The 123,071-nt window shown below is 52.7% G+C and overlaps 5 protein-coding genes and 1 long non-coding RNA gene across 18 annotated transcripts in view; 3 read left to right on the forward strand and 3 right to left on the reverse strand.

Moving 5' to 3' along the window:
• Window positions 1–8,384, reverse strand: part of FAM102A (family with sequence similarity 102 member A) — a 34,148-nt gene extending 25,764 nt beyond the window's left edge. Inside the window, exon 1 of one of the 2 annotated variants that reach the window (XM_002915179.3) lies at window positions 7,806–8,384. In XM_002915179.3, coding sequence (XP_002915225.1) covers window positions 7,806–7,951 — 146 coding nt within the window. In that variant the 5' untranslated portion in view covers window positions 7,952–8,384. Of the gene's footprint in view, window positions 1–7,041; window positions 7,064–7,805 lie in introns of those variants that run through there. The other variant, XM_034664591.1, reaches the window with a different exon arrangement.
• A 24,620-nt stretch (window positions 8,385–33,004) lies between these two features.
• Window positions 33,005–43,529, forward strand: LOC109488993. 8 transcript variants are annotated; one of them, XR_004626598.1, is made up of 5 exons: window positions 33,005–33,123; window positions 33,285–33,453; window positions 34,030–34,106; window positions 41,480–42,839; window positions 42,927–43,529. It is a non-coding gene; the product is annotated as an uncharacterized LOC109488993 (long non-coding RNA). The 8 variants fall into 8 exon arrangements; XR_004626592.1 differs by lacking the exon at window positions 42,927–43,529 and adding an exon at window positions 35,252–36,719 and having other exon boundaries at window positions 41,480–42,840; XR_004626593.1 differs by lacking the exon at window positions 42,927–43,529 and having other exon boundaries at window positions 41,480–41,611; window positions 42,620–42,840.
• An 8,012-nt stretch (window positions 43,530–51,541) lies between these two features.
• On the reverse strand, window positions 51,542–56,985 carry NAIF1 (nuclear apoptosis inducing factor 1). The gene is made up of 2 exons (XM_019795196.2): window positions 55,648–56,985; window positions 51,542–53,914 (listed from the first exon to the last, which is right to left on the reverse strand). The coding sequence occupies exons 1-2, from the start codon at window positions 56,156–56,158 to the stop codon at window positions 53,442–53,444; spliced, it is 984 nt and encodes a 327-aa protein (XP_019650755.1). The 5' UTR covers window positions 56,159–56,985; the 3' UTR covers window positions 51,542–53,441.
• A 254-nt stretch (window positions 56,986–57,239) lies between these two features.
• On the forward strand, window positions 57,240–90,957 carry SLC25A25 (solute carrier family 25 member 25). 4 transcript variants are annotated; one of them, XM_034664594.1, is made up of 10 exons: window positions 57,240–57,624; window positions 82,879–83,005; window positions 83,094–83,181; window positions 84,146–84,257; window positions 85,461–85,619; window positions 87,194–87,346; window positions 87,659–87,766; window positions 87,866–88,033; window positions 88,599–88,749; window positions 88,852–90,957. In XM_034664594.1, exons 1-10 carry the CDS (start codon window positions 57,370–57,372, stop codon window positions 89,034–89,036), a joined length of 1,506 nt encoding a protein of 501 aa, XP_034520485.1. In that variant the 5' UTR covers window positions 57,240–57,369; the 3' UTR covers window positions 89,037–90,957. The 4 variants fall into 4 exon arrangements, with proteins under 4 accessions (XP_034520485.1, XP_034520486.1, XP_002915227.2 ...); XM_002915181.4 differs by lacking the exon at window positions 57,240–57,624 and adding an exon at window positions 72,407–73,756; XM_002915182.4 differs by lacking the exon at window positions 57,240–57,624 and adding an exon at window positions 78,662–80,366.
• Window positions 90,958–98,546: 7,589 nt separating this feature from the next.
• Window positions 98,547–103,844, reverse strand: PTGES2 (prostaglandin E synthase 2). The gene is made up of 7 exons (XM_019795199.2): window positions 103,544–103,844; window positions 102,175–102,372; window positions 101,450–101,508; window positions 100,727–100,876; window positions 100,246–100,446; window positions 99,783–99,900; window positions 98,547–99,148 (listed from the first exon to the last, which is right to left on the reverse strand). Exons 1-7 carry the CDS (start codon window positions 103,811–103,813, stop codon window positions 99,026–99,028), a joined length of 1,119 nt encoding a protein of 372 aa, XP_019650758.2. The 5' UTR covers window positions 103,814–103,844; the 3' UTR covers window positions 98,547–99,025.
• Window positions 103,845–104,639: 795 nt separating this feature from the next.
• Window positions 104,640–119,022, forward strand: LCN2 (lipocalin 2). Of its 2 annotated transcripts, XM_034664596.1 has the most exons (9): window positions 104,640–104,692; window positions 114,570–114,626; window positions 115,191–115,361; window positions 115,884–116,020; window positions 117,324–117,403; window positions 117,546–117,665; window positions 117,906–118,007; window positions 118,685–118,718; window positions 118,840–119,022. In XM_034664596.1, exons 3-8 carry the CDS (start codon window positions 115,230–115,232, stop codon window positions 118,705–118,707), a joined length of 594 nt encoding a protein of 197 aa, XP_034520487.1. In that variant the 5' UTR covers window positions 104,640–104,692; window positions 114,570–114,626; window positions 115,191–115,229; the 3' UTR covers window positions 118,708–118,718; window positions 118,840–119,022. The 2 variants fall into 2 exon arrangements, with proteins under 2 accessions (XP_034520487.1, XP_011217956.1); XM_011219654.3 differs by lacking the exons at window positions 104,640–104,692; window positions 114,570–114,626 and having other exon boundaries at window positions 115,140–115,361.
• Window positions 119,023–123,071: the final 4,049 nt, after the last annotated feature.

Consider the following 123,071-nt stretch of genomic DNA (forward strand, 5'->3'; position numbering starts at 1 on the left):
AAACCAGCCCTCGAGAAGCAGGACAGGCTCCCAGAAGCCCCTTGCAGACATGACTGCCACCCCCAACAAAGATATCATCATCCTGACTCATATTAGGGTGGGTTTTTTGAATCAGATTGCTTTTGAACTTTATATCAACACCACCACACCGCATGCTCTCGTCTGCTTCCTTCCCTCCACGTTGTTTGTGACGCCTGTCCTGGTAGTGAGTAGCGGCGGCTTGTTCATTCTCACCGCAGAGGAGGCTCGAGCCTTGTTTGGAACCATTCCATGATGACAGCTGACAGCCACCTCCCCCTCTGCAAACTGGAGCCCCAAGTGGACAACCCCATGGCTGCCCTTGGTGGTCCTAAAACACAAATTTGACTCTTCTGGGGCTCCCCCCTCGGGAAGGTCCAAACCCCTCCCCATGGCCTCCTGCCACTCCAGCGCCCCCCACCCTGCCCGACTGGGCTGCTGGCTCCTGCCTGCTCAGCACTCTCACCCTTGCCCTCCCTTTGCCCCAGGCTGCTCTTCTCCCCGCCACCTGCCCACTCCTCACTGGGACCAAACCCAGCACCACTTCCTGGGGAGGGGCCCTGTGACAGCAGAGCTTTGCCACCACAGGCCCCACACACGGAAGGTGTTCAGGAAATTGTCCCCTGCGGGACTGGGAGCCGCAGGTGTGCTCTGCCCCCACATGTCTGCTCTCGGAAAGAAAGCGGTGGCAGGAGAGGATGGCCTGCCTGCCTTCCCCGGAGCCCTCCTCAGCACTGGGCTATGCACTTTTTCCCTGCTCAGCTAGTTTGGTCTACTTTCAGCTGCCAGGTGCATGGCCCTGTGCTGAACAGGTAACCCTCCCACCCTCACATTGGCATCCCCACACTACCTGATGGAGGAAGAAACCAAGACTGAGAGGACAAGGCCTCTGGCCACTGTCAGAGAGCCAACCCACAGCTGCCAAGTTCCAACAGCAAAGCCTGGGGTGGGCCCCAGCCCCCTCCTCCTCCCCATCCCACCGGGAGCAGCCCCACCTCCCATAGAGGGCCCACCCAACACACCCCAACGGTGCCCCCAGCTGCCTCTCAATCACAGCCTCTGAGCCCATGGCGGTGCCCAGCTGCCTGGTGTGCCGGCGAGGGCTGCTCCTGACACGGGCTGATACCTCTGGCCCCAGGGCGGGGAGGGGCAGGACCCAAGCAGCTGGCAGTGGCCGGCACACGATCCAGCACCACCAGTGCCCACAATGGTTCAGTGCCAAGGGAGAAAAGTCGCAGTCCCATGCCAGCACCAACCGGCAGCAGGAAGCCCCAGGACGAAGACACAACGGAGCCCACTCCTGCCCACAGTCTGGGGAAGGAGCTAAGAGGCGGGGACAGAGACTGTGGTGTCCTGAGATGAGGGCCCGCAGGGGGTGTAGGAAGCAAGAGTCCAAGGAAGGCTTCCGAGGAGGTGGCTCTTGGGCTGAGCAGGAGTTTAGCCAAGTGAAGCAGTGGGGGAAGGGAGCTTGAGGTCGAAGGAACTGCAAAAGCAAACAACTAGAAGAGTAAGGTGTGGTGGGAGCAAGGGGAGCGCCGGGAGAGGCAGGGGCCTCCCGCCCACTGAGCGGCCCCTGGCTTCCTCACCCACTCCCCTGTCCCCAGCAGAATCTGACACTGGGGCCCTCCACCTCGAGTGGGGGGCTGTTGTCGGCCTGTCAGAGTGAGTCCCAAAGCTGGCTGTGAGAGGGTCCTTTCCCGCAGGCAGGACCTCACGCCCCACCCAGCCCAGGTCCTCCTGGGGAGAGTGCCCTAGATCACACTGGCTCAGAGCCAAGCACGCCAAGGTGGGGCAAGTTCAAAGCAATGCGGGAGCACAGAGACCCACTGGGGACCCTGTGCTCCAGGGCGATAACAGTCCCCTTAGACAGTAAGTGTGCTCCTGGTCCATTCCCACCCCTCTGAAGGGCAGAGAGCCCCATAGGGAAAGTGTCCTCTCCCCATATCACCCCACAGAATCCCAAGAGAGAGAGACAGCACCCCAGAGTAAGTCCTGGCCCACAAAGAAGTGCCAGCTGCCATGGGACAGGTGAGGGGGGTTGGGGGGAGCTGAGGTGTGCCACCCAGCGCAGCACTGTGACTCAGCCCAGGGACGGGAGATGGACTGCAGTGTGTACTGTGCTTCCAGTAGGTGCCAGAAGCCAAGCTGGACGTTTGACAGGCATTATCTCACTGCGTCCTCCCAAGAACACTGCGAGGCAGGCACCACCAGCCCTGCTTGGTAGGATCGAAGGGACTAAGTTCCTTGCCCAAGGTCACACAGGCAACAAGACTCAGGACAGAACGTCCTTCCCAGTCCTAAGTCCGGGGCAGGGCACCAGCCTGACCAACGAGGCAGAAGGTCCTCCATCAAAGCTGCCTCCTCCCAGCTGCTGAACCAAGTTGGCTAGAGGGGGCTGCTGGCTGGCTGCTCTCAGTTGACGTGCAGGCTCGGGGGCCAGTGGCTCCAAGCCTGCATGTGAGAGCTATTCCAAGCCCAAGGTGCCAAAAGAAGCTCAGAGTAGAGACCAAGGGTTTGCAAGCACAGCCCTAAAGAGACACCACTACCAGGCACAGACTGAGCAGTTTCAGGCCTCTCCAGGGCCACCACTGGCACGGTGTGACCTCCTGGAGAGCCAGAGGCCCAGGGGACGACAGACTTCAGGTCACAGAGCACATCCGAAGTCGTGGGGGCTGGTCTGGTGTGCCCACGTCCAGAAGCACTTGCCAGACAAGGTGGATAATGAAGACACACACACCCCGCTGCCGCCACCCGGGTCTCTTCTGGAGCAAATCTGATGTCTCTCCCCTGCTCAAACCTCGCCGTGGCTGTCTGGCAGGATGAAGGTAAACTTCCCCTGCTGCCAGGGTGTTCTACTGCCCATCCCCAGCAACAGACAAGTGACCACAGGATCGCCACATGGCAGTCACCAGACTGCACACAGAGGCCCCAGGCTCCCGAGACACGCGAGCACACACACTAGCAGCCATCACAAGCCTCAGCAGGACTTCCTGAATGTGAGTTGGGACTTTAGGTACTAAGAAAGCAGAGTTCAAGGGCACTTGGGCACTTAGACACACGAGGTCATTGCTGCTGAACCCGTGGCCAGAGTGGCTCCCAGGACAGAGCTCACCACGAGGAACAGGCCTCGGGGAAGAGCCTTGGCTCCACAAAGCCAGATCGTCTCAGGTCAGGGCTCTGCTGCTGCCAGGCTGGCAGACAGGGGTCAGGGGCTGCCAGGGTGGCACCTGCCAAAGGTGTGGCCAGCTGGCAGCAAAGGCCAGGTCCAAGGAGCAGACGTCAAGGCCAGGCCCAGGCTGGGCAGCTTTGGGCTTCACCATGGGCACCGGCAGCACAGTCTGACCCCACAGGGACCCAGCGGCTGGCCTGGTGCCCCCCTTGGCTGCCTGGAGTGGCCCCTACGGCTTGCCAGCAGGACTGTTCTCCACAGCTGCCTGCCTCCTCAGGCCCCTCAGCCTGCACAAGGAAGGCCTTCCGCGGGGGCCCCAGGGACCAGGCAGGACCTGGTAAAACGAGGGAGGCAGACTACGGCGGAGATCCAAAGGTGTGCAGGGGGGTCAGGAGCCTAGAGCAGGCATCCCGCGGAGAAGGCAGCCGCAAAGCCCCTGGGGCCAAATGCTGCCACGCGGCACTGTTGCCAGATACCCAATTTAAAAGAAACCGGAAGTCTAGATTTTTATTCTGTCAAAAACTATTAGAGAACAGTATGGGGCAGCAAAATCCCAGCTACATTTGGCCACCGTGTGCCCTGTGAACTTCCATCTTCTGCCAGCCACTAAGCACTAGGTACGGTGCCAGGCGCTTCAGGACCAGGAAACCCACCTGCCCACTCTGCCTGCCGACCTTCCCTCCAGGCTGCCCGCTCTTCTCCCTCTGCCTGTCACCGTGCAGCCGGGCCGGCAAAACCCACCCAGCCAACTCCAACTGTCCCTTACGGGGTGCTGGTCAGGCCCCCTTGCCTCTTCTCCAGTCAGCAGCCAAGAGCCCTCATCCTAATGGGCAACCCAGACCACACTGCCCCCCTGCCCCTCAGCTGGGCCCCCAAGGCCAGGAGGGGTCAGGCCTGGCCACCCCCCATCTTCATTTGCACCAGTCCCTCCCTACTGTGCTGGCCGAGGAGTCTCCCTCCGCCTGTCTGAGAGGACTTGCTATAAGGTAAATCAACACCTCCCTCTTGCTCCCTCCCCTGGAACTGCCAGCACGTGCATGGGCCAGGCTACAGGACCCGTGCCAGCTGGGTGCAGAGACCTCTTGGGATGTTTGGGATTCTTCTTGCCTGAAGGATAGATTGGCTCAAGGCTGGAAGCCTGCACCCAGCCTACTGCCTCCCAACTCACCAGACTTGGCTGGGACCTCTGCATCCCTCCCAGGACCTCTGGGAAAGCCTCCCAGATCCCACTTGGATGCATCTGCCTGGTGGGCCTTCAAGCAGGGACCTTAGCAAATGCCCACTGTGCCCTGGGGCCAGCCCATGCCTGGCCCCAAATCCATGGCAGTGATTTTAGCTTCACCCCACCTACGGCCCTAGGGCCCCTTTTCCTCGGATATCACAGGATCTAGCTTGATGCCTCGAAAGTATCCAAATCTGGATTTTCCTGTACCACCCCAAATAAAAAGAACCTTCTTCAAAGGTCTGAGGCATCACATGGGGCTGTAGCTACTTCCAGCCCTCTGCCACCAAGGCAAGGCAGGACTTTGGAGCTGGGCCTGCCCAGTTTAAATCATGGCCCTGCCACTCCCTGGCTGAGTGAAAGGGGCCCATCACTTCAGCTCTCCTGAGCCCGGTGCCCTCATCAGATCATGGGGTGGTTCCAGGGCTCAACTGATCACACATCCGTGCTCGGCAGATCCCTAGCATCCAGGAAGCGCACATCAACACAGTTTAAACCCTAATGATTAAAAGGTTATCTTCCCAATTACATTACCAGCTGGGTGACTTCTGGCATATGGCTTCCCCTTTGACTTCGGCGCCCCCCCCCATCCCGTGGTCAAGAGGATTAATGGACATACCACTTGCAAAATACTGGCACAGAACGCAGGCCCTTGGAACACGGTAGCTGTGAGGATTACAGTTTTTTAAGGAGGCCTCAGAAAGATGAGGCTGGGGAACTGCACGACATACCACCTGCTCTACCTGCTCAAATTGGGTCAGGCTGGAGCTGTGTACCCGGCTGTTGCCATGGCACCCAACATAAGGAAATCCCCCAGCTAGGAAGGCGGGTGCTGCAGGGGTGGGGCCACAGGCCTGCTTTACTCAGACAGCACCCATGCGGCCACCAGCAGTCTCTGGGCCATTGCAGGGATCCCTGGGGTTGGGAAGAGTATACTACTGGATCTGGGCCCAAGATCTAAGTAGGTGTCATCACCCCTGACCTACCCCGACTCCAAAACAACGGGGCCTTGGCCATCTGGAGGGGTGGGCTGTGAGGCAAGGCTCCCAGGCTGCAGAACAGGATGGGCGGAATGGGCGTGGAGGAGGTAGGAGCCCAGGAACCCCTATATCCTGGGCAAAAGCCAAAGCAGCTCTAAAGCAGCCTCGGGTCCCAATGTCCGTCTGCTCCCTCGAGCCACACCTGCCCAGCAGCTGACAGGTTCCCAGAGCCCACTAATGCCCAGCCTTGGGGGCTCAATGTCAGCTCCTCCCTCCACAGCCCCGTCAGGTTTCAACCAGGATGAAGGCTGGGAAAGGCTGTTTGGGCTCAGCTGGGTTCAGGGAATCCATGGCCCCTTGCCAGGAGGGAAGAAGGAGAGGCAAAGGTAAAATCCAGACGCTGTGGGCCGAAACCTGGAACTTTCCAGACTTTCCCAGATGAGGGGGCAGGTTTAGGGCAATGGAAAGGCTGACAGGTAGGGTGACAGTGGCCCCCGTGCCTGAGAGGAGACCTCAGTCTGGGGCTAAATACGGATTCCTCAGTGGGATCTAAGACCCTGTTCCACCCCTAGCTCATGTGTGGGCCCTCTGCTGACTCTGGCTGGTCCCTCCAAGAAGTGGGAGGGCTAGGGCGTGGGGCCTGGACCCCTCTGCCATAGTAACCTAAACTGCTGCAACAATTTGCCTGAGCCAGACGTGGCCCAGCCATTATCCATTATCCTCACAACTCTAGGGCCAGGTGTGACTTCTCCCATTTCACAGACAAGGAAACGAAGGCTCAAAGGTAGAACAGGATAGTGGTTAAAAGCACACCCTGAAGGAATCTGGGCTCTGCTGTATAGCTCAGGCAAATCATTCCCTTCCTGAGCCTCAGTTTTCACCTCTGTAAAATGGGGATAATAATCCTACCGTTTCCCCACCCCCTTCCCCCCACCCCACTCCATGGCATAGTCCAGGAATTAAGGAAGAAGTGATAGTAAAATGGGGAGCACAGCACCAGCAATTGCTGGTTCTTGGAATCCGAGAGGTTAGGTAACTTGCCCAAGGTCACCCAGTCAGTGAGTGGCCGACCCCAGACCCTAGCTCCGAGCACAACCCTTTCCCCAAAACCTTGGGCTGCTCTGTGGGTGGCCACGGGATCACTGCCTTCCCAGGCAGCGGAGGACTGCCACCAGCCCCCATAGCAAAGGGCAGCCCTTCTCTGAATTCCTCAGATAAGTAAGCAGTTCCCAGCAGACTGGGGAGCCTCCAGGCCAGAGTGGGCCCAAGTGCAGAGAAAAGGCACTCTCCCACCGTCCGCACCGGAGATTCCTAAATTTGGGTTAGGCTGTATCCCCACCCCCTTACCCCACCCCCTTGCCCTGTCCTCCCAGACCACCAGATTCATCCAACAGGTCTCCAAATAGGCCAAGTTCAATTGAGAACTGCCTCCTGTGAGGTCCCTGGAAAGCCACTTACTTCCTCTTTCTGGGCCTCAGTTTCTCCAGCTCAGAACTGTGAGGCAGCTCCAGCTAACTGGGCCCACAAGGAGGCCTGAGTAGCCAAGTAGCCAAGGGACAGACCAGGGAAAGGAACCAGCATGTCCTGGGCACCGGGCCAGGCCCTGTACTGCATTCTATCTACTGAAACTTCTCCACAACTTTGACAGAGACCTGTATTGGGCCCAGAAAGTGACAGAGCTAGGACTCGAACCCCCATCTGTCAGACTCCGAGACACTCTCCCCTGGCAAGCCCCAACTCTGTAACACCAGGTGGGCCCAGTCAGCGGGTGCAGCTCGGGAACTCAGTCACCCTCGGCAAAGAGCTGGACAGCTGGACCTGCAGAACGGGGAAGAACACATACGCAAAACTGGACCGAGCGTCTTTCAGAGAGGGTGGCAGCCTCCTTGACAAGGGCATTTGCAATGCAAAGCAGCCCAGCCCCAGCCAGAAGAGGACCGACACTCAGAGAGGGCTGGGCAAGCCAAAATCGAGCCACCTCCCTCCAGTCAGACCGGCAGTGCCTGGGAACCTGTGGCTGGCCCAGGCTCTAAATCATATGACAGCCCAAGCTGCCAGCTGGGTGCAAGGTGGCCTGGAATACTCCTCCCCGTCTCAGCCCCTCCAGGCACAAACCCTGGTGGGTTCTCTGCGCAAGTCTGAGGTTTGGGCCTGTGTGCAGGGCCCCAAGAGAGGGCTGAAAGAATGAATCCCCACCTATCCAGCTGGTCACCTGCGTACGGATGCAGGCACCCTGCCAGTTTCCTCAGGCCCAGACCTCCCAGATCACTCAGCCCTGCCTTGTGCAAACCTGCCCCAGACACACATAATCCCCAAGACTCTCTGGGCCCACAGGGGCGCTTCCACGTGCCAAGTGGCTAGATCTGGCTCATCATCCCCCCCACTCCCCTGCAGACGCGACTGCCCCAGCTCCTACCTTGACGACAAGCTGACAAAATCCCCGCCATCCAGCAGCCGGACCTTGCAGAAGAGGACTCCGTTCACGAAGGGGACCGCAGTCAGCTCCTCCAGGGTGAAAGTGGTTTGGAATTTGAATTTCTTCTTCTTCATCAAGAAAGCCATGAGCGAGTTCCCTGAGCCTGAAGCCCCGAAGGCCGAAAAAGGGGGTGGGGGGAAGCCAGAAATCCCCAGGATTCCTTTCCCTACACCACACCCCCTCCTCAAAACATCAGAGCCGGATCCCGCCCAGATGGTGGCGAAGGCAGCCGAGCAGGCGGGGATCTAAGTACGGAGGGCCCAGGTCTGAGCGACCAGTCCAGTACGCGGGCCGGCTGGCTTCACCGTCGGGGAGCCGGGGTTCGGAGCGGCTCGGAGCGGCCGGGGGCTTCACCAGCATGTAAACATTGGAGCATGGCCCAAGAGGCAGGGGCAGGGGTGACGGGCGGCGCACGAGCGGCCGCGCTGGCGGGCAGCATCCCGCACCGCGGTCTCCCGGGAGCCTCTCGCCGCGCTACCGGGCGCGGCTGGCGGACCGGTGAGGCCGAGGGCGGCGGGCGGCCCCNNNNCCTCGCTCGCCGCCTCTGCCCAGCACCCCGCAAGCAGCAGCGCCGCCCCCTGCGCTCCGGGCGCGGCCACCCGAACCCGACGCTGTGCGGCGCGGTGGGGTGAATGCTGAGGCCCAGCGCGGCCGCCCGCGGAGCTGCCGCTGAGCGCGGGAGGGGCGGGGCGCCGGCGGCCCAGCCTGCCCTCAATTGGGCGACCCAGCGGGGCGGGCACGGAGCGCGATTGGAGGACGGCGGCGTGGGGCGGGACTCGCGGGAGGCAGAGGCGGCTCAGAACGCTTGGATTGGTGCGCCGCGCGGCTGAACCCGCCGCCTCGGTCGGGGCGGGGAGAAAGGAAAGGGAGAGGGGCCCCGAGAAGGCAGTGGGAGGTTGCGGGGCGGGAAGCCCGGGCTGGTCCGGCGAGGAGGAGGGCGCGAGCAGAAGAAAAGAAGAAACAATGAAGAGAAGAAACAATATGAACACTGGCTATAACGGCCCTCCAGTGTATCCCCGACTTGAGCTCGTTAGCCGCTAAATCAGGCCCAGAGGTAGGGAGTCCCATTTTTCCAGAAACACCCAGAGAGGTGGCCAGGACTAGAACAAGCAGGTCTTTCGCCTAGGAATCTCTAGTTCTGAGCACTGAGAAGAAAGTGTGTGCAAGGGCTTCGCCGAGGGAGTGACTTGAAGCAGTTCATCACGCAACCGATGCTAGACCCAGCTTCTCCCCCAAGCTGCTTTCCAAGCCTTTTGTTGTCAGTTAGCTTCTTAGCCAGTTATTGCTGCTCTCTGACTACATTAACTGCCCTGGATACCTCCCAGACCCTGGACGCCTTGTAGTTCGTTCATTCAGTCCCCAAATGTTAAGCGGCAATCTGCTTGGAACCAGGCTTGGACCCAGTAGTGAGCTCCTGGTGGCCCTCCCTCTCCAGCCTCTCTAAGCCCAAGATGAGATGGTGGAAGGAGCAGCCTGGGACACAGGCAGCAACAAATCTGGTAGATGAGAAGTGGAACTGGGACTGGAGGAGCCTGGTTGAGGCAGGATGCATGCCCTGAGTTAGGCAGGGGCATGCACAGGGAGCCTCTAGAGGCCTGGAGGACAGAGAACGTTGTGCCCACAGAAGCTGTGAGTACTTCCATCTGGCTGCATTGAGATTCGAGAGAGGCAGGGGGCAAGCGATACAACTGGAAGGCCTGTAGTGGCTGGATCTTACAGAGTCTTTAGACCAGAGTGAGGAGGGGAGCCACTCACACATTTTGAACAGGAGAGTGACCCAGACTTGTTTTTTGGTGTAAGAAGCTGGCTCCGGCATCCCCTGGTGTGGAGGAGAGAATATGGGAAACAGGGCTAAGGGGACTTGTGTTGATCCAGACAAGAAATGATGAGGGCAGAACCTCCAAGCTGAGAGAAAACAAGAGGATGGATTTGAGAGACAGAAATTGATTGTACTTGGGGCTGAGTTAGGTCCAGACATGTAACTGAGGGCTCAGATTTATGATTTCTTTCTGCCTCCTAGCCATAAAATGGGGTGGCAACCTGTACTTCTCCCCAGTTGGTCCCATGATTTAGAAAACACAATTAAGCCAGATAGATGAAAAATGGTAAGAGCAGCTCCCACTGCTATTATGTACCCCATGTACAGCCAGGGTAGTTGAGGCCTGGAGAGTTTAAATCATTAGAATGGGGTCTTAACCCTGGAGCACAGGCACTAGAGGGCTAAGCTATGCTACCCACTCTGTGGGGTGTGTTCTCTTTACTGATCCTGGCTGGGCCTGCTCCACGGGGGAAGAGCCTGTGCCCACCTGACCCCAGAAGGGGATTTCAGAGGAGAGGACCAGCCAAGGAGGTCTCAAGGCCTGTCTGGCACCTTAGCTGTGACCACGAGTAACCCCAAACTGCTCTAACAGGAAGTAGGGTGGGCCTGGCTGCCAGACTTAGCTCGGTAGAGTATTTATCTCTCTGTAGCCTCAGGGCTGGGAGCCCGGGGAAGTTTCTTTCCTCATTTCCCAGATGGTGCCTGTGGAAGGGAGAGAGCCTGGTGCAGTTCACAATGCTCCAACTGGGGTGAGACAAACCCGTGTTAGAATCCTGGCTCTGCTGCACATTGGTAGTGTGGCCTTGGTTTGGGACACTGAAGCTTGGGGACTCCACATAGAGAGGGGGTTCAGTGTGATATGCCTAGGACCACTTGCACTGAAGCCATCAGAGCAGGATTCAAAATCCAGCTGACTTAACACTGACCACCTGTGTCACACAAGCTTTGGGTGTACTTTTGCATGCATAGAAAGGAATCTTGAAGGATACACCCTAACTTTTTTTTTTTTTTTTTTAATCTCTGAGTCATAGTTTTTCACCTGTGAAAGGGGAATAAGAATACCAACCTGGGCCGCCTGGCTGGCTCAGTCAGTAGAGCATTCAACTCTTAATCTCAGGGCCATGAGTTCAAGCCCCACGTTGGGTGTAGACCTTACTTAAAAATTTAAAAAAACAAGGGGCGCCTGGGTGGCCCAGTCGTTGGGCATCTGCCTTCGGCTCGGGGTGTGATCTCGGCGTTCCGGGATCGAGCCCCACGTCAGGCTTCTCCTCTGGGAGCCTGCTTCTTCCGCTCCCACTCCCCTTGCTGTCTCTCTCTGTCTAATAAATAAATAAACCTTTAAAAAAATTTTTAAAAACGAAAACAAGAAAGAAGGAAGGGAGGGAGGGAGGAAGGAAGGAAGGATGGAAGGAAGGAAGGAAGGAAGAATACGAACCTTTTCAGAATGTTGTGAGGACTTCAAGAGGCCATACCTGCAAATGGCTTAGGCCTGAAGGGACGTGGAGATCTGAGCAAGTGGTCAGAACGGAGCTCTAGGCCAGCATGTTCACACTTCTCCAGCACCCCCAAATTCCCAAGCATAGCCTGTCCTACCTACCTGAGGCCCTGAGCAGACATAAGGAAAGTAGTACCTAACAAGATAATTCTGACAAGTGGTCTAGAGAGGGAAACTCAGGGAAATGTGAGAGAGGATGATTGGATTGGGGCGCCTGGCCTGCGAGAGGGATTATCTCAGCCCAGACCTACATAATAAGGAGGACCCTTGGGGCGCCTGGGGGGCTCAGTCGGTTAAGTGTCTGCCTTCTCAGGTCATGATCTCAGGGTCCTGGGATTGAGTCCTGCATTGGGCTCCTCGCTCAGCGGGGAGCCTGTTTCTCCCTCTCCTTCTGCTTGCCGCTCCCCCTTCTTGTGCACGTGAGCTCTCTCTCTCTCTGACAAATAAATAAATTTTTCAAAAAATCTTTAAATAAAAAAAAAAATAATAAAGAGGACCCAAATGCAGGAAACTGGGGGCAGAGGCCGGGACTGGCGTGTTTGGGGAGCTGTGTGTGACTGGAGGGGAGTGGGTAGGAGCGGAGAGAGGCCTGGGGTCAGGCAGGAGCCTGCTGACGTGGGCTCTGTGAGCCTGGGAGGAGGTTAGATTTTATTCTAAGCCCAAAGGGACACCCCCAGAGGATGTAAGCAGGTTAGTGACAAGATCCAAAATGCCTCTTTCAAAGTCCTTTCTGGCTATGTGGAGAATGGATTGGCTACCAGCGGTAAGAACAAGGCCAGGCAGACAGGTAAGGAGGCTGAGACAGCCGTGCCCGCAGGAGACCAGAAGCTCAGACTAGCGTGGAGCCAGAGCTGAAGGGAAAGGGGACACGTGGCAGAGGGCTCACTTCCTGAGCCACAGCAGTCCTCTCTCAAGTGGAGCTTTTGAAATATCTCCAGGGCTTTGCATTTGACTGAATGCCACCTGGTTCTTGAAGTCGGGGTGTGAGCGACCATAAGCAATGGAATCGGTGTGGGGAAGGAGTCAAGGGAACAGAGGAATTTAGTGGGACTGCAGCCTTGAGAATAGAATCACAGCTGCAGAAAATGGGAGGCCTGAGAGAAGCCTTGCCCTTGTCTGGCCTTGGACAAACTCTTATGATACTGCTTACCTCTCTCTGCCCCCCATCACAGCATGAGCTTCACAGGGTCAGACACCTCATCCGTGGTGTCTGGATGACCATTTCGGGGCCCACCACATGATAGACACTCCATAAATGACTGCCAAAGGGACGGATGCCCAGATGCATGCATTATGTATGTGCGTGTAAGTGCATGCATGCATGCATGGATGGGTAAATGGATAGACGGGTGGATGGACAGGGGGGTGGATAACTGTAGATAGAACCACATCACCTCCTACTCTAAAACTCCTCAGTGTGGCCAGTAACTACCAAAATTCAATGTGCACAATTTTTTTTTTTAAGATGTATGTATTTGAGAGAAAGAGCGTGTGCACACACATGGGTAGGTGAGCAGGGGAGGGGCAGAGGAAGAGGGAGAGACAATCCTCAAGCAGACTCCCCGCTGAGCGTGGAGCCGGACGCAGGGCTCAACCCCAGCACCCTGAGATCATGACCTGAGTCAAAATCAAGAGTCGGCTGCTTAACCGACTGAGCCACCCAAGTGCCCAAGCACAATTCCTTTTAAAGTAAGTTACCCAATGGCAGTACTCACACATGCGTGCAAAGATACATATGCAGGATGGTCCCTGCATCCTCATATATTATACAAAAATACTGAAGCAGCCTGTTGTCTGGCAATAGGAAGAAGGAAGCCTTGAGGGCAAAACTGCGTTTTATTCTCTGCTCCATCCTCGGCACCCAGAACAGTGCCTGGTCCACAACAGGGTTCATCAGTGTATGTCAAATGAAGGCAAGTGTCATCGATGAGATGCCCCGCGGCTGCAGAGACAGAAGGCTGTAGGAGACGTGTGTGTGCCGAGGTGGGAAATGTCCAGCCTGCTGTGGCAAAGCAAGTCACAGACCAGTATGTGAAGAGTGAGCTTATTTTTGTCCAGAAGAATGAATACATTTATGTATCCATAGGAAAGAATCTTGAAGAATACACCCTAAACTGTTACCAGAGGCTTCCATCTGAGGAGAGAGTTTAGAGGGAAATTTTTACTTTATTTTCATGGATATTTGAGGTATTGGTTTTTGTAATATGATGATTTTATTTTGTAATTTAGTAATATATCATTGTAAGGATATTACAAACAAAAACCTTGCCACTTTCTCCATCACCCTCTGGATAAAATCAAAGGTCCTTAGTCTGGCATTCAAGATGCTCTGGAAGCAATAGCTCAACCTCTCACTGCCTGCTGCCCTCAGGCCCCTCCAGCCCTGCCCCAAGATTCTGGCCTTGTCCCCTGCCCGCCTGGAAACACCTACCAATTGTCAAGCTTCAGCTCAAGCATCTTCTCCCACCCCATTCCCCCATGTCAGGCACAACACTCACTCCCTGCTCTGTGCCCCCAAGTTACCAGCCATCTGTGTGCGGAGAAAACAAGGGTTCTGCCTTCTGTTTGCTGTCATGATAACTGGTGCATACTTGGCATTCACTGGAAAGGAGTCCAGGAAGGAGGGAGGGAGGAGAGAAGAGAGGAGAAAAGAAAAGAAAGGAAAAGAGACAGGGAAAGAAAGGGGAAACTGAGGTGGGGTGGAGAATGCCACTTGCCCAAATCACTCTCAGGGCAGCGACCCAGCTGGCCTGCTCTCTGTCACCTGACACCCAGCCCAGAGTGCCACGCCAAGCCGCCTTCCCAGCCTCGCTTGCCAAGGGCGGTCGGTGCTGATTCACCGGTGACTGGGCTCCAATTATTTGCAGAACTGGAATGGCAGCTGAGCCATCATGGCAGCTGACCAAGCGTGGATTGATTGGTGCTGGGCCCCTCGCTAATATCGGAGCCAGTCACACAAGAAGATAAAGGCTCCAAAGAACTCACCCACGGGGATCCATCCTGCTTAAACCTCCCACAGCCAAGTCCACAAGTCTCCCCATTGACCAGTGATTCTGCCCTTTCCAACCTAAGCCTGCCCATCACTCATGGAAAGTAGTCATGGTTCAGAACACGAGACCCGAAGTCAGGCAGCCTTGGGTTCCGGCCCAGGGATTACTGATTCAAAGAGAATTTACACATTTACTGTTGAAAAATGTGGCCAAAGGGCCTTCTGAAAAGGTTGGACCCAATTATATTCCCACCAAGAGTGTAAGATAGCACCCATTCCACATTTTCTCCATCTTTACCAATCTGTTTGACAGAAAAAAGGGGGGGGCTATACAACTATACATTTCTTTCACTAGAATCTTCTTGGCAATTTTGATTTCTTCTGTAAATTGCCTGGCCTATCCTTGTCCTTTTTTCAATTGGAGCAGCCATCGTTTTGTTATTTATTTGTAGCAGCTTATTATATATTACGGATATTAACCTCTGTTATACTTCAACATTCAAGTATTACTTCCACTTAATCAGTTGTCTTTAAACTTTGTTTATGGTGTTGTTGTTTTTTTGCCTCCCAGAAACCCTTTATGAATCCCCCCCTAAGAGACAGGAGTCAACCTCCTTCAGTGTAGAGAGCCCAGACGGGGAGCTGGGAGCCCAGGTTTGGAGTTCCACCTCTATCACTGACCCACTATGTGACTTTGAACCAGTCCCTGATCTCTCTATCTGTTAAATAAGAGCATTGAATTAAATGGTCTCTGACTGGGGTGACTGGGTGGCTCAGTCGGTTAAGTGGCTGCCTTCAGCTCAGGGCATGATCCCAAGGTCCTGGGATTGAGTCCCACATCGGGCTCCTTGTTCAGCGTGGAGCCTGCTTCTCCCTCTGCCTGCTGCTCCCCCTGTTTGTGCTTTCTCTCTCACTCTCTCTGTCAAATAAATAAATAAACTCTTAAAAAAAAAAATAAATGGTCTCTGAGGACCTGTTCCCCTTCACGGCCTAGACCGGCATTATTGATAGAACTTTCTGCAGTGGTGGAAATGTTCCATATCTGCACTAGCCAATATGATAACCACTAGCCACATGTGGCAACTGAGCACTTAAAATGTGGCTAGTGTGACTGAGGAACTGAATTTTATTTTATTTATTTATTTATTTATTTATTTATTTATTTATGGATCTGAATTTTAAACTCCATTTAATTTAAATTTAAAATTGGGCCCCTGGGTGGCTCAGTCGTTTAAGTGTATGCCTTCGGCTCAGGTCATGATCCCGGAGTCCTGGGGTCGAGTCCCACATCGGGCTCCCTGCTCAGCAGCAAGCCTGCTTCTCCCTCTCCCTCTGCTCCTCCCCTTGCTCATCCTCTCTCTCTCTAAAATAAATAAATATTTAAAAAAATTTAAAAAATGAAAATAACTTAAATTTAAAATTTAAACCGCTATAGGTGGCTAATGACGACCCTATTGGACTGTGCATAGAGGGTCTAGATCCCCCTGACCACTGAGCGAGCTGCAATACAGAGTTACAGCTAAGGCAGGGAGAGTCCCGGTGTGACTTGGGGCAGGTCACTCCACCTCTCTGTTTTCCCATCTGTGCAGTGGGGCCCACAGCAGTCACTGCCTCCTGGGTCGTTGAGGAGATTGGATCAGTGAGTATGTGAAGGCCGAGGCCCAATGCCTGACCCGACAGGGTGCGAAATCAGGCCAGATTTCCCAGGCTGAAACATGACCCTGTTTCTACACCATTTTTATTGTGTCCATTGTGTCCAGAGACCTGCAGGTGACTTTCCCCAGACCCACCCCTCTTTCCCTATGGCTTTGAGGACAGCCTCACCTTCTTAAACCATGGCTTCAGCTCCATGCCTTAAGCCCAGAACTCCAAATGACTAACTAGACAAAGTCCAAACTCTAGCCTGTGTTCCAAGCTCTGAGCACTGGCCCTGCTCTTAGAGTCCTGTCTTAGTACAACGTGCAGGGCCACCCAGAAGCCTCGCCACCTTGCTCTCCCTGCCTCCAAGGTCTCCAGCTTGCCAAGGTCTGCCAAACTTTCATTCCTCCATGTTTCATTCACAGGTGTCTATCACACCATCTGCTCTGGCACCGGGGCTGCTGGGGAGGTGTGTGTGGCTTAAGTGATGAGAGCTGGGGTACGCCTACGGGTCAAGGAGAGTTAGGGACTGGTGGGAACACAGAAGGCCTGACCTAGTGTATGTGACCTGGGCAGCCCTTCCCAAGTGGGAATGGCATGTAAGGCCAAGCCTGATGAATGGGCAGAAGTCAGCTAAGAGAGTGGGGAGCTGGTGGAAAGTCTAAGCCTAGATGATATAAGAGCCCAGAATCTGTGAGAGGCTAGAAAAGTAGGCAGGCCCCATCCTTACAGGAGGGTCTGGCAGACGGTGATGATGATGTGGTGCTTTATCCTAAAGGCAATGGGGAACCATGGAAGGTGTTAGAGAGAGGGTGATGTGATGACGCTTGAGCTCCTACCCACCGTGCTGTGGAGACATGCCTTTGTCTCCCTGTGAGAGTCAGGAATATAACTCCCTTCACTCTCCTTTCTCTGCCTGTCACCTAGATCTCAAGGTATTTCTTGAGTACACAGTTCCCAGAAACTTCCTTCTGCCTGAAGGGACCTGGGTTCAAATGCCAGCTCTGACGCTCCCTGGCCCTATCGCTTCAAGCAAGTTATTAACCTCTTTCACCTTCAGTGTCCTCACCCATAAAATGGAGATAATGACCCCTTTGCACAGTTACATAAAGTATGAGGGGAAAGTGCATGGCATAGAGTCACTTAGGAAAAAGTCTAGTTGAATTACTTCTGTGCAAACTACAACTGTGGAGGGGGCTTGAGGGGGCATCCCAAAGAGCAGGCAGAAGTCCCATTTCTGGGAAGTGGCCCTGTAGCCCTGCTGGGCCTAAGCATGGTGGAGGGTATGGTTGACTGAGGCCTTGTCCAGGCAGCCTGACTGTGTGGGAGGTGAGCTCAAATGAGAACTACCCCTCGACCCCCTGGAGCTAGACTTCTGGACTTTCTTAGACCCCACCCAGTGGGCCAGGAGTCGGCAGGTGAACACAGCTTACATAACTGGTCAGGAGTCCGACACCTTTCACCCAGTGATCAGGGCCATGTTTACCGAGAAGAGGTGTTTCCAGGCCACCTCCCAGTCCTCCCAGGCACACATACAGCCCCTCAGCCCTTGCTGAGCTCTGCTTATTTTCAGAATAATTACAGTCCCCGATGTTACTATCAGCAACAGCTAAGATTTTATTGTATTTTTGTAAAGATTTTATTTATTTATTCGTCAGAGAGAGGGGCGCCTCTCTCATTTGGTTAAGCAGCTGCCTTCAGCTCAGGTCATGATCGCAGGGTCCTGGGATCGAGTCCCTCATTGGGCTCCTTGCTCAGCAGGGAGCCTGCTTCTCCCTCTGCCTGCTGCTCCCCCGCACTCTCTCTCTCTCTCTCTCTCTGTCAAATGAATAAATCTTTAAAAAAAAAAAAAAGGGAGGGGAGAGAGCACAAACAGGGGTAGCAGCAGGCAGAGGGAGAAGCAGGCTCCCTGCTGAGCAAGGAGCCCAATGCGGAACTCGATCCCAGGACCCCAAGACCATGACCTGAGCTGAAGGCAGCCACTTAACCGACTGAGCCACCCAGGCGTCCCAACTGCTATGATTTTTATTTATATTTATTTTTATTTTTTTTTAAGATTTCATTTATTTATTTGACAGAGAGAGAGAGCAAGAGAGGGAACACAAGCAGGGGGAGTGGGAGAGGGAGAAGCAGGCTTCCCAGTGGAGCAGGGAGCCGGATGTGGGGGCTCGATCCCAGGACCCTGGGATCATGACCTGAGCCGAAGGCAGACACTTAATGACTGAGCCACCCAGGCATCCCAACAGCTATGATTTTTAAATGTGAAAGTCATCAGTAGTGCCATTTAACAGTGAGGCATTGGAGGAGCAGTGGGGGACAAGGGCTACAGCAGGGACCAGAGAGCAGACCAGGGTATGAGTCCTAGACTCCTCCTCCTCTTAGCTCAATGAGCTGGAGCCAGTCGCTTGGAGTCTCTTAGCCTCAGTTTTAACAGCTATAAAATGGGTTTAGTGACCATACTTACCTCATGGAATTCTTTTGAGGATTCAACAAGGGAGTAATGTACACAAAGGACTTTGCAAATTACCTGGCACCTGGGAAGTGCTCCTCGAGGGTTAGCTACCAACATTACACCGTGTTTTGTAACCTGTCCTTTCTACTCCACTCATTATGCAGCTCTCCAGTGACATAGGGAATTTAACACTTGAGGTTTCCTGACACACCCCAAACTCCTGACTGCCTGGGATCACAGGGCTGCAAGCTGGGAATCCCAAATTTTATCCCAAATTTTAATCTCCTGTTTAAAATTGGGGGTCCCACCTTCACAGACCTTAGTCCCCACTTCCCACTTATGGAACAATGTGGGATGAGGGTGGAGACCAATGTTTGCTAAAGGCCCTGCTCTCTGATTCTGCATTTCAGAACTGTAGACACCAGAGCCTGCACCTCACTCTCTCCTTCCTTCCTTTAGCAAACATCACCCGGGGTTCACAGTCCGACTCTGCCACTTTTTGGCTGCGTGACCTTGGACAAGTTATGAAACCACTCTGTGCCTCAACTTCCTGATCTCTAAAAGGGGAATATATTACCCATTTCCCAGAAGTGTTATGAGCAGAGAATGAGTAGATATTTGTAAAGTGCTTAGAATAGTGCTTGTTTGACTAGAACAAAAACTGAGGGCCCACACTGTGCCAGGCACCAAAGTAAGCACTGGGACACAAGTGTGCACAACCACACACGAGTTCTGACGTCAGTGAGGATTTTGGAGGGAGGGGGATAGCTAGCAATCAACTCCAATGATGAGCCCCAAGGAAGGGTGGTGTTGACCATTTTCCTGCAAGGGGATTGGCCTTAAAAAGGGCCTTGATGGGGGCACCTGGTTGACTCAGTCCATAGAGCATACAACGCTTGATCTTGGGGTCATGACTTTGAGCCCCACAGAGGGCACAGAGCTCACTTTAAAAACAGATAGATAGTGGGGTGCCTGGGTGGCTCAGTGGTTAAGCATCTGCCTTGGGCTCAGGGTGTGATCCCAGAGTCCTAGGATCGAGACCCGCATCAGGCTCCCTGCTCCACTGGGAAGCCTGCTTCTCCCTCTCCCACTCCCCCTGCTTGTGTTCCCTCTCTCGCTGGCTGTCTCTCTGTCAAATAAATAAATAAAATCTTAAAAAAAAAAAAACCAGATAGATAGAGAGGCGCCTATGTGGCTTAGCCGGTTAAGGGTCCCGCTCTTTTTTTTTTTTTTAAAGATTTTATTTATTTATTCATATGACAGAGAGAGACAGCCAGCGAGAGAGGGAACACAAGCAGGGGGAGTGGGAGAGGAAGAAGCAGGCTCATAGCAAGAGAGCCTGATGTGGGGCTCGATCCCATAACGCCAGGATCACGCCCTGAGCCGAAGGCAGACGCTTAACCGCTGTGCCACCCAGGCGCCCCAAGTGTCCCACTCTTGATTTAGGCTCAGGTCGTGATCTCAGGATCATGGGATTGAGCCCTGCCTAGGGTTCCGAGCTGAGCTCGGAGTCTGCTTGTTCCTTTCCCTCTGCTCCTCTCCCCACTCTCTCTCTATCTCTCTCAAATAAATAAATAAATAAAATCTTAAAAATCTAGATAGATAGATAAACGGGTCTTGATACTATCACTTCTCTCTCTAAACAACAACCTCTGTTTATTGACCTCACCCTGGGCCCACACCCTGGGCTAAGCTCTGTGTTCCTGAGATACCCTCAAATGCCAGCAGCCTACAGCAGGTGGTTCTATCATTGCTACAGACAGTATGTGTCCCCCCAAAATTCATGTGTTGAAATCCTAACCCCCAAGATGATGGTATTAGGGTGCGGGGCCTCTCAGAGGTGATTAGGTCATGAGGGCATAGCCTTCATAAATGGGAACAGTGCCTTATGAAGGGACCGCAGGAGTTCCCTCTCACGTTGTGCCATGTGAGGACTCCGCCCAAAGATGGCTGCCTGGGAACCGGGGAGTGGGCTCTTGCCAGACACCAAATCTGCTGGCGCCTTGACCTTGGACTTCCAGCCTCCAGAACTGTGAGAAATAAATTTCTGTTTTTATAAACCACCCAGTCTGTGCTATTTTGTTAAAGCGGCCCAAGCTGACTTAGATAACCATCATCACCATTTCACAGAGTTTATGTCTGTCCCCACCCCCACCGGCCCCAGGGCCTAGCACATCGGGGAGGGGAGGGGAGCAGTGCTGAACGCAGGAGGGAAGGAACAAATGAACAAGAGGACAGGCTGACAGCAACCCTTTCACAGGTCAGGGGTCAGGGGCCCATTTGTTCCTGGAGGGCAGGACATGCAAACATATGTGCTCGTGGCTACCACCCTGGGCTCAGTGGAGACATCCCCAGACTGCCCAGTTCCTGCTGTCCTGACCTCCTCCTCCATCACTATAGGTGATGCCTCCCTGAACGCTTACTGTGTGTGCCCCAGGCACTGACCTTAGGTTTTCTTCATGTGAACTCCTTTAATCCTCACAAGACCCCATGATGTATGTCCCATTTCACAGGTGAGGAAACTGAGGCACAGAGCAATGATAGCACACCCAGGGTCACGTGGGTGGTCAGTCAGTGATGGAGCTGACTTCAAATCCAGGCAGTGTGGATCCCATGCTTGAGCTCCTACCCACCGTGCTGGAGACATTCTCCTTCTCTCTTTACCCCTGTTCCTCTGACTTCAAACATAGCGTGTGCCCTGCAGTGGGAAGAGACTAGAAATCAATAGCAGAAGAAAAACTGGAAAATTCACAAGTATGTGGAAATTATACAACACACTCTTAAGCAACCAGTGAGTCAGGGAATAAATCGCAAGGGAACTTAGCAAATATCTTGAGGACAAGTGAAAACGAAAACACGACACGCCAGAATCTCTGGGATGCAGCACACATGGGACTAAGAGGGAAGTTTATAGCAGCAAATGCTTACATTAGAAAGAAAGATCTGAAAGCAAAAGTAAAAATTCAAGCATTGCATAATTTTATGCTATAGAAAGCAAAAGTTTAAAAATGGAAGTCCTCCATAGTGCTCCTCCCTAGAGATAACTTCTGTTCAACAGTGCGGTATAGATGCTTCAGATCAGCTTTTTTTCCCCAAGCTTGCAGGAATACTATCTTAAAAAAAAAAAGCAAAAATGAAATAATGCAAGACACATTGTTTTGTCACTTTTTTGTTTTGTTTTGTTGTACCTAACAGTGACTCGTAGAGGCTGCGCCTTGCTGGAACATTCTCTTCAGGGGCTGCAGTTGTCCGGGATGAGGACATCCACACTAGATTCAGCCAGTTCCATCAGGACACGTCTGGGGTGTTCGCAGTTTTTAACTATTTCCAGCCACTCTGCAGTGAGCACCCTTGGAAATGCCCCTGTGTGCTGGTGGGAGGCGTCTCGGCGAGTAATTCCCAGAAGTAGAAACTCTGGGCCAAAGGACAAGAACATTTTTAACGTTCCCTCCTAGAAGGCGAAGCCAGCTTTGCCTAGAGAGTCGGAGAGAGTCGTTTCCCCTCCCCTCACCGTCCTTGCTGTCGTCTTTGCCCAGCTGGCTTGTATGAGTTCCAAGTGCTGTCTTGCCCTGCCAAGCCTAACCCTCGAGAGTGACCCAGCCTCTTGTGGTGACGGCCCCGTTGCTGCCATCAGGGTCCAGAAACTGACCGTTCCTGTCAAGAATATCCATCAGATGGCTGCAACTGGAGCACTTCTCAAAAACCCGAGTTTGCTTTTTCACTCATTTAGGAAAGCCAGCAGTGTCCGAAATAAGCCGTTGGAGAGAGGCCAGGGCCGCTTGGCACAAACCGCCAGAGCCCCACTGTCGAGGCGAGCGGTGCCTAGTCTGGCCGCTGATAAGCATCTCCACACGTGGGCAGCTGGGCTGGCTGAATTCCCTCCAGAATCCAGCTAGTGGCTTTTTTCCCTGAATCATCATGACTCCCGCAACCTGAGTGCTGAAGTGATCAGCGTCCTTCCGGGCCACTTGGTAGCAAACATTTCCTGTGAAAATATTCATGGGTTTGTCCTACTGCCACCTCTGAGAGCTGCAGACAGTCAACTGGGATTGCAGAGTCACAGAGAGAGTGGCCAGTCACCTGGAGGCCAGGGCAGGGTCTTTACCATGTCCTGTAACCTTTGCCTGGGGTACCTTTCAGCAAAGCGCTTACCTAATGTGGGGCACACTGTACATTCTGTTCCCTCTTACCTGGACCTCTTCCTGCCACACACTCTGCCCTCACTGCTTTGCCGGGCCCACTCCTTGTCACTCTGTAGACCGCAGCATCAGGGTCACTTCGGCAGGGAAGACCTCGCTGACCCCTCCAGGCAAGGACGGCCCGTTTCTAGATACTCTTAGAGTTCAAGCTTTGTAGCACTTAAAACAACAGTGACCGCTCATTATGTGGGTCATTGCTATTTATGTCTCTCCCCACCCAGGCAGTGAGGCCCACAAAGTAGGGTATGTGTCTTGGTCCACATCCCAGTGCCGGGAATAGGTGTGTATCAGTGCCTAGTGGGCAGTGGTTACAGGCATGCCGTCAGAGCCAGGCTGCCCAGGTTTGAATCCTGTCTTTGTGAACTAGGGCAAGTTATTGAACTTCTTTGTGCCTTAGTTTGCTCATCTGTAAAATGGGGATAATAGCATCTACCCCATTACACGAGCAGATATAAGTGAGGTGCTTGGATTGGATGCCTGGTCTGTAGAAAATGCAAATCAGTGTTAATGTTCGCATTGAACGCTAGCAGTTAGACAAGGTTCTCCAAGGTTCTATCTGCGGCAGGCACTAGTGTCTGCTACTCAGAACCCTCCTGCACGGAAACTGCTTAGCATGTTGCAAGCATGCCTTTTGTTGTGCCTTTTGTAGCGGTGGATGTGTCGGTGTTGAGCCATAGGACTGTCACTCTGGTGACAGTGATGGGAAGCCCCTGGGAGTCACCGAGATTCTGCCTCCTCTGCTCACTCTGTGTGTATCTCTCCACCCTGCTACTCCGGACGAAGCCTGACCTTCCTCCGCATAACCTAGTTCAGATTCCTCAGAGGCTTTTGCCACAATTTTGTTGGGGCAGAACTTTGCTGCCCTGGGGCAGGGGTCTGAGCAGCTGTCACCAGGGACCCTGCTACGGTAGAGGATGGGGAACCACTCCATGGGAGGGGGCCTGAATCAGGCTGGTTTTCTTGTGCTTGGGCCCCTCAGGACAGCTGCACTGTAGGGAGGCACCATGCTGTCCGGGGACTAAACCATGCCGCCACATTTTCTGGCTCGCAGAACAACGGGCACAGCCTTTAAGGAGCAGCCCAGCCCCTGCCTGCCTGTCCTCTGAGAGCCCTTGTGAACCCCTCAGAAAGCCCCTTATTATACGGGATCCCACCCCATTGGCTGACTGGCTCACTCACGTGATGCAAGATGGGCCAATCAGAGTCTATCCTGGCAAATTGACTCAGAACTAGTCTTCGCTGGCACGTGAGCCACCTGCGAAGGTGTAGCTGTCTGTCCAGAGAAACAGGGAACCGAACAGGTGGCCCTCGGCCCTAAGAACTCAGGAGTGGCCTGCTGGTTTCCCAGGTCTCCGTCCTGGTCCCTAGCAAGCGGGGCAGCGCCGCTTCCTCTCTCACCATATACTACTAAAGGCCTTACCCTCTTAGAGCCAAGCGCGGGTGGGCGCCCCTCCTTCACCCACCCCGGCTTGCATTTCCCCGCGACGCTTGCCCTGCCTCTGCGGAGGAAACCCTGCGGCCCCTTCCGCGGCTGATTTACTGGTCTAGCTCAGGCTGACCCGTCGGCCTTCCGGGAAGCATCTGCAGGGCTGCTCTCGTCACTGCCCTGGGGGCCGTCGTGCGGGGGGACCAGCTCGCAGGAAGCCCGGGAGTCTGGGTCAACTAGTGCCTCCGCTCAGGCTGGAGAGGACCAGGCAGGGGGAGGAGCTAGGCCTTGCTTAGGGCCCTTGTTTGGTTTTCCTTGTGCGAAATGGAAATCGTTTTATTTATTATAAATATAAATTCAGACGTGTGGTTGTACGCAAACACGAAAGAGTTTAAAGAAAAAAGTCTACTTCACGTCCGATTCGTCACCCAGAAAAAGCACACACACAAAGACCTTTTTTTTTTCCCCTGGAAAGGAAATCAGACTGTATATTCAGTTGGAACCTGCTTTTTTCTTTCCTTTTTTTTAAGAGGCCATATTTCCTATAATATAGCTTTATTGGAGTACGACTGACATGCAATAAATTGTACATATTTAAAGTGTATGAGTTTCAACGTATGTGTACACCCACGAACCCATCACCACATTCACAACGACTAGCTTATCTATCACCCTTAAAAGTTTCCTTATGTCGTTTTAGAATCTCTCCTGCCACCCCCTCCGCCAAACACACACACACACACACACACACACACACACACACACACACCAGCAACCACTGATCCTGCTTTTTTGTCCTACAGATTAGTTTGTATTTTCTAGAATGTTACATAAATGGAATCATACACAATGTTTTCTTTTTTGTCCGGCTTCTTTATTTTGAGATCCATCCATGCTCTGTGGATTGATAGTTCCTTTCTTTTTGTCGTAAGTAGTGTTCCATTGTGTGGATATCCCCGTTTGTTTATCCATTCGCCTGGTGATGGACCTTTGGGTGGTTTCCAGTTTGGGGCTGTTAGACGTAAAGCTGCTGTGAACATTTATATATCAGTTTTTGTATGGACTTGTGCTATTATTTCTCTTGGGTAAACATATTAAAAAGTTCAACTTTGTAAGAACTACCATACTGTTGTCTAAAATCATTATACCTCCCCACAGGCCTGTATGTGATTTCCAGTGACTCTACGTCTTTGGCAATATTTAATATGGTCACTCTTTAATTTCAGGTATTCTAATAGGTGTGTAGTGACATCTAATGATGGCTTTATTTTGTGCATCTCTGGTGACTATGGAATGGAACTTCTTTCATGTGCTTATTTGAGGCTGTCTTTGTATATGGCTAGATGGAGATCTACATTATTCTTAATGACTGTGTAGTTCTACCACATTGGATCCCTCTTTTTATTTCATCAAGACCCTACTGGTGGACATCTTGGTTGGCTTTGATATTTTGCCGTTCCACGTAATGCCTCGGTATACAACCTTGTATGTGCATTTCTGCATATTTGTCTATTTCCATCTGGTGGCATTGATGGATAAAAGAAATGCACGCTTTTAAGGCTTTTGAAACACATTGATAAATAGCTCCCCTGGAAACTTGCACCCATTACAGCCTGCCCCATTGGCAGCATAGAGGAAACAGTCCCTGCTTCTAATTCAGGCAGAAGCCTCCAGAGCAATGACTTGCAGGGTTTGAGGAAGTCTTTCAAGTATGACCCCATGACTTCTGGCCAGAAGCCAGAAATAAGGGCAGATTGGCCACAGGACTCCCTTGGCGTGCCCTTGGAAAATCATTAAGATGGTCTGGGGGGGGGGGCGGCTGTTTGTGGGGGGTCTGGGAAGGAGGGGAAAAGCTGGGGTCAGGCTTGGGTGTGAGCCCAGCAATATTCACTCCTGACTTGTGACCCTGGGATAGCCACTTGACCTTTCTAACCACAGTTTTCTCAGATGTGGAGTAAAACAAATGATACTAACCCCCAAGAATGTGAAAGCCTGTTACAAACTCAAAAACATTCCACAAGGTGTGTTGTGAGGAGCCTTTGTTTCCTCTCCAGAAATGTGGGCGGCACACACTTCCTCCGGGTTCCTACCTGAATCACAGCTGCCTGGTGAGGAAGAGCAGGACCTGGCGAGGGAGGGAGGAGGAGTGTGGTGGGAAGAAGAATGACTCCCCCCACAGTGGTGTCCACATCCACATCCAGGGATTAGCGTGAATATGTTAGGTTACATGGCAAAGGGGATTAAGGCAGCAGGTGGAATTAAGATTGCTAATCAGCTGACCTTCAAATAGGGAGATTATCCAGGATTATCTAGGTGGACTCAATGTAATCACAAGGGTCCCCCAATGTGAAAGAGACTGAAGAAAAAACAGACGGCAGCATGGGAAGGACCATGTTATGTGGTTAGCTTTGAAGATGGAGGAAGGGGCCATGAAGCAAGGAATGCAGGAAGCTTCTAGAAGTTGGAAGAGATAAGGAAATAGCTTCTTTCCTAGAGCCTCCAGAGGATTGCAGTTCTGGGGACACCTTGATTTTAGCCCAGTGAGACCCAGTTCAGATTTCTAACCCCCAGAACTGTAAGATAAAAAGGTTTGTGTTGTTTTAAGCTCCTAAATTTGTGGTAAGTTGTTATGGCAGCCCTAGGAAACTAATCCAGGAGGACAGGTGGGCTCCATCGGGAGCAGAATACCTGGAGAAGGGATTGGAGTGGCCCCACTTCCTGAATTCCTTGGTGGGCAGCAGCAGGCTTCTTTGTGTCCTCTGGGGAACATCGAACAACATTTCTTGCCTCGGTGTGGACTAATGGTGGTGACAGAGAGAGGTAACCCGGGGCTGGAGGCCTTGAAGGCCAGGTCGTGGGTATTGTGGAGGTCGTGAGGGGCCATTGAGGGTTTCAGGCAGGGCAAGGAGATGATGAGAACTTGCTTTTAGCAGTAGGGATGGGGTGAAAGAGCACTAGGCTTGGAGTCAGAGAACGGGTTCAAATCCCAGCACTGCCTCCCCAGGTGGCCTTGGGGCAAGTTACTAATGATTTCTAGATTTGGATTCTATTTCCTAAAAACACTGGGGCTATTTCTGGAGTCCTTCCTAGTCAAGGAACACAGCTGGCCCAGACTAGTCAGGGCCTCTTGGGATCAAAGGGAATTCTCTGGCCTGATACCCAGAGGGTAGAAAAAGTTTAAAATAATAATAATAAAGCAACATGCACTGAGCACTAACCATAGCTTAAAAACTTTACATAATGAATCTCATTTAATCTTCTTACCATCCTGTCAATGACTCCGCAGTGCTCTTAGGTTAAAGGTCACTACGGTGACCCATAAGACCTTGCATGTGTGGTCCTGCTGAGCCCTGGGGCCTCATCTCAGACTTGTCTCCCCTCCACCGTGCACTCAGTTTCTCTCTGTCCCAGAAACGAATAGGACATGCTCCTTGTACTTCACGGTCTTTGCACAAGCCATTCCACCCACCAGGAATGCAGCTATCCTGCTCTCTACCCTCCCGGCTCCTCCTTCCTCCCATCTCAAGATGGTGGTCTCGTTGCCCCACCTTCCAGCTAAATCAGATTCCTGTTTACTTGCACTTGATTTCAGACGACATGGCCCCATATACAAGTACATAAAAATACATACCTCTGTAGTTACCCATTTCCCCCCTGGGCCGTGGGAGCCAAGAGGCCAGAATGGTAAATGTTTGCAGAAGGAAGGAAAGAAAGAACTAATTAATAAGTAAGTGTTGCTTTAAGGGATGAACGAATGAATGAGTAAGGAAATATCTGTTTCCTGAAGGAATAAATAAATAAATAAATTACCATTTGCTGAAGGAATAGACTACAGAGCCCAAAGGTTGGTATGGTTATCAGCCTCATCAAGAGAAGATCAAGGGTTTACCCAAAGTCAAAAGGTGAACCTGGAAGGCTCTTCTCTTTGCAGGAGGCGGGGGCTGGGGCCAGGGCCCATCTGAACCAAAGGGTCACTACAAGTAGGGGTCAAGGCTGGAGGAACTTGGGCCTACCATGGGGCAGGTCTGCTGGGGAAGCGTCTCCAAGGGCAGCACTGAAAGAGGATGTGCTGAGCACAGCTGCCTCAGCTGAAGAGGAAGGAACTGGCGGGAGGTGGAGGGGGGAGGGGGTGTGGGCTGGGGCCCCAGATTCTGCTCCCTGCAGCCACAGCAGATCTGCCCCATGGTCCGGACCTCCACCACCCCACCCCTCCCCCTCCCCGCCATTTCTGTAATACTTTCACACACTCACTCTGTCTAGTGTTGCTCTTTATCTGGCTTTTCCAGCTGGATCACACCAGGTGTGGACAAGAGTTGGAGACCTGACCCACTTACCCACTGCCGGTTGGAGTAGAAACTGGTACAACCATTTTGGAGGGTGACTTTAGCAGTATCTGTGCAAACTTTTAAAATGTGTACCCTTTGACCCAACAATTCCACTTCTGGGAACTTATCCTAAAGACACTCTAATGTCAGTTGGCAGTGATCTTCACACAAGCAGGTAGCACTGTTTGTCATGGCCAAGAACCTCCACCAGTAGGAGATGGGTAAGGAAATTATGCTTCAGGGACCACCTACGGAAATTACATAGCCACTGAAAGGATGCGCTCATCTGTATGGACTGACATAGGAGGATGCTCATGGTATATGTACGTATTAAATTTTTTTTAAGTTGCCGAACAATCTATGTTTCCATTATCTATTGCTCAGTAACACACCCATCCAGAAACTGGCCATTCTTCAGTTACACAAAGCATCGGCTGGACTCACTCATACGGCAGCATTCCCCTGGGAGCTTGGCCGGGCTGGAGCTTCCAAGATGGCCTCTCATCCACCAGGGCCTGTCCATGGGGCTGCTACATGTTCTGCGGTCGAGCTTGAGCAGCCGTACAGCATGGGAGCTGGATCCCAAGAGCATGTCAAGAGGCTAAGCTTTCAAGTGCAAGTACTCACCAAGCCCCAGCTTGCATCACGCTTGCTCACCTCCGCTTGCCCAAGATAAGTCACGTGGCCAGGTCCAAAGTCAGTGTGAAAGGAGCCTATGCCAGGCACAGATGCTGGGGGGCAAGATGCATTGGGGGCCATCAGAGTAACCATCTAGCACTATACATGTAATTTGATAATATATATATATATTTTTTAAGATTTTATTTATTTATTCGACAGAGACAGAGACAGCCAGCGAGAGAGGGAACACAAGCAGGGGGACTGGGAGAGGAAGAAGCAGGCTCATAGCGGAAGAGCCCGACGTGGGGCTCGATCCCATAACGCCGGGATCACGCCCTGAGCCGAAGGCAGACGCTTAACGACTGAGCCACCCAGGCGCCCCTGATAATATTTTATTAAGAACTATGTGTGTCCTTACTAAAATATCATCTCACGTATATGTTGGATAATACACAGGTATATGTGTGTATGTTTATATGTTTGTATGTGCATTGATACAAAGCTGAAAGACAGTTTAAGAAACTGCTAGCAGTGTTTAACTTTCAGGAGTAGAAATGGGCAGATAAAGGGGGACCTTTTGGTTTTTACTTTATACTTTTCTTTAGGATTTGAATATTTTAGAAGTGAGATGTATTATTTTTTCTTAAAGATTTTATTTATTTGTTTAAGAGAGAGAGAGCACGGGCATGGGGAGGGGCAGAGGGAGAAGGAGAAGCAGACTTCCCACTGAGCAGGGAGCCCATTGTGGGCCTTGATCCCAGGACCCTGAGACCATGACCTGAGCTGAAGGCAGTCGCTTAACCAACTGAGCCACCCAGGCGCCCCGAGCTGCATAAATTTTGCAGTAAAATATATGTGAATATGCTGTAAAATCTTTGCTGTCATTAGCAATTTTCAGCATGACTATCGTTAGGACCGTGCTCATTTGCCTGACGCTGGGCATTTAGGCTGCTTCCCGTTGTTCTCCTTTGTAGGCCTTGTTCTGATGAACATCTTCCGAGCCAACTTTGTCACAAGTCCTCAGTTATTATCTCAGGACAAGTTCTGAGGAAAGGAACTGCTGAGTTGAAGGTTAGGAACATTTGAAGGATGAAATACCTTCTGCCAGGTTTTCCTGCCGACCGATAGACGGACTCTCCCATTCCACCAGCATGCTCGAGGGGCACAGTGTGGGCCCACCTGGTGTCCACCTGCCTAAGGACCCAGTACCCATTTCACAGACAAGAGAGCTGAGACCCAAAAAGAGGGAGCAACTGGCCCAAGGCCCACACAATCATAGTCAGCCCAGGAGGACCCGCTTAGCCAGGGGTTCCTTTGCTTCCCATGGAAACTCCGAGCTCCCTGCCAGGCCCTGTCTTCCCTCCACCCCTCCCCTCAGGGGAAAGACTGACCTCCTCAGGGCAGAGAATGATCTGGGACCTGCTCACCTGCCCACCTGCCCCTCCCTTGCCACTTCCTGCCCTCACCCTCTGACTTCCACCTGGAGTAACCTGTTTTCGGTTCAGTTCCCCGAAGGACTAGAACGCTGCCTAGTCTCTGAACCTTTGTACACGCTGTCCCCTCTGCCTAGAACATCCCCTCACTGCAACCCCCCCTCCCCCACTTCCTCCCGGAAGCCTTCCCTGATCACCTGAGGGGAAGTTCAGTAAGACGGTCACATGAGCACTGCCAGAGTTTCCATTCATTCGGGCCTTTGTGCATTCTTTTTTCATGAAATGGTTATAGAAACGCTTGTCTGTGCCAGGCACCAAACTGGACAGCAGGGATACCCGAGTGAACAGACCCTCCCTGCCCTGACCAGCTCACATCTCAGTCGGATTGCGCGAGGAGAGGAACTGGGAAGCAGGCGGAAAGCGCCAGTCTGCGTGTGAACAGTGCTGGGCTGGGCATGGGCCATAGGCAGGTGGGAGAACTCAACGTTCCTCCAGCTACAATCACAAAAACACCCATCTGAAAGGGGAAAATCCCTCAGGGCTCCAGAGGGGACAAAGATTATTTCAATGCTTCTGTTTCCTAAATATGTATGAACTTGGACTTGATAACCATAGCAGCTCCCATCTATTGACCCCCTGCTTTGTGCACCTGACATGAATGAACTCACTGAATCCTCTGGAGACTATTATTGTCCCCATTTTAAAGAAGAGGAAACTGAGGCTCAGAGAGATGAGTTGTCCGCCCACAGTCACCCAGCTGGGAAGTGGCAGAGCTGGGATTCAGACACACGCAGTCAGGCTCCCGAGTCCCATACGCTTGGCCACTACACCACACAGCTACAAATTAAGCACAAACCAATCTACGAGAACAACGTTCAAACTGCTCAACAAATGGCATGTGATGTTGTTGTTGACAGGCGATGATGTTTTGTGGGAATGAGGTTGCCCCCTGGACAGTGCTGAGTTCAGCCCGTGTGTTCCCCAGGGGTTCTTGGCCTGCCAACTACTTTTCTCTTTCCAAACCACAGGGAAATCATCAGCTTTTGTCCATCACTCAGCGTAACAGCACCTTTTTTCATTTTTACTTTAATTTTTGGCACACAAACTATTTTCACATTGTTCCAGAATTTTTTTAAAAATATTAGATAGAGAGATATAATTAGATAAATAGATGAGAAATCTAGATACTCTTCCTACCCTTCCTCCCTAGAAGTCAGTGTTAACGAGCTTCTTTGGTGTATCCAGAGAGCATATATTCTGTGCTCTCTCCTTAAAAAGACCAAAGTCTCACGTCACATCCGTGGCTCTGCTTCCTGCTATTTCCACTTAACAGACGATCTTGGAGATCACTTCCTATGGACAGGGAAAGGGCTTCCTCATTCCTGTTCACCTTGCGTGAACGTGCGTGGTGTCCCAGCCTGTCCTCTGCCCGTGCACGTGAGGGTTGCTCCTGACCTTCGCAGTTGCCTGTGTTAGCATCCATCACCACAGGAAGCAGCCTCGAAGTGGCCCCCAGGGATGCCCACCGCCTGGTATTCATGCCTCGCTGTCATCCCCTCCCCCCAGGGAGTGGCCTGGGTCCAGGGATCAGCTTTTGATGAAGAGACCCAGCGGAAGTCACAGGATGGTTGAGAGGGCCTAGAAGAGGTGACAGTCTAACAGCAACAGGCCCCTAAGACCCAGCATCCACGGGGACACCTAGGTGGCTCAGTCGGTTAAACGTCTGCCTTCGGCTCAGGTCATGATCCCAGGGGCCTGGGATCGAGTCCTGCATCGGGCTCCCTGCTCAGTGGGAAGCCTGCTTTTCCCTCTCCTTCTGCCTGCTGCTCCCCCTGCTTGTGCTCTCTCTCTCTCTCTCTCTGTGTCAAATAAACAAGTAAAATCTTAAAAAAAGAAGAAGAAGAAGAAGGAAAAAAAAAAAGCACCCAGGTCTTGGTTCCTAAATACTATTCCCCAATAAAAGACATCAGGGCTCCTTCAAGAGATGGCTGATTCCAAGGTTAAGACAGGGAACATATGAGCCTGGAGCACGTTGTAGTGCCAAAAAGCAAGGAAATGCTCGAAAACCAAAAGAGCAGGGGCAGGTGAACGGGACACAGGAGCCACCCTGAAAGCTTTCCCAATGGCCAAAGCCGGAATGACCTGAGCAACAGAATGCACAATGTAGTTTTGCAATAAAACTCAAAGTATCTAATAAAGACACACAAGTTCACATCGACATGAACAAACATGTACATGGGAGAGAAGGGACAGATCGTCCTTACAGAAGAAATCCAAATAATTTATGACACTCCTCCCAGAGGTGCACTTTCATTCTGTACCCCTTTCATTATGGGTGGGCTTACTGACTTGTTTCTAAAGAACAAAGTGAGAGAAAGGAAAACATTATCACCTTATAGTGGAGAAACATATCACACACTACCTTAATCAAGAGGTGAAAGTAAAAAAAAAAAAAAAGTGAAGATTAATCTCACAGGTGACGTCACATGGGTATCATGAGCCCCCAATATAATGGAACGAGGAGGACACTTTGTCCAATTCTATAGTATCCTACCCCTCAATCCATAACCCTAACACAATCGTGAGAAAAACAGAGACAAACCCGAACTGAGGGACATTCTCCCAGAGCCTTGGCCAGTGCGCCTCGAAACTCAAAGTCATGAAGAGGAAGCAAAGATTGGGAAACTGTCAGAGACCAGAAAAAAATCAAGGGTACATGACAGAATGCCATGTGGTATCCTCAGTCGGATCCTGGTACAGAGAGAAAACATCAGCATAGAGATGAGTGAAATACGAATAAATGTTGGACTCTAGCCCATAATTACGCAGCACAGTCGGTTTCTCTTGACAAATGTTCCATGGTAAATGAGGACGATAATGTTCGGGAAAACTGGGCGGGATGGGGAAGTATAGAAACCCTCTGTACTCTCTTTGCAATTTTTCTGTAAATCATAACATTATGCCACAAAATTTTTTTAAGCTTATGAAGAAAAAAATGATGGGATGTCACTTCTGACATTAGGTGCAAAAGACGCTATCTTCCATCTTGCTTGTGCCCTCTGGATTTCTTACTTGCTGGCTGTGGTGTAGCCCCCGGCCACATTGTAAGCTGCCCTGTGGCCCACGTGGTGAGGGACTGAAGAAGGCTCCTGGCCAAAGCCGTGGAGGAACTGGATGTTGCCGACAATCAGGTGAGTGAGCTTGGAAGGAAATCCTTCCCCATTTGAGCGTTGAGATAGGTCCCCAGGCCCTGCTGATACCTCCATTGTAGTGCTGTGAGAGACCCTAAGCTGAAGGTTCCTGACCTACAGAAACTGTGGGATGGTAAATGTTTGTTGTTTGATGGTGCTGAGTTTGGGGGGTTAATATGTTAGATTATAGCAAATAATCTAGATTACAACAAAATATAGATTATAGCAATAAATAACACAGTTGCCCTCTCTTTGTTATTTTCTCACTGGCCTGGGTCCTTGACATAGCCCCACTTGGCTCGGACACAAGCAGGAATGCTAACACAGGCCAGGCTCCACGTGGTTCCAGTATGGAGGCTGGCAATTTTACTGGAATATTGAGATAGTTCAAAACTTGAAAACGCTCAGGCCCACAGTTTGGAAAATATCACTCCCTTGCTTCCAGCCTCCAAGAGTGTCTCACTGTTCTTCGAATAGAATCCAAAATCCTTACTGTGGGTTGCAAGAGACCTCAGGGTGTCCCTCACCCACTCTCTGAGCTCACTTTCCACGTTTTCCCTTCTCCTTGTTTTCTAGGCCCCTGATCACTCCAGCCTCCCTGTCTGAGCCCGTGCCTGCCCCAGGGCATTTGCACTTGCCATGTTCTCTGCCTGGTATGTCTGTCCCTGCATCTTCCCATTGCTGCTGGCTCCTAATTATTCGGGCCTCAGATCAAATGTCACCAACTGCTGGACACTGACTCTGCCCACATGGAGTAAGGATTAGAAACACTGGCTTTGGGGGTGCCTGGCTGGCTCAGTTAGTAGAACAGGGGACTTCTGATCTTAAGATCATGAGTTAGAGCCCCACATTGGGCGCAGAACTTACTTAAAAAAGAAAAAAGAAACACTGGCTTTGCAGTCAGGCAGACCTGCCTACACTCTCTTCACAGCCTTACTCCTTAAGAGTTATGTAACCTTGGGTACATGATGTCACCTCTCGGAGCCTCAGTTTCCCCATCTAGAGACTTCTCAGAGAGTAGCTTAGAGGATCCCACACACTCCTGCAGGGCAGGGCGTCAGCACAGTGCTTGGTGAAGGGAGAAGCCTGGGGAGCACCGGTCATCCTACTTCATGACCTTGGCACTGCTGGCTTGCAGATTCATGAGGATGCACACAGCAGTTTGCGAACAATTCCTGGGGCTCCATGACCCTGGGTTCATTCTTGAACAGCTCCACCCTAGGTGACAGCGCCCTGCCCTTGCGAGGGGGAGGCGGGAGGGCAGCAGGTCGAAGGCTGTGTTCCTCACTGACAGACCACACTGGACAGGCTGAGCCACCATCAGCAGAGTTAACTCTTCCAGAATGTGCTGCATCAGCACTTCCTTTGGGCAGCCAGCAGTATCTGCAGGAGCAGGAGGGCCTTGCCTTAATATTCCTGCAGCTAAGGCTCTCCGGTAGGGGGTGCCTGGCTGGCTCAGTCAGTAGAATGTGTGACTCTTGATCTCGGGGTTGTGAGTTCAAGCCCCACGTTGGGTGCAGAGATGACTTAAAAATAAAATCTTGGCGGGGGGAAGGGCTCTCAGATAGGAGAACACAGTGAAAATGGACAGCCAACCTGGAGGGGGAGGTGGCGGATAGCGGGTGGGCAAGGGGTTGATGGTCCTGAGGTCCTCGAGTAGGAGACATGACCAGAAGGTGACAGAATTTTGACCAAATGGAATGTGAGCAAATGTGACTGAGCACCATTTCAGACCTGTCCCACAAAAAAATCCTTCACTTTATCCTTTACACTCTCGCTTCCCCCGTCTTCCAACTAGAGGTCTACCTGTGCCCAGGGCCTAGATACACCTAGGAAGCCCCATGTGAAGACAGGACAAGAGCAAAGTCCCCATCAGCCAGAACCCTGGATGGCTCCATGAAGGACAGCCCTTCCCACCCTTCCCTCTCAGCTGCTGACCGAACTTCACAAGACGAAGAGATTCACTCCTAATCTGTTAAACGCTGAGATTTCAAGGCCTATTGGTTATTTAAGCCAATTTACTATGCTTTTCTATCAGGCCCATCTTAGGCAAATCTTTTTAAAATTGTTGTATTTTTCCACTGGTTTTACCAAAGTGAGACAAGGTAAAAAGTTCAAACATCACAGAAATGAATGAAGGTCTCCTGTGCCCGCTCCCTGCTCTTTAAGGAGAAATAACGACAATTTATAATTTAGATCTATTCTTCCAGATTTTTTTTCCTGTGCTTTTTATACAAAAAGCATCATTTGATATCTATTGTTCTGCAAGACTTCCTTTCACTTAGCAGCATACCTTGGCTATCTTTCCATGTTTGGATAGAGGGATCTGCCTTATTCTTTTTAACATTGGTCCGGCATTGGGGAACACATGTATAAATGTATTTAATGGGGCCCTGGATTCGTTATTTATTGCTGTGTAACAAACCACCCCGAAAGTTAGCAGCTTCGAACAGCAAACATTTATCATGTGAGAGATGCTGAGGGTCAGGCTTCCGGAGTGGTTGAGCTGGGTCGCTCTGGCTCCAGGTCTCTGGGGTTGCGGAAAGCTGTCAGCTAAGGCTACTGTCTTCTGAAGGGGCCGGAGAATCAGCGTCCAGGCTCACTCCTGTGACCGTCACAGGCCTCAGTGCCTCGCTGCCTGTAGTGGCAGACTCTGGTTCCCTGAGCCTCTCCACAGGCTGTCTGCGTGTCCCTATGATGTGACAGCTGCTTCCCCAGAGTGAGTAATGAGAGAGCCCAGGATGGAAGTGGCAGCGTTTCGTAACCCAATCTCAGGTGTGACATTCACAACGGCAGGCCACTCCGCCACTGGTCGCTCAGACCAACTCTGGTACGTGTACGAGGGGCTTCCCAGACCATGAATACCAGGTGTGGAGGAGCACCGGGCTCCCTTGGGGGCTGCCACCGTGGGTGCCTGCAGGGGAACGAGGCAATTTCCCCTTTCCTCCCTTGCAAATTCTGCTGCAGTGAACATCCTTGCTCACCTCCCCGTGCACACTTGTGGAAGGGAGCTCTTCTGCCAGATGAGCTTGCCTGGACGATCGGTGTGCATCGCTCGCTGAGTTCTCAATGCACTGCAGTGAGGGTGCCCATTTTGCAGATGAAGAAACTGAGGATCAGAGGGGCCCCTCGGCTGGGTCTTGTGAAGATTCTTGGCATCCTGGGGAACAGAGAAGTCTTGGTATGAGCTTTCTAGATGGGCTTTTCTGATAGGAGAAGAGGATCAATGTAGCTGAGCACTGAAGATGACCGTGAACCGCAGTAAGGTCAGTCTCCCCCGGCACCTGCTTTAGGAAGATGAAAAGTGTGTCCACCGCCCCCATCATACAGACGAGAAAACCGAGGTGCAGAGTGGCAGGGACTTGCCTCCAGCTGCACAGCTGGTCAGTGGCAGAATCTGGGGTCACATCCTTGCCCCCAACTCCCAGGCTCTCCTCCCAGACTCCCACTAGGCATACTGCCAAGCACGGAACACACATCCGCTCGTCCGATCTCCAAAGACCCCTATAAAGTCAGCTTTATTCTTCCTCTCATTTGACAGAAAAGGAAAGTGAGGCTCTGAGACACGAGGTGTGGAAATGCTGCAAAAACCACAGGCAGGCCTTGGCCATGGGCAGGTCGGGGGCTGGGGAGAGAGGAAGGAAAGAGGAGGCAGAGTTGTACGTGAGAGATTAGCTCCTGATGCCCCATTATCGAAAATTCATCTCTTTGAGGCAGACCCAGAGACAGGATGTGGGTTTCCCTTTAAGGGGCTGGTGCCCCAGATAGACTCGTGCTATCAGATGTAAACACTGGGGAAGAAGGGAGGTGTGAGAGCGCAGTCTCTGGAGTCAGCCGGGCTCCTGGCTGTGTGACTGCAGCTACGTGGCTTGACCTCTCTGGGCCTCTGTTAGGAGGGCTGGTGAGATACTCTGTACATGGAGAGGCAAAGCCCATGGACCACTTGGCAGGCTTTACTCCCCTCCCTGTCATAATAAGTACTGGCAGCCCTCTGCCCCAGCCACCCCAAACAAAGACATCATCACATAAAATAGTGAGCTCACTGGGCGAATACAGCTTCCAAACAAGCCCCTGGTCTCTCCTCACCATTCCCCCTACAAGGGGGCCCCTAGGCTCTCCCTGGTGGGTTTTCCTGTCCTGAGGCCAGTCTTGCCCAGTGGCTGATCCAGGTGCTCACAGCTGCGTTCACAAGACCCAGGCCTGAGACCCACCAGGCACCAGGCTCGGCCCTGCCCACCCACAGTCCACCTCCCGGGCCTCTGCTGGGCCCCATAAGGGTTGCCTGCATTTGGGACCTGCGGTCTGAGCTCTCGAGGGTATCCTGAGCATTGGGGTGACAGGAAGGAAAGGAGAGACCAGGTTGAAGAGAGGATGCTGGATTGGGGATTAAAGGCCCAAGTCTAGGCCCGACTCAGCCTTAGGCTTGCTGTGTGATTTTGAGCAAGCCCCTGTTTCTCTCTGGGCCACACAACCAGAGGGACCATAGATGGAGCTCTTTCAAACTAATCAAAACAGAGGCGACATACTCAGGAGTCAGACAGCCCCTAGTTTTTGACTTGTGTCTATCCCTTACTCGCTGGGTGACATTAAGGAAGTCACTTAACCTCTCTGAGCTCCTATTTCCGCTTCTCAAAAATCTGAGTTACAAGGCAGGGTTGTTTAGAATATGAAACAAAAACATGGGCAGGAAGCACAGTGCTTGACCCACAGTAGGAGCTCAATAAACCGTAGCTGTTCCAACTGGCTCATTCTTTTTCTTTTAAATAATTATTTCATGAAAAGAATGCCAGGCTGGCTTTGTCGGTAGAGCATGCAACTCTTGATCCTGGGGTCGTGAGTTTGAGCCCCCTGTTGGGTGTAGAAATTACCTAAAATTACGTACATAAGTAAATAAACGAATGAAAATGAAAATAACACCATGCTTCAGTGAACCCAAGACACCCCTGTTTGTAACGCGCACCATTTCTTAGGCACCATCAGGAAAAACCACCTTTGATTATAGTTGCCAGGAGCCCCGTTGACTGTGAGAAGATGCATCTTGATTTTAAAGATGTTAAAATGGGCATAAATGGGCATGAGCCTCAGTGAGACCCAGTGTGTGCACAGAAAGCCAAATCAGCGTGTGCTGAAGGGGGATAAGAAGACAGCGGTTTCCTGTCTCCCCAAAAGCAACCACTGTGGACTCTCTCAGCTGATCTTTTTCCCAGCACTTACACATCTCCTATTTCTAGGTCACAAGCACATATGGCTATCTTTTGATACATTAATTTAACCCATTTTCTACCACCTACCCTGTCTCCCTGTCTCCCCTCCGCTTGCCTACTGACTGCCTGTTAGGATGAAAGACTTAGTCCCTCCTGCATCACCCCTCCCCCCATTTCCTCTCCTCTGTGGTCCATCGCGGAAGTAATGCTGCAGTTCCGGGTGAAATCACCAATCACGCTTCGAATTTGTACGCTTCTTCTTTTTTTTTTAAGTTTACTTATTTATTCAAGTCATCGCTACACCCAGCATGGGGCTCGAACTCACAACCCCAAGACCAAGAGTCACGCACTCTTCCGACTGAACCAGCCAGGTGCCCCAGGTTTGTACATTTTTTACACAACTCACTGAATATATTTAGTTTCTGCCTGTTGTGAATAAGGCTGCTAGGAACATTCCTAAACAAGCCTTTGGGCAGACATATGTTTTCATTCTTTTTGGGTAAACACCTAAGAGTGGATTCTCTGGGTGTGTAGGAAGCGTAGGTTTAATTTTATAAGAACTGCAAATTTGTTTTCTAAAGTGGTGTTCCGGGGCGCCTGGGTGGCACAGCGGTTAAGCGTCTGCCTTCAGCTCAGGGCGTGATCCCGGCGTTCTGGGATCGAGCCCCACATCAGGCTCCTCCACTAGGAGCCTGCTTCTTCCTCTCCCACTCCCCCTGCTTGTGTTCCCTCTCTCGCTGGCTGTCTCTATCTCTGTCGAATAAATAAATAAAATCTTAAAAAAATAAATAAATAAAGTGGTGTTCCAGGGCACCTGGGTGGCTCAGTTGGTTAAGCGTCTACCTTCAGCTCAGGTCATGATCCCAGGGTCCTGGGATCCCCTCATTGGGCTCCCCGCTCAGCGGGGAGTCTGCTTCTCCCTCTGCCCCTCCCCCCTCCCCTGCTTGTGCTCTTTCTCTCTCTCTCTCTCTCTCATAAATAAATAAAATCGTTAAAAATTTTTTTAAAAAATAAGTAAAATAAAGTGGTGTTCCATTTTACATTTCTACCAGCAGGACATGAGAGTCCCAGTTGTTCCACAACCTCACCAACACTTGGAATTATGGGTCTTTTTAAGTATGGACAATCAAGTGGGCCTGTGGAGGTATCTCATCGTGGTTTCAATTTGCACTTCCCTTATGACCAGTGAGGTTATGCATCTCTTATATGCTGACTGGCCATTCGTGTATCTTCTTTTGTGAAGTAACTATTCCAATATTTTGCCCATTTTTAAGTTGAGCTGTTTGTCTCATTATTGAGTTGTAAACGTTTGTATATTCTGGATACAAGTCCTTTGTCAGAGATATGTATTGCAAATATTTTTCTCCCAGTGTGTATCTTGCCTGTTCATTCTCTTCATGATGACATTTCAAGAGCAAGTTTTACATTTTGATAGAGTCTAATTTATCAAGTTCTTTTATAGTTTGTGCTTTCTGTGTCCCTTCTGAGAATTTTTTTTAAAACCTCTTTATTGTAGTTTTAGTAGGGAGACAAATTAGGCATGTATGATTGATCCATCATCTTGCCAAAGAACTTCTCTGAGCTCCTTTCTTTGGTGGGAAACTCACTCCCACCTTGCTTTGCATGCCCTTCTTTCACAGACGACATGGTCGAAGCAGCAAGAGACCTAGCTTTCACTTCTGGCTCCAACCACTCGCAGTTCTGTAGTCTTGGGAAAGTCACTGAATCTCTTCCCCCAATCCCAGGAGAAGGGAAACATCATGACCTCAGGGGGAGGTGGCAAGGTCAGACAAGGTGAGGGCTGTCCCAGGGCTTTGGCAGGTAAGCCAGTGGCAGCCTTTCAGCCACCACCGACCTTTACTGTCTGGGCTCAGGTCTGGCAGGCTCTCACACCCTAACTGCATNGGGGGGGGGGGGGGGGACTGAGGCCAGAAAGGGAAGGGGAAATAAAATCACACACTTGCCCAGGCAAAGCAGGGTCCCTAATTTCTGTTAGTTCCTAAGCTCTCTCCACACCCAGAGCTTCCTCTGGGCTAGATGCGCTGGTAGAACTGGCTATGTCCTCTCCCCGGGGTAGCAAGAGAGCCTACTCCTTGCCAGGACAGGACACTTCTAAAGCCTCCCTCCAGCCTAGAACTCTCTGGGCTGCGCCTGACTGTGGTTCTCTAGCGCCACCTATAGGACACATGGATAGCAACACACACCGCCCGGCTTCGAGCCCAGATTCCTCAAACTTTGGGCTGGGAAGGCACCTGGGAGCAGAGTGCCCCCAGTGGCCGCCCAGAGCACTGCGCCCTCCTCTGGTCTCTCGCTGGAATTGCCCCACTATCCCGTGAAGGTAGGAGCGCGCAGTATTGAATTAAATCTGAGACGGCTTCGGTAGAAAGATTCAGCATTGATTTCTATGCCATGATAAAAGAAAAAAGCACTAACAAGAAAAATATGACGCAGCATTTATCACTTAGAAATTTCATTTTAGGGGCGCCTGGGTGGCACAGCGGTTAAGCGTCTGCCTTCGGCTCAGGGCGTGATCCCAGCGTTATGGGATCGAGCCCCACATCAGGCTCCTCTGCTATGAGCCTGCTTCTTCCTCTCCCACTCCTCCTGCTTGTGTTCCCTCTCTCGCTGGCTGTCTTTCTCTCTGTCAAATAAATAAATAAAATCTTTAAAAAAAAAAAAAGAAATTTCATTTTATATTTATTGATAGTGCTCTTTTAAACTTAGACTTCTTTTTAAATCATATATCAATATTGTGCATATATATGATGAAAATAATTTAGTGAAGATAGAGTCTGACTTTTCTGCATCACCTTTTCCTTCAGAGTCGTTGAGGTCTGTGTTGTTCCAGACATTATTGGCCTGTGTCATGAAGAGCATGGGCAACACCGATTTTCTTCAGAGTATGCTATTCTCGTCTCGGGATGTCCTTCCAAGTGGCAAGTTTCAATGCACAGGTATAGGTATTGACGAATATGTCATGGTTGCTACCTTGTCTCTGAAGTTGTAAAATATATTCTGACTTCTTCAGAGATGTTTAAATGTGGGGGGAAACACATCTTAGAATGGATGAAGTTTGGTGTCAGCATTACATGTTCAACAAAATTACAGGGGTGCCTACTGTATGCCAGGCCTGCACAAGGGACAAGACTGTCTCGTTTCTGCTCTCAGGGAGCTCACGATGCCTCTGGGAGATAGACATCAGACAAACGCATAATCATGCAGACATGATTGTTTAATGACCAGAGTTGCACTATAGAAGGGATAAGCAGCAGGAGTGATTGTGTCTGGGGTCAGGGAAGGCTTCCTTGAGGAAGTGGCATCTGAGCTGTGATAAAGGAATAGGAACTAACTAGGGAGAGAGGCCAAAGACATGCAAGGCAGAGGCAGCAGTGTGTGTAAAGGCCCTGGGGACAGGAGGAGTTTGGGGGCTCTAGTGTGACAAAGGAGGGGGAGAGTGGCGGGAACTGGAGCTGAGAGGTGGGAAGGGGCAGATCCTGAGGGCCTTTTTCCAAAGCACAATGCAAAGCTGTTGCAGGGCTTTAAGTTGCGATAGAAACTGAGGTTCAAAGAAGCTAATCAACATGCCAAGTCACAGAAAGTGTTGGAGACAGAAGTGGAACTCAGGTCTGGCTGGTTCCAGCACCCATGCTTTCACTCCTTGCTGGAGGGGCAGAGGAGACTATCTGATCCACTTCCTCACTGTCCATTTGGGGAGACTGGGGCCTAGGAAGGGGAACAGGCTGGCCCCGCCTAAGTGGCACAGTAGGACAGGGACTGATCTAGAACCCAGATCTCCAGGACCACAGCTTCCTTCTCACAGCCAGCTCCAGATGTCCTGATCCAGCCTCAGCCAAGGCCCCACTTCCCCCAATCCCAGGGAAACTACTGGTGCTTGGAGAGCAAAGGGCTGTCTCTTCTTAGGCCCCAAGTAGCTGTGTCAATCAGATGTCCCTGTTTCCCAGTTTGCGCTGGTGGTGGTTGGTTAGAACCTGAATCCTGGAGCTTCCAAGTCCACGCCAGGCCCCTGATGCAATCAAGTGAGACCTGCCCTGTACTTTCCTCTGGCCACCCTGCCAGGCTTGGGTCAAATTCCAGTCTCACTGACCTCCCACCCAGGCTTGACAGCAAAAGGACTCTGAGCACGTGGGGGCACAGTACGAAGATACCACACTGACCAGCCAGGTATGTCTGTAGCCCCACCTGTCAGCACAATCCCCGGACCGAAGATCCTGGGACTACTTACTGCTTTTGACTGTTTATTTTTTCCAGGAAAAATTTCTAGAACTGAACTTGCCAAGTCAAAGAAACCTGCATTTAAAGATTTTGATGAATGAACAGCAAATAGTCCTCCCAGGATTTTGCACCAATTTCCACTCTTTGTAACAGAGAATGAAGAGTGTTCTCCATTGTCCGCCACCAGTAATGCCTGAGAGCTTTTTTATTTTTGCCAGTTGGATAGTCCAGCCCCTCTCGTTACTGTTTGAATTTCCTTACTGTTTGAATTTGCACTGTTTGTCATTGAAGAGAGGTTCTCAGACTTCATGTGTATCAAAATAACCTATGGCATTTGTTACGAAAATGAAAATGCATGCACAGAGTGAGAGAAAATACTTGCAAAAATAGAGCTAGCAAAGGGTTTGTATCTGGATATATAAAGAATTCTAAACACTTATTAATAAGAAGACTATTTAAATAGAATAGACACCCCATCAAAGAAGATCTACAGAGGGCAAGTAACCACACCATTGGTCTTAGAGAAATGCAAATAAAGACCACAGTGAGATGCCACTTCACACCTACTAGGATGGTTTAAAATTAGGGGCGCCTGGGTGGCACAGTCCTTAAGCATCTGCCTTCGGCTCAGGGCGTGATCCCGGTGTTCTGGTGGGATCGAGCCCCACATCAGGCTTCATAGGTAGGAGCCTGCTTCTTCGTCTCCCACTCCCCCTGCTTGTGTTCCCTCTCTCGCTGGCTGTCTCTCTCTGTCAAATAAATAAATAAAATCTTTAAAAAAAAAAAAAGAATGGTTAAAATTAAAATGCCACCAAATGTTGGCAAGAATGTGGAGCCCTGGAAACTGCCAGACATTGTTGGTGGGAATGTAAAATGATGCATTCACTTTGAAAAACAGTTTGGCAGCTTCTTAAAACATGAAGCATACACCAACCATATGATCCAGCCATTCCACTCCTAGGTAATCCAAGGAAAGGAAAGCATTTGTATCTACAAAGACTTGTACACAAGGGTTCACAGCAGCTTTATTTGTGCTAGTTGAATATTGGAAACAACTAAAATGCCCACTAGTGTGTGATTAGATAAATCAATTATGGTATATCCTAGTCACCAATAAAAGACTGAGCTATGGATAAACACGGCAACGTGGATACATGTCAAAATAATTAGGCTGAGTGAAAAAAAGCCAGACAAAGGAAGAGTGCCTGCTGCATGATTTCATTTAGGTAAAATTCTGGAATATGCATACTACCTATAGTGACAGAAAGCAGACCAGTGGTTGCTTGGGGAAGTGGTGGGAGGGAGCAGGGAAAAAGGGATGATTATAAAGAGGCACCAAGAAACTTGGTGGTGATGGGGATTTTCATGGCAATTCTCATTGTCTTAATTACAGTGATGGTTTCACAGATATACATACCTACTTATCAAATTGTCAGGGGCGCCTGGCTGGCTCAGTGGGAAGAGAATTGTGACTCTTGATCTCGGGGTCCTGAATTTGAGTCCCACATTGGGTGTAGAGATTACTAAAAAAATTAAAAGTAAAATTAATTAATTAAACTTTAAAAATTGTTAAATATATGGAGTTCATTGTATGTCAGTTATACCTCAAAAAAATCTGTAAAACAAACAGACAGACAGACAAAAAGATAATTGGGCCCTATCAGACCTACCCAGTGATCACAGATTGCACATGGAGGGGGGGTGTACAGGAATCTGCATTTTAGACAGATTCCAGATCTTTTTTTTTTTCTCCAGATCATTTCAATGCACACCAGAGTTTGAAAGGCACTGCTATAGCAAAATCCTTCTGCTACCTCTACCCCCACCTTATCAAGATCTTTCCTGAAGGAAGGAGTCCTTTAAGCGGGGCCTCTTCGGTGAGGACCTGCTGCATATGGAGGGAGGGTGTCCTGAATCACAAAATGTTGGTCATTTTACAGATAAGGAAACCAAGACCTTGAGAAGAAAGTGAATTCTCAGGTAAGGGTCTCTTGACTACAAGTAACAGACATCACCCGGAGTTAGTTACCCACCGCAGAAAGTGGAAGGGGCTCTAAAAACACAGGGGCCCCGCAGGCGATGGGCAAGGGGGACTCGCGGGGCAGGGATCAGGATGAGGAACAGTATGGAGCCTCGGTCACTTACGTCGGACTCTCGGCCCTGCCTCTTCTCACTTGTTCCCTCTTTCCTCTCCCTCTGCTGAGCAACCTTTTCTATTTCTTGGGGTGGGAGGTGGAGGGAGGGTCAAACAGCCACAAAGCCTGAGCGGGTCCCTAAATCCCAATTCCAAACTGGGGGGAAAGCAAGCTGATTGGCTCAGTTTGGACCAGGTATCCGGGAGGGAGGAGAGCGGAAACCAAGCGCAGAGGTCGGCGTGTTCTCAAACTCGAGACTTAGAACCAGCCCGGAGCTTTTTAAAACTTCTCATCCGCCCCACTCCCGGCCAACCCCGGGATCTGTTTCAGTTGGTCGGGATGGGGGCTTGGAAACGTGCATTAACAGCTAATGATCCTCCAGCTAAAGGTCTTCGGGTTACAACTTGAGAAACATCTATAGTCTAGGCAGATGCTCTGAAGGTATTTCGACCTGGAATGTAAATCGTGGACCCTTAGGGTGGGACCCTGACGACTCTTAGCTGCGCCTGACAAATGCCTGCTTAAAGTGACGGAAGCAAAACTGGAGATTGGAGGTGCTGCACCTGGATCCCGAGGATAGACAGAGTTTCAGGAACTGCTGGATCGAAGTTCTGAAACCCCAGCTGAACTCTCTCCATCCGCTGCTTAGCCTTTCTGGCGTTGGTTTCATTAATACGAAGGCTGCCTCCATGGGGTGATCTCCCCAGCGCAGGCTCTCATAGGTCCAGTTGGGTCACGTGCTCACCCTTAACCAATCACTGTGGACAGAGGGAGGCATTCCTCTCATGGACCAGACCTGGGCCGCAGCCTTCCCACTGAAGCCAGAATTGGGATCCCTCCCTCGTATTGCCCGAACTCGAGGTGGAAGAGGGATCGTTCGTCAGAACAAAACCAGAGTGCCCAGCCAGGAGGAGCCCTGGGTGCTGAGCAGGCACTAAAAACAGCCAGGAGATGGCTTTTGGTCCAACCTCGCATCTGGACAGGACCCTCTTGGAGGCCTGCCTGGAAACTGTTTCTGCCAGCACCAGCCTCGGCGGTGGTCCCCTGCAATGGCCAGTCCCCATGTGTGCTTGTTTTTTTGTTGTTGGTCTTTTTATATTTTATTTATTTATTTGACAGAGAGGGAGAGCATAAGCAGGGGGAGGGGCAGGCAGAGGAAGAAGCAGTCTCCCTGCTGAGCTCGGAGCCCAATGTGGGGCTCAATCCCAGGATCCTGGGATCATGACCTGAGCCGAAGGCAGACGCTTAACTGAGCCGCCCAGGTGCCCCTGTGCTAGTTCTTGACAGGTGGGTGGCATGTGAATATCATCACCTCAAATCAAGACTGACTCAGCTTCCAGCAAAGAGCCCAACCCAGATCCTCCCAGTGAGTCAGCCTGCGCAAAGGAGGGGTGTCCAGGAGGGGTGTTCACCCAGGGGACCATTCCAGCTAGGACTGGCAACCCCATCATATGGGGAGACTGAGGTGCAAGAGAAACAGGGATCTGGCACCCAGGCCTCCTGCTTACCAAACTCTGCCTCCACCTGCCTTCCTCCGGCTCCTCCCAAGGGGTACAAGCTGGCCCCCAAAGGGTTAAGTACAGAGCTCACAAGCTGATTTCCGTGGGCTGACTCTAGCCCACAGGTGTGTTTTGTTTGGCTTGTACAGGGTTTACAAATATTTAGTAGTCAATATGTTTAAACTGGGAGATTTCACATAAAAGCCCAGATTTCTGGCTGTTTTTGTAAAAAGGAAATCTCTGGCATGATGGGCCAACATTCCTGACTGTCAGGCTTGCCTGAAGCCGAGTTCAGCCTCCAGCCAGCCAACCCTCTGCCCCGGATGTGTTATCTGAGCCAAGGGACTCCTATCTGAGCATCTGTAGGCAGGAATTTGTGAGCTCAGGATTAGCAGAATCTTGGAGAACACGGAGTGAGGGGTCCTCAGGTGGGCCCCTTCCTGCCTCCTCATTTCTTTATATCCTTTACCCACCGCAAGCCAGGCTCTGTGCGGGGCCCTGCGGCTCCTGTCACCCGTGCACTGCCCTCACATGATTCATCCACTTCATTTCCGTCACTGGATCCTCTCATTACCCCCCCAGAAGCAGGGGCTGTGCAGGACAGGAAGCCTCACAGCACGGTGGGGTGATGCGACCTGCCCAAGGTCACAGCCCTCAGGTGAGGCAGGGCCTCTCAGGGCGGAGCTCCTGAAGTACCTGTCCCAGGTCCCGGGTCCAGGTCGTCACTCTGGCAGGCTGATTCACACTCACGCACTCACGGGACGCTGACTCACAAAGAGGAGGCTGTGTAGCCGGGCACATCTGGGGTGATCTCCCAGCTCTGCTGCTTACAAATTACATGCCATCAGGTGAGTCTTGCTTCAGTCTCTTTATCTGTCAAATGAGAGAAATGCAAAACATCGTACACGGCAATGAAAAGGGTATCAAATACCCGTCGAGGGGCTGTGCCACGTGCTTGAAAAGTAACTACGAATAAGACTGGCGTTGTTGCTATAGGACAGTGGTTCTTACGGGGCGGGGGGCACTTAGCAATGTCTGGATATGGTTCCAATCGTCATCACTGGCTGAGATGTGCTACTGGCATCTCGCGCGTACAGCCCAGGATGCTGCAAACACCCTCTAACACATAGGCCAGCCCCCCACAAGGAATGAACCAGTCCAAAAAAATAATCGTGCTGAGGTTGAGAAACTCTCCTAAAGCAGGACCCAGACATTTAAACGTGCTATTGCAGTACGGTGTGATAAACACGGGAGAAAGGAAGCACACCGTGTGACCCAAGAAGACTCCCTGGAGGAAGTGACGCCCAAGCTGAATGTGAAGGATGAATAAAAGTTAGGAAAGTGATGAGGAAGAAGATTGTTCTGAATGAGGAAGAGCAAACGTAAAGGTTGGGAGGGTAGAAAGACCCTGACTTATTTATTTGAAAGAGAGAGAGTACAAATGGGGAGCAGCAGACAGAGGGAGAGGGAGAAAAAGGCTCCCTGCTGCGGGGCTCGATCCCCGGACCCCGAGATCATGACCTGAGCTGAAAGCAGATGCTTAACTGACTGAGCCACCCAAGTGTCCCTGACGTTTTTTTTTTTTAAGATTTATTTAAGAGTGAGAAAGAGAAAGAGCACGGGCACATGCCCACATGAGCAGGGGGAAGGGCAGAGGAAGAGGGAGACAAGCAGACTCCCCACTGAGCGCAGAGCCCACCGCCACGGGGCTCCATCCCAGGACCCTGAGATCGTGACCTGAGCTGAAATCAAGAACCAGACATTTAACTGACCCAACCAGGTGCCCCAGCCTGACATTTTTAAGGAAGTAAACTTTTTTCCCTGGCAGTTTATTGAGATATAATCAAATGATAAGGAAGTAAACTTCCATTGTGGGTGGAATGAAGTACAAGATGGGAGGGAGCATCAGACCGTGAAAGGTCCTTGTAGGTCACATTCAAGAGCTTACAGGTCATCCTGAGAATTGAGGGAAGTCACTGAAGAGATAGAACAGGGAGTGGCTCAGTTAGATTTGCTTCTGAAGACCCTACTCAAAAGGGCCTGGAGGCAGGGAGGCCAGTAAGGGGGCTGCTGTGCGTAACCCAGGTGAGAGAGAGGTGGATAGATTTGAGGGATATCGGGAGCCTTAACAGCTGGAGAATGCAAGGGTGAGGCAGTGAGAGGAAACAAGGATGTCACCTGGGCTTCAAGCTTGGGCAACTGGAGCGTGAGGGGGTCCCTCTCAGAACTGGGCTAGAGTCAGCAACATGATGGACAAGGCTGCAGAAACCACGTGGCTCCCAGGGAGGGGATTGGTTGGAAAACAAGCAAGTCCATGTGGACAAGAGTTAGGGGGATGTTGTGGGGAACTATGGGGGTGCACAGCAGGGGAGAGCCTCCCCTGGCACGTGGGAGGCTGGGAAGGGCCTCTTGAGGAAATAATATCCAAGCTGAGCCCTAAGGGCCGCCCAAGAGAGCCAGGGAAGGGGCGGGGGGGGGGNGGGGGGGGGGGGGGTGGAGGCACAGAAACTGATGGCCCCAATTTGACAGAGAACCAGCACATTGCAGCACAGTGTCTATACCTCTGTTACCAGACAGGCCATTTTGAGAGCCACATCCCCCTGTGCAAATATCCATGCCAAGTTTAGCTCATCTTCTTTAATTAAAAGAGTGGGTTTGTCCCTGCCTGTTCCTCTCAGCCACCACCTTGCCACCCTCTCCAGCCCTGACCAATTGTCTGGAATTTCCCCAGGGGTCAGGAAGTCTCTTCCAGGGAGATTTCCAAGCGGGTCTGCATAGATGGGCCCCTTTCTAATGTGCAAAGATTTCCAGAGCAGAAGGCTCCAAAGTTAGTCCCCATTCTGCTGAGGTTTTTTGCTTTCTAATCTCTGAACTCAAAGCTACAGGAAATGGAAGGTAGGCTCAGTAAGTTCTGTTTCAAAATTTGGGGAGCTCCCTTCCCTCCTGACTGGTGGAATGCAGGAAGTGTGGAGGAGAGGCTGTCTTCATGGGTCAGGAGTCCTGACCCCAATTTATAATAAAAGCAAGTGAGCTTGATTCCAGAGATGGCCACCCTCAGTTCCTCCCCTCCCCGTTTGCCAGAGCCACACCTCGATCAAGAGATGGAGTCTCTTTCTCCATCCCCTCGAGTCTGGGCTGGCTGGTGACTGCATGACCAAGAGAATATGACAAAGTGATGCTGTGTCAGATTGAAACCTAATCTTGAAGGGGACAGGCAACTTCGGCTTCTAGTGCTGGGAACCCAGCCACCATGCTGTGAGGGAGCCCAAGCAGCCGATGGAAGAAGCCCATGGAAAGGAGAAGTGGGCTGCCCCCCCCAACTCCTGGCCTCAGCAGAGTTCCCAGCCCACATCCAGCATCAACTTGCAAGACACACAACCCTGAGGTCAAGAGTCGCAAGCTCCACCGACTAAGTCAGCCAGGCGCCCCTCTCATTGTCACCTTAGAATTGAGAAAACTGCGGTCCAGCAAAGTTAAGAGACACAGGGAATAAAGGATGGAACCCAGTTCAAGCCCAAACCTGCCTGAGCCCAGGGGCTTTCCTGGCCTCTCAGTCCTGCTAGGCAAACTCTATAGAGTAATAAACAGCTGGGCAAAATAACAGTTCACAAAGGACCCCTTTGTGAAGGATTTCCATCAAAATGGTTTAAAATGGGAAAGGCGTCACTACCTGAAGCAATAAGCTTCAGTGGCTTGGAATATTTCTTTTAGGTAGAATCACGCATTTTAGGAAGGACGCCCAAAAAGTCACCCCAATATAAGTGACAGTTCCTGAGTAGCACCAACAAGGAGAAGGGGGCTCAGTTCTGTTAAGCCGCCCTTTCCCCTCTTTATAGGAATGTCCAAAGCCTGTAGAGAGTTGGAGAGGTCACTGTGTTTCCCTTTCAAGTGCCTCCAGGGCCCCCTCATTTAACCTAGAAATTCAAGGCCAGGTTCATTACATCTAACTGGTAGCAAGGTCAGCGTTATTAAGGAGTTCGGGGGCACCTGGTGGCTCAGAGGGTTGAGCATCTACTTTTGGCTGAGGTCATGATCCCAGGGTCCTGGGATCGAGCCCCACATCAGGCTCCCACTCAGCGGAAAGCCTGCTTCTCCCTCTCCCTCTGCCTGCTGCTCCCCTTGCTGTGTTCTCTCTCTCTCTCTCAAATAAATAAATAAGAACTTCCAAAAATAAAAAAAAAAAAAGGACAGGAGTTAAGAGCTTGGGCCACCCCAGAGAATAAGGTAGCTGTGTGATTTTAGGCAAATTGCTTAACCTCTCTGTTCCTCAATAGCCTCATCTGCAAACCGAGAACAGTATAATTACCTAATTCATGGGGCTGTTGCAAGCAGTAAATGAGGTAATGCTTATAAGGCCTAGACAGAACAAGAGCTTAATCATTCTTAGCTTTTATTATTACTAACTATGCGAGAGAGTATTAACTATGTCCAGGAAGGTTGGGATCCCTCCAGAATGAAGGCCAATCTTAAGTGGGAATCTTTGCTGGGTACAACTTCTCAACTGTCAGAAGCAACTCCTGAGAACCAGCCCTCAGTGGGGCATGATCTATGCTTCCGTGATCCATGATTCCAGCTGAGTTTAAGTCTTCCAGCCTCTAAGCCAAAGTTTGTAACCTTCAGAAATATCAGAATCACCCAGAGAGCTTACTTGCAAAGCAGATTCTTAGAGCTCTCCCTCCAGGAGTCTCTTCTAGGTTTAGGTGGGTGGGTTTGGGGTATGTTTACCAAACAGCCCGGGTATTTTAATCCAGAGTCTGAAACATTGCTCTAAGCTAGGGATAGGCAGGCTGTTCCGTAAAGGGTCAGAGTAAATACCTTTGGCTTTGTGGGTCAGAGGTCTCTGCCACAATTACCAACCCTGCTACTGTAGCACAAAAACAGCCACAGACTTTAAGTAAGTGAAGGGGTGTGGCTGTGTGCCAATAAAACTTTATTTACAAAGACATGTGGTGGGCCAGCCCCTGCTCTCTGCCAGCCCATAGCTCTTCTGTACGTAACCAATAAAGACACAGACATGTGTAAAAAAAGTGATATATTTTTAATTTAAAATTATGACCTGGAAAGAAGCAGTCAGTTTAAGCGATCCAGGCCTCCTCTTTATACCCAATCGGGACAGATGCAATATTGGCTCAGACTGCCAACCCCAGAGAAAAGCCAAACCAAGCGGCAAAGCCTCAGGAAGGCCCCACAGCTTCCCCGCCAGGGGCATCAGGCTCCATGGAGGGGGGGGCTGGGCTGCCAGGGGCTGCTGCTTTCCAGCCCCGCTGAGGAGCTTTCCTTCCGTCACCCACCCCCTCACCAGCCTGATTCCTCTCCATTGCTCCCCAGCTGGCGCTGCACCTGTCCTCCACAGAGAGGCTGGCGGCATGGCGGTCACCTCCCAACCGGCTTCGGGGGCATCTTCCTGCGATGGCAACAGGGGAGCAAGCAATTCTAACCATACGTTGCCCAGAAGGGCAGCACCTTGATTTGTTTCGCTGAGATCTGAAGCCTCGAGTTGTCACCGCTGGTCACGTGTAGCCAAGGCACCGGCAGCAAAATGGCAATCCTGGGGAATGATCTGGGAAGATGCAAGGGTCTCAGTGATCAAGGGCGATTCTGAAAATGAACCAGACAAATGGCATCTGGGTAGACTCCCTACAAAAGGGGAGAGAGTGTCAGGACGGAACAGGGACCTCTGCCTCCTCTGGCACTCCAAGGTCGGCGGGCTCTTCCCCGAACACGGAAGTCAAGGTCCCACTTCTCAGGTCAGCTTCGGCTCTCCCACCTCAAACATTCGGGGCCGATCAGGCCTTCGGATTCACCTAGCCAGTCAGTGGGGGTCTCGCAAGAACACCAGGCGCTGAATAATAGGAGAGGGAGTCCAGGGCGTGATGCCCTCTCCCCCGCCACACGTTTTTCTTTTTCTTTTTTCCCCACACTGAGTGTCAGAATCGTGCAGTCAGTAGAGAGGAGAGGAGGAAGGGTGTGGCCAGAGCTGCCCATCCCTTCCCAGGAGGGGTAGGCGCACAGAATAAATACAACTGGCTTGAAGCAAGCCTTCTGGAAGAAGCCACATGGTCCCCTCAGACCCACGGCAGGGGAGCAACAAGTTTCCACGCTGGTCTGTTTTCTCTCAGATTTACAGCACCCAAAACCTAATGCTTGCCCTGAGTCAAAAGCTGTCAGGACAAACCACAAAAGGGCCACCCTGGGATGCAGCGGAAGACTGGATGGTGGCCAGGCTATCTCCAGCACACCCAGCATTTCTGAGCCCAGCGGGCTGCATCCTGGGTGTACTGCAGGGACAGCCAGGGCCGTAACAAGGGCCCCTACTAGGCCCGGAGCTGGCGGGGGGGGGGTGCGTGGGGAGAGCACAGATAGACTACAGTCCCCTGAGAACAGAGGCACAGTGGGAAGGAGAAAAGGGTGGAGCTCCCTCCTCAAGCCCAGTCACTCTGCTTCCCAAGGGAGGAAGACGGTTCTGTGCCACCGCCAGCACCGTGGACATTAGCTCATTCAAAAGGATGACACTGCGGGGTGGGGGAGCATTTCAGCACTGCCCCCCCCCCACCCCGGCTGTGAAATGGCCCTGGTGAGAACCTCCCCTCCAGGTGTCCTAGACAGAGTCTAGAACATGAGCAAGCCCTGGCTCATGACACCACGTGAAGTATCGCCGGTGCCCACCCCCACCTAACCAATCTTCAGGCTCTTAGCAAGGCAGCTCGAGTGGTGGGGGTAAGACAGTTTGGGTCCCAGGAGCCCAACAAGTTCTTCTCAGTCTCCTTCACTTCTCAGAAACAGTGGACCCCTAACGGTCGAGCAGAGAGAGAGCCGGCCACATGGCCAGCCCTAGCCTACGGCCAGTCACAGACCCCACTTACAGGACCACAGTGGTGTCGGCCAATCACAGCAGAAGGCTGGCGCCACCCCTGCCCTCACTGGATGATGCTGTCGGGCTGCCCGTTCTGGGCCACCTGTCCAGGCTCAGAGGCCGGCGTGGGGTTGGGCGTGTTGCTCTGCAGGTAGCGGCGGAAATCTTTGATCATGGGCCGGAGGACCTGGATGAGGACGCTCAGCGCCGCCTGGGTGCCCTCCATGGCCTGGGCCTGGCGCTCCTGGGCGCAGGCCTGCACCTCCTGGGAGCGGCGGATCATCTGAAGCAGGTCATTCTGCTGCTCCAGGTGCTGGGCGATCTCCTTCACATGCAGATTGGTGACCCGCTGCTCCTGGATCAGCTTGGCTGAGTTCAGGGCAATGCGGCTCTTCAGCGCTTGGGGTTTGACCGAGGTGTCAGCGTGCTGGGCCATCATCTCCACGGGGGCCTCGGCTGGCAGGGGTGGGGGGGCCTCTGCCGTACAGTACTCGACCACTCCCTCCTCAAGCGTGTGATAGGTGGTCTCCGTGGGGACTGTGGGGAAGAAAGAGCAAAGGCAGTGGCAGGTCACCTTCTAGAAAGAATGAAGCTGGCCACATGGGGTGGAGGGGAGGAGGCCACTAAGCCCTGTTCTGGGGGAATTCAGGTCTCCTCCGGCTTTATAGCTATTCTCTATAAACCTAGAGTCTAAAGCATTTAGAATCTACTCGGTAACCAAAGGGCTGGCCCCATAATCGGCAAAAGCAAAGCTGCTAATAACAATACTAGCAAAAAATTTAGAGTACCCACTATGTGTCAGGCACTGTGCTCAGCCCTGCTCTTGTTAGCTCGTCACATCGTCACAATGAAACTAAGAGGCAGGTATTTCATGTTCATTTTTGGAGATGAGGAAACAGGCTCAAAAACATGCAGTGACTTGTCTAAAGTCACACTGTTTATTCAGGTCCAGGAAGCAAACCCAGGTCTCCCTAACACCAGAGTCCAACTTGCTCGTAACCACCCCACTGGGATGCTTCCAGCTAATCAAGGCAGGCCCATGTGCTCCCTGAAGGGCCAGCACACAGCAGCCATCTTGGGTGGGACTCTTCCTGAACTGTTTGTAGCCACACTAGTCCTACCTCCCTCCTTCTTTTGTGGCCAAGCAGAAAAGGAGGTGAGAGTGGGACGGCAGTTGCTTAAGTGGCCAATAAATGCCTCCCGACTCCTTGATCACCTTGCCCAATGGAATACCTGCAGGTCACAGGTCCTTCCTGTTCTAGAACAGCAACTGATTTAGACCTGTGTTTGTTCCTCTTTCCCACCCTGATATCTTTAGAAAATACGACTGCAGGGGGCTGGCGCTCACACATACACCCAATTCCCCCAAGCCCCACTGAGAATCACTGAGACAGGTCACAGCCCAGCACCAACGAGAGCCGTTAACAGTCACTGGTACAAACCCTTATCTGAACTAAAAAGTCCAACCAAACCATTGTCATTCATAACTGAGAACCTTTCAAAAGAATTCTGGGTGGGCTGCTTGGGCCTCCATGCTTATGGGAAAGGTCAATTTTCTCTACCCTTCAATGCTAACGTCAGCTCGGAGTCCCCACCCCAACCAGGAAGTCCCTTCCTCTCCTGAGTCCTCAGATTCTCCTGACAGCACAGTTGTTCATGTGTGTGTCTTATCTGTCCTACTAGAATAAAGCTGGCCTGTATTTTAAACACCTTGGTAATCCCAGTGCCAAGCACAGGGTCTGACATGGAAGGAATAAGCACCAGTGTCTGAGGAGTGAAGGAATGAATAGATTTAACACTAGGATCCATGAGGTTTCTGAGCAGTGCCGGATGAATGTTCGCCTCACTGAAAACCCAGAATGTCTTTGTCCAGAATCGACATCTTACTTGGGTATTATTATTCCCATCTATCTATTCATTCGACAAATATATCCTGACTGCCTACTATGTGCCAGGCTCTGTGATAAGTCCTGTGGGGATACAGACAGATCTCTGTCTTGAAGGATCACACAGTTCCGTCAGTCATGGACATGAATGGTGGCACAACAGTTGAGAGCAATCCAGCCCATCAGAAGCCCAGACTGCGTGCTGAGGAAGTCCCAAAGAGAATAGGATCACTTCTGTCTGGGGAGCTCTTGGAAGGCCTCCTGGTCTTCCAAGACTCCCATCTGACCTTTGACCCTTGGCAGCCAACCTTCCCCAGGCTGCCCCAGCTCTTGGCTGGCCCTTCCCATTTATGCACGACAGACTGGGTGGGAGAGGTCACTCACTCTGTGTCAGGGTGACCGTGGCTGCAGCTGCAGTGGCTGTGGGTCCGAGGGCCACGGGGTGAATCTCTGTGGTACTGGGCAAGCTGATGATGGTGGCCTCGCCCAGCAGGTTGCAGATGCGCTGTTGCATGGGGGTGAGCAGGACGGGGGCTACAGCTGGGCCGCCGCCGCCACTGCCACCAGCTGTCCCAGGCCCACCGGCTCCATCCTCCTCAGTGGGCCCTGGGGCCTCGCCACCCTCCACCGCAGCCCGGACCTGGGCAACCTTGCGACGGACCTCGGTCTTGAGGTCAGACCACTTCTTCTTGACCTCAGGCAACTCCCTGCGGCAGGTGGCCACAGCGTTGACCCTTCTCAAGATGCCGTGCCAGGCCGCACTCTTGGCAGCCAGAGGGACCCCGGCATTGAAGTGGTTCACCAGCAGGTGCTTCTTCAGTTCCAGCTCCTCCACGATGATCTCCACCTCTCGCTCAGAGAAGTTCATCTTCCTCTTCTTGGCTGGGACGGCCATGGCCTCTCCCCACCCCCCTTTTTAAAGAAATTATAATCCCCTCAAACGCCCCAATTTCCCTTCTCTTCTTCCCCAACCGCTCCCCTCACCTACCCCCCTACAGGGGATAGGCCGGGCTTGCCCCAGGCCAAGCACCAGGCCTTTGGTAACCCCCCTCGCTACGCAAAGTGCGTAGGGCCCAGCCCCGACCGGCCCGGCCGCTGCCAGCCAGCTGCGTAATGGCTTCCTGAATCTGCCTCTTCCGCCGGGGTGTGCGGAGATCCGCCCACTTACCCTCTTCCCGCCTTCCAGAGCTTCTCCAGAGGAACCCGCCCTCCTGGTTGGTAGGGGCTCAAACATCACGTCGACCACTGGCTCTGTTGATCTGTCGTTCAACTAAAGAGCACGCCTATCTACTGGAATTGGCCTGGTCATTGGTCTAAAGGTGTGTCTGTCGCTACAGAGCGCTCCGCCCACCTGCCTTTATTCGCTTCCATTGGAAAATCGTTCTGTCCTTCAATCGTCAGCATTACGACTATCACGCCGTTAAATTCAGCTATTTTATTGGTGGTTTAGGGTGTTAAGGTACCAAAACCCGGCCTCCTGAGGATACCTGAGTGCTTTCGGCCTTGAGCCATTGGCTAATTAAGTTTTAATTCCACTCGCGGGGGCAACCTCTGCTTCGCAGCCGCAGCTCGCAGTTGCTCCTCACACAAATCCTATTTCCCACCGGAGACTACGATGTCTCTGTACACGACCGCTCCTCCCATCCTTAACGATTCCTCAGTCTAAACAGCGTTTCTCAATGGAAATTGGACACAGGGCCTTCCGCCTTGCTAATCAGAGAACTGCCTATCGCGGCGCGATTTCCTTTCGCCGGCCCAGCTCAGCCAATCCCTGTCTCCTTCAGTTTGAATCGGCCGCAGGCTGAGCAAGGATCGCCCCGCCTTCTCCATTGATCCAGGCAATCCTAGGCCGTGTGGGCGGTCCTCAAGGAGGCCCCGCCCCAGCCGGGTGGCCGTCCGGGCCTGTGACTGGCCGGCGGCCCGCCTGGGGGCGTGGCCAACGAGGCGGCGGGCGGCGGGGCGGGGCTCCCGGAAACGGCCCCTCCCGCCAGCTTGCCGGCTTCTAGCACCCCGCGCTCGCTGTCTGGGGACTCCCGCGTGTCTTCCGCGTTCTCCCAGCCGGCCAGCCGCCCCCGCCCCGCGCCCGGCGCCCCTGCCTCGCGCCCGATGGTGAGCAGTGTGTTGTGCCGCTGCGTGGCTTCCCCGCCGCCGGACGCCGCCGCCGCCGCCTCGTCGTCCGCCTCGTCGCCGGCTTCCGTAGACCCGTGCGGCGGCGCCGTCTGCGGGGGCCCGGACCACCGGCTGCGCCTGTGGAGCCTCTTCCAAACTCTGGACGTCAACCGCGACGGCGGCCTGTGTGTCAACGACTTGGCGGTGGGGCTTCGGCGCCTGGGATTGCACCGCACGGAGGGCGAGCTCCGGGTAGGCGGCGCGCACAGTCCGCGCGGGCTGGGAGGGGACCCCTTAGCGCCCCAGCTCCTCCGGGCGGTCGGGGTGACAGGTCTGAACGACCCGGCCTCTTGAGCCGCCCTTCGGAGCGTGGCAGGTCTGGTGGACGGTTTCTTGGGCTGGGAGGGACACCGCATATGTGCCCTGGTGGGAGTGGAGCTGCTTTTTGACCTCTGGGCGCTTGGTGTAGGGGGAAAAGGCTCTTCGTAGGCACAGGTGGACACTCTCTGGGGCTGTCTGGTGGGCGAATAGCCCTTTTTGCTCAGGCTTTCCCCAAAGTAGAAGGCCAAGTCTCAGGAATCGCCTTTTGTCACCTCCCGACCTCCAAGCTAAGCTTGATGCCCCCCCCGCCCCGACCCTGCATTGACTTACTTCATCCATCCTCCAGCGGCACCCCTCCCTTCCCCTCTCGTTTCCATGCCAGCCGTGGGCCCTGTTCTGGTTCCTCTCAGAAGCATGTGGGAGTAGAAAGAATGGGAACTGGGGTTTCAGGCAGATCTGTGAGGAGGTGGGTGAGGACTGACAGCTCAGAGGGTTTAGGTTCATCCCCATTGACAGGCTTACCCAGAAGATGGGATAGTGATCTAAAGTGAAAAAATGGGTGGGGGCGGGATTCTTCCTAAATGTGAAAGTGTTGCACACCTAGGAAAGCATATTGTTACTCCTATCCTGGAGTGAGCTTTGGCCAAGAGGGATGGGGGGACAGAGAGTGGCTACCTAGGCCTGCCAGAAAGGGAAGTCCTGTCCTTTCTTACAAGAACCTTAAGCAGAGGCTCATTCCTTCCCCTTCTGTCTTTCCTGGTGTTTCCCACTCTGGCTTGGTAGTCGCAGGTACCCTTCCCAAATATTTCATTTATGGTGGCTTAACCCGATTTCCAGCCTGGGCTAGAACTTATGAGTACTTTACCTAGTCACCTGTTTCTCTTCTGAGTTTGTTTGGTTCATTTGTACATACAACAGTTAGAGAATCTCTCATAGCCAAGTATGAAAAGAATCTGATCAAACACCAGTGAATTTGAACCCATTTGTTGGTCAGGTGAATGTATCTCAGGTATTTTAACTCCCGTCCACACTATATTGGATCAACCTCTAAAGTATTTAACCTACCTGGGATCAGCTTAGAAGACCAGAGAGTAACACTGCAAGATAGAATCTTTGGCCAAGTCCAAGAGGCTTAGAGACAAGTTTAAGATTTTTTTTTTTTTTTGCGTTTTACACAAAATAGTGTTGTGAGCTAGGTGTCTTTTTAAAAGATTTTATTTATTCATTTGAGAGAGAGCACGAGCAGGGGGGAGAGGCAGAGGGAGAAGCAGACGCCCCACTGAGTGGGGAGCCTGACACAGGGCTGGATCCCAGGACCCTGAGAATATGAGCCACCCAGGTGCCCCTAGATACTTTTCCATACATATCTGATGGATGAGTTGCCTGGAAAGATAGAATGGCTAAACTCAGAGGGTCTGTGCTTTAGGGGCTCAGTGAAGTGTGAGCCTAGGTGGACCTTTCTTTTGTAAACCTACCCACTTGACAAATGCTGCCAGGCACATCAAGGGCATCTGGCTGCAGGTGTTACTCAATCGTACTTTGGGCCTCAACTGTGATTCATGATGCATCTGATATGCTAATCCCTTTTGGGGGGCAGTAAATCTATAAGGGCAAAAAGGAGAAAGTGATCATTTTTCTTTCGAGTGTTAAAGTCACTGTAACTTCCCCGCTTTCTGTGTGATTTTGCTTCTTGAGGCCTCGAGTGCCTGCTTCCATTTGTCTAGGCTGCCATCAAATAGGAAAAAAAAAATCAAGGAAACATTGACTCTGAAGCATTCCAGAGAAGAGACTTGGCAAAGAATCCTCTTTTAAAAACATGTTATCAGAAACAATCATTTGACTTTTGCCTGATTCACTCCTTTCTGACGAGCAGGGTGGGAGAGGCCAGTTCGGCTGTCAGATTTGCTAGGAAGACAATGACCTGGGCTCAGGTGAGAGCCATTGACTCCACTTCTCTGAGCCTGGGTTTTTGTCACCTCTAAGATGGGAAGCATGTCGCCCTTCCAGGAGGCTCTATGGTGCAAATAGAAGCACTTTGAAAACAATCCCTGTTATTTCTGTGATATCTAGTGACGGGCAAACATAAAGCAAAATACACTTTGATCTTGAAGAGGACTTTTTTAATGAAGCTTTTTTAATTAACTAAAGGGAGCTTTGCTCCTTGGGGTCACATTGGCTCTAAAATCCTTGACTCTCTGACCAATCTCAGTTCTGTGATATGAAACAATTCTTTATCATTCTTTTGGTGTGTGGATTTAGTATGGACTCTATTTCTACAACTTGGCTTTTAAATAAGTTAAATTATTGTACAGCTTGAGAGAAATTGGGGTCGATCCATTTTATTCATTTACACACAAGTTAGTCCTGTGGCAAATGGCTGAAGTATTAGAGAACCTGCCTTTTTTGTAAATAACTGGGCCACAGGAAGACACCCTCCTTCATGAACCCCCCTCATACCACTTCCTGTTGAAATTCTATCAGTGTTAGCTACACACAGAAAAAGCAGTGCTGCAGTTTTGCAGAACTAGTAAAGCCAAAAGGGAATGCGGGGCCCCTTCGGTTTGAAATGGGTCATCTGCCGTGGGACTAGGCACTGAAAAACATAGCATCAAACTTTGGTAGCTGCTTCACGAGACCCAGAGGACCGGTCCGAGATGCTAGGCTTTGCGCAGTGCTTATCAGTGGATGGTGTGAACCCAGGCTATGTGACCGCACAAAGCCTCTCGCTAGCCTACAACAGGTCAAGTCAAGTGTTCTTTAGACATGAACCAGCAATTTTGGGCACGTGCCTTTATTTCGGAAGAAATTGGGACAGTTGAGGAAAAATTACTTAAAATGGAAGTGGGCAGAGAAACCCATGGCAGCCAGCCAGGGAAATTTTCTTTGTGAAGGGCATGTGAGCCAGAAGCCTGTCCTGGGACAAAAGAGGGGCAGGGCTTATTAAAGAAAGAAAAAGAGATGACGACACCGGTAGTGACTTCGGGAGTTGAGGCTTCAGCTGGAGCTAATTATAGATTGCCTATTTAAGGCAGTTTCATGTGACCAAACACAATCTTTCTTTGTTTTAAAATAAATTTAAAACCTAGGCTGGAACTCAGGCGGCCAATTAGAGAAAGAACGCAAGCTGTGTGACGTGTAAACAGTTGTCCCTTTAGGTGAGGCTCACAGGCCCTCTTACAGGACTGGTGTTCAATGCAGGTGAGGATTCTAGAAGACGGTCGAGTTTGCTCCCTCAGAGACTTGCACATGTGCCGTTGAGTTTGAGCTCCACGATAACTTTGTGAAGGAAGCAAGACTGTTTTCACCCCCATTTTACAGAGGAAGGAGCAGAAGTCCAGAAAGACAGTGAAACTGCCACGAAGGAATTACACCACAGAAGCAACCAGAGCTGTCTCCTGATTCCTGCTCCACTCTGGAACTGTACCAGTTGTTTCCAAGGATCACGAGGACAGTTCCAACCCCGGCTTCGGGAGGAACTTGAGAATGATCCAGTTAGAACCACATCTGTTACTCCCAAAATAGATTTCAAGATTATCTAGAGATTATCTTATCAAAGAATGAGAATCCGCCCTGCCCTAATTCTCTCCTTGACCTGTACATGAGGCAATCTCTGTTGACTTGACATAACTGAGTACAATAGAGGATCATTAATGTCGGGGCGCCTGGGTGGCACAGCGGTTAAGCGTCTGCCTTCGGCTCAGGGCGTGATCCCGGCGTTGTGGGATCGAGCCCCCACATCAGGCTCTTCCGCTATGAGCCTGCTTCTTCCTCTCTCACTCCTCCTGCTTGTGTTTCCTCTCTCGCTGGCTGTCTCTATCTCTGTCGAATAAATAAATAAAATCTTTAAAAAAAAAAAAAAGAAGATCATTAATGTCAAGTTGGTATTGCTTAATCAGACAGTGCTGTTGAACTCTATACTTCTTAAATGTCTGGCCATTTGTGGGGAAGGTGCTTATCTAAATAGCCAGACTTCGGTAAGGTCATCTGCAGAACAAAGAACCTTTTCATAGAAAAAGGATAGATAATATTTGGTAAAATATTGATGGCCCATTAAAAAAAGAAAAATGCTGTTCACAAATTGAATTGAATTCATATATTAAACTAATATGTTTTATTGTTGCAAAATTGGTTCCTGGCTTGAAGTAATTATCAAGTCAACTGGAAGGGTTTTTTTTTAATTGATATTTGGAAAGGTGGCATCAGGTACCCCGATCCTCAGACCAAATGATAAGTGGGAATGTACCAGAATGGGTCTGATCTGGAGCTTCAGCTGGACAGATTCTTTGATGTTCCAGGAGTCATTAATTGTTGAAGCCTCACAGAAACCACAGGGGCCTGAGAGAAAAACTTTGCTGGTATTCATTTCCAGTCCTGCTGAGGACGAATCCCATGAACAAATCTGTACTTAGCCATATAGGACTAGTCTCATTTTTAACCATTTCTTCTTAAACTCATGTGAACTTGGCAGAATCAAAGAATTTAGTCTTGAAAGGGTCAGCGGCCATCCTAGGCCAGCCTCACACCTAGTGTGGGGAGCTTTCCTCCTATGGCATCCTTCACAGACGGCCATCCAGCCCATCCCACTCTGGACCTCGTTGGGGTCATTGTGAGCTCTTTCTTGTGTCAGACAGTATCTGAAAACTGCTATCTTATCTTCCTATAATCTCTCCTGCGGCTCAAAACAGATTTCCTCCTGCATTTCTCACATGATGTGCTGTCCATACCTTTTGGGGTCCCTCATCTAAGGCAGGATACCCCGGGACTACAGACTTCTCTTGGAAACATTACACTAAGTCAAAGAAGCCAGTCACAAAGACCATGTATTACGTGAGCCGTTTATGTGGAATTCCAGAATAGGGAAAGCTGTGAAGACAGAAGGTAGACTAGTGGTTGGTTGCCTAGGCCTGGGAGGGGAGGGGAGGAGATACAGGAAGTGATAACTGAAGGGCTTGGGGGTTCTTTTTGAGGTGAGAAAACGTTCCACAGGTGACCATGGTGATGGGCACACATATCTGTGAATATACTAAAAACCATTGAGTTGTATAAATGGGTGATTTGTATGGTGTGTGGATTTTATCTCAATAAAACTGTTGTCAGAAACCCAGTACAGGGGCGCCCGGCTGGCTCAGTCAGAAGGGCATGCAACTTCTGATCTCGGGCTGCTGAGTCGGAGTCCCCTCTTGGGCATAGAGATTACTTAAATATATAAATTAACTTTAAAAACGACAACAAAAACCCCAGTGCAGGATCTGTGGTATAAGCTTGGGTTCAAATACTATTTCTGCTGCTTGCCAGCCATGTGACCTTGAGTACGTTACCCAGCCTCTCCATGCCTCAGTTTCCCTACCAGAAACATGGCGATAGGAATGCCTGCTTCATAAGGTGGCTGCGGGATTAAATCAGACGAAGTATGTAGAGAGCCTAGCACCGTGTCTGACACGTAGGTGTTCAACACAAACGGACTTTTGCGCCCACGGAGTCTTAGACGATAAAATGCCCGGAATGGGTTCTAATCATCTGCAGTTTTTCCCAATGGTTTGGGTGAAGAGTGGAACAGAAGGAAGGAGAATGTCTGGCGAACCTTGGTGATAAAGGTTGTGTAGCACCCAGGTAGGGCAGCCTCCCGTCAGCTGGGGGAGGGCCTTCAGCAGTTTGGGAAGTCAAGTTGTGGAAAGTCTGTGCCCTAAAGACATAAGGAAGATGGAAACAAAGAAATCCTGTTAGCAGGAGATCTCTTTTTTATTTATTTATTTATTTATTTTTTTTAAGATTTTATTTATTTATTTGACAGAGATAGAGACAGACAGCGAGAGAGGGAACACAAGCAGGGGGAGTGGGAGAGGAAGAAGCAGGCTCACAGCGAAGCCTGATGTGGGGCTCGATCCCATAACGCCGGGATCACGCCCTGAGCCTAAGGCAGATGCTTAACCACTGTGCCACCCAGGCGCCCCAGGAGATCTCTTTTTTAAAAAGTTACTGAGGGAGTAGAGTCTTTCTACCCTGAAGGTTGTCTTTGGCCCCGGGCGCCTGGGCGGCTCAGTTAGTTAACTGTCCTCAGGTCACGATCTCAGGGTCTTGGGATCTCAGGGTCATGGGATCTCAGGGTCATGGGATCGAGCCCCGTCCCCTGCAGGCTTTGTGCTCAGCACGGAGTCCCGCTTATCCCTCTCCCACGGCTCCTTCTCTCTCTCTCTCTCTCTCTCTCTCTCTCTCTCTCTCTCTCAAATAAATAAAGGCTGGTTGGAGGCAAGGCAGTCACAGAGCCCAGGATTTTTGACCCTGCCCAATTGAGCTCAGCATTCCCTGCCTCCTTGCTTCTAGGGCTGTAAATACCTCACCAACCCTCGAGACTTTGCAACTTTAATTTTCACAGTTTATGCCATTGACATATCTGTGTGTAACACCAGCTCAGCATTTTAGGACCCCTGATGGTGCTCAGGAAGCGGTGACTCAAATGATAGGTACCCTTTTCCTAAATATGGGATATAAAAGACTCAACACAATACCTAAACAAGCAGTTGTCTGAAAGGTGTACCTTTCTTTAAAGTAAATAAATGAATAACAAAGGTAGAGCCCAAGGAGCTGCTTATCTGCTTTAAACTCTAGGCCGGGAAGCTCGAAAAGGAGGTGGAGTCATGACTTTTCTAGGGCCAAAGGGGAGACTGGAGAGATGGTAGCTGTCCCTGTTCCTGCTGTTGCTTCGTGAAGCCTTTCAGGCTGTTACCGTCATCCCCTGGCCCCATGCCTTCTCTCCTCCAGCCCTCCCTCATTGGCCGGAGTCTAACGTGACTCTTCTTACCAAAACACAAAGAAAACCACCTATATGGTGTGGGAGAACTCTCAAAAACCATTGAAATGCCAGTGGTGAGAAAAGGGGGCCGGCAGAGGAGAGTCGAGAATGAGCACAAACTCAAGTCTTGACTGCAGGTGTGACACAACTGAGTAGTGCTGTTGGTTAAAACCCGCCAGCCACAGCACCCGCCCCCTTCATTCATCTGTTGGCCTTTTTCCGTCCTGCACGTGCAAAGCGCTGCCGTCATTGTGGGTTACTGCCTTGAGACTGAGTCTGAATCCGTGTGATGTTAGAACTGGAAAGATCTCCAAGGTTTGTCCAGTTCGGTCTCCCCGCTTGGCAGTCCAGAGAGGCTAAAATGAGTAGTCCAGGGTCCTGCAGACGCACTAGAGGGAGGAAGGTAAGGCCCCTGGAGCACCCCTTAGCAATGCATTTATGGACACAGTTAACTGTCCTTTTTTCATTCACATGGGGGGGGGGTGTATTCTTTTGCTGGAGGCTCTTTAACCTGTGTAAGGAGTAAAGATAGCATCTAATAAATCGATAGCTAACAAAATTGCCCTTTCTGAATTGTTTCTAAGAACTGCCTTGGTATAAACCAGTTATGCTTACACAGAATTCTCGGGGCTGCCCTGCACACCCACAGCAGCTCTGATATGCTTTTGCTGAAGGCAGCGGTTGGGTGGGTTTCACACCCCTGTCCTGGCTCTTCCCTGTGGTCCGCTCAGCACAGAGCTAGCAGCTGGGGAGAGCTATTTTTTCACTGTTCATTCGATCTCAGTTTTAGACTGTGGTCCTTTAAGAAACTGAAAACATTTAGTGTTGCTTTAATAATAAATCTGCTGGTTTGCCTTTTCGAGGGGGAGAAGGGAAAGTGTGAATAAGGATAAAATGGCTGCAGAATTAGGCTCGACGTGCGCCAGTGGGTTTGGCTCCCACTGATCAATTTTGGATTGGTTGAGAAGTTTGTGATCATTTTAGGAGATTGGGTTTTTACCTACTAGCCTCAATACCGCATTCTGCCTCTCCCCCTTAACGCTTGGCACATGTCTGGTCTAAAGGAGAATCGTGCAATGTTTCTACGTGGCCTAGTGCTTCTGCAGACCTTTAAATTACGTGTCACATCTCAAAATCCTTCACTTAAAATTGGCTTAATTTTGTACGCCCCTAACTTTCTTTTAGAGAAAAGAGAAAGATGTCTTAGTAGGCATTGACCTTGGACCTGGGCCTTGATGGGGACTGGCTGTTCACCAAGAAGAGACGGAAGCCCTCCCAAGAGTTTTCTCCAAAGTGCACTTCTCTTTCTCACAGTCAGAGGAGTTTCCTTTGGGGACTTTTTGCCAAAGCTAGATTTTTTTTTTTTCGGTTCTGCTTCCTAAACTGGAAATAAACTAGGGGATTTCACCTTCTTCATCATTGCAGAATGGTCATCTTCGATGCCTTGGTTTCATTGGTGCCAACCGATGTGCCTGGCTCTGTCTCCTTTTCTCCATATAACCTACTTGGCCCAGCCAATCCTCATGTCAAAGCAAATCAGTCTGGCTTTCCATCAAAGAAAATCTGGCTTCATTTTTCAATTAAAAAAAAAGAAGTGTTGGGGCGCTTGGGTGGCTCGGTCGGTTAAGCGTCCAGCTCTTGGTTTTGGCTCAAGTCATGATCTCAGGGTTGCGAGGTCGGGCTCCGAGGTCAGCTTGGAGCCTGCTTGAGATTCTCTCTCTCTCTACCCCCACCACGCACTCTCTAAGTAAATAAATAAAAATTTTAGAAGTGTTAATAGCCTTCCCTTTGACTACAGCTCCTCTGAATGGTAATAATTCTAGAATAGGTAGTAGGTAGACAGACTGGTTAGACACAAGACGTGGAGCATCGCCTTGGAGTCAGTCACGGGAGATCTCTCTGCCTTGTTGTCATAAGACTCCACTTGTCCTTCTGTGCCCTGACCCGGGGCTTTTGCACCCTGGGCAGTTCCTCCGGGTAATTTGGAATGGGCCCCCGCTGGGTAGCCACTCCATTAGAATCCCATTTTCTTTGCAAAGTACCAGAGATCCTGTTTTATCCAGCAAGTATGTTTCCTGGATTCTTGGAAGAGTGGGGAACTTCTGCTGGCGGTTAGCCTTATCCTAACCAGGTTCTGTTGATGTGTGTAAGCAACAGCTACAGGAGGGTTGCACTTGCCAGCCCAGTCTTTGGCTACTGGCGATCTCTCATAGCCAGAAAGCCAAGTGTGGGAGAGTTGCATTATGGGAATTGCTTGTAACCCAGAAGAAACTAATGGTTCCCCAGACAACCACTGGTTTTGGTGATGTTGTGATACAAGAAAAAAGAGGTACTGCATTATTCCACAAGGAAATCAAAGATAGGAGAGAAGGTGCTTCAAAATAACAATATTGGCAAAATATGCAATTGAACAAGTTTTCGGGGATCTCGGTCGGTGCAGATTTTAAGATAAATAAGGCTTGGTCACTCCCTTGCCTCACTTATTTCCTTTCTTCTGCCTAGTCTCGGTTTACTTTGTTTTTCTCTGCTTTCTTGAGGGAGAAGTTGAAGGCATTGATTTGAGGCCTTTCTTTTCTAATACGGGCTTTGCCTTTTATGTAGTGCTTTGGCCGCATGTCTCAGCTTTTCATGAGTTCTGCTTTCACACCATTCGAAATACTTTCTAATTTCTCTTTTGATTTCTTCTTTGACAAATGTATTATTTAGAGTTGAGTTATTTCGTTTCCAGACATTTAGGTATTTTCCAGGTATCTTTGTCATTGATTTCTAATTTAATTCCATTGTGGTCAGAAGCCAGATTCTGGGGCGCCTGGGTGGCACAGCGATTAAGCGTCTGCCTTCGGCTCAGGCCTTGATCCCGGTGTTGAGGGATCGAGCCCCACATCGGGCTCCTCCGCTGGGAGCCTGCCNCTCCACTATGAGCCTGCTTCTTCCTCTCCCACTCCCCCTGCTTGTGTTCCCTCTCGCTGGCTGTCTCTATCTCTGTCGAATAAATAAATAAAATCTTTAAAAAAAAAAAAAAAGAAACCAGATTCTGCACACATTGAATCCTTTTAAATTTAGTGAGACCTGTTTTGGGAGCCAGAAACTGTTCTGCGTGTAATGAAAAGAATGTGCATTCCAGGGGCGCCTGGGTGGCACAGCGGTTGAGCGTCTGCCTTCGGCTCAGGGCGTGATCCTGGCGTTATGGGATCGAGCCCCACATCAGGCTCCTCCACTATGAGCCTGCTTCTTCCTCTCCCACTCCCCCTGCTTGTGTTTCCTCTCTCACTGGCTGTCTCTATCTCTGTCGAATAAATAAATAAAATCTTTAAAAAAAAACAAAAAAAAAGAATGTGCATTCCAGTCCTCACGGAGAGAGTGCCTTAGAAGTGCCAGTTAGGTCAAACTGGTTGACAGTGTTGCCCAAGTCTGTGTCCTTACTGATTTTCTGTCTTCTTATTCTGTCAGTTATTCAGAGAAGGGCATTAGGATCTGTGACTATAATTGTGGATTTGTCTCCTTTTCCTTGCAGTGTTGTTGGTTTTCCTTCGTGTATTTTTGAGGCTCTGTAATGTGGTACAAAAACATTTAGGATTGTTATGTCCTCTTGATGCATTGACCCTTTTATCATTATGAAATGCCCATGATAACATACTTTGCTTGGAAATCTACTTTGTCTAATGTCATATAGCCACTCCACTTTTCTTTTTCTTTTCTTTTCTTTTCTTTTTTTAAAGATTTTACTTATTTATTTGACAGAGAGAGAGACAGCCAGCGAGAGAGGGAACATAAGCAGGAGGAGTGGGAGAGGAAGAAGCAGGCTCGCAGCAGAGCAGGGAGCCTGATGAGGGGCTCGATCCCAGGACCCTGGGATCACGCCCTGAGCCAAAGGCAGATGCTTAAGGAGCCACCCAGGCGCCCCTCTTTTTCTTTTCTTTTCTTTTTTTAAGATTTTAATATTTATTTGTCAGAGAGAGAACACAAGCGAGGGAGTGGCAGGCAGAGGGAGAAGCAGGCTCCCTGGTCAGCAAGGAGCCCAATGTGGGACTCGACCAAATGACCCTGGAATGATGACCTGATCCGAAGGCAGACACTTAACTGACTGAGCCATGCAGGCGTCCTGCCACTCCACTTTTCTTTGGATTAATACGAGCATGGTGTATCTTTGTCCTTTCTTTTATTTTTAACCTGTTTGTACCTCTGTATTTAAAATATGTTTCCTATAGGCAACATAGAGCTAGATCTTAACCTTTTTAATCCAATCTGACATTCTCTACCTTTAAAATGGGATGTTTAGACCACTTGTATCTACTGTTGTTATTGATATGGTTGGGTTTGTATCTGCCATCTTGCTGTTTGCTTTTTTATTTGCTATTTGCTTTCTGTGTGTCTCATTTAGTCTCTGTTCCCTTTCTTTCTGCCTTCTATTGGGTCATTTGAGTATGATTTATGATTCATTTTGTCTCTTTCATTGGTTTATGAGCCAACTCTCTGCTATGGTGACTTTAGGCATTACAATATATATACATCTTTAACTTATCACAGCCTACCTTAACTGATACTATATTAAATAGTTTAAGAATCTTAGTATACAGTTGACCCTTGAGCAATATGGGTTTGAATTGCACGGGCCCACTTCTACATGGATTTTTTTTTTTAAGATTTTATTTATTTATTTGACAGAGAGAGAGAGTGACAGGCAGTGAGAGAGGAAACACAAGCAGGGGGAGTGGAAGAGGAAGAAGCAGGCTCCCAGCAGAGAAGCCAGATGCGGGGCTCGATCCCAGAACACCGGGATCACACCCTTAGCCGAAGGCAGACGCTTAACGACTGAGCCACCCAGGCGCCCCCACGTGGATTTTTTTGAAAAAAAAATATAGTGCTGTAAATGTATTTTCTCTTCCTCATAATTTCTTAATAGCATTTGCTTTTCTCTAGCTTTATTGTAACACTACAGCATATAATACATGTAACATACAAAATGTGTGTTAATCAACTGTTGATGTTATCGGTAAGTCTGGCCGACAGTAGGCTATTAAGTTTTGGGGGAGTCAGAAGTGGATTTTTGACTGTTCAGGGATTGGTGCCTCAACCTTCTGCATTGTTCAAGGACCAACTGTACTTCTATTTAAAAGATTTTTAAAGATTTTATTTATTCATTTGAGAGAGATAGCACGCGCAGGGAGGGAGAGGCAGAGGGAGAAACAGACTCCCCGCTGAACTGGGAGCCCCACGTGGGGCTCAATCCCAGGACCAGGAGATCATGACCTGAGCTGAAGGCAGACGCTTAACCGACTGAGCCACCCACGCGTCCTATGCATGTCATTTTTGGGTCAGTTTCAGCTGCTTGATTTCTGTCCTCATTATGGGTCATTTCCTGCTTCTTTGCATTCCTGTTAATTTTTTTTATTGGATTTTATCTTGCTGGGTGCTACATATTCTGATATTCCTATGAATATTTTTAAGCTTTTTTCTGGAATGCGGTTATTTGGAAACCATCTGACCCTTTCACGGCTGCTGCTTGAAGCTTTATTCGTGGGGCCAAAACAGCATTTAGCCTAGGGCCAGTTTTGCCCCACTACTGAGGGAAAGCCTTCTACAAAACCTTCCTGACACCCCCCCCCCAATCTGATGAGGTTTTTCCTCTCTGGCTGGTGGAAACAGGATGCCTTTGGGTGGTTTTTTTGACACCCTCGGGCAGTTTCCTCACATGCATGTATCGTGCCTCTAGGGCACCCTCGGGAGCTCCCCAGAGCTTGCTGTCTCTGCAGGTCCTGCTCTGGCTGCGCTGGTCTCTGCCTGGGTACCCACTGCCTGCACCGGAGCCTGAAAATTCAGCCCGGAAGCTGGGGCAGCTGCAGGGCCTGTCTCATTTGTGCGGATCTCTCAGGAGTCCCTGTCTTTTGTTGCCTGTGGGCAGAAAGGTGAGTCAGTCCCTCCTATTCCATCCTGGCTGGAAGCCCCCGAGATTTCACTCAGTTCCATGGGATGGAAGAGTCCATTAAATGAACCGCCAGTAATCTCCTACAGAAGGGATTTCTTTTGTGTGTGCAGATGGGGGCCCAAAACACCACCATGTCCAATGCACTGGACCCTCGGTGCCTAAAAACCAGATCCATCTTCATGAAAGAATTACTTGGTTAAGGTTTGGGGCTCTGGGCTGACTCTTCTTTGGTATTAAAACTACTTAATTGCATGAACTCACAATGATTTTCTAGATAATGATAATAGCTCGTATGGGGGCACCTGGTTGGCTCAGTCAGTAGAGCATGTGACTCTTGGTCTCGGGGTTGTGAGTTCGAGCCCCATGTTGGGTGTAGAGATTACTTCAAAATCTTTTTAAAAAACAAAATAGCTAGGGGCGCCTGGGTGGCACAGCGGTTAAGCGTCTGCCTTCGGCTCAGGGCGTGATCCCGGCGTTATAGGATCGAGCCCCCACGTCAGGCTCCTCTACTATGAGCCTGCTTCTTCCTCTCCCACTCCCCCTGCTTGTGTTCCCTCTCTCACTGGCTGTCTCTATCTCTGTCGAATAAATAAATAAAATCTTTAAAAAAAATAGCTAGGGGCGCCTGGATGGCTCAGTAGTTAAGCGTCTGCCTTTGACTCAGGGCGTGATCCCGGCATTCTGGGATCAAGCCCCATATCAGGCTCTTCCGCTGGAAGCCTGCTTCTTCCTCACCCACTCCCCCTGCTTGTGTTCCCTCTCTTGCTGGCTGTCTCTCTCTGTCAAATAAATAAATAAAATCTTCAAAAAAAAACCAAAAACAAAAAAAATAGCTAGTATGTACTGTTCTCTTTTTTTTTTTTTTAGATTTATTTATTTTTAAAGGGGGGAGGGGCAGAGGGAGAGAATTATCTAATTTAGTCTGTGAAGGAACAGTACAGTTCTTTTACTATCCCCATGTTGCACATACAGATATTAAAGCACGGAAAACTAAAGTAACTTGACCAAGATCATTCACACGAAGAGTAAATGATGGCCAGGATTTAAACCTGGGGTCTGGCTCCAAAGACTGTACATCTAGTCAGTGCACAGAACTGCTTCGAGATAAGGTCATTCTGTGTTTGTCACTGAGAGGGCAACTGACACTGGCCCCTCAGCTTTCAGACCAAGCTTGGCCATCTTGCTTTCACTTCTCATGTTTTCTTTTTAAATAATTGTATGCGTGTACATGTGTATGCATGCCTGGTCATATCTGCACATGATTCAGTGTCACAAGATCTAAGGCTATTCATTGAAAATAAATTTCCCACCTGCCTTTCTCCCCTCAAACCTCCAGGGGCCCCAAACCAGCTTTTCAGTTTTTAGTGTGTCTTTCCAGAGATACTTGTCACATGCACACCGAGAAATCAATGGCAGCATATTATCCCCTTTCTTCTGCACCTTGCTTTTCTCATTTAAAAAGATATTTTCAAGTCATTTCATAACAGTAGATAGAGATGCCTTATTCTAGGGTTGCACTGTATGGGTGTGCCAGAATCTTCCCCACTCTTGTAAAGGGCTTGAAGTTGTTTCCAAACTTGCACTATTATTAACAAGGCTGCTTGATAAAACGTAATATCCTTAAATTTTATCACATATGTATCATATAAATGTATATGTGATTTCCCACATGTGCAAATATATCTGCAGGATAAATTGCTAAAGGTGGAATTGCTGTGTCAGAGGGTTTGTACTTTGAAAAGGTTGGGAAGCCGGGACTGAGTTACTCTTTGGAGAGGTCCTACTGATTTACAGTCTCATAGCAGAAGGTGAGGGTGTAGGCTTCCCTCCATTCTCTCCAAAACATTTTTTTTAAACTTGTCTCATGCTTGTGTTTTGTTGTTGTTGTTGCTTTTTTTTTTTTTTAACATTGATTGATTGATTGATTGATTTTGGGCAAGGAGGGGCAGAGGGAGGGACAGCCTGTTGTAGGGCTCCATCTCCTGACCCTGAGATCACCACCTGAACCAAAAGTAAGAGTCGGGATGCCCAACCGACTGTGCCACCCAGGAGCCCCCAGTGTTTGTGTAAGATAGTAGTTGTGAACCTTGTATCAAAGGGTTACTCTTGTGAGGGATACTGGTCATTGCATTTGTCAGCTAGTAAATTAAACAGATGACCAAAGATTAATTCCCTTGTATTCATTATCACCGACTCAGTCCAGTCTACAGACAGACTCCATCTGTGCCTGGTTCTGGGTCCTAGGGGTAGAAAGATGTGTAACTTGGTCCCTGTCCCCAAGCAGCGCATGGTGTAGAGGAAGACACGGGAGAATACGTAGCCGGTACGGCGTGCATTGTGTTCCGCACAGTTGCTGAGAATGGGATAATGGAGCAAAGAAGAGTGTTGCTAGATGTGTTAGGAAGTGTTGCCTGGGTCTCTTGAGCAGGTTAACCTTGATGGTGAATATGGTCCCGGAAACTCGCAGGCGGAGAGGAGGAAGTGGGGCTCCTGCGGGGCTGCAGGGCAGGGAGGATTCCGTGAGCTAGGAGGCTCGGCTGGAGGTTGCCATCAGCACCTCCCTGCAGAACTGCCGGCCGCGTGCAGGGGATCGGCCGCCTGTGATTGGAGGCACGTTGCTGGTTGGGATAATGAACTCCGTAGTGTCGGCCGAGGTGATTGGCCGCGCCCTGCTGCAGTGAGAATGCAGACGGGGTGCTCGGGTCCTCGCTTGTGTGATGATCATTAGTGGAGCGAGGACTGCTGAATAATTGGGAGCTCCAAGTTGCTTCTGCCCCCAGGAGAGATCAGTTGGGCTATTGCTTTTTTCCTTTTTGAAAAAAAGCCACTCATTTGATCACCGTCCACCTGCAAAAGTGAGTTTTTCTTGAAGAAGCGCCCGCTGCTCCCTCATCGCCAGCAAGCCGGCGGCGGGGCTCTCAGAGTGAGCTACTTCTCAGGCTAGGCAGGACAGCAGTGCTAGCAAACCTGAAAAAGCAGGAGACGGCCACTGCATGCAGAGCTTCCAGCCCTACAGCTCCCCAGGCTAGCCTTCCAAGCAACCGTGTAGCCAGAGATCCTTGGTATTGTGGTCACATCCGTCCTCAAAAGTGATCAGTCACCGCCGGCGACATCGGGAGGACGCCGTAATGCTGCAGATGCTTTGGCATTTTCTGTCCAGCTTTCTCCCCGGGGCTGGGTGCCAAGACTCCAGAGAGGGGAACAATACTGAAGTCAGGGGCACCCCGGCTCCAGCTCGGGGAGACCAGATGTCAAGCTTTTTGGGGAAACAGGACGGAAGGGCTGAGGCCAAGGAAAAGAGACCCACCATTTTGCTGGTGGTCGGACCTGCAGAGCAGTTTCCTAAGGTAATGGCAACCTCAGGAGGACCTCCTACTTTAGGGGCTGGTCTAGGATCGGTTTCCTGGAAAAAACTGGAGTGTGGGGAGGAAGAGAGGACTTAGAAATCAATCAGTTTGGTATTGGAGGCTGGGGAGAAGTGTTAGACAATGAAGAAGCCCAAGTCTTCAGTCTAGAATCTTCCTGTGGCCACAGTAAAAGCTTTATCACCCTACCATGACTGCTTCAGTGTGGCCGTTTGGGGAAGGAAGGTTGAAGGCAATAGACGATTTAACTTAGGATGTGTCAGTTTGGCCCCAGAGAGCCATTTGAAAGGAAGAGACAAGCCATGAGAGTTGTCTTATGTCTTAGCCTGTCTGAACAATGCAGGGAGGATTTTCAAAGTTGAACCCAGCTGCCTGGAGCTGGGGAGGGCCAGCCTGTCCTGCATCCCTAAGGTCAGACCCCTTGCCTTTGGGTCTGCAAGGAAGGCAGTGGGAGGAGGAGTCAGAGAAAAGGCTGGAATCTCCAGGTACAGAGGCCGGTGCCCCTCGTGGGTCTGCGGGTCTGCTGAGTGCCAGAGCCTTCCATTCGTCTCATGTTCTGAGTGTGAGTTATCTCACGTCATCTTCACCAGAGCCAAGGTAAGTGGTAACACCCATTTCATGGATGAGGAAACAGGTGCAGAAAGGTTGAGTAATTTGCCCAGGATTAAACAGTTACAGAGGGGTAGAGGTGAGATTTCACCCCTAATCTGTGTGGAGCTTTGCCCTGTACCTGCCTCACTTTACCTTAAGAAGGCAGTTTTAACGGGACTGGTCGCGTTCTCGGGATTAGAATGGAAAGTGCAGCTCGCCTGGGCTTTCTCCTGCCTGCGCTAGGGGCGACCTTGCGGACCGCCTGAGTTTTGGTTATTTAGAATCTATTCTCCTCAGGATAAAAATCAACTAGAAGAGGGAGAGAGGTTCTGCCCTGTGCCGGGCATATTGCAGATTCCCCCAAAATGTTGCTTGAATTGAGTTGTTACATCAAATAATTAAATGTTTGGTTATCCTTTGCTGAGTGTGAGGGTCTTTTGACAGAACAGCTTCTGTGGGTATTTAGATGTGAGCTTGGAGGAGAAGCCTCAGTGTACATGTGTCCCTGTCCGTCTATCTGTCCGGTCTGGTCCCCACCCCCCGCGCATCCTGGTCGGCGTGGATCTCAGAGTCTGTGTTCTGCCTGAGGTGTGCTTCGAGCCATGTCATTTTCTACCTTTCCGTCATCTTGGGATGAGCTCAGAAATGGCAGTGGCGCTCTCCTTTGTGAGGATTTTTTATTTCCAGACCTGCTTACCTTATGGCTGAGGGATCAAGAGATTGGCTGGCTCCCTTTTAAATTCACCTACTTTGGACTTTAATAATTAAACTGCTCCATTTCCCAAACTCATCCTGGCACCTCTTGCCAGCCCTCCCCCTGGGTGGCCTCACATCAGGACTTTCTGTTCTGAACAGCTTCACTCTGGGCCTGCCAGTCAGGGGCCATGGGGCTGGGCCGGAGACCCATACCTTTCAGTAACCCATGCTCCCCAGGAGAGAGATGGATCAGATGGGGAGGGGGGTGGGCAAAGACAGATCAGCCGGTTTGGTTTGAAGCAAGAAAGCAAGCACATCCGGGCAGTGTGGACTCTTTAAAAGCAGATAAACCAAGACCTGGGAATACCAGGAGCATTTCTGCGGATAAACCGACAGTCGGAATAGCGTGTTTCTGCAGCATGTGACCTTGCCCACCAGCTCCAGTGACTCTGAAAGGTGGAGTTTGGGGTTTGTGATGAGTGGCCAAGGGGACCTGGCCTCGCTGTCTCCCTCAGGAGAGCACTGCGGAAACCTTATAGACACGTCCGCCTTGGTCCTCTGCTTCCCAGGCCTCCAGCCACACTACTTTGTTTTGCTCTCACTTCCCCCGTTGAAATACGTCTGCTAGTGAGTCAGGTTCCTGCAGGCTTTTATTCTAGAAACTGTTCCAGTTTTCCCCTTTATCTTTGGCTTACAGTTAATCTGCAGTTGCAGAAGAAAGCTATTAGTGTGGAGTGAGAGGCGCCCTCAGCGGCATTCAAGCTTGCAAATCCTGAGGGGCCGTCTTCTCAGAAGCTCAGAGTTTTTTGCTCATTGTGTGTCTAATTGCCAAGTGTAGGCAGGTTTCATTGGAAACCGGCTACACTGGGCTGTCATGGCAACCCGATCATCAAATGACACTCCGGCCGCCGCAGCCAGTGAGGTTCGAGAGCCTTACGGGTGGGCGGGGCTAGAAGTGCCGGATGCTGGCAGGGCTCCTTCGCATATTAATATTTTTGGCTTGGTCTGAGTCATTGCAGAGGAGGGGGGAGATACCTTATGACCTAATGCCACACTCCCAACGGTACTCTACCTGCCCTATTCTTACTCATGGCATTCAGCACTGATGGGAAACACCTGTTCTGGGGCATGAACCAGAGTGGTGGAACAGGGACGACTTGTGGTGGCATTGGCAGATTCGCGGGGTACAAGATGCCCGGGAGAGGAACTTCGACCTTAACGGAGGGAATGGAACCCGATCGCACTAGATCGTCAGGGATCTAGACATGCTGTCATTGGCTCTGCATGCTAGTTGTCACAGGAATGGACATCAGAAGAGAACAGCGAAAGTAGATCTGGGTCACAAAATTAGAATAAGGAAAAAGGGCAGAAACGAGTGGTAGCCGGCAGACGGGGAGAGGGACAACACGGGACAGCGTGAGCTGGGGTGAATCGTGAGAAACCGAACACGAACCTTGCTTTAGTCTTTCTTAGTGGTATTTCCCCTATGCGCTGTCAGAAGCTGTAACACGGATCGGCTTTTGCGTTGATTTCTAGCTAAGTACCTAAGCCTGAACCTGCTCGGGTCACACCTTTCCCACACGCCTGCCAGCTTTCAATATGAAGTATTGCTTACTGTAATTCTCCACGTCAGGCTTACAGGCTTTCTTTGGAAACCGAGTTCTAAAATCTTTTTGGCAATATCAGGTTTGGGTGCCGTTTTACGTGGCTGTAACGAGAGCTGGGTCCTGGGTGAGGCTCAGCCCTGCTGCCAACGGGCTCCAGGGCCTGGGCGAACGAGGTCGCCTCTCCAAGTCTGCTTGCTCATCTCAGATTAAGAGGCGACCCCAGGTGCCTAGAGATTGGCTCACTTGGGCAGAGGATTTCCAGTTTCTGTGTGCAAGTGGAAGTCTGCGTGACCCATGAGACTCAGGAGGAGGGGTGGTTTAAATAAATAAACACCAAATCTAGTTTGTCCAATGAAGACATTCTGTTGGACTCCCTCTCAGTTGCACAATAAAAATACGTTGAAACCCGTAAAATTAACGTTGGACTAGAATTAACGTTAGCATTGTAAAATAACATTTAACAAGCGCACGCAGAGCTTTTCGGAGGACATTTCTTGACCCCATGATACCATTGGTAATGAGTAATGAGCTTTGTTATAATCAGAATTTCATTCTGTTTTTTTTCTAGAAAACAGTTGCTCTTGTCTGATAATGCTTTAATAAGTTTCCCCCAAAGTACAGAGTATAGGTTTTACTTTTATTTGGTATTGCCTTTGAACCTCTTCTCACGTTTATTCTATAAATACATCAGAAAGCTCAGTGGTACACAAAGAAAAATTCAGTGGTACAGGTATGTTCACCAAAAATATTTGAAAAATGCAGTTTATTAGGTAACAGACTTCTCCAAGTTGAACAGCTTTTTTTTTCAGTCAGAATGTTTGCCATATTGTATTGAAATGACTGCAGTCATCACTGAAATGAGATATTTCAGCATCTCTCTAACTTATTTTTGTTTCAGAGGCAAACATGAATAATTTAACAAAGGAAGATCAGCATTTCAAAATTTAGCTCTTTTATTTATAAATGTGAACCCCCCTTTTTTTATTTTATCCCAACATGGGGCTCAGACTCAAGACCCCAAGGTTGAGTCCCATGCGCTACTGACTGAGCCAGTCAGGCGCCTCTATAAATGTGAACCTCGTTTGTTTGTTTTTTTCCTAAGATTTTATTTATTTATTTGAGAGAGAGGGGGAAGAGCAGAGGGCAAGTGAGAGGGAGAAGCGGGCTCCCTGCCGAACAGAGAGCCCAACTCGTGGCTCAATCCCAGGACCCTGAGATCATGGCCTGAGCTGAAGGCAGACGCTTAACTGACTGAACCACCCAGGAGCCCCTAAATGTGAGCCTCCTTTAAAATAAAAAAATAATAATGCATGATCTTGTTGAGGTGGATAAAATACCTTGACAACTGCAGACACTCAGAAAAGCACATTTTCGGTCTTCATCGAGAGTGGTCGTGTTTGTTTCCTGGGGTGGTAAAGGCCTGCCGCTGGCCTCCCTCATTCAGAAGCTATTTATATCAGCACCCTCCACGACCAAGTCAAGGTACAGAGGTTTGAAACCACGGCCTCCTGCCTTCAAGGACCCCAGTAGCAGAGATAAGTTGTACATGAATACAGCCCTGAACCAGAAATTCTAGATGGGGCAGTCGAAGAGATAGATCAGTGTCATGGACTTAGGAGGCTGAGCAAAAATCTGGATAATCGGGGCTGTCTCTGGATCCTCATCGGATCCTCCCCAGTGTAGCCCAAGACCTGTCTCTACAGACTCATCATCAGATCTCTTTAGAAGGGCTGAAATGTCATGTAAGTTACCAAAATGTTCCATAATGCTGTATTTAAGCATCAACATCTTACTTTATTATTTTTTTTAAAGTTTTATTTATTTAATCTCTACACCCAGCATGGGGTTCGAACTCACAAACCAGAGATCGAGTCACCTGCTCTTCTGACTGAGCTAGCCAGGCACCCCAACATCTTTTTGTCTTTTAATTTTATTTATGTATTTGAAAGAGAGCGCGAGCGAGCGTGAGCAGGGGGAGAGGCAGAGGGAGAGAGAAAGGGAGAAGCAGACTCGACTGATTCGGGAGCTCAAAGTGGGGCTGGATGCAGGGCTCGATCCCAGGCCCTTGGGATCATGACCTAAGCTGAAGGCAAACGCTTAACTGACTGAGCCACCCAGGCGCCCCACCCAACATCTTATTTTAAAAATCCTTTTTTCTAGTTCTTAAGAAAAAGCTTTTTAGCAAATTAAGAAATTCCTTTTACTTTGGTGATTTCCAGATTATAACCATCCATTTTTATCCATCCTGGTAGTGAGATTGAGTCTATATTAGGAAGCAGCACACTGTAGAAGGAACATCTTTGTGACGCGGCCTGCCTCCGCAGCCCGAATCCCTTGACATTTTCCGTGGGAAAGGGATGATGTGGAGATGGTAGGCTGGCCTGGAGAGGATCACCCTTAAGTGATGACCCAAACCTGACTTTCCAGAACCTGAGATTCTTTCTTATCCTCACGTCAAAGGGGTGTTCTGGAGCCGAGTTGCCCTGTAGAACTTTGTGTGATGGAAATGCTCAGTGAGTCCATGTGGCTGTGGAGTACCTGAATGTCACACAACTCAGGAACTGAATTTTTTTTTTATTTCATGTAATTAATTAAAAATTTAAAACGTCCCTCCTGAATAGCATGGACCTAGGCCAGAAAGCTAGAACTATACTGAACTTTGAAGTGTCCTGAGAGTGGGCTCTGAAGGCTGTCTGGAGTCACGTGAGGGTCCGGCTGACCCCAGATTGATGCTTCTGGGGAGTCCTCCCATACAACCGCCTTTAGTGAGGGGTCCTTTCTGCCCCCATGATGTCAACTCCTGGGTGCTTGCAGGACCCGCATGGGAAGCCTGCTGGGGAATGGGTTGCTTCTGAGGTGCTCACATTGCACAGTGGCCTGGAAAAGGTCCCTGGAGCCAGCTGGAAGGCCACGTGGCCCAGGCAGCCCGCTTCCAGGGCTCAGCCCGCTCCGGGGCAGCTCCCCTGCGGATGAATGAGCCCAAGCCCGAGCCCTCCGTGGGGCCACTTCCAGGATGGCTGGGCTCCCAGGCAGCCCCTGCCGCCTCGTGCCCGCACAGCTGAACTGGGCCCCTTTCCAGCGAGCAGCGACTCAGCCTGTACATCCTCTTATTTTTCTGTGGGGAATGATTTCCTAAGCGGAGAAAACCATTGTATTGGGTGACGCGTTTGGGGACCTTGTGGAAAAACATGCTGAGGGCTGTTTGTTCATCTGGAGGGCTTGGCAGCGGAGGGTGAAGGTTCGCTTGGGCAGAACTCTCCCTCGGCCTGCTTCGAAAGAGTTAACTCGGGGCGCCCGTGACGTCAGTCCTGATCTTTACACCCCTCCACTTGAGCAATCTCCGCCTCCTCGCGGGGGCCGCTGCTCATTGGCTGTGGGCAGGACTTCCCCTGGGCCGGCTTTTCTCAATTAAGTAAAAGGGCAGGGCCTGAGCAGCCAATGACAGCTGCGCGCCGGCTTTTCTGGAGCGAGTGTGCGGCCGGAGCAGCATTCCCTGGCTCCCCAGCGGCTGCTGCGCGCGCGCCCGGCTCGCCGTCAGCATGCTCTGCCTGTGCCTGTATGTGCCGCTCATCGGGGAGACCCAGACCGAGTTCCAGTACTTCGAGTCCAAGGGCCTTCCCGCCGAGCTCAAGTCCATCTTCAAACTCAGCGTCTTCATCCCCTCCCAGGAGTTTTCCACCTACCGCCAGTGGAAGCAGGTCTGGACCGGCGGCGGGCGAGTGAATGCGTGTGTGGTGGTAGAGGGTGCGCGTGCGCGAGCTGTCCTCCCCCCCCCCAACCCCGCCGAAGGGAAAGAATGTCTGAAATGTGCAAGTTCTTTCCCCAGTTGTTATGTGGCTGCAGCCGGGAAAGGGTTATGTCACGTCACGGGAATGACTGGCTTTCATATGACTTCCAAGGAAGGCCCGAATTACTGGGAAGACACCTGTGGGAGATGGAAAGGAATTCTTTTGTCAGAGATTGGCGGGGGGGGGGGGGGGGGGGAGGTGTTCCAGAGAAGTACAGGTCCGAGAAGGGGGGCACAGTCCAGCCACTGTGGGGCCGTTTCTCAGAGCTGGGGGAAGGAGAGGCAGAGAAGCTTCTGTTGGAGGCCTAGGAGTTGGAGCTGGCAGGGCTGTGCCCTGGGGAGGGGGAGCCTTCCCAGACTTCCCTTGGGAGCAGGTAGGCAGCAGAAACGATGACATTTTAAAGATGGGGAAATGGCTCCAGAGCCTGTGGGGGGCCCCTTGCCTCCTAAAGGGGCACCCTGACTTCTGTTAATCAGATCTCATGCTGTCCCCCACTGCTCATGATGGCAGTGGAGGTCAGGTGGTGTGCCAGGAATGGTGATTAGCATATCCTAGGAAAGGAGACAGAAAGTAGGCCTGCTGGTTCTGAGATAGAGGCCGGGACTTTGAGAATATCTTTGAAATCAGCTGCAACGAACACATCCTTGGGTTTTCTGTGTTACAAGGCACCCACCCACCCCACTAAGGCACATGGACTGCGTTGGTGGCAGAGCAGGCCAGATACCAAGAGCTCTGTGCTTAACATTCGCCTCCTAGATTCTATTTCCACTCCTGCCATAGATCTAGAATGATAACCCTATATGTAATTTGTACCATTCTTAGCCAAGAGCACAGATGTCTGCAGGAAGTTAACTCCAGATAGCAGATAAAATACATACCAGCCTCTGTCTCACATTCCAGCCACACCCCCGGCGTTGTTCTTTGGATCATGTTAGGTGACATGGTATCTGTCCAGGCCTCCTCCTAGTACTCTTAGTGCCTGAGCAGTCACAAAGGGCCATGGGGTGGTTCAGAGAGTGGCCATGATCACGATCATTGGAGAGCACCAGCTAGCCAATGGTCCATCCGTGTCCACACCCACTGGCTCAGAGACTTTTAAAGCCATATTGGTTTGTGACTAGTGAACCTGTTTCTCCCTGAGAGAATTGGGCAACACAGGAAGACGATGACTATTTTCCTTCGGAGATTCTCGGTGCAGATTTTGGGGTGTTGCTGGGTTGCAGTGACTCATNAAGCCATATTGGTTTGTGACTAGTGAACCTGTTTCTCCCTGAGAGAATTGGGCAACACAGGAAGACGATGACCATTTTCCTTCGGAGATTCTCGGTGCAGATTTTGGGGTGTTGCTGGGTTGCAGTGACTCATGTGTGTCACCCACCTTCCTGAGATTAACTTTTAGGGCGGCAGCGGGATCTCCAGGGAGGTGGCTCTGGAGTCTAACAGGCCCAGCTTGAATGCCGCCCACCACTTCCCTAGCTGTATAACCTTGGATAAATTGCTTAACCTCTCTGAGCTTGTTTTCTTCTCTCGAAAAATGGGGGGAATGACAGTACCTCCTAGAGCTGCTGGAGAGGGTTTGGCAGCATGCTAGAGGTAAAGCGTGTAGCAGGCCCCGTGGCACAGGCCAAGGGCTCATTCATCTGGGGAGAATTTCCAGGGGCTGAGCACACAGAACTGGAACTGCTGAACAAAGCTCAGCTCTAAGGGCAGGCACGGAGCTCTGTTCAGGGGGGTCTCTTCAAGCCTTCATGGGTCAGGAATCTAAGAGTTGGCCTGCTTTTCGGTACCTGGTCGAGGGAGTTGAGATCGGTTATGTCATCTGGCTCCCTTGGAATCAGAGGCCGGCAGTGCCATCAAGCCTGTGCCCACGCCCAAGAAGAGTCCCCCTTGGCTTCTCCCGGGGTCCCCTGGCAGCGTCTCTGCCCCCATACCTTTACCCTGGTCACCCACTTGTTCTTGGGCCAGTGCCACTGGTAGGGATAAAAAGAGCAAGCTGCAGCATTCCTGATGGCATCTGGAGTGCCCAGGGCCTCCCGTACATTTGGGCAGAGAGTAGGCGGGCGGAGGCCTGGCACCAGGGACACTGCCACCGGGGAGCCGCATGGCTGACCTTGGTTGTACAAGTTGGTCTTCAGGACACTTGGACTGAGAAAGTGCCAGGCTGGCCACTGCTGGCCTGTTCTGAAGGGCGCCTCCCTGGGGGTGCCTTCTTCCTCTGTGCTTGTGAGGCAAGCAAGGTGGGCTCTTGCTTGGGTTCTGGCCAGGCCTCAGGGAGCCGAGTGGTGGCTTTGGGAATAGAGCAGAGGAAGCATCTCGGGTCCTCAGGGCCACCTCAGTTGTTTCCTGGGGACGGGGCGCCATGAGGAACAAGGAAAAGCTGGGGCACGAACTCAAGGACGAAACCTTAACTTTTGTTTTATAGAAAATTGTGCAAGCTGGAGACAAAGACCTCGATGGGCAGCTCGACTTTGAAGAGTTTGTCCATTATCTCCAAGATCACGAGAAGAAGCTGAGGCTGGTGTTCAAGAGTTTGGACAAGAAGAATGATGGTGAGCGTTGCCTCCAGAGCCGGCGGCCCCCCGGGGTCTCAGGCCTCTTATGGGCCTGGCCCCGCCGCTGAAGCCTTTGTTGTTGCAGGACGGATCGACGCTCAGGAAATCATGCAGTCCCTGCGGGACCTGGGGGTCAAGATATCCGAACAGCAGGCGGAAAAAATTCTCAAGAGGTGAGAGCTTTGTCAGCCTCTGTGTTTGGTTTAACAAATGTGTGATGAAAGAAAGGCTCTTGGATCAACCACGTGGCGCCCTTCACTGTATTGACCCCGTTTCTCTGAACTTTGGCTTCTGGTGTTTTGACGCCACGAGTAGGGAGCCCCTCCCCAGGAGCAGCCGCTCCCTGAGTCCAGGCCAGAGTCAAGAATCACCTGGAAGTGTGCCCGCTCATCGGTGACCCGTGAAGAGAAAAGACTAGTTGGGGGGATTTCAAGTGGGTGAAAGGCAAGCAGGGAGCACCCTCTCTGCCTGGTGGGGAAGAGGAAGGGGCTCAGGTGGCAGCAGCCCACGTAGGGTGGACTTCTCCCTGAAAATGCTGACTTTTCTCCACCCTGTAATCAGACGTGCTGCCCCAAGACAGTGCCCAGGGGAGCCCTGGTCCTGGGGGAGAACGTAGTGGCTTTGCCAGGAAACCACGCAGGTTCGCCTCAGGAGCGCTGCCTCTCCTGCCTGTGCCTTTCCAGATCCCGGGGGCTGGAAGCGGCCGGTCGGGGACAGCTGCCGCTTGTACGGCTCCCTGGGCATTGTGTCGTGGTGTGCGCCTGCTTCGCTAACATCTGCTCAGAGCACTTATCTGTGTTTCTCCTCTCTCCTCTGCATCCTCCTTTGTCTGTCTGTCAGAATACGAACGGGCCACTTCTGGGGCCCTGTCACCTAGTAAGTATCCGTGTCACCCTGGTGACTCCCTCCCTCCTTGACCTCTGTGCCTGATCAGAACGGGGTTCTTGTGGGCCATTGTATTCCCATTTTCGTGCAAAGTGGGGTGTGGAGCCACCTGGCCTCTTCACTGGGGCAGAGGCCCCTCCTGTGGTTTCCTCGGTGGCCCAGCGCCTGCCCTGGGCTCGCCTGGAGGGGGGAGTGCAGCTGACACACGGGCCTGTTTACCCGGGGGCAACCGACCGTGCGCTTGTCTTGCAGCATGGATAAAAATGGCACGATGACCATCGACTGGAACGAGTGGAGAGACTACCACCTTCTGCACCCCGTGGAAAACATCCCCGAGATCATCCTGTACTGGAAGCATTCCACGGTGAGTCCCGTGCCCCGGGGCAGGAAGGCATTTTCTCTCTCCTCCATTCACGTCTCCGCTCCCGAGGCATCCCCCCAGTCTCGGCGTGGGGGTGAGAGTGCGGTTTTCAGCCTGCCTCCTCTTCACCACGAGACTCCATTCCTCCGCCAGCCTCACGGAGCCCTCTAAGTGTGCCCTCCGTTCCCCCACACTAGCCAGCCTGAGCGGCCTGACCCCTTCTCAGACACGGGGTTCCCTCTGCCCTGGATGCCCTCCTGCCCCACGTGCTGCCTGTCCTTCGGGGTCCACTCCAGACACCCCTTCCCCGCTCCTCATTCTCCCAAAGCCCGCGTGCACCTTGGGCAGCAGGGGCACTGTACTAGAACAAATAGGGCCATTAAGTTTCTTCCCCCAGCACCCCATTTTTTGTGTCCATCCCTGTCAGTGCTGCTAAGAAAGACACATCCATACCTCCCTAGTCGTGGCCATGTTGACCCCCTGCCCGCAAGCCCCTTCATTCGGGGTACGCCCACCCCATTTGCGGTCGTAGCCACCCCAGACCGTCCACTCCGTGAGGGGAGGCCAGGGGCGCGCCTCTGGTCAGTCTCCCACAGCGCCCAGGGCAGGACCTCACCCTCAGGGCACCCCTGGCTGTCCAGCTGGCTGAAACTCGGTGCAGTGCTCCAGGTTTCAGAGCAGGGCTGGCTCTGAGCAGGCGGGATGCCGCCCAGGAGAGCGGCTGTTACGTAGGCATCGCAGCCCTCTGATGTTTGCCGAGGCCTTGTGCAATGTTCTGCCGGCATGATCTGGTTACACATTGGGTTTCAGAATTTTTACCCCTGACTTGGCCCTTTCAGTTCAGGCCGTCTGGTGAGCCTTAGCGGAAATGCCTTTGTAAGCTGTTCTTGCAGGAGCTGTGGGCAAGTATCTGCAAGGCTGTCCAAATGGTTTTATAACCGCTTTCTTCCAGCCGCGCTCCAGAGTCTCTCCCTGGGCCTCTGCAGGGCTTGGGCTGGGATCAGAGCTGTGCCATCGCCACACGGTGAACGGGAAGGGGTGCTCTTGTCTCCCCACCCTGGGCCCGGGGCACTGTCACTATCTGGGCGGCCCCTCGGGCCTGGCCATTCTGGACGGTGCCAGGTTCCGGACCTGGCTGGCTGCCAGCAGCATGGCCACAAGCGTCAGAAGCCTGCTTGTTTTAATCTCTCCTGCTCTTCCTTGCAGATCTTTGATGTGGGTGAGAATCTGACGGTCCCCGATGAATTCACGGTGGAGGAAAGGCAGACGGGGATGTGGTGGAGACACTTGGTGGCTGGAGGCGGGGCAGGGGCTGTATCCAGAACTTGCACAGCGCCCCTGGACCGACTCAAGGTGCTCATGCAGGTGCGTAGGAAAACAGGCCTCAGACCACCCGGTCTCCGCCCCGCGGGGCCTCAAGGGGTCGGTTTTCTCCTCCTTTGTCTTGTGTTCTTTGGGCTCATTCTTTTCTAACCAAATAAATGAGATTGGAATTATTGCTCAGACAAGGGCAGCAGACGATCCAGGTCTAAGTGCCTTTTTGCACGTGGTGTATTCATCTTTTCCGGGGCACGAAAGCCGGGGGTCACATTACAGGGCTGAAATGCGGACAGGTGAAGCCAGTGAGAACTGGGGCGGCAGGAACCTGTCTTCTTGGGCACATCTTGTGTCGGCAGCACATGGGGTGGGTGCGGGCGGATCCCCGCCTGGCCCAGACACCTTTACCTTGGCTGGGCGCCCAATTCCACGTCCACAGGGCAGAGATAAGCTAGGCCCACGTCAGGGACAGGCTTGCAAAATTGGCCTGCACAAGGACGCCCTGTTGGACTTCAGTGTCCCCTGAACATGCGGTCACCCCCCGTGGCCCCTTGCATGTGTCCCAGCTCTGGTGTTTCTGAGCCCTGCTCGGAAAAGGCGCTGTCCACTTGGGTTGGCGAGCACTGGGTCTCATGGAAGTGATGAATCCCTGAGTTCTGCTCCAGAAACCAAGATTGCACTGTAGGTTAACTACCTAACTTTTTTTTATTATTTTTTTTAAAGATTTTATTTATTTATTTGTCAGAGAGAGCGCACAAGCAGGGGGAGCAGCAGGCAGAGGGAGAAGCAGGCTCCCTGCTGAGCAAGGAGCCCCATGCAGGGCTCAATCTCAGGTCCCTGGGATCATGACCTGAGCCGAAGGCAGATGCTTAACCAACTTAGCCACCCAGGCATCCCACTACCTAAAATGGTTTAAGAAAGAAAAGGTGCCATCCTTTCCTCCCCGTCTTGCCCTCCTGAGCCTGCGTTGGTTTAAAGCCTGTTACACATGAACTCACTTGTCTCGTGGAAGTGGGGAGGCGGAATGGTGTGGGGAGAAAAGCTTTAGGACATAGAACCTGACTGGGGTCCCGCCCTCACAGCTGTGTGGCCTTGGGCCAGTCATTTCCGTGCCAGGACTTCCATTCCTCTGTAAAAACCAAAGGGCTTGAACAAGTTGTCTCCCCAGTTTGTTTTTCTCCACCGAATTCCCGGGAATGCTGTACAGACACAAAGCAGTCCGTGGGTGGAGGGACGGTGCCTGGGATGTGCCTTAAAGGGATCCGTGGTTTTATGATGGTGGAAGCTGGTTGTGGGTTCGTGAAAGCCCGTTATGTAACACTCTGCACTTCTGTACGTGTTTGAAATGTTGCCACAATAAAAAGCTCAATTGAAAAAATATGTTTAAAGTAGTGGCCGCAAGGGTGTTCAGCACAGTGGTCGGCACACAGTAGGGGCACTGTGAAGAACTAGGGCAGCCGTGTTGGGTTCTCCCAGTGCCGAGTGACCCGCCGGAACCCCGACAGGCGAGAGCTGCCTGCTGACGGCGGTGTGCGGGCCGGCGGTAGAAGCTGTCTGTCCCACGATGCCCGCCCCCTGGCGGCGGGGCTCTTTCTGACCGCTCTTCCTTCCCTCCTCATCAGGTCCACGCCTCCCGCAGCAACAACATGTGCATCGTGGGCGGGTTCACCCAGATGATTCGAGAAGGTGGGGCCAAATCCCTCTGGCGGGGCAACGGCATCAACGTCCTCAAAATTGCCCCCGAGTCGGCCATCAAATTCATGGCCTATGAGCAGGTGAGGGCCCAGCTTCCCCGGCCGAGTCGCCTGTCATCAGCTGCTTCCTGAGCTTCCCTGGGCCAAGGTCCCTGCCCTCCTAAGGCCCTGGAAGCTGGAGCCGGTCACTGTACCCAGGGGACAGCAAGCCGAGGCAGGCGGCTGGGTCCATCCCCCAGTCTGCTGCCAGCCGCAGTGTGGGCCAGTTCCTTCTATTTCTGGGCAGTGTCAGATGTGCCAGGGACACCAGGTCTTGGCTCAGGGAGGAACCCTGGGGCAGCGGCAGCTGTGCTTGTCTCTGGGGTGTATCTGTTCAGTTGCTCTCTGTTCTAGATCAAGCGTCTCATGGGAAGTGACCAGGAGACTCTGAGGATTCATGAGAGGCTTGTGGCAGGGTCCTTGGCGGGGGCCATCGCCCAGAGCAGCATCTACCCGATGGAGGTGAGGGCCGCCTTGGTCCTAGAGCAGGCAGCGCACACGGGGCTGAGGGTGAGGAGTGGGCCATGCTCACACTCCCATCGCTCCCTTTGGGTTCTCCAGGTTCTGAAGACCCGGATGGCCCTGCGCAAGACAGGCCAGTACTCGGGCATGCTGGACTGTGCCAGGAAGATCCTGGCCAGAGAGGGGGTGGCCGCCTTCTACAAAGGCTATGTTCCCAACATGCTGGGGATCATCCCCTACGCCGGGATAGACCTAGCCGTCTACGAGGTGAGGTCCTAGCGGGCTCGGGACCCTTGACCCAGTAGCAGAGATTCAGAAACCCCTCCCAGCCAGGCCCCCGCTTGTTCTCACTCCCTGATAGACACAGGGGGCATGGCTGCAACAAGAAACAAAGGGTATCTCCTTCCACGCTCCTCTGTTCTCTGCCAGGGTCTCCTGTCACTCTACCTGCCCCGGCAGCCCCCAGGTTCTGCACCCTCAGGGACTCGGGGCCAGATCACCAGACTGCTGTGCTAGGAGAGCTCCCTGGGCCCCCAGCAGACTTCAGACCACAGAAGTCAGGCTCTCTGGGTGGGGAAGGGGGTGTTGCCCTTGCCTCATGCCCACTCCCTGTTCTCTCCGGGAATTCCCAGTGACAGCAGAAACAAAGGGCAGGCAGGCCAAGGGAATCAGGTTACCGTAGCCTCGAGGATCCCATGTGACAAGGAAATGCCTCCTGTGTGATCCAGTAACTGTGCCCCCACCCCCAGACCCCTGTCTCTTCTTGCCTCATAAGCTCTTTCTGGGGCTCACCGGCACTTTGTCTCATCCCTGTCCCCCTTGCCCCTTCCAGACGCTCAAGAACGCCTGGCTACAGCGCTACGCGGTAAACAGTGCGGACCCTGGCGTGTTCGTGCTCCTGGCCTGCGGCACCATGTCCAGCACCTGTGGCCAGCTGGCCAGCTACCCACTGGCCCTGGTCAGGACCCGGATGCAGGCCCAAGGTAATGCTGGTTCTGGGCCAGTCCCCACGGGCTCATCTCCCCGGGCAGGTCGGGGTCTAGGGAGGAGCTGGCAAACCCTGATGGGTGCCTCTCTCACGACAGCCTCCATTGAGGGCGCCCCGGAGGTGACCATGAGCAGCCTCTTCAGACAGATCCTGCGGACCGAGGGGGCCTTTGGCCTGTACCGGGGGCTGGCCCCCAACTTCATGAAGGTGATCCCAGCTGTGAGCATCAGCTACGTGGTATACGAGAACCTGAAGATCACCCTGGGCGTGCAGTCACGGTGATGGGACAGGGGGGGCAGCCCCGCCTCGCTCGGCGGACTCACCGATCCTGGGCCCGCAGCCCCGGGATGTGTAGCCATCCATTCTGTGAATGTGCCAACACTAAGCTGACTGAAGCCAAGCTGTGAAAAGCCTGGGATGCGCCCGCAAGGGAGTGGGGGAAGGCCCGGCAGGCCCACTGGGTGTGTCCTGCTGACCCTGGCCGGCCAGCACATCCGTTCCAGGGGCCAGCAGGACACGGGCACACGCGCACAGGGACGGGACATTTCCCACGGTGCCTGCCGGACCACGGTGCCCAGAGCCGGCTTCATTCTTCCATCTCACAGCCAGACCACCAGCCGCAGGCCCTGCCCTCTGGCCTGCCGGGCGTCTACCCCATGCCCGCCTCGCTTCCTTCCTTGCTGCTGTGTTAATATGGTTGGAGGAGGGCCACCAGCCCTCTCCCCATATTAGCACCCACTCCTCTCCCCTTGGTGTGTGGGGGCCTCACGCCCTAGCTTCCTGATCTTCGGGGTCCCCTCTGGCTAGGTTGTGCCGGGGAGAGGGAGGAGTCTGGCTTCTGTGCTCACCCTCATCTGAGCCCTGCTGTTGGCTTCCGAGCGCCCCAACAGATGGGCACCCAGATGTGCGTGTGCATGCGGGGGGCAGGGCCAAGCCCCTCCGTTGGCCGCCTGGCATCCCGGTGCATGGCTTCACGGAAGGCAAGTGCTGGCTCCCGCAACAGGGAAGGCCTTGCTGCCCCTGCCACTGGGGGTGTCTGGGTGCTCTGAGCTGGCCCCAGACTCTGTCAGGACTGGCGCCGGCTCAGAACAACTCCCTGTCCCCGCTCGGGAATGAGAGCAGGGTGCGGGCATCACGGAGCTGCGGGAAGGGCAGCCCCTGCCCCGCGACTACACACCCTAACGAGAGGAGAAGGTGTTCAAGGCCTTAATTATGTGTCATTGGGCAAAGGGTTTGGTTCAGAAGGACAAGCTGGACAAATGTGTAAGGGGGAAGGGGGAAGACAAAGGAGGTAGAGAGCCTGGCCAACTGCATTAAAGTCTGTTTCCGAGCCCCTGGGGATTCGTGTCCAATCCCAGTCGGGGCAAAGTGGGACCAGCCTCACATTCCACTGACCCGGATGTCACACTGCTTGGAGCCTATTTATTTCGTATTTATTTGAACAGAGTTATGTCCTAACTATTTTTATAGATTTGTTTAATTAATAGCTTGTCATTTTCAAGTTCATTTTGTATTCATATTTATGTTCATGGTTGATTGTTCCTTCCTAGCACCCTCCAGGCCGGGTGGGAAGAGGGAGGAGGTGCCGTGGGAGTGACCTTTCCCGCCACTGGCCACACTGACGTCAAGTCTGTCCAAAGAAATTCCTCGGAACTGACGACAGATAAAAGGTCAGGGGGGGAGGGGCCCTGGTCAGGGGGAGATGACCTTGGGCAGCTCAGGACAGGGCTCACACCCAAGAAGCCTTAGGATCTGAGGGTTCGATAGAGAGCAGGAAGAGTGGCAGAAATCTCAGTTGCATTGAAGATGGAAGTCCAAATCATTTCTTGGGCTGGGAGGATCTCTTCATTTCATCCTTCCGAATGACAAGGCGCTGAGGGGGGTATCACTGTGAGTTTGGGGTGGGAGCTCCAGGAGAGGGCGGCCAGCATCCCGCCCCTACCTGTGAAGTGGCCTCCCTCCCAGGCCCCCCCTGCCGCTGACGCCACCCCTGCTCAGCAATGCCGGTCAACTTGCCACTCGCGGCCGCACTTCCGTTCCACCAGAAGGCCTGGTGAGGACAATTCAAATAGGATGCAAAGATCAATGCAAAAATTATTGTTATATATAAATCTAGCGATAACTGGAATTTGTGAAAAAGCAAATTAAAGAATTGGAAGTTGTCATTTAAAACAGCCTTCTAATAAAATTGTTTCAAAGCTGATGACGGAGCCATGATTTTTCTGATATGGGCTTTGGGGGGCGGGTGTGAGAAGATGAATCCATGTTTGTCAGCAGAAAAAATGAGAAAGCTAGCTCCTCTGGGCTTCTCAGAGCCACTCCCTCTTGAAAGTAGGTGTTTGTAGGATTTGGGGTGCTCTACCCAGGACAGCAGAGCCCTGAGTTGTGAGCCCGATGGTTCTTCTCAGCCCTCCTCTGATTGAGTCTGTCTTGGGCGGAGCTGGTCTCTCCCTACCCCTGACGCTCGGCAGGCGCTCTGTGCTGTCCCCTCCCCGGCCGTCCTTCCCCAGCCTCACCGGTGCACACTTAGCGAGGTTGCAGGACCCCGCCTGGCATTCTTTTTTTTCTTTTTAAAGATTTTATTTATTTGAGAGAGAGCAAGAGCGCACGAGGCAGGTGGAGTGCAGAGGGAGAGAGAAACAGACACCCTGATGAACAAGGAGCCCGATCCAGGACTCCATCCCAGGACCCTAGGATCATGACCTGAGCCAAAGGCAGACACCCAACCAACCGAGCCACCCAGGTGCCCCCCACCTGGCATTCTTGATTTCCTCTCTGCCTGTCTCCCCAAGGGAAGGTGAGGCCTCTGGGGCAGGGAATGCATTTGGGGTGTATCTCCAGCACTTAAGACAGTGTGGGGTTCCATTTTCATTAAATCTACACTGTGTCCCCCGATAGCGCCAGGTACCACAGGTCGGGGTAGCAGGGAATGTGAGGAAGCAGCTTGGGGAACCCACCAGGGGGCTGTGGCATTCAGAGGCTGTAGGGAGGTCCAGAAGCGTGCCCAGCTTTGAAACTGGTATATAACCACTTGTACTCGGTCAAATAGCAGCCCCTCAAAACTCATGCCCCCTGGGAATCTCAGAAGGTTACTTCACTTGGAAATAGGGCTTTTGCAGATGTAATCAAGTTAAAGTAAGGTCACACTGAATTACAGTGAGCCCCAAGTCCAATGAATGGTGTTCTAGAACGGAACTTTGGACAGACATGCCCAGAGGAGAGAGACGGGGTGGGGGGGAGGCCACGTGACCACAAGGCACGCATGTATAAGCCAAGAAACGCCAAGGGTTGCAGGTGGCTGCCCAAGGCAAGGGGAGTGGTAAGAAGTTTCTCCCTCAGATTGGAGGGACCCAACGCCACCAACACCTGGATTCCAGACTCTGGGCCTCCTGAACGATGCGAGAATGGATTTTTGTTCTTTGGGGTCATCTGTTTGCGATGATTTGTTAACGGCGGTCACGGGGAAACGGAATATGCCGCCTGCTCCCGTTGTGCATTGCCAGGGTCACAGGCAGAAACCATTTCCCAATGATCTTGGGGTCCTGGCCAGTGGACCCCTTTACCCTGAGCCTGCTCTCCGAACCGAAAGATCCACAGCATGGCTGGCAGAGTTATGCCCCCTCCCAAAGAGGTCCCTGTCCTAATCCCCAGAACCTGTGAATTAGGTTGCATGGCACGGGGCAATGAAGCTTGCTAACCTTAAAATAGGGAGATTATCCTGGATTGTCCCGGTGAGCTCCATGTAATCACATGGGTCCTTCAGTGGGGGGAGACGAAGCAGGGATTGCCAGGGAGAAGGCACGGGAAGGACTCAGCCCGAGGTCACTGGCTCTGAAGACGGAGGAAGGGGCCGCAAGTCAAGGAATGTGGACGGCCCCTAGGAGCTGGAAGAGATGAGGAATGGAGTCTCCACCGAGAGCCTCCAGGAGGAGCACGGCCCTGCCGACGCCCTGATTTCAGCCTAGCAGGACGCATGTCAGGCGTCTGACCACCAGAACTGTAAGATAGTAATTTCGTATTGGTTAAGTCAGTGCGTCTGTGCTAGTTTGTTACAGCTGCAATAGGAAACAAACACACTCCCTTAGCTTGGCTCCTTCTTCATCCCAGCTGAGAAGAGCCTCCCCCTGTGTTGGGGTTTGCAACCAGCTGGCACTTTGGAGGGGTGGGGGGATACAGGGAATAGCGGGGAGTCTCAAGACCCAGAATGGGATGGGCTCAGGCTTAGCCCCTGGCCCATCTGTGTGGGCAGCTGGCACTCAAGCCCCCGCAGCACCCCCATCTTCCTCCTCCAGGAAGCCAAGCACTGTGGGGCCCTCTCAGGCACTCAGGTCTGTGCAGGTGGCGTCCAGCCGCCTCCTGTGAGGTCAGAGCTGGAGAGCCTGGAGCAGTCTGGGGAACAGGGGACGGGGGAGCTGCAGAAAGCCTGTCTGACTTTCCATGGATTGACACTGGGCCTGGGACACCGGAAATCCCTGCCCCACTGTGGCCTTGGGCAACTCACACCACCTCTTTGACCTGTTTATCCATTAGATGAGAATAAGACTTGCCTGGGAGGCCTGTTAGAAAGTTGGAAGGAGGGGCACCTGGCTGGCTCGGTGGATGGAGCCGGTGACTCTTGATCTCGGAGTAGTGAGTTCGAGCTCCACGTTGGGTGAAGAGATGACTTAAAAATAAAATCTTTAAAAAAAAAAGAAGAAGAAGAATATGGGGCGCCTGGGTAGTTCAGTCCATTAAGCATCCATCTCTTTTTTTTTTTTTTTAAAGATTTTATTTATGTGACAGAGAGACAGCCAGCGAGAGAGGGTACACAGCAGGGGAGTGGGAGAGGAAGAAGCAGGCTCCCAGCAGAGGAGCCTGACGTGGGGCTCGATCCCGTAATGCCGGGATCACGCCCTGGGCCGAAGGCAGACGCTTAACGACTGCGCTACCCAGGCGCCCCTAAGCATCCATCTCTTAATTTCGGCTCAGGTCATGGTCTCAGGGTGGTGAGATCGAGCCCCACGTCGGGCTCTGAGCTCAGCGGGAGTCTGCTTGTCCCTCCCCCACTCCCATGTGCACGCTCTCTCCCTCTCTCTCTCAAATAAATAAAATTTAAAAAAAAAAGAATGAGGCATAAATTATTTTTTAAAAAGTTGAAAAAGTTGGAATGAAATGTAACATTGTATGTCAACTATACTCAAATTTAAAACATAATAGTTTTTTAAAAACGTTGAAATGAGACAAGAACTTGAAATGACTGGTCCTTAAACACCAGCTCCCCTTCCCCATCCAGGATTCCAAACACACAGTAATTTTACCCTCAGTGCTTGTCATGCCAGCCTCCAGTGTGAGGAGGCTTGTAGCTCACCTGGGATCACTGGCATCTGAAGATTATCCAGCCTGGGGGTGGGGTGGGGGAGCCGTTTGTGCTGCAGGATCTGGCCAATCCTCTTTGTGTCTCCTTCCTGAAGCTAGGCCCTTCCATTTCTAATCCTGAGGACATCACCGGCTGAGGCACTGTGCACACGGGACTTAGCTTAACCTTCAGGGGTTCCAGGACATGTTCCTGCCACCATGATCCCATTTTACAGATGAGGAAACTAAGGCTGGGGGCAAAGTGACTTGCCCAGGGCCTCAGCATGAGTAGGTGACAGGGCCTGAAATGCACGTCAGCAGACCCCTGGACTTTGTTGGGGCTGCCCCCCCCCGCCCCCCGCCGCAGGAGGCCCAGGAGGCAGGGACCATGCTTCGACCCACCTGTGAGGACTTTGACCCAGGAGCGGGAGCTCTTTGCCTCGCCTCAGGCAGGTGGCACCTGTTTCCGGTTACCCTCCTGGGCCGGGAGGCCACAGAGAGGCTGGCAAGCATTGGGCAGGCCTGTGCTTGAATCCTGGCACTTGGCTGTTGTGATCTTGGGCAAATCTCATGCCCCTCTGAGCCTCAGTCTCCTCATGAACAAAATGGGCACAGTACCTTCCCGACAGCTCAGAGGGGGAAGGGACTTGTCCGGGTTCATACAAAGGCTAAGTAAATGTTGAACTGAGATTCAAAGCAGCTTTGTTGACTCTGAAGCCATGTTCTCAACCTTGGCTCCCAGCTGGGCCGCCCCCAATCCCGATCTCACTGGTCACTGGTCGGAGCAGGTTGGAATGTAGGGGAAGGGAGAGGGGAGCACCTGCGTTTCGGGCCCGCTGCTCAGCGGTGAACCTTGATCCCTGGCTTCTGGGGCCGAGGAGGAAGCTGGAGCAGACCAGTGAGGCCCACATGGTGGCTGGAGAGACTGGCCTGGGCTGGCTACAAGGGGGTAGGCCAGGCAAGAACCAAGGACGAGTAACCTGAGGCCTGACGGCCTGACCGCCGAGGCGGGTAAACAGACCTGCACTTCCTGCTCGCTGCTTTCTGGAGCGGCAGCTGGCCAGGGCAGGCGCCAGCCACCCCTTTGTGTGTCATCCACACGACCCCTTATCTCCCCACAGCAGCTGCGGGTGCTGTTGAGAAGGGGGCAGGCTCCGCCCTTGCTGGCCAGGGCGGGCACCCCCTCGGTACCCAAGAGCCCAGCCCCACCTCTTGCTTTCCAGAGGAGGAAACTACAGACAGGACAAGGGACTTGCCCCTCTGGGTTCTGGAGGCATTAGCCTTCCTTGGCCCTTTCTCGAATCTCCCCAGCCACTGCCTCTCATCTTCTCTTCTGGAGTCACACCTCCCTCTTACAAGGGATTGTGATTATGTTGGGTTTGTTTTTTTAAAAAATTTTATTTATTTATTTGAGAGAGAGCACGAGCGGGGGGGAGGGGGAGAGGGAGAAGCAGGCTCCCCGCTGAGCAGGGAGCCAGACACGGGGCTCGATCCCAGGACCCCAGGATCATGACCTGAGCTGAAGGCAGCAACCGACAGAGCCACCCAGGCACCCCAGGGTTGCGATTATGTTACATTGAGGCCCCCACCTTGACAATCCAGGAAAATCCCTTCATGTCAAAATCATTCATTTAATCACATCTACAAATGCCCTTGACCCCTGAGCTAACAGTCACAGGTTCCAGGGAGTAAGACCTGGACATTTTGGGGGGCCAATCCACCAGGCCACTCCCCCATTGCAGACCCTGTTCCCCAGTAGACACTTCTCCCCATCAAAATCCTTCCCATTCAGCTGGTGAAGTAAATCAGGGAAGAGTCATCTGAGGGGACTTGGCTACTGAGGAAAACACACAGTCATGGGAACTGGTAAGAACAGGTGCCGATCTGGTGTATGTTCACAATCTAAACTTTTACTTAAAAAAAAGGAAAAACTTACCTAGAGAGAGAGCGGGGAGCAATAAGACACTATGTTAACACTCCAAATTCTGGAGCCAGGAGGTCTGGGTAAGTGGCAGAGGTGGGATCTGAACACTGGGCAATTCACTTCACCTCTCTGATGACCGTGTGCTCATTTGCAAAATGGGGTTGGGGTTGCAAAGGTTAAACAAGGTAAGATATGTAGAGTGCTTAAAACAATGCCTGCCATATAACTCCCATTTAACTGACATATATATTTATTTTTATAAAAATACATATACACACACACACACATATATGCACTCTATGTAAGCTGCATAAAAAATAATCTAGAAGGCTGTATTCCAAAAATTTGTAAGCGGTCCTATCTCTGGGTCGGTGGGACTATAGATAATTGGCATCACCCTTTTGCTTTCCTGAAAGCTTTATTCAGGTACAATAAACATTCATTATTTGCATAATCAAAGTGAAATTTTCAAATTGGACAATCTAACAAACAGAAAAAAGCAAACCGGAATCCTCCAGATTCTCGAAGCCCCAGTGGTGGCTTGCCCTCCCCAGGGAGACCTCCCTGACTCCCAGGGCAGAAGGATTTGCTGTTCCCACGACTCCTCTCTTCTTGCTTCCTGGAGCTCTTGACCGTGAGTTTTGGAATCCCGGTTGGGAACAGAGCAGAGAGTGTGTTCTGAGGACAGCAGACCCTACCGGCTGCATAAAACGCCCATCACATGTCAACTGTGCACATCGACTCTGTGCGGTCTTTCCATCTCTGACCACGCCAGCCCGTGAAGGTTAACTGACTTCCAAGGGCTTGCCCAAGGTCACAGCAGGTATTGGCGGGGTTCCCACCTCCAGCCTTCCACCGCCATCAAGGCCACAGGCACATGCCCTGATCTGAGCATAACCAAAATGGGGCAGAGGTTCCTGCCTTGGGGCCCCTTCCCGCCAAGAGGTGTGGCTTTTCCTGCCTGTCCATTTTCAGACCCTTACCTGCTAAACCCAATTTACTGATGGGCAAATGCAAGATGCAATTTTGAAGATGGTCACAAGGCGGCAGCATGAGCCCTTATTTTGCATTCTCTACTGCCCTCTAGTGGTTATGGGAAAGTACACCCAGGGGCTGGCCCAGGAACATCTGGGGAAACTGAGGCAGGATTCTCCCCTGGGATGGAGGAGGGGGATACTCAGTGAAAGAAGCACGCTCAGTCGGTGTCCCATGGTGGCCTTGGCTTGACCTGTGGCCCAGTTCCTATCCTGCTGAGGCGGGCTCTGGGATCCACAGGCCACCCCAGGTCTCTGGAGTAGAGAGGCCTGTCAGGACTTAAGGCCTGACTGCAGAAGAACAGCATTCTGGACACGCTGGTGCTGCCCCTGGCCGGGCCGTGGGCTGCAACGCATCCGTGCCCCAGACACTCTGCAGCCGTGAAGAGTGAGCCGGCGTGACATGTGCCGATGTGGACAGAAGCCCATGACGGGAACGAGAACAAGCAGGTGGCAGACCGGCTCTGTGGGAGACACGGAGGCCGCTGCTTCCGAACCTTAGGCTGTTGGCCTCCAGAGTGCTCACCAGGCCTCTGCCTTATTGAATGTTTGCCATCACAAGGAGCATGAATTATTTTTAGGTTTTAAAAAAATTAATAGAAAATAAAAATGTCAGGGGCGCCTGGGTGGCACAGCGGTTAAGCGTCTGCCTTCGGCTCAGGGCGTGATCCCGGCGTTATGGGATCGAGCCCCACGTCAGGCTCCTCTGCTGTGAGCCTGCTTCTTCCTCTCCCACTCCCCCTGCTTGTGTTCCCTCTCTCACTGGCTGTCTCTATCTCTGTCAAATAAATAAATAAAATCTTTAAAAAAAAAAAAAAGAAAGAAAGAAAATAAAAATGTCAGACTCTCCGGAGAGGTCTGGGCGAATGGGAGGGCCCAGAGAGGAGTTCAGCCCCCTGGCCACCTGTCGGGCCTCCAGAGGCCGCTGTGCTCTTCATCTACAGGAACGGGGGGAACGGGGCCCCCCAGCCTTGGGTGCTCTGCTCAGAACGGGGCTCCACTCACAGCCTCCCCGCCCCCCCCACCCAGCTCCCAGAGCTGACTTTTCCCTATCCCAGAGTCCCCTACCCAGGCCTGGCACTGAGGTCCGGAACCCTGTTCAGAGGTTCAGGAACCCTGTTCCCCTGGCGTGGAGAGCAGACCTGGAGCCACTCCAGCCCCTGCTCTGAGCTGGGCGTCCTTCTCCACACTTGACCCGCTTCTCATGCTCAAACCCTCCCCATTTCCCCTTGAGGTGGAGACTATCATTATGCCCATTTGACAGATGAGGCTATGGAGGCTCAGAGAGAGGCATCACTGCCCAGCGTCCCACAGCCAGTGAGGGGCAGCACTGGGCCCACACCCTGGGACATCTCAGGCCTCCCTGCTGTTATCCTGTGGGGATGTCCTTCACCCCAGACCTGACACCCAGAAAGCACTGGACAGTCGTCACCGCCCGGGCCGGGCGCGGCCTCGTTCTGAAGCCTTGGCTCACCAGCAGTCACACGCAGCACCGCACCATGGCAGCGGCAAACCCTTCCTTTATTGCAAACATGACACACCGTCCCAGGGACGCTTGGGAAGAGCCGGAACCAGGGGCAGCAGGGATGAAACCAATCCTTCGTAAACCAGACTATTCCTACTTCCCCGGTCCAGGGCAGGAGCCTGACCCCACTCCCACCCCCAGGGTGTGGACAGAGCAGGCCACGGAGAGTCCCAGGACAGGGGGTCGGGGTGGGTCGGCCACCTGGGGCTGAGGGGTAGCCTTCCATGCCCCTCAGGGGCGCTGTGAACAGAAATCAAGCCTGGCTTTTGTCCCCCAGCGTCCCAGGGCCTCAGCAGGTGTCCAGTGCTAGAAGGGAGGGCGCTGGAGGGGTGGGGGAGGGCGAGAGGCAGAACCACCCCATCCCCCACTGCACAGCATCCAATGCCGACCCAGCGGTCCTGTCCCCAGCAGCTGGCGTCTTCTGCGGTCTCCCACCCCTCCCGGGACACTCAGGTCACTGGGGGGCCTCAGCAATGGCTTTCTCCATCCGCAGGTACCAGGGCTGGATGCGGCTGTGATGCATCAGGTCGTCGAAAGCCTCCAGGCCCTCCATCACGCGCAGCACACCGTATACTGCCTGCGGGAGGGTACAGAAGGAGGTCCAGACCTGCCCGGTCCTCCACGGGTCGTGTGCCCTGGAGCCTGTCACCTCCCCTCTCTGAGAGAGCTCACTACACGGCCAAGTTTGCACTTGGGGCTTTAAGTGAAGTCTGTCGGATTTCTGTAGGTTTTGCCTGTCCTGCACCCACACCCCCTATCTGGGCAACAAAACCCACCTCCAGAATTTCCTTTGGGAAAACGTCCTGGCCTACTCTCAGGTCCTGAGATTTGAGGAGAGGGGACCCCACCACCCAGCTCTAAGACCCAGACCTGGCGATCAACATATTCTATCCTGGCGTGAAGGGCTGCTTCAAGGCTTGGCATTCAAGCCAAACCAACAAGGCACTGTCCCAGGACTTTCGCTGGGTGCAAGTGACTCCAAGGGGTTGAGATGCAACAGGTGAGGCTGAGCCCTGATAATACTACTTGGGTCCCTGGATCCAGCTGGGCCTGAAGCCAGCCCCTCCCCTGACCCTGTGACGTGAACGAAGACAGTTCCTTGGAAGGAGCCAGGTGCCTCCAGAGCGGGAGAGCTGGGAGATGTAGGTATCGCCTACATGTAGGTTCCGCTACCCAGTCAGGCCCCTCAAGTCTGACACCGCCAGACTCACCAGATCGGCCAGGTTCGGCTTCTGGCCCCCCAGGAAGGGCCGGTCTTTACCCACAGCCGCTACCCACTTGTTGGCAGCCTCATAGAGGTCCTCACGAACGTCATCCTGGAGGTGGTGCCTGGTGGGGAAGCGGGAAGTCCACCAGGGGAACTCCAACCCTCCACCCAGGTGGGGCAAACAGGAAGCCTAGGGGGCTGGGGCTGCACCCCCGAGCGGCATCACACTTGCAAAACTCAGTTACCGTCTGCCCCAGACAGGGAGGCCATGGTCAAAGAAGGACAAGAGACCCGACCACAGAGAAGGCAACAGAAGAAGGCACAGAGCAGGCACCCAGGCCAGCCTGCTTCCCCTGGGGTGGCAGAGGCAATCGGGAGTTCTGCCTTCGAGTCCTGGCCTGGCTTAGACCAGGGGCTCGGGGACAGCGGGCCCCCAGGCACACCCACGCGCACCCCAGCACCGTCACCTGCTCTTGAGCCGCTTGCTGATGAAGTACATGGCCGCCGCACCCAGGTACTTGGCCACGGCACCCTCCACTGCCCCGAACTTGCCCTCCCTGACGATGTAGTCGAAGGAGGCCAGGGCCTCGGTAGGAGTGCGGTACACGTTGGGGGAGATCAGGTGCACCAGCCAGTCATCCGCCCACTGCCGCCACTTCATCTCCTCCCTGTGGACAAGACGGGGGACAGAGGGCAAGACAGGCGGGCTGCCGAAGCCGGGGCCTGGGAGGCCAGGGAGCAGGTGCGCTGTTTAGACCGCACAACGTATGGACGGGAAGCGGAGGCCCGAGCAGCAGTTCCTGAAGGAGACTCGGCCCTGGCCGTGGCCCCAGCCCTCCTGGTCTCCCATGCTGCTCCCCTCTCACAGCTGTCTCGCTCAGCCTGTCCCCCCCCGCTGGGAAGACCGTGCCCTTGCCAGCTCCCGGGACCTGCCCCGGCCTCACTTACGTCCTGGCCTCCTTTCCACCATACATGCGCTGGGCCTCCTTCTCATCCAGCATGAGCCAGTACTTGTTGCAGAATTCCGTCACCTCCTTCCCCTGGTCGTTCACAGCCTTCATGGGTGGATAGTAGGTGATGATGTCTTCCAGGGGCTGCCTTTGGGAGACAGCCAGAGTCTCACCCCAGCGAGTTCCCCCGCTGGGAGGCTGAGCCGACGCCTGCTCGGGGTGGGTGTCTACCCGGACCTGACCCAGCTCCGGAGGGGAACCAGGACCACCCCACAAAAGCTTTCCGCCCTCTGTGGGTGTCAGAGGAGGTCCTGCAGCAAGAGGGACTTGGGGCAAACACCAGAAACGCTTCCCTGACAGAGAGAGATGTCCGGAGGACAGGAAGGGGGGTTTCAGAGTAGAATCCCCACCCCGCTCCCCTGGAGGAACCCAGGGGAGGCCTCCCAGGAGATAAAAGGGATGAAATGCAGGGCCAGCCTGGGCCTCTGAGGGGTTCCTCTTTCTTTCTTTTTTTTTTTTTTTTAAGATTTTATTTATTTATTTGACACAGAGAGACAGCCAGTGAGAGAGGGAACACAAGCAGAGGGAGTGGGAGAGGAAGAACAGGCTTCCAGCAAAGGAGCCTGATGTGGGGCTCGATCCCAGAATGCCGGAATCACGCCCTGAGCCAAAGGCAGACGCTTAACAACTGTGCCACCCAGGCGCCCCTGGGGTTCCTTACCCCGACACCAGATAGGTCTTGAGAGCACTGATGATGACAGAGGAATCGTTCAGTTGTTGCTGGAGGACGAGAGGTGGTTTAAATTGGGGGAGTGGGTCCTGGAGCCACCAGCAGGATCACCAGGGTTCTTTTCAAATAAACACCCAGGCATGTGAGGAAACTGGCTGGATGGAACCCTGGCATTGTTTGTCCATCGCTGGGGGTTCATCCCCAAAATTGATGCCCACGGAGCTTTCTCTGTCCCACAGAACCTAGTCCCCCCCCTCAGGCCCATCCTGAGTAAGGGAGACCCAAGTGTGGCTTACGGGAAGGAAAGTACGGGGAGGACCTAAGGCCTGGGCCCTGCCCACTCACCTGCCTGGCGTCCCAGGCACTGAGGGGCAGGGTGGACTCTAGAAGCTACATGCTAGGAGCCAAGCACTGGGCCAAGCATTCCCTACCACCCGAGAGTATGGCCCTCCGTTGATTAATGAAGAAGCAAGCCCAGAGAGGCTAAGTGGCCCCAAATCATGTGAGTGGCAGAGCTCCACCTTGAGCCCGGACCACCCTGATTTCAGAGCTCACACTGTTGAGCTCTCTGGTGCTCTGCCTCCCTTGGGCCCAGCTGGTTCATAACCATCAGCAAGGTCCAAAGAGCCCAAATTGTTCCAGAGTTCCAGAGCAGGGCCGGCCTCAGGGTACTCCAGGACAACCCAGGACATGGGGGGTTGCTCCCTGAGGCTCACCAAGCTCTCTCCTTCCTGGGCCAGCAGGATGGGCACCTTCCTGTAGGAGGAGAACTTGATCTCGGCCCTGCGCACGGGGTTCACTTCTACCACCTGGTAGGGCAGGGCGTGGAAGTCGAGGAAGGCGCGGACCTTGCTGCAGAAGGGACACGTTTTGTACTGGTAGAGGGTCAGCTGCAGGCGGCTGGACAGGGAGAGCTGGGTGGGGAGCAGAGGGAGGGGGGCTTCTGAGGCCTGGTGCCCAGGCCCCACCCCCAAGCAAACTTCTCCCAAGGGAGTCTTCTAGGATGACCCTGAGAACATCAGGAGGAACAGGGGTGGGTGACAGAGAGAAAGGGAGACACAGGAGGTGGGGAGCAGGCTTGTGCAATGGACGGTCCATCCTCAGGCGCCCATACAACACCCTCCGCAGACAGGAAGTACGGGTAGGATGAATCTTCCGGTCTCTGTTCAACATCAGACACCTCTCCTCTCCCTCCTGTCCCAAGAGGACATCACCCACCCCCCAAGGTGTGCCACCCAAAATGGAGAGCAATTGTTTCAACCTGGAGTGCCCACCCGAACTCTCTCAACCCAAGGGGCCCTCTGGGTGAGGGGACAGAGCCCAGCATTTGCCAGAGTGGCGTCTACCTCATATTTCCAAGGGGAGAGGGTTGTATCTGGGCCTTGGGCCGGGATCTGTGAGTTCAGCAGGTGAGCCCCAGGTAAGCTGGCTGCATATTCATGTTTAAAATCCACAGCGGGAGTCCTCGTCCCTCACTATTCAGATGGGACACTGAAGCTGGACCACGGGGGTGGGCTGGACCACGGGGGTGGGCAGAGAGATACAGAGAACTCCACTCCCCTCCTACCACCCTGTTCCCCTGAGCCCAGGAAAGGGGTACCTGAGCCACCACCTGGCTAGGGGACACCTCCCTGCCCCTCCCTGTTTCAGAGCCTGGAGTCTAAAGGTCATCAGTTCCCTAAAAATACTAACACTAATAAACAGATACCCGACCTTATGATCCGAAGACGGTGGGAGGATTTAGGGTAAGTTTATTACTTTCCAAACAACAAAATGTTTGAATAGTAATAAACTCTGAAGGAGGCTTTCTTTCCCTTTCTTGTAATCTCCAAATCTTTCCATTAAAAAGTCTAAAAACGTTAGAAAACGACCTTAAGACCAAGACAACAATTCTAGTTAGCAGGCAAATCTAGTGGCGACCCCACTGCACAGATGAGAACGCTAAGTGGTCAGAGACTTAAAACCAAGTCACCTGTCCAAGGTCACGAACGGACGGAAGAGGTGATACCTGACCCCACCAGAAGTCCCGAAGTTCGGCGCTCACCCCAGGACTCCTACCCGCGGCTCGGTGCGACCCGGGCTTACCTGCGCGGCAGAGCGCTGGGCGCGGAGGTCCTGGGCGCGCAGGTGCCACCGCGCGGTGTGGTACAGCCCCAGGACGCCCCCCAGGGCCAGCGCCGCCGCCCCCAGCAGCCGTGGGCTCCCCTGGCGGGCGGTGGCCGTGGGGCCCGAACCTCCAGCCGCTCCCGCGAAGCCGGCCCGACTCTGCGCGGAGAGTCCCGAAGGGAGGCGACCGCCCAGCCTCCAGGCCAGAGTGTGCCCGACCGGCCACAGCGTCCGCGCAGCCTGGGCCATGTTCGCTCCGCCGGCGCCGCGGGCGGGCGCGCGAAACGAAGAAGGCCGGGGTTCAGGCTCCCCTTAAAGGGGCGGGTCTCCATCTCCGAAGGGTTGCTAGGGGTGACACTGACGCCGAGCGGGGTAAGAACAGCCCCGGAGGCACTGGGCGTGCTTCCCGGGTGCCCCGTTTCCACGCACCCATCAGAGCCACAGAAACACATTTTGGGATGTCTGCGAGTCGCTAAATGCCCAACTTCTGAACGTGACCTATAACCATTCTCAGTGGTGACCCGGCGGCGAATGCAGGAACTCGCCGTATGGCCTTTGGGTCCCAGCGTCGTCCGGAATGTGTGCTTATTAACTTCTATCTCGTGCAACTAATCGAAAGAGATTGAGCCCTTCAGAGCGTCAGAAAGAGGGTCACAGCATCGGGTCCAGGAGGGCCGCGGAAACAGCCGGACCACACCAAGTGCCAACGACTCGGGATCTTTGTGCCCTCCCGCGCAGCTGCACTGTTTCGTCTGTGTCCCGAACCATAAAATTTTCCATGCACACATGGGGCCTTAGACACCACGTGTCTCAGATTTCGCCTACGCGGAGGCGCCGACTCGCTGACCCGCAGATGTCCAGCGACAGGATGGGCAGAGTGGAGGTGCCAGGCTGTTCCGCCCCTCTGCCGGGCTTGCTCGCCGTAGCTGAGGGCCCAGGCCCCCAACACCTAGGCTTCTCGGCGGGCAGCCCTGGATGGCCCCTCCCGGAGGCCGAGAAAGGAGCTTGGCTCGGGTAGTAGGCGGAGATCCAAAGACTAGTAAGGTTGTGGGCGGGGAGAGGCGGAGTCTGACGGCGGGGCGGGGACAGAGCTGCGCTCGCGGAAGAGAGCGCGAGAGCTGGGCTGTGGTAAGGACCGAACTCCGGCGTGGTGGGCGGAGCCTGACAGAGTGGGGGCGGGGCTTGCGTCCGGCGGACCCGGCTGTCCGGTGGCATTCCTCTTCCGGTTCCACTCTGCGCGCCCCACGTTCCGTCCGCCGTCTCCACCTGCCGCCCGGCGCCCGCTGTCAGTGCGACGGTCGCCGCGTTCGGGCGCCCGAGCCCGCAATGTCGGGCCCCAACGGGGACCTGGGCATGCCGGTGGAGGCGGACGCGGAAGGCGAGGACGACGAAGCAGGTGGCCCAGGGTGGCTGCTGAAGCGACCTTTGCTTTCTCAGGGCTGCCCTCCGGTGAAGGGGAAGCGGGGCTGGGCTGGGGGCGTGGAAGGGACCGCGGAGCCCTCCCACCCCTCGCCCTTGGGTGGGTTGCGGCTGCAGCCGCCGGCGGGGGGGGTTCAGGGCGAGCACCTGCGAGTGGGTCCTTGGAAACCGCAGCACCGAACAACTGCGGGCAACCGGCTCCGTTTTACAGATGGGGAAACTGAGGCCGCTTCAGGATCACTCGCCCTTTTAGCATTTGCCCCAGCCACTCCTGCAGCTTCTGTGGAGACGGAGGCTCCTGAGGGGGTGGAGCGGGTGGGCCGTCTTGACTTAGCAGGAGGCTTTTTTGGGTGGGCGAACCCGCCCTGCTGAGTCAGCATCTCCAGCCGCTTTTGCTGGTGTGACCCGGAGCCTGGGTGAATGTGACCTGCTTACAGAGCAGCCTGTTGCCTGCACAGCACTGCGGGGGGTGGGGGTAGAGGTCGAAGGGAGGGATATGGAGAGAGAACCATCGCCTGTTTTTCACCTTTTCCAGCCTGTTACATAACTGTAAAACAAGAAAAATGTTTAGTGTCTCCTGCATTGAGATGTGTCAGGATTTGGGGGGAAATGAATGGGGAGAGGCTGAAGGCTAGAGAGGCTTGTGCCCTAGAGACTCTGATTTCTTGCGCACCTCGCAGCTGCTCACCTTTACCAAATACACAATGGAAACCCAACGACCAGCACTTCCACCAAAATACTTGGCAGAATTTTTCTTTGGTCCTCTTGGTCAAGATTAGGCAAGATATTCGGGCAGGCTCTCTGCCCCTGGTCCCTACACTGCTGCTTTCTTCATTCCAGCCAGGGGCCTCCTGTTTCTGGCCAGCCTTGAGCAAAGAGCCCTGCTTAATGCCCAGGGGACCTCAGCTTTTGGCTTTGATATTCCTGTTTAGCTTTGTTTCTGTTTTGTTAATTTCCGCTCATCATGTTCTCATTCTATTTTCTTTGCATTTATTTTATGGTTTCTTTTTTTTTTTTTTTTTTTTTTTAAAGATTTTATTTACTTATTCGACAGAGATGGAGACAGCCAGCGAGAGAGGGAACACAAGCAGGGGGAGTGGGAGAGGAAGAAGCAGGCTCATAGCTGAAGAGCCTGATGTGGGGCTCGATCCCATAACGCCGGGATCACGCCCTGAGCCGAAGGCAGACGCTTAACCGCTGTGCCACCCAGGCGCCCCTATGGTTTCTTTTCTAACCCTTTACTCAGGACACTTTGCTCATGCCTTTGCAGCCTTTCCCTAGTCTAAAGCACACACTCAAGGGTCCTCATGTGCCTTGCTTGTGAGCCCCGCCAGGCATTCAACGTCTGCTTCACGCGACATCTGGTTGTCTGGCAGAGGGAGCGCTCTTCAAAATGTACAGGCTGATGTTCAGCCAAGACTGCTTTTTTTTTTTTTTTAAGATTTTCTTTATTCATTTGAGAGAGGGAGAGGGAGAAGCAGACTCCCCACTGAGCAGAGATCCCAACGTGGGCCTCGATCCCAGGACCCTGAGATCGTGACCTGAGCCACCCAGGCACCCCACAAGATTGCTTTGCTTTTCAAATAGATCCTGCTCAAGATCCACCCAGGCTACAGGGAGACCACAGGAAGACCAGTCACCCCTCCTTGCCCACCCTTGTGGGGCAGCTCTCCAGCAGGGGCTGAGCCAGCCAGCCCCTTGACTTTTCTTGGCAATAGTCTGATTCTAGTCCATAATCTCCAAGGTTCAGAGTCAGCCCTCCACCTTCCCCATGACTCTAAAATTGGCTTCCCTGGGCAGGAGCTGGAGGAAGCAGCTCCCTCCCCACTCTGCTCCTACTGGGGATCATTCACAGATAGAAGGGGAGAGGCTCTGGTCAGGGAAGGGAGGGACCCCAAGGCCCCTGAATACTTGGCAAGGCCCTTGTCCCCCTGCTCCTAATACTCACGGCACAGCCCGCCCCCTTCAAGGGAACACTTGGTCTGTACTTGGGAGCCTGTGGGGACCCTTAGCCATGCAAGAAGGGGAGCATTGTGAGGCAGGACAAGGAGGAGACACCAGGAGAAGGCCAAGGCCCCCACACTGCAGCGACGGCACCTTCCGGGGTGCCCTACCTGGGACAGAGCAGAGCTCTGAAGCTCCTGGGGAGGCTAGGAGCTAGGAGCTCTCTGAGCAGCCCAGCCGCCCACACAGGCCAGGCCACCCCGGACCCTGGGCCTCTCCTGAAATGAACCCAAGTCCGTTTGTGAGCAGATCTGTGGTGTGGACCACACGACAGGTGGGGCCTGGGGTGTGAGAAGAAAGGCTCTGTATGAATCCAGGGGACTATGGCAGACCAAAAAATGCCCCCCTGAAAGATATAGTTCCTGGAACCTGTAAATACAACTTTATTTGGAAAAAGAGTTTTTGCAGATGTGATTAAGTTAAAGTTTTTTTGTCTTTATTACTACTTTTTAAAACGTCTTCATGGTTAATGTACTAATGTCTGATTTTCAAGGTGTATAAATTAAACGTGTACGTTACTCTCTTCAAAAGCAAACAAGTTATTTTTTTCTTGGTATGGCCCAGATTTTTTTCCTTTCTTGAAGATTGACAACATTCTAATTCCTGATTCATAATCTGATGCAGAGTGCATTCTGTTTTCAAATTTCTTCTTTTTTTTTTTTTTTTAAGATTTTATTTATTTGACAGAGAGAGAGCTTTGAGCACAAGCAGGGGGATCATTAGGCAGAGTTAGAGGGAGAAGCAGGCTCCCCGCAGAGCAGGGAGCCCAATGCGGAGCTTGATCCTGGGACCTTGGGATCATGACCCAAGCCTAAGGCAGACGTTTAACCAACTGAGCCACCCAGGCGCCCCCAGTTTTCAAATTTTTTTTTCCNGAGGAAGAAGCAGGCTCGTAGCAGAGGAGCCTGATGTGGGGCTCGATCCCATAACGCCAGAATCACGCCCTGAGCCGAAGGCAGACGCTTGACTGCTGTGCCACCCAGGTGCCCTGGTTTTCAAATTTCTAAGAAAAGAAGAAAAGTGTTCTCACAGCTCACCAGTATTTTAATAGTAGAAGGCAAATATTCAAAACTAACGGTTGGTCTTTCCCTTCATTTTCTTCTGCTTTTTTCTGACCTTTCTTTGCCTCTTGTTAATGAACCTTTTAAATGAGTTGGGATTTTGACAGGAGGCGGTCATCCTAGATTCTCTCGGTGGGCTGTGCGAGCCATCACGAGTGTGCGCGTTAGAGAAGCAAGTGAGATCACATACATGGGAGAAGGGGATGTGAAGACAGGCAGATGTTGGAGTAGTGGGGCCACAAGCCAAAGAATGCCAACAGCCACTAGAGGCTGGAAGAGGCGAGAAACAATCACGGAGAGCATCTGAAGGGAGTGTGGCCTTGCCCACACCTTGATTTTAGCCCTGGGAACTGATTTTGGGGGTGTCAGGCGAGGGAGAGGGAGAGCCAGGCTCCCCACTGAGCAAGGAGCCTGATGGACTGGGGGGGAGAGGCTCGATCCCGAGACCCTGGGATCATGACCTGAGCCAAAGGCAGACACTTAACCGACTGAGCCCCCCAGGGCGCCCCAGAATGTGTTAAGCCAAAAAGTTTATGGTGATTCGTTACAGCGACTTGGTGATTTGGGAAATAATCAGCCTACCCAGAAGATGGTAAAAGTAGGAAATTCACTGTTCGGAGAGGGTGCTCTGGAGAGAAGGTCAAGGGTACGGCTGAGCAGGGGACCTAAGGATGTGGCGGAAGAGGTGACCCAAGACAGGGGTCTCCAGGGGGGTGGGGGGGAGGTGGCCCAGGGTGGTGAGATCCAGCGGTGTGGGGAGGCAGCTATCTCTGTCTAGAACAGGATACCGCAGACAAATGGCTTATAAACAACAGAAATTGATTTCTCACGTGCATCATAGGGAATATAGTCCGTGATACTGCGTGCAACAGAAGATAGCTACACTTGGGGGGGGGGTGAAGCATAACTAGAAGTTGAATCACTCTGTTGTACACCCAAAATTCATGTAACATTGTGTGCCAACTATACTCAAATAAAAAAAAATTGTTTTAATTTATTTCTCACAGTTCTGGAGGCTGGGAAGTCCAAGGTCAAGGCGCTGACAGATTCAGTGTCCAGTGAGCGCCTGATTCCTGGTTCATAGGTGGCTACCCTCTCCCTGTCCTCGCATGGTGGGAGGGATGAGGGAGGTCTCCAGGGTCCCTTATAAAGGCACTAATCCCATTCATGAGGGCTGCTCCCTCGTTATATAATCACCTCCCGAAGTCCCCCTCCTCCAAATACCACTGCACCACGGATTAGCTTTCAACATTGGAATCGGAGGGGTGGGGATGACACAAGCACTCAGTCCAGGACTCAAGGACCCAGGTGTATGGGCAGAGAACAAGGAGCCACGGGACAGTCCAGTCCCAGCAGACCCAGCTGAGCAATTAAGGGAGGGATACTTGCAGGTGCACTGACCTGGAGGGAGGCCAGTGTCTACCTGAGACCTGCATGACCTGGGCCCAGAGAGAGGCACCCAGACCTGTGCCCTGTATCCTCTGGCCTCTGCGGAGGTTTGGTACATGTTCTCAGCATTTCTTCCGCCCCCCGCACCAGCCTCCTGGCCCCTTACCCCACTCTCCACTGATCCAAGTTGGCCCCTTCTCCTTAGGAAGCTGGACACGCTCTCCCTTTGGGCCCTGACCTTGTCCTTTGCCTGTCACAGCCTGTCTCGTGACCTCCTCCCCCAGAGGGAAAGGTTCAGCCACAAACCCTACCCCTTGTGAAATAAGCACGGAGTGCGAGGAGGAGCCACTGTGGCCCTGACCTTCCTCAACCTGGGATGAATGGGGAGGGGCAGAAGGGCTGCAGCCCTACCCTCTGAGCTCCCAGGAGGACCTCAAAGGAGCCTGAGTACCTCTCAGACATTTTTACTCTTTTCACCCTTCCAGAACCCATTCCCCTATCCCCTGGGCTGGACACTCTCCTGGTGGGTCCTGGGCTCTCGGGGTACAAAGGAGAATCAGCCTTTTGGGAGAGCCAGACTCTCTTCTGACACAAGCCCACCTTGGATGGTGTCCCCCAGACACTCAGCCAAGGGCCTGGTGGGCAGGGTGCATGGGGGTGACCCAGGAGTGGCCAAGATGGAGATGCTCTTTCCTGGGATGCTCGGGGTTGCAGCCCAAGCAGGAAGGGTGCAGAGCCGGGAGGAGCCAGGTCTTGGCCAGTGCCAGGACCCTGCCAGGCAGACTTACCTCCTGCCCAGCTCTGCGGGAGCCCAGTGTCTACCCCACCCCCACCCCAGATGCCTGGTGCCCACTGCAGAGCCTGTCCAGAGCAGGGGCCTCCAGTCCCCACTGTGGTCATCATGGACCCTCTAACCTGCATGGGATTCCAGGCCCCAGAGTGAAAGGCAGGAGCACCCAGCTAGGAGGCATGCTTGGGCTTGGTACGTGAGGGCCAGACTGAGGAGACAACCCCGGGCCCGGACCTCATATGGCGGGGGCCTGCTGCCCCCTGCCCAGTGGGCCCAAAGGACCTTTGCAGAGGGAGGAACCCAGTGGGTGTTTGTGGGAGGTGGAGGGAGCTGCCTTTTCAGAGCTTTTCCATAGGCAGGGACCCCACCAGGTGGAAGCAACAGGAGCCAGGAAATCCTTGAGGCTCCCTGGTGAGCCCTAGCATGACACATGGGGCTGGGGGTTGGAATACTGCTTCTGGAAACTGGAAACTCCAGCCAAGGCTCTGGAGGAGCAGGCCTTCCACCTCCAGGGTGTTTGGACCCGCAGTGGCCAAGGAGGGCTCATCTCTGGACACCAAGAGTTCCCGCGGCTGTGATTGTTCTCCTGGGGGCATCTCCCCAGCACTCAGGGGACCATGGTGTGGACCTTCTGTTTGGACTCTGGCCAACTCCAAAGGCTCTAGGGTAGACAGGGCCCTGAAGGCCACATTGCTCACTCATGTGAGTCCACGACACGGCACACAGAATCCTTGGGGCCAAGTCCCTCCTGGGAAGAGCTGGGGCTGGGCCTTCCAAGTCCTGCTCTGGGTCTCTGGAGAGATGGTGGAAAAGAAAAGTCTCCACACCTGTGTTTCTCTGTGGTCGGAAGCCAGGAGAATTCCCCCACTGTCCCTGAGTGCTGAATCTCAGCTTGCATGAAGTGGGTGTACGTCTTGAGCTGACCACCCCCACCGTCAAGCCCTGCAGGACTCCTCCCTTCCTAAGGCGCAATGCAGCGGGCCCATCCAGCTGGTCCCGCCCCCTCTAGCCCCAACCAGCCCAGCACCCACATCTTGTTGGCTGGGATTGGCCACAGCTTGGCTTCCTCTCTGCCCCAGCCGTGGCCGTGACCGTCCTTGGATCCCCACGAAGTATGGCCGGGACCTTGCTGACCCTCAAATCCGTGCACAGGCCTTGTCGCCTTCACTCTTACCCCTCCCTCGGTTCCTGGGCTGGGCCCCAGAGGGGAGAGGCAGCCAGGGAAGGATGGGGCGATGAGCCGACCATCACCAGTTGTCAGCTGAGGCCGAGCCCACACAGAGATAAAAACAGACAGATAAGGCCAGTGGACCTGAGACAAGCCTGGGGCCCGCACCAAGAGAAGACTGGGTTTGCTCAGAAGCTCTGAGATGGCCTCAGGTAGAGACGCCGCCCCCCTGTGTGCCTGGCCTCTGGGAACACAAATTCAGCTGAGTAATTTAAAACATCAAATTGGATTTATTGGATAGCTCATGATTCAGGCAGCTTCCCATCTAGCAAACAGAATGGAGCTTTGTTGAGCTGCAGAAAAGGAAAGGTTTTTAAAGGCAGAGAAGGAACAGAAAAAAGGAAACTATTATCAAAGAATCCATTGTTTTAGGCAAGGGGTCACTCAGTAAATTTCATGGTGCTGACCCAGAAATTTCATGTGGACTGGTCGAAAGTTACATGTGGGGGCAACCGGGGGGCCGAAACGACAGTTGGGTTAGGTGTTAGGTCTTGGCTTGCTGATGCAGGGCCCTTAGCATGAGTGAATCCATTTTGGGCCTGTGGTTTTCTTTTCAATACCTCACAGCATCTGCAATGCAGATGGGGAAAACTGTCAGGGGTGGGGTGGGCAAGGGTGGACAACACCTCAAGGAGTCAGGATTCAACCAGGGGCCCCTGAGCCTGGCCTTCTCCCTTCTTGCAGCTGGCCCTGGTTTTCTGAGGCTGCAGACCTGGCCCTAACCCCTCCTCACTTCATACCCAGGTGAGCAGGGGTATGAATTCATAGCAAAGGAGCATTGGCCACTCTAGCTCATGACTTTTCAAGTCTAGAATATTCTGTCCAGTGACAGAAAGGCACTGCCTCTCCCTAGTTAGGGGCACTGCTCCCTCCTTACTGGGGCTCCATCTGTCAGTCTCCCCCTCCCTCCTATCCAGCCCTCATTGCAAACTCAAAGATACCTTTTAAGGTCAAAGAGAGGAGCAGGGGTGGAGTTCCTGGGGCTGTGAGTGGGGATGAGAGGAGTGAGAGGTGGCCACTGGGCCTTCAGAGGGCAGGTGGGCTTTGGTGGCAACATCATTCCCTCGAAGATTTGCTCATCCTCACTTCCTGCTCTTTCATCACCCTGACAGGCCTGAGAGGGCAGGGGTCCTGTGGGGTGCTTTCTTTTTTTTTTTTTTTTTAAAGATTTTTTTTTTTTTTTTAAAGATTTTATTTATTTATTTGACAGACAGCCAGCGAGAGAGGGAACACAAGCAGGGGGAGTGGGAGAGGAAGAAGCAGGCTCCTAGCAGAGGAGCCTGATGCGAGGCTCGATTCCAGAACGCTGGGATCACGCCCTGAGCCGAAGGCAGACGCTCAACCGCTGTGCCACCCAGGCGCCCCCTGTGGGGTGCTTTCTGGCATCATGGAGGTAGAGGCTGGCCCACCCCCCCATCTCAGGACCCTCAGAGTCCCTTCTCTCAGGGTCCACCACCCAAAGCCCAGACTAGCGAGCTGGTTCCCCTGTAGCAGGTAGAAAAGCCAATGAGGCCCTGGAAGTCATCTGAGGGCAGTGAGCCCTCAGTTCCGCCTCAGGTCAGGGGGCTCTCAGCCCAGGGGCTGGGACCCTTCACTGCCTCCCATGGACAACCAGGCTCCCATGAGGAAACTGCTTCCCTCCGGGACAAAACTGGGATCAGCCATGACAGAAACACTTCTGGGGACCCAGGCCTAGGCCGCTGGGCTCCACAGCCAGAGATGCCAGATGGGATCAATACTCTCTCAAGCATGAGGCCGAGTCCTTGCATTCACTGTGACCCAAAGTACTTGATGTCCAGAGCAGCAGAGAGCCCTGCTTTGGGCCCCAGCCCCCCCAGCCCGCTTCACCCAGTGCAGGGGCACGTCCCTCATTGTCCTCCCACCAGGATGGAGGTTGGACTGCAGTCTCAGAGCTCTGCTTTGTCAAGCTGTCTCATTTGTGGCTGGCAGGCCCGGCTGGGGTCTCTGCCCACTGGGCCCACGGGAGGGGCCAAGTCCCTTAGGGATCAGCTGAGGTCTGGGTCCACCCCTGCCAGTGGCACGTGGAGGAGGGGAGGGGCAGACTCACTGTGAGAACACTGCCCAGTAGGCCTTCACTGGGGGAAGGGTATCTCACCCTGGGCCAGGGCCTGGTGTGGGGTCCCTGGGGGAGCCAGGATCTGGGCTCCATGAGCGAAGGGTACATACGGTGTCCTTCCCTGCCAGGAAGGTCCACTTTCAGCTGCCCCCCCTTCCCTGGAGGGGAACCAGAAAGTAGTAATGGGGTTTTGCAGTTAAGTGAGGTCTGGAACTGATGACCAAGAAAGAATTCTTGAGAGTCTTCGGTGCAAAACGGTGGTTTATTAAAGCACGGGACAGGACCCGTGGGCAGAAAGAGCTAGTGCACCAGGGTTGTGATCCGGTGGCTGATTGTGTACTTGGGAGTTGGGGGAGGTAAGGAAAAGGGAGGTTTCCAAAGGATTTTCATATGTTAAAGAAGACTCACTGGATACCGCAGGCCTTGCCATTGTCAAGGTTGTTTTTCCCTCCAGGAAGGCATTAACCTAAGATAGTTGGGAACTTCCTGGAGGAACATTACACTCTGCGTCCTTCCTCCTTCAAGTATCTGTCAATGGGCTGCAGGTTATAAGGACATTTTTTTTAAAGATTTTATTTATTTATTTGACAGAGAGAGAGACAGCCAGCGAGAGAGGGAACACAAGCAGGGGGAGTGGGAGAGGAAGAAGCAGGCTGCCAGCGGAGGAGCCCGATGCGGGGCTCGATCCTAGGACCCCGGGATCACACCCTGAGCCGAAGGCAGACGCTTAACGACTGAGCCACCCAGGTGCCCCAGGACATTTTTTTTAAAGATTTTATTTATTTATTTGAGAGAGAGAGCAAGAGCAAAAGCTGGAGCAGCAGAGGGAGAGGGAGAAGCAAGATCCCCGCTGAGCAGGGAGCCCGATGCGGGCTCGATGCGGGGCTGGATCCCAGGACTCCTGGATCATGACTTGATCCAAAGGCAGACACTTAACCAACTGAGCCACCCAGGTGCCGCAGTTATAAAGACATTTAATTATGTTGACATTTCCTTCTGGAAGCTAGGTTATTGATAGAAATGCTTTGTTCTTGTAGGTTGCTAAGACATTTGTAAACTGAGGGAGACTCCTGTCTTGCCAGATTGGGATCTCTGTAAGTTAACTATTTGTTTTTCCCTTCCTTAGTTTTAGGGCAGCCAGGGGAGCCTGAGGAATGTCATAGCTATCCCATGGGGAGGGATGCAGGGCGCGGGTCTGCTTTGTCCTCAGCCGGCCTTCTGTTCCCGCATCAGTAGCACATACTCTGTTGGTGTGAGGCATCGTCTGCCTTCATCAGATGCGGGAAGGGGGCCTCGCCGCCTTTACCCCACCCTGGGCTTGGGCTGAGCGGCGGCTCCTAGAGGTCAGGGATGACAGCTTGTCCAGACTGGAGACGAGGGACCACACACAAAGGAGTCCTTGTCCCTGGCAGAGAGGTAGAACTCTGGGGAATGCCCCCTCCCCCCGTCCCTGGCCTTCTTGCCCCTCATCTTGCATAACCCTGACCTGGGGGAAAGGGCCTGCGAGCTTGCCAAACATTTAAGCCTGAGTTGATGGCAATTGCCTCACCCTTCCCGGATTTGGCAAAGGATAAATTCGCTCCACCCTGGAGTGAGCCATTGGCCAAGGGACCATAAATAGGGTCCCCGGGGCAGCCTTCTCACTAGCTTCTCTTCAGCTGCTGTCTGGCACGCCGAGTTTCCTAAGGCCTGAAGTCATGGCCCGAGGTGTCCTGTGGCTGGGGCTTGTCCTGCTGGCAACTCTGCAGGTCCAAGTCTCCTCCAGAAGTCGGATCCCAGCCCCGGCTCTGGACACGATCCCTCTGCAGGCTGACTTCCAGGATAAGCAGGTAAGGGGCCTGGAGGGACAGCGGCAGGGAGGCCCCGGGGCAGAATCTTACAGAGCGTGTCAGGGCAGGATGAGCTTCAGCTCAGCCTGCCCTCAGGCCCCCTGATGGAAGTCATACCCCATGCCCCCAGCCCTACCCCAACTTTGCTCACTAGAGGCTCACTGGAGCAGAACTTCCCAGGTCCACAATCCCTTCCGTAACCCCCACGGTCTCTGCAAGGTGGGGGGGACATCTTCAGGCCCTCCGCATGCTGGGGAAACAGGATCAGGACTTCAGCTGGTCACTTGCTGAGGGTCATCCTGTCGCTACCAGACTCAGGGCTCCCTCCTGGCCTGGAGACCCGCCCCGCTCCTGAGGCTGCATCAGCGCAGGCCCGTGTGGCCAGTCGGGGTCCCTACTGCCCAGTTAGAGGGGCTCCTGGGTCCTGGTCAGGCTGCCTAGAGGTACCTGTAGGGACGGGAGCAGTAGGGGCCCCCAGGGGCTCTTCCTGGGCTCTGTGTATCATCGGCACCCCCACTGTAGTTCCAGGGAAGATGGTACGTCATAGCCATAGCAGGGAATTCAATTAATAAACGAAGACAAGGGCCGGTGAAGATGTACTCCTCCACATACCGACTGTTGGACAACACCACCTTCAGCGTCACCTCCCTCCTGGTCAGGTGAGAGCCACCACGTCCGTGGGGGGGGGGGAGGCATCCTGGGGGTCTGAGAGGCAGACTGATGTCAAAGCTGAGGGGTGACTGAAGCAGCAAGGTGGACATTCATCCTTCTGCTGGGTACGGGATCCCCCTGCCTTTATCCCTCCGCTTCATGTGTTAGATCAACATTTATCGGTCACTTCAGCGCAGACACACAGACGGTCCTAGGGAAACGAGACGGAGAGAGCTGGGTGCCCTGGAGTGGGAGGAGGGTCACTGGACGCAGCCTGGAACCCCACCTAAGGCTTCATCAGGGGCTTCCAGAGAGGTGGTGTCTAGGCTGGGCCTTGAGGAGGAGCCAACGGCGCCTTCAGGAAACCATCACGTGGCTGCCCTGAGCAGAAGCTGATGTGCAGCCCGGAGGTGGTGGCCGCGGTGGCAGAGTCCTCAGACGCCGGTACCAAAGGGATCTGGAGACAAGCGGGTCTGGCTGCAGCAGGGAGAAGAATGAGGGGGTGCAGCCCGGGAGGCTGGTCAGTCCCAGGTCGGAGATGACCCGAGTGGGGGCAGATGAAGACCTAGAGAGGGGAGCCAAGGATTACCCAGCTCCTATGGGTTTCTGGGTCTGGAACTTGGGGGATGGGGCTAGAGCCTTTGTGATTCAAGGAACAGAAGAAGGGCAGGTTTGGGAAGATCAGCTCTGGGGTGCCAGGGGACCAGATGGGATGCACATGAGAGGTCAGGGTTCGCCCAAGAGCTAAGGGAGTCCCGGCATCGAGCAGACTGGACCCTTGGAGAGTGAATCCCCCAGGAGAGGTTACAGCAGGAAGCCCCAAGATAAGAGTAGGGGACAAATCCCTGGGGTGGGGGGGGACAGTATGGAGCGAAGGCCACTGAGGGGAAACAGCCCAGACGAGGGAAGGACAGTAAAGTGCTGGAAGGAGAGTCAGGTGGCTCAGGACAGAGCAGGCAGGGACAGGCAGGGACAGGAAGGGATGGGTTCAATGGGGTGAGAGCCAGACCCAGCAAAGCAGCTTGGGCTGCAGGCCTCCCATCGTGGGGTGGGCTGTCACCTTTTTAAAAAAATATTTTATCTGTTAGAGAGCGCATGTGCCCGCATGCGCAAGCGGGCGCAGGGGCAGAGGGAGAGGGAGAGAGAATCTCAAGCAGACTGTCCTGAGCACGGAGCCCGACTCAGGGCTCCATCCCAGGACTCTGAGATCAGGACCTGAGCTGAAATCAAGAGTCAGACGCCTAACTGACTGAGCCACCTAGGGGCCACTGGACTGTCACCCTCTCCCCCACCCATTTCGTGCTTCCACAGGAACGGGCTCTGTGACCGCTTGACGAGAACTTTTGTCCAAAGTTCCACGCCCGGCCAGTTCACCCTGGGCAACATAAACCGTGAGTCCTGAGTGGGGCGGGTCTCCAGGGGCACAGACCTCCCTGCCCCTCCACACAGAGGCCGTCCTTTCGGGACCGGGGAGGAAAAACAGTCCCCCACATGCGGCCAGGGTGGGCTGACCCCTCACCGGCCACCCTGCAGGTTACAAAGGAATCCAGAACTACACAGTGCGGGTCGTGTCCAGCAGCTACGACGAGTTTGCCATCCTGTTCTTTAAGAAAGTCTTCAAAAACCGGGAGTACTTCAAGATGACCCTCTATGGTAGGTCCTCACCTACCGCCTCTGGGACCCGGCTCCTGCTCACACTGGGGAGAAGAGGCCCATCCCATCCAGCCCCCAGGGTCCCCTTGACTCTGAGCCCCTGGGAGGTGGGAGAGAGGTCTTTCTGCTGGTCCGTCCCCAACCCCCCTTCATAAGGAAGGGGTCTGAGGCCTCATTCACATGTTCAACAACATATTTATGGAGCCTCTGCCTGTCACTCACTGGCCGTCTTAACCGTAGGAAGGAGCAAGATGGTGCCCGATGATCTGAAGGGGTACTTCGTCCTCTTTGTCAAATCCCTGGGCCTCACCGATAACAACATCCTCTTCTTTGTTCCCACTGGTAATTGCTAGCTAGGGAGAGGAGGGGACATGGGGTCTGTCGGGGCCTGATGTTGCCACACAGGGGAAAGAGGGGGGAGGGGAGACTCAGGCCCCTGCTGTAGTCACTGGAGCCCCTGGGATCCACTTTGGGTTCAGGAAGACCCTGCTGCACCCAGGGGTCTGTGGGGCACCCAGCAATGTGGGCCCCAATGGTTCCTCCCTGACCGAGAGCCCAGGTCCAAGTTTCCATCTCCTTGCCTGGCCACCTTCCCCTCTGCCCAGGTCTGCTTGTCCTGGGCTAGCTCCGACTTCGCCCTGGGGCTTGCTCACCACTGACCTGGGAGGTGCTCAGGTGGCCTGGCCTGGGCTGGTGCCTCCCCAAGGCTGCAGGGCTGTCAGGACTCAGCAGGGAAACAGGCAGAAGGCCTGATCCCCAAGCAGGCATGTGGCCGGGCCACATCTGCCTCCTTTGGAGAATGGGTGTCACCCAGGTCTGCTTGTCCTCTGTGCTCTCTCCCCATCCCCTGCCCCCATCAGCCACCTGTCTGCTGCACCATCCCTGAAGGGGATCCCCAGATTTTCTGCAGCTGGGCCAGGCTGGGGCCCAGGGCAGCCCAGGGGCAGTACAGGGGCCCTGGAGGTCAGGGATCACCCCCCCACACACCCTGTCCATGCTGACCACTCTGTCCCCCACAGGCCAGTGCATCGATGATGATTGAACAAGCACGCTGTGAGTATGGCCCAGGAAGGGGCTGATGGGAGCCAGAGTGCAGTGGGAGGGGGTCCCAGGCCTGTCTTTCTCCCCCATGGCCAGCGTTACTGCCCTCTTTATTCCCCTGACTCTCTTTCAGGTGCCCCCTGTCTCTCTCCACCCCATCACCCTCACACCTACCTCTGCCCAGGGCACCGCCCAGCTGTCCCCTCCAACCCGGACACCAGGAGAGAGGAGAATCTTCTCACCGCACAGCCCACCAGCTGCTCCCCAGGCTGCCCTTCTGATGGAACCCCTCCTTGCTTGCTAAATAAACACATGCCCCCACGTCCTGAGTCTGTGCTCCTTGACCCCTGGGGTGTCTGAGAGGGAGAAGAGAAAAGGGCGGGCTCCTATTAGCCTCACTCCCAGGGACGTGGTCCCCAGAGATGGATGGAAGCTGCAGAAGCCCAGTCCAGCTCCGACTGAACATTTGTAGCTCTCAGCTCCAGGCCCAGCCCTAGACCAGCAGCAGCCCTCACTGGCCCCTGCCTCCTAGCACAGTGATGGGGCACATCTCACACCTGCAGCAGGGCCAGGGAGCCAGAGAGGGGTTTCAGGGGGCTGAGGTGCTGTCACCCACCCTTCACCAAGACCCTGTAGATCCTGGAAGACTGCAGCCAGGGCAAGAGGGGTACACAGTGGGTGGGGCAGAAGCATGCCCAGCTTGCGGCTGTGCCAGGCACAGAGAGCCACCAGAGGTGGTCCCCTTTCCCTCTGCCAGCCCCCTATGGGCCCACTGGTGGGTGGCAGTGTCCACACTGACCCCATTCCGGTGCTGTCCTTCACCCACATCTCTCCTCTGTGATGACCTCTGGATCACCAGGGGCAGAGCCAGGGGAGGCAAACAGGAGAATATGCTGCCAGAAATCCAGATTCCAGAAGACTTGAGGGCTCCAGGCCTATACCCACCACTTGGCTGGGCCTGTGTGTGGGGCCTGACCAGCTCCTGTCCACCCCTCTGTGTCTGCATCACACAATCTGAATTGCGTCACACAACATCCCACACTTGAACTCCCTCCCTGGCCGCTTCTCCCCTTGCAAGTTCAGAGGCCAGAGGAGGCAAGGTGCTGAACACACGCAGGCTTCACCCACCCCAGGGACTTGCAAACTTACCCTTGGGTGGGGGGAAGGGTGGGGGAGGGGGGATAGTGGGGAAATACTGGAGCTCTGAGCGGTCCTAGCCTTAGCTCTGAGGGGGCAGGACAGGCCTGAGACCCAGGGCCACCAGATAGGCTGCAGCCTTAGGAGTCTGGGTCAGGGGCACCTGGGTGGTTCAGTCGGTTAAGTGTCTGCCTTCAACTCAGGTCATGATCTCAGATTCCTGAGATAAACCCTGCACAGAGCACTGCACAGAGCCCCAAATCGGGCTCTCTGCTCAGCGGGGAGTCTGCTTCTCCCCCTCCCTCTGCCCAAGCCCAGAAAGACCCACACTGAGAAGGGCATGCAAGGGACTGTCGGCCAGTGCACCAGGAGCTTGGGAGGGGGGTGTTGGGAAGCTGCCCCCAGCATGCCTGGTGCTTGGGCTCCACTTCAGGCAACAGAGACAGTTTCTTTGCTTTGGCCCAAGCCATGCAGCTTCCTGGCACCACCTGGGGCTGCCGGGTCCCCCAGGATCAAACTCTTAAGACACAAAGGGGCTTTGTGTTTCTTCCCGGGTCACCGAGTTTTATTAGTTTCCTATTGCTGCTATAATAAATGATCACACCCTGGCATCTTAAGACAATACTCATTGGNGGGGCTTTGTGTTTCTTCCCGGGTCACCGAGTTTTATTAGTTTCCTATTGCTGCTATAATAAATGATCACACCCTGGCATCTTAAGACAATACTCATTGATTCTTTTATGGTTCTGGAGGCCAAAAGTCTGAAATCACTTTCACTAGCTAAATCAGAGTCTCAGCAGGGCTGTGCTTCCGCCAGGGGCTCTCGGGGAGAATCCCTGTCTTTGCCTTGGGGCTCTTTCTTCCTTCTTCAGAGAGAGCAGTGTGGCATCGCCAGATCTCTCTCTCTCTGCTGAGGTCCTCCCATGGCCTTCTCTCTTGTTTGCAGTAAAACTTCCCTCGGCCTCCCTCTTTGTAGGGACACTTATGATTACAGTTAGGGCCCACCTGGATAATCCAAGGTAATCTCTCATCTCAAAATACTTCCTGTTGATGAGGGAACAGAAGGAAAGCTGAGGACAAAGCAGAAACTGACACCCCGCAAGCCCCCGCCCCCTCCATGGGATGTATGTGACATTCCTCAGGCACTCCTGGCTGCCCTAAAGGGCAAAGAAATAGTTAACCTATAGAGACCACAATCCTGCAAGACTTAAGTCTCCCTCAGTTTACAAATGCCTTAGCAGTTTACAAGTACGAAGCATTTCTACCAATAACCTAGCTTCCGGAAGGGAACGGAAATACAATTAAGTGTCCTTATAATCTGCAGCCTCCAGGAAGTTCCCAACTGTCTTCATGTTAATGTCTTACTAGAGGGGTAAACAACCTTAACTTGACAATGGCAAGGCCTCCGGTATCCTGTCAGTCTTCTTTAACATATGAAAGTATTTTCTCAACCTCCTTTTTTCCTTACCTTCCCCCAACCCCATAGCATATAACCAGCCACCCTTCACAACGGGGGCAGCAGCTCTTTCTGCCCACGGGTCCTGTCCCCGTGCTTTAATAAACCACCAATTTTGCACCAAAGATGCCTCAAGAATTCTTTCTTGGTCATCGGCTCCGGACTCCACCCCACTGAACCTCACCGAAATTCCCCAGCCTCATCATATGGCGCCCAACGTGGGGCTTTGAGTCTTTACATCCGGACTCTGAGCTTCGGTGCAAAATTGGTGAGTACTTTCCTCTTCCTTTACTCTCCTTTCAGGGGCTCTTCACGGAGTATGGTCTTATTGGAACACTTTCATGTCACTAGGTTAGGCTGTAATGTAATCCTCTAGCCCATGGCTACTCTATGGGGAGGAAAAGGTTTGCCTTTTGGCTGGAAGTTAGTACCCTGGCCAGGGCGGTAATAAGACCCAGAAACTTGATGTCCTCTTTTTACTGCTGTCCTTATACAAAGTCGTCTGTCTTGGGCACGGGACAGCCACCTAAGTGACTAGCACAGCTGCCAATCTTAAGACTCCCGTGTGAGGTTTCCTCCTGATTGATCTAATGGGATCCCCTCCACATTCCTGGTCTAGCTGGTTCTGGCCTCAGGACCTCCACTCGGAGCCGGCCGAAACCAGTACCCGATTGAACTAAAACCCAACCGGGGACCATTTCCTAGGGAAGTTGTCTGTAAGGACCACATGTGTTGATATGTCGCTTAGAACATGATGGATTTCTGTCTTTACTGTTTTCCATCAATGTCCTCTACTAATTACTTAGGCTACAAAATTTGGTAATTTCCCCTTGTAAAACGTTTCTTGTGTTCCCCGTGGGTTAAAAACAGCTGGTTCTTCAAGGCAAGGTAAAATACTTTCAAGGCAAGACAAAATAAGGCGTGACCGTCACAGCACGACCTTCAAGGCATGGTATTTTCAGTCTATTCACCAGGCACCCATCGGCAGCCTAGGTTGAGATAGGGTAGGGGAGGCCTAGGTTGCGATGGGGTAGGGGAGGGACGCTGGCATCCCTCCTATGGCCTAGAAGCATGCCTGGGTGCAGCAGTTGGCTCCACCCACGTGCATTCTCACATTCGCAGCCACCTGCTGTGACCCATGGGGTATGCAGATCTGTGCATGCCTAGGCTTGTTTCTGAGAACCTACGTGACTTTCTGCGGGTTGCCCCTCCCCCTGTGCCCTGGAGTCTGCGTGTTTTTCCCCTGGTCTAGACAGAGTCAGGTCCTATTGATCTCATGTGTGATTTCGCGTTTAAGAGACAAACATGTGTCTGTGTTTTTGTTTGGGTGTCTCGTGCTTAAAGGGATAAGTGTGTTTGGATTATGTCAGCACATCCACGTCGGTGGCCTGTGTTTCTGCCGTATCTCTGCACACCTGTGTGCCACATTCGGATACGGGTGTCTATGTCAGTTAGGGCTCACGGGGCTTTGCTTTCCTGGTTGGCGAAATGCTGTGGTCCTAAGGAGGGCCTCTAACCCATCAGCCAAAGGCCGATGCCCAGGCTTCCTTCTTTCTCAGCCGTGCTCACTGATTCAAGGCAGGCCTCACCTCCATTCCACCTGGTTCAGGGAGAAGGCAGGGCTGCCAGTGTGCATGTCAGTGGTGGCTCTGATGGCAGGCTGTGGACCCCACCTTCCTCAGGTGAGATGGTGGGATAGCTTCTGGGACACAGACGATCCCTCCCCATTGTCATCATTTGGAGCATACCCAGGTCCCCGTTGGGTCCCGCCA

The sequence above is a fragment of the Ailuropoda melanoleuca genome, chromosome 7 (assembly GCF_002007445.2).
Source record: "Ailuropoda melanoleuca isolate Jingjing chromosome 7, ASM200744v2, whole genome shotgun sequence".
NCBI lineage: Eukaryota > Metazoa > Chordata > Mammalia > Carnivora > Ursidae > Ailuropoda > Ailuropoda melanoleuca.

Bases quoted from the DNA above. Each gene is read 5' to 3' on its own strand.
- PTGES2 (XM_019795199.2), bottom strand. From the start codon at position 103,813: ATGGCCCAGGCTGCGCGGACGCTGTGGCCGGTCGGGCACACTCTGGCC. The intron at 100,877-101,449 runs GTAAGGAACCCC...TGTCTCCCAAAG, and splicing joins AAGACCTATCTGGTGTCGGG to GCAGCCCCTGGAAGACATCA. The intron at 100,447-100,726 runs GTAAGTGAGGCC...TCTTGTCCACAG, and splicing joins GGTGGAAAGGAGGCCAGGAC to GGAGGAGATGAAGTGGCGGC.
- LCN2 (XM_034664596.1), top strand. From the start codon at position 115,230: ATGGCCCGAGGTGTCCTGTGGCTGGGGCTTGTCCTGCTGGCAACTCTG. The intron at 115,362-115,883 runs GTAAGGGGCCTG...CCCCCACTGTAG, and splicing joins CTGACTTCCAGGATAAGCAG to TTCCAGGGAAGATGGTACGT. The intron at 116,021-117,323 runs GTGAGAGCCACC...GTGCTTCCACAG, and splicing joins GTCACCTCCCTCCTGGTCAG to GAACGGGCTCTGTGACCGCT.
- SLC25A25 (XM_034664594.1), top strand. From the start codon at position 57,370: ATGGTGAGCAGTGTGTTGTGCCGCTGCGTGGCTTCCCCGCCGCCGGAC. The intron at 57,625-82,878 runs GTAGGCGGCGCG...TTTGTTTTATAG, and splicing joins GCACGGAGGGCGAGCTCCGG to AAAATTGTGCAAGCTGGAGA. The intron at 88,034-88,598 runs GTGAGGTCCTAG...TGCCCCTTCCAG, and splicing joins TAGACCTAGCCGTCTACGAG to ACGCTCAAGAACGCCTGGCT.
- NAIF1 (XM_019795196.2), bottom strand. From the start codon at position 56,158: ATGGCCGTCCCAGCCAAGAAGAGGAAGATGAACTTCTCTGAGCGAGAG. The intron at 53,915-55,647 runs GTGAGTGACCTC...TCTTCCCCACAG, and splicing joins CACGGTCACCCTGACACAGA to TCCCCACGGAGACCACCTAT.